This window comes from Bos taurus, chromosome 14, assembly GCF_002263795.3.
Source record: "Bos taurus isolate L1 Dominette 01449 registration number 42190680 breed Hereford chromosome 14, ARS-UCD2.0, whole genome shotgun sequence".
In the NCBI taxonomy this organism is placed as follows: domain Eukaryota; kingdom Metazoa; phylum Chordata; class Mammalia; order Artiodactyla; family Bovidae; genus Bos; species Bos taurus.
Window position 1 is genome coordinate 42473137 of NC_037341.1, and position 144179 is coordinate 42617315.

The 144179-nt window shown below is 39.1% G+C and overlaps 1 non-coding gene across 1 annotated transcript; it reads left to right on the forward strand.

Annotated features, from left to right (window-relative positions):
* Positions 1-46270: 46270 nt before the first annotated feature.
* On the forward strand, positions 46271-46402 carry LOC112449623 (small nucleolar RNA SNORA61). Its single transcript, XR_003038224.1, has one exon. It is a non-coding gene; the product is annotated as a small nucleolar RNA SNORA61 (small nucleolar RNA).
* The last annotated feature ends 97777 nt before the right edge of the window (positions 46403-144179 follow it).

The following is a 144179-nucleotide window of genomic DNA, read 5'->3' on the forward strand; positions in this document are numbered from 1 at the left end:
CAAAAATACAATGAGTACTAGGCAAGTGTGGAACTGTTCAAGGCTGAGAAAACAGCGGCAAATACACAATGTCCCTGTCCTCTTGGAGTTTACATGTTAATGGGAAGATCACACACCACACCCAACCACACACACACATGTATTCTGAGAGAAATAAGGCTTATCAAAAAAACTATAATAAAGCCAATATATTTTTGTTGCAATGAATAGATGTTCTTCCAAACACTTTTCACAAAATTTTCCAAGAAAGAAAATAATGTTAACATGTTTATCACACACCAAGGTAAAGGGAAAGATCAACTTATAGCCACAAGACACTGGCTTGTGACCTCAGGTTACCCTCCCTCAGAATGACTGCCCTGAGGGACAAGGGGATACTAGGATGCTCAGGTTAGAATACGAAAAAACTACCTGAGCTACTGCTGAGACAGACTCCAGACATACAGTCAGTTGGATTGGATTCAAGTAGTGGTCCCTCCAACAGTTGCATTCACGCTTTGTTAAGCTACACATTCAGCCTCCACTTCCAGGTGTTTCTCCAAGAACTTGATCCTGTACCCTCATTTTCGCCTGGGGTACTTATTTAAACAAAGCCAGACACTGCTGCTCAGAGTTTTATTTCTACCCATAGATAAATATTCCATGCAATTTTCTGTCATTCTTGTATTCATCTCAGATTTGCTTTATATTCATTATGCCTCTGAGGATAGTGCAGTTTGGACTCTGGACCAGGCTCAGTACTGGCTTGCTTCTCCCTCATTCAGTCACCTGCCCCTGCTAACTCTCCACTGAAGTCACTGAAAGCTGTGGATGTGACAGTCTGGCATGTGACAAAAGAAAAGAACCAAGGGGGTTTTGCCCATGTGGCAAGCCTACAGTTGCCTGAAGTCTACATGCTGAATCACAGGGTGACATTAGGCTCAAGAGGGAGGGGATATAAATAACTATAGCTGATTCACATTGCTGTATGGCAGAAACCAACACAGCACTGTAAAGCAAGCATCCTCCAATTTTAAAGATTAATTAATTTTTAAAAAAGGACACAGGGCAAGACAACCATTGAGTATATGGGAAACTAGGGAGTAGGCAGGCTCATCAGAGTGACCAAGGACAACTAAGACCAAGAATCAAAGTAAAAGAGCCACCTACTGGGATGAACTGAAGTGAGAGGGTGTGACAAATTACAAAATGGGCACAAATCCTCCTATCCGTAGATGCACACTCATTCACTGTGTTTCTTTGAGGCTCCTTTCCATTCATGTAGACATGAGGCTGATGGTATGATTTCTTTAGTCCGTGGGACAAAGGCACATGTTACAGAAGACAAAATTTGAAATCCTCTTCTGCTTTGGGCTTGCTCTTTCATGCTGCCTTTGAGATTCCAGAAATCACTTTGACTAACCTGCTGAGTGATGACAGACACAGGGTTGCAGCCCTAGTCAATTTCTGGGTAATCAGTTAGACCATTGACCACTGAACACACATACATGAGTGATTCTAGTTGAGACCAGCAAGACAACCACCCATCTGAGCCCAGACTCAATTGCTAACCAATAGAATGATTAGCTAATAAATCATGTTTTTAAGCCACTCCATTTTGAACTAAACTGTTATTTAGCAAAAGGTGATTGATACAGAAACTTTTACCTAAAAATAGAATTCTTATTTACCAAACATATTTTTGGTATCATTATCTTTGGGGCTAAGCTACAGCATATGGGAAAATTATTAATTAGGTCTGGAAATTATTAATTTATTAATAATTAATAATTATCATTAAATTATTAATGAGGTTGAAAAAACTGTTAGAAAATTGTTATAGCATGTTGGGAAATGAGGGCTCACATTAGGTAGTTGTGAAACAATCAGGAAAAATCATTGTCTGTGATAACTTGGAAAATAGAAAATGTACCTAATGAAACTTCGGATGTAGTTAAGGAGAGCCCCAGGGAGAATGAAGAAAGTATCTTTTGGTTAGTCAATAAAGTAGGAGAATATAGAGGTAAGTTAAATAACTGGTAGCTCAAGAAAAGTTGAAAAGAAATACATAGGAGTCATGATTGTTATTGGAAAATAACACTTTCAAAATTTTTTTAATTTTTTGGCCGCACCATGCAGCATGCAGGATCTCAGCTCCCTGGCCAGGATTGAACTCATGCCCCCTAGAGTGGAAGCACAAAATCCTAACAACTTGACCACCAAAGAATTCTAGAAAATAAAGCTTTTTCTCACCTCCAGTCTCCCTAGAATTGTTAGGAGCCAGTAACATCTATGTGCTTCCCATTCCTCCCCTTTTCCAAAGGAAGAGTTTATTTCTGTTATACTGTTTTGTGTCACAGCTGTTTACTGGGTGTGTAAGTGGCAGATAACTAGTCTTTTTACTTCATAGGTTCCTGAATCAATAGAAACCACATCCAAGCTATGTGAAAAATTACAAGATCAAGATTGTGAGTTTTGAGTCTACTACCATAATTGGATAAGCCTTTTAAGAGCCCTAGTTAGAGTTGAGTATGTTTCCCATGTGAAATAATATGAATTTTTATGACCACGATGCAAGCTAGTCTGCTGGAGGGTGAGCAGCCAGGTGGGAGAGAATTCAGTTTTCCATTCAATGGTAAGCCAGCCCTCGGCCATGAAATAGTCACCTGCCAGACATGTGAATGAGGCCAACAACTGCCAGCCACAGGCAGGTACATGTGTGCAGCCATAGGAGACCAGCAGATTACCATTCAGCTGATCCAAGTCCATTTTTCAATCTGCAGAATTGTAAGTTAATAAACAGTTGCTTTAAGCCAATAAGCTCAGGGATGACTTGCTATGTGGCAAAGGCTAACTGGTACAGTAAAAAAGAGAGAACTGGGTGCAACACTGGTGCCAGGTCTTGCCCTTGGATCACACATATTTTTGACAACAAAGAGATTTTGGAACATGGACAAGTGGACTTAATTCTCATGCCTGTATGCAACAGCTTAGAAGTGCTCCATATACTTCTTATCTTAGAAATTACTGCATTGCAAGCAGGATGAAATTTACTAAACTTCTAGATTAGGGAAGCTGGGGAAGGCTGGGACAAAGGAATAAAGTCAATGGATACTGCTCCAGAAATTTAAAGAAGCCAATTTCATCACAGCAAGTGTGAGAATCAGATCAGGAAAGCCTTAATTTTACATTTAGATGTTCACTGTGACTAGAAATCAGTGAGTTAGATAGTAGCACATGGCTTAGGCACTTTTCTTAAATTAAGGATATTGTTATTATTTTAAATGGAGCTTAGATAATGAAATGCTTCTGAGCTTTCTTTCGAATGGTGGTGGACAATGATTTTGAAGTTGGATCCAAGCAGAAGATAATAATAGTGTCTCTCTGGGTTATCTGATGTGACAGTTTAGGGTCATGCTGCTCTTGTCAGTGCCCATTTTGTGACATCTGTCCCTACGTCCTTGTTCAGCTAAACTGTGCACTATTCCTGTTCCCTGAGAGCTTACACTGACTGGACCCCAGGCTCAGAGTCTGAGTGTGTCTGGGCTTGGCTTTCTGGTCAGAAAACCGAGCAAAAAGGAACCACTGTGACAGAACCGTCTGTCACAATGAGAGAAGAGATGCTGGTTAGTTTTGTGTCTTTTATAGTTTTTATTATTACAGATCCTTATGTTTGCAAAATCTAGGGGAAAGAACATAGACCATATGAAAATGAAAGTGTTAGTCGCTCAGTCATGTCCAACTCTTTGTGACCCCATGGACTGTAGCCTGCCAGATTCCTCTGTCCATGGAATTCTCCAGACAGGAATACTGGAGTGGGTTGCCATTATCTTCACCAGGGGATCTTCCTAACCCAGAGATCGAACCCAGGTCTCCCTCACTGCAGGCAGATTCTTTATCATCTGATGGACCCTATGGCCTGGGTTTAAATTCTGAGCCTACCACTCAATACATAACTGGTCTTGAGAAACTCAACAAAACATGCTGAGCTTCTTTTCTCAAGTGGGAAAATAACACTTGCTTTTTCGTACCTGGTGGAACCCTTGTAAAGCTCAAAATATTATCCATACAATACACAAATATATATGTATATATGTATTTATATAAATATATACTAAAACTCTGGCAATCAGGGCTAAGATGGTAGAATACATTACAAATTGTATCTTCTGTGACTTTAGCTATGCATCCTAGTTCTCGGATTTAGAGTGGAATAGATCTGTGCGGGTGAAGCCGATTGGTGTCCTTTCAGAGGGGCTTAAAAGAGCTCCAGTACCATAGTTCTTTATGTCTCATTGCAGAGAAGAATTCAGTGATAGCAAAGTAGTAGATAAAAAGTGTTTTATTAGAATAGGATGCTTGTGAGGCTTACAAGCGGGTGGGCGAGCAATGCTGCGCCCTGAGAACCTTGAGGGCTACAGTTTTATAATCAAAGCAAAAGGGACAGGAGGAAAAGACCTTCTTTGTCTTTTCTGAGTAGACATTATGTTTTTTATCATTAGGTCCTTCTCCAAGTTTAGCAGGGGAGTTCTCTTGTCCCTACATCGTCAAGCTAGATCCACAAATTACTGGTTTTCATGTGTGCAGAGAGCATATCCCAAGGATCAGTAATTTACTGAGCTCACTGGGCAGGATGTGGGTCTCATGCCACCATTGTTTTATTGTTTTTTTGTTTTTTTGTTTTTAATTTTATTTTATTTTTAAACTTTACATAATTGTATTAGTTTTGCCAAATATCAAAATGAATCCGCCACAGGTATACATGTGTTCCCCATCCTGAACCCTCCTCCATCCTCCCTCCCCATACCATCCCTCTGGGTCGTCCCAGTGCACTAGCCCCAAGCATCCAGTATCGTGTATTGAACCTGGACTGGCAACTCGTTTCTTACATGATATTTTACATGTTTCATTGTCATTCTCCCAAATCTTCCCACCCTCTCCCTGTCCCACAGAGTCCATAAGACTGTTCTATACATCAGTGTCTCTTTTGCTGTCTCGTACACAGGGTTATTGTTACCATCTTCCTAAATTCCATATGTATGCGTTAGTATACTGTATTTATGTTTTTCCTTCTGGCTTACTTCACTCTGTATAATAGGCTCCAGTTTCATCCACCTCATCAGAACTGGTTCAAATGTATTCTTTTTAATGGCTGAGTAATACTCCATTGTGTATATGTACCACCACTTTCTTACCCATTCATCTGCTGATGGACATCTAGGTTGCTTCCATGTCCTGGCTATTATAAACAGTGCTGCGATGAACATTGGGGTACACGTGTCTCTTTCCCTTCTGGTTTCCTCAGTGTGTATGCCCAGCAGTGGGATTGCTGGATCATAAGGCAGTTCTATTTCCAGTTTTTTAAGGAATCTCCACACTGTTCTCCATAGTGGCTGTACTAGTTTGCATTCCCACCAACAGTGTAAGAGGGTTCCCTTTTCTCCACATCCTCTCCAGCATTTATTATTTGTAGACTTTTGGATCGCAGCCATTCTGACTGGCGTGAAATGGTACCTCATAGTGGTTTTGATTTGCATTTCTCTGATAATGAGTGATGTTGAGCATCTTTTCATGTGTTTGTTAGCCATCTGTATGTCTTCTTTGGAGAAATGTCTGTTTAGTTCTTTGGCCCATTTTTTGATTGGGTCGTTGTTTTATTGTTTTGAGGCATGCCCCATGCTTCAGCTGCATGGTTTTTTTGCTAAGCAAGCCTGCTTGGTTTTGTGTTTAAGCAAATCTGTTTTTTCAAAGAATCATTAACTCAGAGGGGTCTCCCATGTATTTTTACTTACAATCCCCTAGTGGGATTAATATTTAATCATCTATTTTGTCCTTTCCTTTTGTTCCTATCATGGGGAAAGTGGAGAGAGTCTGAATGAGTATTAACTTTGTTTTGAGCTGATGCAGAGAAAGTTTCAGATATATTCGTAGGTAGAGGTCAGGGTTTTCCAGTGGTCATGTATGGATGTGAGAGTTGGACTGTGAAGAAAGCTGAGCACCAAAGAATTGATGCTTTTGAACTGTGGTGTTGGAGAAGGCTCTTGAGAGTCCCTTGGACTACAAGGAGAACCAACCAGTCCATTCTAAAGGAGATCAGTCCTGGGTGTTCTTTGGAAGGAATGATGCTAAAGCTGAAACTCTAGTATTTTGGCCACCTCATGCAAAGAGTTGACTCACTGGAAAAGACTCTGATGCTTGGAGGGATTGGGGGCAGGAAGAGAAGGGGACGACAGAAGATGAGATGGCTGGATGGCATCACCGACTCAATGGACGTGAGTTTGACACATGAGTTTGGACAGGGAGGCCTGGTGTGCTATGATTCATGGGGTCACAAAGAGTCGGACACAACTGAGAGACTGAACTGAACTGAACTGAGAGGTCAGGGAGGCACATGGTGGTGATTTTACTTTGAAATAGAAGCAGATTCTCTTTTTTTTTAATTGCCTATCTTCTCTGTTTGGATAATTCATTAAGCAACCGGAAGTTCCCAGCTATTCTACAAGAAAAGACTGTCTTTAGGTGTTTACAACAATGGAATTATAATGCAATTATGTAACAGAAAAGAAAAACCTGACTCTCTATTGGATCTATTTCTTTGGCTCTAACCTTTGTTCTCTGTTGCCTGTGCTTAGTCATGCTGGCTCTGCACCTTTGTCTGGTCAGTCAGTAAAAGAATGTTGCCTACAGCCTGGAGTGTACAAAAGAGCCTTTTCTCAAGGCTCTGCCTCCCAGCCCAGATCTTTAAAGGTATAACACTTTTCATTCATTTAGAGACAAAAGTTGTTAGCAGAACTACATGGACAGCTGCAAGAACACACCACTTGTGGGATCTCTCCTGTACCAAGAGATCTATTGCCGCCCCCCTCTCCTTTTAGTATAAAAGAAGCCTGAATGCTAACTTGGGTAAGATGCTTCTTTTTCTAGCTCACTGTCTTGTCAGCCTGCTAGCTTTCCAATTAAAGCTGGTATATTTTGCCCCAATGCATTGTCTTTATATTTACTGGCCTATAGGAGAGTGGTCAGTACAAGCTTGGACTAGGTAGCAATTATACTGCCCAACTGGTATAGTGAGTATCAAAAAGCCAGATTTCATTTTATTGCTACCACTTGATGCCAATGAAGAAAACATCTTTGAGGGCAGACATAATTTCTTTTCATAAGAATAAATGAAAACAGAGATAATTATTTACTTTTTCCTTTTCCAAAATGCCAATGTTTTATTCCTTTTAAGGACCTCTGCCTCTTCAACTTAAATATATTCTGGTAACTTATTCTTTACTTCAATCTGTTTTAAAACATATTTGATCTTTTTTTGAATCACACTCAATTTATTATCTGTTGTATTCATTCATTTCACACATGTTGGATGAGTGATGTGTATCAGGTGTGGGGCGGTGGACCAGGCTTGCAGACCAGGGTGAGTGATACAGCCCCTAACCTCAGGGGCTCCAAGCTTCTACTGCTAGTCAGAGCTTTCCCTGCCCCACTCTCATTTCCCTCACATTCACCATCCCCTTTCCAGGGATTTCCCTTTCCTCTGAGCCTTTCTACAAGTAAAAATAATAAAAAAGCCAGTATATCTCCACAGTGTGTTCACTGTGTTGGCAGAGATTATTAAATTTGTTATGCACATTAATCTTCTCAGCAACTTCACCAACTTCATTCTATAATGATCCCAATTTACAGAGGAAAGCATGGCACTCTAAGTGGTAGAACCAGTATTCAAACTTAGGTTTACTTGGCTCCAGTGTCATTTATGGCATCACCAACTCAATGGACATGAGTTTGAGTAAACTCTAGGAGTTGGTGATGAACAGGGAGGCCTGGCGTGCTGCAGTTCATGGGGTCGCAAAGAGACACAACTGAGCAACTGAACTGAACTGAAGTGTCATTTATATATTAGTTGCTAGGAGACAGGGATCAAGACCATTCCCATAGAAAAGACATACAAAAAAACAAAATGGCTGTCTGGGGAGGCCTTACAAATAGCTGTGAAAAGAAGAGAAGCGAAAAGCAAAGGAGAAAAGGAAAGATATAAACATCTGAATGCAGAGTTCCAAAGAATAGCAAGAAGAGATAAGAAAGCCTTCTTCACCAATCAATGCAAAGAAATAGAGGAAAACAACAGAATGGGAAAGACTAGGGATCTCTTCAAGAAAATCAGAGATACCAAAGGAACATTTCATGCAAAGATGAGCTCGATAAAGGACAGAAATGGTATGGACCTAACAGAAGCAGAAGATATTAAGAAGAGATGACAAGAATACACAGAAGAACTGTACAAAAAAGATCTTCATGACCCAGATAATCATGATGGTGTGATCACTGAACTAGAGCCAGACATCCTGGAATGTGAAGTCAAGTAGGCCTTAGAAAGCATCACTACGAACAGAGCTAGTGGAGGTGATGGAATTCCAGTTGAGCTATTCCAAATCCTGAATGATGATGCTGTGAAAGTGCTGCACTCAATATGCCAGCAAATTTGGAAAACTCAGCAGTGGCCACAGGACTGGAAAACGTCAGTTTTCATTCCAATTGCAAAGAAAGGCAATGCCAAAGAATGCTCAAACTACCGCACAATTGCACTCATCTCACACACTAGTAAAGTAATGCTCAAAATTCTCCAAGCCAGGCTTCAGCAATATGTGAACTGTGAACTTCCTGATGTTCAAGCTCGTTTTAGAAAAAGCAGAGGAACCAGAGATCAAACTGTCAACATCTGCTGGATCATCGAAAAAGCAAGAGAGTTCCAGAAAAACATCTATTTCTGCTTTATTGACTATGCCACAGCCTTTGACTGTGTGGATCACGATAAACTGTGGGAAATTCTTCAAGAGATGGGAATACCAGACCACCTGATCTGCCTCTTGAGAAATGTGTATGCAGGTCAGGAAGCAACAGTTAGAACTGGACATGGAACAGCAGACTGGTTCCAAATAGGAAAAGGAGTTCGTCAAGGCTGTATATTGTCACCCTGCTTATTTAACTTCTATGCAGAGTACATCATGAGAAACACTGGACTGGAAGAAACACAAGCTGGAATCAAGGTTGCCGGGAGAAATATCAATCACCTCAGATATGCAGATGACACCACCCTTATGGCAGAAAGTGAAGAGGAACTAAAAAGCCTCTTGATGAAAGTGAAAGTGGAGAGTGAAAAAGTTGGCTTAAAGCTCAGCATTCAGAAAACGAAGATCATGGTATCCGGTCCCACCACTTCATGGGAAATAGATGGGGAAACAGTGGAAACAGTGTCAGACTTTATTTTTCTGGGCTCCAAAATCACTGCAGATGGTGACTGCAGCCATGAAATTAAAAGACGCTCACTCCTTGGAAGGAAAGTTATGACCAACCTAGATAGCATATTCAAAAGCAGAGACATTACTTTGCCAACAAAGGTTCATCTAGTCAAGGCTATGGTTTTTCCTGTAGTCATGTATGGATGTGAGAGTTGCACTGTGAAGAAGGCTGAGCACCGAAGAATGATGCTTTTGAACTGTGGTATTGGAGAAGACTCTTGAGAGTCCCTTGGACTGCAAGGACATCCAACCAGTCCATTCTAAAGGAGATCAGTCCTGGGTGTTCTTTGGAAGGAATGATGCTAAAGCTGAAACTCCAGTACTTTGGCCACCTCATGCGAAGAGTTGACTCATTGGAAAAGACTCTGATGCTGGGAGGGATTGGGGGCAAGAGGAGAAGTGGATGACAGAGGATGAGATGGCTGGATGGCATCACTGACTCGATGGACGTGAGTCTGAGTGAACTCCGGGAGTTGGTGATGGACAGGGAGGCCTGGCGTGCAGCGATTCATGGGGTCACAAAGAGTCGGACACGACTGAGCGACTGATCTGATCTGACCACCATTAGTCTTTACCATAAATGACCCACTTTCTAAAAATTGATTTTAAGACCTCTGAAGGAAAGTAACATATTTTCATCTGTACTGCTGGACCCACTTTTTTTTACATTACCTCAGTTAATTCTTACAACTCCTTATGAAGCAGACATTTTAATTCCACTATAGGAATGAGGAAACTAAGGATCAACTTAGTTAAAAAACATAGCCATCTAGACCATTTAGCTAATTAATGGTAAGATTAGGATTCAAACCAACGTTTTAAGTCTAAAATCCATGTTCTCACATTTCTTCTTTATGATTTGAAGAATTTAAAACAAAGTTTAGGAATGGATTGTCTCTGAAGATAAACAGCACACTTCTTCAATAACTAGAAATTCAGGATAAGGGCGACATTAAGAGTATCTAAAGTAAACAGGGAAGAAATACAAGTAATTCTAATCCTGTTAGTATTCCATTATCGTAAATGCACATAATTAATTTTCCTTTCCATTTATTTGAAAATGTAAATATAAATTTAAAAAGGCAGAAAAGTAAGGCATATTTTTTGTATAAACATGATTGAGGCAATTGGATTACAGTACAGAGAATAGAATCATCTCACATATTAAGCTTGAAAATTCATGCCAGGTAAACCAGAGCAAAATGTAACATTTTATTTAAATAGCTTACAACACTGAGGGTTTTTTTTTTCCCTCAGTTCTTTTTTTTTTTTTTTCCCCCTGATGGAAGCTGTGGGTCTAATAAACGGTGTCCTGGCCTTGAATTTAGAAGGTCAGAATCCATGCCCTAAATTTAGCACTTTTCACTTCTTCAAAATTCAGTGAATTGATTAAAGTCTTGAAGTTGCTGTCACACTATCCAGATTAGAATAATATAAATCTAAACAGAAAGAAAACAAATAATAAAATGATCACATATATTAATGAAATAGATACTAAATAGAGAGGGTCAGCAAAAACAAACATTTTCTTTGGAAGAAAAAACCTAATAAATACCTGAAAAAGATTGCCAATTGAAAAAAGTCATAAATAATAACAGGAACAGAAAACTAGATGGATCTGCATATACAAATGATATTTTAAAATTTCAAAAATATATGATTATCCTAATAATTTTGAAACCTAGATGAAATGGTCAGTTTTAAGGAAAAATGCATTTTACTGTTGTCAACAAGATGAATGAGATGCCTTAATAAAGCAGTAACTTAATAAATCAAAAATTAAAGAAATGATTATGTCCCTAATATCAAAATTGCAGGATAATACCAAAAAAAAGTAGAAAACAAATCTCATTTATTTATGTATGTACAGTGAATGGAAGATATTTGGGGGATCAGAGAACTTCATGAAGCTACAAAAGAGCTGGTTGAGAGAAAGCAGCTGAAGCTTCAGAAGAGAGAGGTGATAGTTGGTGGAGCATGCACTTAAGGGAAAAAGAATCAAAATTATAGGAGATATAAGGAGTACTGTTTCTCTACAACAAACAAACAAACAAAAAAGATAATCCCTGCAGAGGTATTTAATTTTAGCCTAAATTTTTAGATGAATCTGATGAGCTAAATTGGTCTGGTAAGACCAGGATGTTTGAATACTATATGAAAAGCAATGGGGAGGGCACACATGTGCTGTGCTTGCACACACAGACATCTGCACACACATATACATGACCCATTCTCTGAGCAGAACCACTGCCCGTTGCCAGCCTATGTGATACCTTTGAATGTCCCCTCTGGTGAGACAGAGCTCTCCACCAGAGTGTCCAACTTGGCATTTGAAACTTGGGCTCAGCTTCTTAGACAATAATTTGCAACTGTCTTAAGATTATGTCTGCAAGAAACCAAAGTAACTTACTATATCAGTCAAGGTAATGAACTGCCAATTAACATGCAAATCAGTTAAATAGGTTGCTCAGTACCATGTAGCACAAACAACTTTAGTTGATTGACTAAATTACTAGCTTATTATACCATTTAGTGGAGTAATAGATGTAGCCCCTCCTAAATACATGGCCCGCCCTGAGACTCTTAATGCAGCAAGAGTTTAATGGTGATTATAATGATGATGTTTATGCTACGAATTTCTTCATATTTATGATATTTTTCAGCTTATAAATTGTTCTCACATATATGACCTAATTTAGGCTATCTTTGGTGGCTCAGCGGTAAAGATTTCGCCTACAGGGCAGGATATGTGGGTTTGATCCTTGGGTCAGGTAGATCCCCTAGAGAAGGGAATGGCAACACACTCTGGTATTCTTGTCTGGGAAATCCCATGAACAGAGGAGCCTGGTGGTTTACGGTCCATGGTGTTGCAAGAGTCAGATACAATTTAGGGACTAAAACCACCACCATCACCATATGATCTAATTTAATAGCTTGAAATATCTGACTACTTAACAATATTTGCCTTTATATACACAGACACATACACACAGAGAGTTCTATTATTGAACAGTAAAAAGTAAAACTCACAGCCAAAACCTTTTAAATTTTTAATCATATAAGTTTATGATCTGATTAATCAGTTGAAATCATATAAATTAAGTGGTGCTTATTTACACTTAATTTTCTTGATTAAAAGGATATGTACCTTGGAGTATTTTTATTTTTTACTTGCTTCATTTTTTATTTTTTAATTAGTTTTGGCTGCACTGGGTCTTTGTTGCTGGGTGCAGGCTTTTCATTGCAGTACTCAGGCTTTCTCTAATTGTGGCACATAGAATTATTTGCCTTGCGGCATGTGGGATCTTAGTTCCCCAAACAGGGATCTAACTAACGTCCTCTACATTGGAATGCAGATTTTCAACCACTTAACCACCAGGAAAGTCCCTACCTTAGAGTATTTTAAACAGTAAATATCTCTGTTCCATGAAAGTTTATTTTTGTTTAATAAAATAAAATCTATACATATATTTTGCATAATGAGACTTTCCTGTTTTAGCCACTAGCTGCAGCGAAACTGTCTTAACAAAATTTATTTTCTCATACACAAAGTCTGATGTCAGTCAAATGTCTTTGCAGGGCTGCTTTTGAGTACAATCATTTCAATAAATGGTCTCCATTGGCACTGTCACTGCCATAGGGCAAGAGAGAAAATGGAAGAGGCATTCTTGATCTTAAAGCTTCAGCTGGTAGTAAGATGCATCAATTTCACCTACATCTCACTGGCTAGAACTAGTCACATGGCTCTGTCTAACTGCAAAGACATCTGGGAAGCAAGTTCTTCCTGTGTTGTAAGGAAGGAGAGAGTAATCAGATATGAAACACGTTAGTAAACTTTACTACAGTCCCTTACAAATATTGAGATGACATTTTCTATTTTAAACATTAGTTTTACACCAATTTCCCTGCCTTATAATAATTCAACATTGAAGTGAAGAATTTTCTTACTCTTTCCAATATGAAATAAAAGAATATTTGACAGGCTTCATGCTTTTGCTTTTATCTACAAATTATACGTTTTAAACATAATGGCAATGCTTCAAAACAGTTTGGTACACGTCAGTAATAGCTCTTAATGACTCAGAAAGAATGTAATAATCTACCATGATCAAAACTAATCTGCCATAAAAAGTACAGAAATATCAAATGGCTTATCCTCTGGAAACAAATCCAAATTGATTGCCTCATTTGTTACATCATATGTAATATACACTTTAACATTACTATGACTTTGCATAGACATCTAGCTTCTCAGGGAAATTTAGAAAAACATTATCTAATAAGGCTTCATTGTGAAAAGAATTAACACGCCTAATGATGCACCTCTTAATTTTCTGTGTGTGTCATTAGCAACAATTATTTATTGACTTATGATATCCTGAATATAGGGGCTTCTCAGTTGGCACAGTGATAAAGAATCTGCCTACCAATACTGGGGACACGGGTTCGATCCTGGTCAGGAAGATCACCTGGAGAAGGAAATGACAACCCACTCCAGTATTCTTGCCTAAGAAATCCCATAGACAGAGGAGCCTGGAGGGCTGCAGTCCAAGAGATCACAAAGAGCTGGACGCGACTTAGGAACGGAGCACACACAGCACACGTTTATTTGATAATTTGGTTTGAGTGTAATGCCAAGACTATGGATCTAAAGTATCTTGCTTTCAATATCTGTCTCTCTGTCCCTTTCTTTCTCTCAGTTATTGCATTATAGTCATAATGGAAAAAATATATTCATTTCATACCATGTAGGGTAAGTGGACATTTTGGAAAATATCTAAGAAGTATATTATGTAGTTATAATCCTTTGGTTATTATTTTACTTGTATTGGATTTGCTAACCAGTTTTAAGGAATTTCACTAAAATCTAATTTAAAATACATCTTCTTGGTCTTCCTACTTCACAAAGCAATGTCTAGCCCCCTGTTGGTAAGCGTGGTCTCAATTAAATCATCTAGGAAGCTGGGGGTTTTAAAAGACAGAGAGTAGTTGGTGGGTTTTGCTTTCAAATGCCATCCTTTTAAACATAATAGAAATATTCTCCCTAGAAAAGTGACTGCAAAACACTCAAATAATAGATCTAAGTTATAAATTAAGTTTTTATTTCTAATTTCACTGCAAGTCTAAAGTGGAAAGAACACTAAACTTGGAGTCAGAGACTCAGCATTGCCCCTAACAGCTGTGTAGATTTAACCAAGAACTTAACCTTTCAGAGTCTCAGTTTTCTCATGTAGATGAGGAACATTAAGTTGTCTATTCATTAAATTCTTAATATGTTTACTGTTTTCAGACTGAAGAGGACAGGAGCGGTTTTTGTTACAAAAACAAAAATTGTATTAACAGTATAACTATGAGAATAAAAGAAGATAATAATGCAAGCATTTTTAATACTGTAATGCATTTCAGAAAACTGGAACTTTATTACCCTTGTTAACATGACCAAGTGAAGATTTTTTTTAATGTCAAAGGCAATAATGTTTTACACAATGATATAAATATATCCTCTCAAATTGCTTTTACCCTCAGTTTTTTTTTAAAATTGGTATATAGCTGCTTTACAATACTGTGTAAGTTTCTGCTGTACAGCAAAGTGAATCAGCTATATAAACACATATATCCCCTCTTTCTTGGATCTCCCTCCCACTCCCATTTCTCTAGGTCATCACAGAGCATCTAGCTGAGTTCCCCTTACTCAGGGAGGGAGTTTCCCACTGGGTATCTATTTTACACATGATAGTATATATATGTCAGTCCCAATTTCTCTATTCCATCCTACCCCTCCTCCCCACCTCTATGTCCACATGTACATTCTTCTTGTATGCACCTAAGTTTTTCAATATGCACCAGACTTTCCCATTCATAGGACTCAAATCTTCTTCAGACACCACTCGCTTTCTACCTTCTTATTCATAGCAGGCTTCTTTATTTTATTTTATTTATTTATTTTTGGCTATGCTGGGTCTTAGTTGCCGTACAGTCTTTTCTCTAGTTGCGGCTAGCAGAGGCTACTCTTCAGTTGCGATCCACAGGCTTCTCATTGCAGTGGTTTCTCTTGTTGTGGAGGACGGACTCTAGGGCATGAAGGCTTCAGTAATTGTAGCACGTGGACTCAGTAGTTGCGGCTCTTGGGCTCTAGAACACAGACTCAGTAGTTGTAACACACACAGGCTTAACTGATTCACATCTACGGCATCTGGGATCCTCCCAGACCAGGGACTGAACTCATGTCTCTTGCATTGGCAGGCAGATTCTTTACCACTGAGCCACCAGGGAAGCTCCCAGAGCAAAATTCTGAAAGAGTTGTTCATTTGAGATAAGACAGAGTGGGGCAGAACACAACGACTAAGTAAATGAAGGTCACAGTCTTTAGAATAAGATAAAAGCCAGCTGGAACCAGCTAAAACCAAGATGGCTTCTAGAATACACCAGTCATTGACCTTTAGCTCATTATACCTTCATGGTAATACTAAAAATAACTCCTCCTTATGTCATGACAGGTCAAGATGGACCATAAAAGGCCAAAAAGAATTCCCAATTCTTGGAAATCCCCACCCTTCCCAGAAGTAGCAGGACTATTCCTCCCACTCATCAGTATATGAAATAACTCAGCCGGTAAAAACAAACCACCCCACACCCTGGGGCTGCTCTCACTTTCTGAGATGGTCAGTGTGAGTTCTGTCTGCGGAATGTGTGTCTCTCTAAATAAACTTGCTTTCACTTTACTTTGGCTCACTCTTGCATTCTTTCCTGGGCAAAGCCAAGGACCCTCACTTGAAGATCTGTCCTGGGGACTCACGTGGGTCCCAGGTTGTGATATTTCCTTCTGCAACACATTCCCACTTACTTTGTACATTTTCTCACTAACTTTCTTGCCTAATTTTTCTAATCTGTCTCCCATCCTCATTATGTCCATAAAACTATACTCACTAAGGTCACAAAGAGGCAGTAAATCCAAAGGATAATTTTAATTTTCTTTTTTTGTACTCTAAGTAGCGATCAACAATGTGTAATACATTTTCCTTGTAGCACTCCCTTCACAAGACCCTGTCACATGGCACTCTTTTCAATTCCCTCCTTTCACTCTGATAACTAATTCAAATCTCTTCTGTTGATTTCTCATTTTTTACCCAAATACTAAATTTGGTAGGTCAAGTCATAGGCCTGACCGTCTCTTCTCACCCTGTGCTTTTCCCCTGGATGATCTAATCCATTCCCAGCACCATGTGAAAGTAATTCAAAAAATTACCTCTGTAGTCCCAAACAGTCCTCTGAGTTCTAAGCCTTTATATCCAATCACCTCTCTGGCATATTTTGTCAAATATCTTTAAAGAACTTCAAATCAGAAAGACACCACTGAAAAGTTGACCTTCTCCTTGAAATCAGGTTCTTTTCCATGGTTCTATTGCTGTGAAGGATATTATATAGTCAGATATGGAAGATGGAGACCTAAAAAGCATACTGATCACCTTCTTCACGTCATCTATCAGTTTTCTTTTCTAAATATCCATTCACTTTCCTCCAATTATTAATTCACTTCCCTCCATGCCTACTCCCATCATCTCATTCAAGCTACTGTTATCTCTTGCCTAGTGTATAACAATAATAATAATTGTTAATCATCAGATAATCATCCCTCGGTATCATCTGTGGTCCTTTCTCACCCTGCCTCCTAAGCCTTTCCTGTTGTTCTAATGTTCAGAGTCCTTAACCTGTAAGACCATGTAGACCCTGACCCTGTCTACACTTCCAGCCTCAACTTTGGCCACTCTTCCATTTGTTGAACACTTTCCAGCTTAATTGGCTTATTTCAGATCACTGAAGGATCCATGGCCCACTTTTCCATAGGATTTTTCCACATCCTATTCTCTCTATGGCTTCCCTGGTGGCTCAGACAGTAAAGAGTCTGCCTGCAATGCAGGAGACCTGGGTTTGATCCATGGCTTGGGAAGATCCCCTGGAGAAGGAAATGGCTACCCACTCTAGTATTCTTGCCTAGAGAATTCCATGGACAGAGGAGCCTGGCAGGTTACAGTCCATGGGGTTGCAAAGAGTCAGACATGACTGAGGGACTTTCACTTCACACCTCACTATTCTCTGCTGGGAAGAGTTTTTCTTCCTCTCCTCATTAAATTTGTTTCATCTTGACCTTTAGACTCTCTCCCCAGAAAACCTTTCCCTGAATTTTTGATTTAGTCAAATCCTCTGATTATTCTCACACAGTAACAGGTATCATTCTGACATAATACTTACAATTGTCTTAATTTTCATTCACCTTCCACTTTTTATTTTCTATTTCCTTCACTGAAGTGTAAGTTCCACAAGTTCAGGAAACATGTCGGTGTGTGTTCATATCACATTATAGACACCTAAAAAATGTCTGCCCCGTAAGCTCTCAACATGTATTGGAAATGAAAAAATGAATGTATGAGTTACATAAAATTATTTTTTAAAAGCCTGTGAACTGGATGCTAAACAATAACAACAAATAGCAGTTATAAAATATTTGTAATTTTTAAGAACAATATTCTGAAAACTTTTAATTTCACAAAGGAAAGTTTACTCAATTAACTTGAAATTAATTGAATAAAAGAACAAGACTGATATGATCTGCACCATCTTTACTTGTCTGTATAATAAGTTAAGCTCAGTACAAATACATTTTCATCAACATTAACAAATTGAAATGATCTAAATAAATTTCACCCCAAAAGGATAGTAAAGAACTTTCCATATATCTCACAAAAGAGTCAACAGTCATTGTATTTTTATAAAAAAATAAATGAAATTGTACAGTATGATGAAAAGAGCAACAACCTGTTAGCCAAAGAACCTAGAACTTAATTTCAATTCTATCTTTAATAGCTTGCCACTGAGCAAGTTTCTTCATTTTTATTGTAATTAGTTTATAAAATAAAGTCATAATTTATACATTCTGCCAGCTTCAACATTGTAGGAATAAATATTTTCTTGCTGGTTCCAGGATCTCTATTGAGGGTCCTGACCCTCTGGGGTTCTACCAGATCAGTTACTTAGAAATGGCCTAAACATGCAAATGGCCTATGCTACATTATTGAAAATGAGAGGACATTTCAGAACATGTGCATTTCTTAAATTTTTTATTTCAGTTGTGTTATATATGATGAAATTTCAAGGGTAATGGCCAAACTGCCCAAAATAATACCTTTTTTTCCCCTCCTGATTTAAGTCTGGGAAAGAAATTTAATGCAACTTTAGTCAATATGCAGTCAAAAAGTAAACCCTATCCCTCCACTCCAGATACATAACAATGAGAGATAAAATATCAAAGGAGAAGCTTTAAAAAATATAGCCATGCTCAAGCACAAGATAAAGATGTCTGTTGACTAGAAATAAAACCAAAACAAATTAAGTGGGACTGAAGCCACCAGCATGCTGGACTCCAGTTCTGGAAGCATGTTGAAGCAACCTAGAGAGTTCATTGTTCAGGAAAATGACAAGAGTCAGGAGTCAGAGCTTGCCTAATGTACTGGAAGACTAGATACAGTTTTGGAAAGATGCAGGGTAAAGGAGGTAAAAACTACAGTCTCAAACCAGATAGTGAGTGAGGATATCCTCTGACTTAGTGATGATACCTGCATTATATCTCATGGCACCTTGGTTAAGGGGCCTTAGCTTGCAGTTCAAGACCAAGCAATGTTCTGGGAGCTGTGGGCAACTGAAAACTCTCTAGAAAGACTAGTAACAAAATCAAATTTTAGGGGAGTTATTGATATCAAGTGAAACTTGGAAAGTAATTTGAATATGTTTATGATATTCAAAAAGATAAATCAAGGAACATTATGAAAAAGAGCAAAAAACGTGAAATTAAAATGAGCTTAAGTGAAAAAAGAAGAATAAAAATATAATTTATAGAAATTCTAAATAAGGAGATATTTCACTGAGAAAATCTAAACTGATATTATATCAGTAGGCACAGCAGCATTTTTTGACAGAATTTGAAAGTTGAAAATAAGGCAATGTCTCCCTTAGGCTTGGTGTTAGTTCCTTAAGACCAGAAATTTTTATTCATTTCTACAACAAATATTTATTGAAAACATTTTTTGCTCAGCAACCTTAAAATAAACTTTTTTAAAGCAACTTTTAACTTATTTGTGATCAAAAGTTGAAAGTTAAAGGCATAATTTCCTTCATTAAGTAAGCTTATTAAAAGGTAGATGTCAGAAATATTTTTTACTTTTCTATTATATCAAGTCTATCTTACAACTTCATAATATACAGAATGTGTCTTATTGTCTTGAGAGATATTTTAGTTTCTTGATGCAAAATTCTCTACATTTTAGAAAAGGATGAATTGATTACTCCTAAATGAACCCATTTATTTCCCAGATTATTTTACCTTTCAACTTAATCCAGAGACTGTAAGACTATATGCCTCCACCAAAATGTAAGTTCCTTGAGTGCAAAGTTTTTATAAACTCAGTAAATATATATTGAAGTGTTAAATGTTTTTCTAATAATACCCTGGTTTTAGAATATAGCAAGACTTGAAATTGCTGATGCTTTTATTATAAATCCTACTACATAATTTTAAATGTTTAAAAGCATCATATGTTTCTCTAAGAATTTAAAGCAAATACAAATTTGGATTATTTGGGCAGAAGAAACTGTCTCAAGTGAACTTATACAGGAAAAGGAATTTATTCTAAGAGAACAGAAAAAGTAAAAGTGGCTCAGTCATGTCCGACTCTTTGCGACCCCATGGACTATACAGTCCATAGAATTCTCCAGGTCCGAATACTGAAGTGGGTAGCCTTTCTCTTCTCCAGGGGATCTTTCCAACCCAGAGAGCGAACCCAGGTCTCCCTCATTGCAGGCAGATTCTTTACCAGCTGAGCCACAAACGAAGTCCGAGAGAACAGAAGTGCACATAAAATCCAGAGACTGAGACACAAGAGCACACTGAGACAGTCTCTGGCACTTCTGTGTCTATTCCTTCCCAGCAGTTGCTTCATTTTTCCCCAGCCTGCACTCCAGTTTTCTCAACTCTCCATGTGCCATGGTGAAAAATGAGACTTCACAATTGTTTTATTACATTCAAGTTTCCAGCCACTAAAATTGGAAAAACACAATAAAATATCCAAATTCCTATAGACAGGTTCACTTTGAACCTTGAGTAGATGTTCCTCCTTAAGCCAATCAACTGGGGCCAGACAGACCACGGTTGGGCCCCGAGATTTTATTTTAAAGTTTACTGGGTTTGGTCAGATGTCTTAGTCACAAAGAACCCTTGGGGAAAGTAAAGGCGTTTTGGCAAAGACAAATGAAGCTGATAGACCTTCCAGATATAGGGTCAAAAGTTTTCTAATAAGGAAAGATTAAGGACCTGGCAATGAATTTGCTGTTAATTCAGCCTCATGCAATGGGAACCTACTTAGGCTGACAAGACCTTTCTCATGGAAGGCAGATAACGGGGCTACTGCCAAGGGTATTTCTCAGTACTAATACTTGGTGGCTGTTATCTACAGCTGTGTGTGTGTGTGTGTGTGTGTGTGTGTGTGTGTGTTTAGGGAGGAAAAAGTTTTCTTCTGCCCAAATAATTCAAATAGATTTAAAAATCAAATTCTTAAGAATTTGAGAGATGAATAAAGTTTCCTCTACTTTTCCAAATTCTTCTGGTTGGTCTAAGAATTAAATTGTCATGAGACAGATTAACAAGAAAATATCAAACAAAAGTTTAATAGCATGTATACATGGGACCAACCCAGGGAAACTGAGTAATTCACCAAAATGACTGAAACTGTCACCTTAAACACCATTTCAACTAAAGACCAAGGAGGATCTTGTGGATGATGGTTTGGGACTTTGAAAGAGAAGAAGGCAATTGACAAGAAAACAGAAGAGCAAGTGTTTGGTAACAAATGTTTCCTGGGCCATGAAGAGACCATAGGACACAAAGAAGAATTTTAACAAACAGACTTTGCTAGATTCTTCCTTGTCTATATATGCAGTTCATATTATAGTTATCTATTGATAGCTCATTTCCTGGAAGAGTTTCTCTATCTACATTCTTTAACCAATTAAGGGGAAAGTCAAAGGTTCTTCTGAGTTTTTTGGGCCATGATTTTTTTTTAGCTCAAAATAATCTGCATGACAAAGAGACATACTTTGGGGTGACAAATTTTGCTTTTCTACAGAATATATGTATATATACACTTACATACACACATATATACATATTTATATATATATTTATACATATATATAATATATGTATAATATAATTATATATATTTATTATATATATTTATATAAATATATATACATTATATATAATATTTATATATTTATATAAAATTATAATTTATATATTTATATAAATTATATATATTATATAAATATATATTATTATATATAAAATAATATACATATATAATAAACATATATTATAAATAGGAAAGTATATTATAAATATACAAATAAATCTAAAACAATGATATGATCTAATATAAATATTTTAAACATGAAAAAATTAAATTTTATTTGAATTTAATTAAAAAAGACAGGAAATTACTAGTCTTTTCAGATGAATACAGCTCATTAAAAATACGTGATTTTGTAGCATCCTTCTAAGTTTCAGGAAAAAAGATTATCTGAAATACTGATATTAGAACAATTAGGGCATTTACAAAATACTTCTACAGTTCAGACACCTTTGATTTTCTTTCTCTGGTGAAAGATGAACTGATTAGCATTCTCGTGTTTCTGCCTATCTCATCTTTCCCTCATATTTCAATCTTTGATACTTGTAATTATCTTTACTTTGTCTGGACAAATGAAAAACATTCACATTCTGATCTGCTATCACAATTTCTTTTATTATTTAGTCTTTCATTATTCAGTTTTCATATGTTAGTGGATTAAATATTTACTAAAAAAATTTTAGGCCTTTAAAGCCATTTACCATAGCTCCTCCCTTGTTATATTTCATCTTTAGATACAGTTTATATTATTCTGGATTCAGGTTTGTTTGACTTTCTTTTTTTCCCCTTTTCTCCAGAGGGATTTATAGGTAGCATATGACCTTTCCTCTTTGAAAAACCTCTCTGTGGTATTTATTATCAATCTATGACTTGGATGAATACAATAAACTTGTGTCACACTTTTAACCCTTCAGTAATATGTGGACGTTTCTTCGATGACATTGCTATGGGAAAGAAATGAAGTCACTTGAATATGCTCCCCTTGTGGGTAATGTTATTTTTTGACCGGATGAACCAGAGAATTTTTTAATTTTTGAGGTCAATGACTTACCTGGGATGGGTCTCAGTTCCTATAATTCGGAATCAATTTGTCTTTATATACAAGTATTCCTTTCAATTGATCAATCTAGTCTTTATAGTTCAGACAAAATTTCAATCAACTGGGTCTTTGAAAACCCTTTTTCCTATTTCATTTGCTGAATTCTCTACTTCAAAGACTTGTACTTCTATGCTGGATTGTCCTTGTGTCCATTGGTGGAATATTATAAATTATTTCCTAGAGCTAATTTAATCTTTAACATTTTTTTCTGTATTCAGTGTGATTGATATTGTCCCTTAAACTATTTTAGATATTACCAGATTATACATCAAAAATACTGGAGCAGACTTCCCTCCATTGGCAAGCAGATTCTTAACCATGGGACTACTATGGAAATCTGAGCACCGCAACTAGAGAGTAGCCCCTGCTTGCTGCAGCTAGAGAATGTCCACTCACAGCAGTGAAGAAAGACCCAACACAGCCGTAAATAAATAAGTAAATACAATTTTTAAAAATACTGAGTCTCAGCACTTCCCGCACGTGTCTGAAATGATTTATTTTCTGGAAGGGGCAAGAAAACCCACTTTTAATTAAAAACAAAGAAACAAAAATTTCTCAGGTAGTTTGATTCAGACTGGAAATCACTGGCCTTTAACCACTCTCTTTCTTGTGTCCTCAAAGCCAGGGAATTTCTCAGTTCAGTTCAGTTCAGTCGCTCAGTCATGTCTGATTCTTTGTGACCACGTGGACTGCAGCACGCCAGGCTTCCCTGTCCATCACCAACTCCCAGAGCTTGCTCAAACTCATGTCCATTGAGTTGGTGGATGCCATCCAACCACCTCATCCTCTGTCATCCCCTTCTCCTGCCTTCAATCTTTCCCAGCATTAGGGTCTTTTCCAAGGAGTCAGTTCTTTGTATCAGGTGGCCAAAGTATTGGAGTTTCAGCTTCAACATCAGTCCTTCCAATGAATATGCAGGACTGATTTCCTTTAGGATTGACTGGTTTGATCTCCTCGCAGTCCAAGGGACTCTCAATAGTCTTCTCCAACACCACAGTTTGAAATCATCAATTTTTTGGTGCTCAGTTTTCTTTATAGTCCAACTCTCACATCCATACATGACTACTGGAAAACCATAGCTTTGACTAGACAGACCTTTGTCAGCAAAGTAATGCCTCTGCTTTTTAATATACTGTCTAGGTTGAACATAGCTTTTCTTCTAAGAAGCAAGCGTCTTTTAAATTTCACGGATGCAGTCACCATCTGCAATGATTTTGGAGTCCAAGAAAATAAAGTCTGTCACTGTTTCCATTGTTTCTCCATCCATTTGCCATGAAGCGATGGGACCGGATGCCATGATATTCATTTTTTGAATGTTGAATTTTAAGCCAGCTTTTTCACTCTCCTCTTTCACTTTCATCAAGAGGCTCTTTAGTTCCTCTTCACTTTCTGCCATAAGGGTAGTGTCATCTGTGTATCTGAGATTATTGATATTTCTCCCAGAAATTTTGACTCCAGCTTGTGCTTCATCCATCCTGGCATTTCACATGATGTACTTTACATATAAGTTAAATAAGCAGGGTGACAATATACAGCCTTGACATATTCCTTTCCCAACTTGGAACCAGTCCATTGTTCCATGTTCAGTTATAACCGTTGCCTCTTGAACAGTTACAGTTTACTGGGAACTCCTTGGTGCCTCCTAAGTTAGTTCCTTATCAATATATCAGCACCAGCCATGGTACACTCACCATACGATCAGGTCAGCTAAAAGTCAGACAGTGTCATGGCCAGACAACTCTCATATGTAAATATCTGACAGGAATAATAAGGGACACTCTTAACACATGGAAGTGGTCCAGAATTACACGGCTGAATTTTTCTGAGGCCGTATTTTCTGACCCTTATCATTATTTATTAATACCATGAACTGAAGTCATAGAGATGTCAGGATCATCTTTTCCTCCTTTTTAAAAATATTTCTCTATATATCTATAAATAAAGGAAAAGCCTAGGGTACTCAGTCATACCAGTTTTTGATTCAAAAGTTAAAAGCACTGTAGAGAAAATTTTTTCCAGTGCTCTGAGCTCTTATGTTTATAGATATCACATCTGAAATAGATAAAAGGTCAGGTAGGAAGAACATTGTGGGGACAGCTGCTCTGTTTGGTCAGGATTGCTTATTGCCTGAGGTGACAAAAGGCCTGGGGTCAGGCTCATTTTATACTTTTGCCTGACCCTTCAGGACACTTGTTTTCCTTCTTCTTTGATTGGACGTGCTTAGCTGTATGATTCATGTGATTTAGCTGAGGCTATACACACAGCCTGCTCACATCATTCCCCAACGTGTCATCCTTCGAAGCTACAGAGACACCTCTGCCCTGGGAAATGCATGGCAGTCCTTTGCCTCCACCCTGATAAGAATTACAGGATGACCAGTGCCTGTAATCTCTCACTGAGTCAACATGCTTTTGATTTTCTGAAGTTTAATTTCTCTTCAAAAGAAAGTTTCTGTATCTCACATAACCTAATGTCAACATTGCCCTAGGGACAGTAAATTTAGAGAAAAGAAGTAAAATCAGAATTACAGAAACTCTGATTTTTGCCAGTTACCCAAGAGCACCTTATTCACCTGATAGTTTTCACCATTTTAAGAGTTTGTTTTCACTTAGCCTCTGGATTCTCATTTTGATATCACTGGAACCAGTGCTGTATGCTGAGGGCTACATCAGTCTTTGTTCTTAGTTACTGTTTTCTCCCCACGCAAGAGATGCTGAAGGTCAGAATTGGCACAGAAGCAATAGTTATGAATAGAAGACATAACAGAGAGATCTATAGAAGTAAAAAGCATTTGGACTTGAGACAGCTGATGGGGGAAGAAAGGTCAGATGTGATTTCAGATTAGGTGACAGCATAGATCATATGTCTCTAACTGAAAATAAAAACCTGGAAGAACAGGTATTAAAGGAAGATGGAACTTTAAGTTCAGTCTTGTATGGATTTTAGGTACCTGAGGAACATCCCAGTAGAACTGTTTCCTGGCAATTTTATATGCTGGGGTCTTAAATTCCAATAACCTTAGAATGTGAATGTGTTTGGAAATGACATATTTTCAGAGGTAATTAGTGAAGAGGAGGTCATACTAGAGTAGAGTAGACCTTCAATCCACTATGACTAAAATCATCTTACAAGGGACAGATTTGGACACAGACACACACAAGAGATGAACACCTTGTGAAGATGAAGGTAGAGACTGGGTGATGCTTCCAAATAAAGAATACCAAAGATTTCTAGAAAGCCACTAGAAGTTAACAAAGAAATGTGAAACAGAGTCTCCAGTACAGCTCCCAAAGGAACCAACTTTTCTGATTCTTTGATCTTGGATTTCTAGCTTTCAGAACTGAGAGATGATAAATTTCTATTGTTTATGTTATTCAATTTGTGCTTTGTTACAGTAGGACTTCCCTGGTGGCTCAGATGTTAAAGCGTCTGTCTACAATGCGGGAGACCAGGGTTTGATCCCTGGGTCAGGAAGATCCCCTGGAGAGGGAAATGGCAATCCACTCCAGTACTATTGCCTGAAAAATCCCATGGACAGAGGACCTTGGTAGGCTAAAGTCCATGGGGTCGCAAAGAGTCAGACACGACTGAGCAACTTCACTTTCACTTTCGCTTGTTACAGTAGCCATAGCAAACTAACACACTCTCCACCTCATCCTCATCTCTATTTTGAAATCACTGGTAATAAAACAAGCCAATACCAAACCAGGAAGCTCCATGACATCAAAGGTAAGGTTGCCATTGTTTGCCAAAGTGCCCCTCAGCACCTAGAACCATGCATAATACAGAACAGGTAGTTGATAATTATGTTTTCAGTGATTGGTTAAATTTATTCAACCCATTTGCCAGTGACCATACACATACTATTTTTAAATTCTGCAGCACTTGTGCAAGTTAGACACTGTTAACCTCACTTTGATGACTATAGAAACTATGATTCAAGAAAAATGATGTATGAGACAAAATGATCATAGACTTTAGAGATAAAATGTTCTCAGATTGAGATGTGTCGCTGTCATTCAGTCATGGCATGACTCTAAGCAATTGGTTTCAATGGTGTGATCTGTAAAACAAGATGTTAATACTGCAGCCATAAAATTAAAAGACACTTACTCCTTGGAAGGAAAGTTATGACCAACCTAGATAGTATATTCAAAAGCAGAGACATTAATTTGCCAACAAAGGTCCGTCTAGTCAAGGCTATGGTTTTCCCAGTAGTCATGTACGGATGTGAGAGTTGGACTATAAAGAAAGCTGAGCACCGAAGAATTGATGCTTTGGAACTGTGGTGTTGGAGAAGACTCTTGAGAGTCCCTTGGACTGCAAGGAGATCCAACCAGTCCATACTAAAGGGTATCAGTCCTGCGTGTTCATTGGAAGGACTGATGTTGAAGCTGAAACTCCAATACTTTGGCCACCTGATGTGAAGAGCTGACTCATTTGAAAAGACCCTGATGCTGGGAAAGATTGAGGGCAGGAGAAGGGGATGACAGAGGATGAGATGATTGGATGGCATCACCAACTCAATGGACATGGGTTTGAGTAGATTCCAGGAGTTGGTGATGGACAGGGAGGCCTGGCATGCTGTGGTTCATGGGGTCACGAAGAGTAGGACACGACTGAGTGACTGAACTGAACTGAACTGAATAATACATACTTCAAAGGGTGGTCATGAGGATGAAATGAAATACCATACAAGAAACCACACAGAGCAGATGACACCCAAACTTTCTTTCTTTTTTTTTTTTTTTGCTGGTGTTCTAGGAAGAGCATTTAACAGAAGCACCTCCCTCTTAATTTCTGCAGGGTACCATACAGTATTATAAATAATAGAACAGTATTGTGCAACAGAACTCTAGAACTCTTACATCTTCCTTAACTGAAACTTTATATATCTTAAATAAACAACTTCCCCCTCCTCTCTTTAGCTCCTAGCAACCATCATTCTACTCCCTGCTTCTATGAGTTTGACGACTTTGGAGACTTCATATGAGTGGAATCGTGTAGTATTTGTCCTTCTATGATTGCTTTATTTCAATTAGCATAATGTCTTCCAAGTCTATCCCTGTTGTTGCAAATGGCAGTATTTCTTTCATTTTTAAAGCTGAGTAACATTCTACTGTATGTATAGACCACATTTTCTTTTATTACCCAAAGTCAGACATTTTGATAAACAGTTGAGTCAAAGTTAAAGCTCTGATGTATAGATTCCAAACCTCTATTATTCTCTTTAGAGCAAGCCACAAAGCTGAGTGTATCTTGTCTATTCTTTACCAAATGAACAACCAAATTAAAACTCCATTTGTATTGGTGAGGACTTAAACTTTCCACCTTCTCTCTGAGAGGACTTCACATGACTGAGAGTTCTTTGTTGTTGGAAGCAGAGAGCTTTGGCCGGGGAGGAATACACCACAAAAAACGAAATGAATATCAGCAGCTAGATAGGACCAAGTGACCAACACTCATGTGTTGCAAAGTGTAATGAATGGATCCAGAAGGTCCACAGAGGCCCTTCTCTTTCAAGAGGCAGCTCAGCCAAGAGCACAGAGCCTTCAACTTTCTCCAAGACTTTTGTTCTAGGCCTTACTAAAATGGAAGAATGAAGTTTATTGGCATGTGGCTACTTTCACATCATAAAATCACTATAACATTTTCAATTTTGCCTATTTATTTTTATGCCAAGAAGCACCAGTTGAAATACATTAGTGACCAATCATCACCCAGTGTCCTTCTCCTTTATTGCCAAGAATTTTCTCATTAAAGATGACTAAGACCAATATTGCAGTTCTTGGATGCAAACTGGTACAGAGACTGTCATGAGTCACACTCAAGCTCAGCAGGTCAGAAGAATGCAGTCTGCTTTATTTATTTGTTGAAATCAAGCATAACATTTGAAATCCAAAGCATAAATTAAATTATTTTCTCTTAAACAAATTTGAGCTAATGTGTATTTAAGGGAGTTTCATTTAACAGATGAAGTATTTAATTGTGCCTCTTCCTTTTCTCTTTAACATATGTTTATGCCCAAGGAGGGTAGTATATCAATTCAGTACATGCAATAATCCAGCCAGAAGAAAAGAAAAGATTCCATACTTACATGATGCTTTCTTTGCATACCAAGAAATGAAAGTCTCTTTCCAAACTGCTCTGTTTCATTTGGTGAACAAAATAGAGCTCCCCAAAACAATGGAAAATGAACTCATGTAGAGTGTTGAGAACCTGCTGTTAATCAGTGCTTTCTCCCACAATGTGAAAAATACGCACATCATTCCCTCTTCCTTTCTGCCCTTCACCCTCCTCCCTCTTGCCTTTTAATGAGGTTCACTGTTACTATTTCCATTATCCTGATTTTAGGATTCCACAGGCAGAAGATGAATGGCTGTGCAATCCTGGCCTCCTTGGTTCATGACAGATACTGGATTTTAATAAACTCCGCAAGGAAAATGCTCATTGAATTTTAGCAAATATTTTATGCAAAAATGACTACAACCTTGCTGATGCTGAGAAGAAATAGTATAACAGCACTATAGTTAATGCTCCTTCTGGATCCAGACTCCCAAAATGCAAACATAGATAATTGATAACAAGTTTGGATATAGAAAAAAAAAAAAAAAACTCAGCAGTAAGGGAACATCTGCAGTGTTACATACTAGGGGAGGCTATTAATAGACTCTTACCAGCTTCTGCCTGGGGAATGAAGAAAGAAGTTAAATCTTGTATATCTATAGAGGCTTCCTTTTTAAAATGGCTTTCTCTATCTCTCTGTATGTGTGTGCCTGCATTTGTATAAATTCCAGTATTTTTTCTCATAAATAGCAGGTCAGGCTTTTGAGTGTTATATAAGAGCAGGGACACTGAAGAACAGTGTATTTATTCATTCACTCAACTCTAACTGGTATGTCCCAACCTTCACCAGCTTTGGAGAAGCTGCTTACATTTGGAAATCAGCTTACATTTGATCTCCCAAATGTTGTTTCTGATGCTGCAGATGCTCATGCGAGAAAAATCCAGTCTTTCCACAGATTCTCTTGTTCAAATGTTTCCAAGCTAGCTCACTGAGAATCAGTTCTGGTCAGCCTTTTAGCCCACCAGGGACCACAGGAATTTTCCTTGAAGGCAGTGTTGACACCCACTGGCCACAATGCTAGTCACATAGAAAATGTGTTGCTTCTGTGGTCCCTGGTGAGGAACTCTGTACCTCCAAAATCCATGAAACAGTCAAGGATGGGAAATGGAGTAGAGAGACAGGAGGAGATGGGTCTATGATAAAGTTTCCTCATCTGTAACAGTTTGTGGTAGCAAAGCAGTCCTCAAAGATCCCTAAATCCTAATCCCTGGAACCTATAAATAGGTTACCTTACCAGAGAAAGGGGACTTAGCATATGTGATTAAGGTTAAGGACCTTGAGAGTGGACTATGAGTGGACTATTCTGGAGCTCATCTAATTGTATGAGTCCTTCAGGCACAGAGTCTTTCTCAGCCAAGGTCAGAGTCAACGGGAGATATGACAAAGAAAGATCAAAGGGATATCATGTTGCTGGCTTTGAAGCTAGAAGAAGTCCATGAGCCAAAATGTGCAGGCATCTTCAGAAGCTGGAGGAGGCAAGGAAACGGATTCTCCTCCAGAAGGAAAGGCAACCCTCCCAACATCTTGATTTTTACTCAGTGACACCTGTGTTTAATTTCTGACTTACAAAATTTTAAGTGTTGCTTAAGCTTCTGACTCTATGATATGATAATTTGTTATGGCAGCAATCGAAAACAAATACAGAGTTATCCTGATTTAGCAATCTGGCTTTTTTCTTCTGTAATTATCACAGACTAGTGCCTTCAATCAGGCTACTGCCTCCTGTTGACAATGGGCTCACTCATCAGAGGTCAGACCAAACCCAGATGGAGAGGGACACTGGCTTCCATCAAATAAGCTCAGACACAGGTGGCTATCAGCCAACTTGTGACAGCTTTTTCTAGTCACTCATCCTGTGGCACAAACTCATCAACAAGTTCCTGACTGTCAGAAGTAGAAAATTCTTGATTTCAGAATCAACACTGCTTTTTTACCTTCACCTTTAATCCTGAAATCAATCTTCAAGTCAAATTCTGTATGCTCAGCTCTTCACAGCATCTGTGACCTGAACTTCTGTGACACCTTTACCACTAGAACACTGTGGGGATAATATTGTGCCACTTCTGGCCATAATTCTTTAACTCTCCCTGCTTGTTAATCAGCAACACATAACCAGACTAGAAGCATCTGCCCAAGCACCTCCCTCAGTTACTTCTAATCTAGTGTTTCGAAGTCATGTTAAACATATAGCCACACAATTGTGGGGTTTCTCCAAGAGGAAAGCAGTATGTCCAGGCTTTATCTAGGCAGTGACCCACCAGCAGCTAGGCACCCAGAGTACCCAAACATGCACGGACATTTCTCCCATCCCTGGTTTTTAATCTAAGAGTATTTGAACACTTGCCCTTGAAAGTCTTCTCTCTCTTTCTCTCTGTCTCCTTTCTCTAACACACAACACTCAAGTTAGTGCATCTGTTTCCACTGATCAGGTCCACTGGATGGTTACTGTGCTTTCGCATAACCTTATGTACAGCATTCAGACAAGGCAGTGGCAACCCACTCCAGTACTCTTGCCTGGAGAATCCCCATGGACAAAGAAGCCTGGTGGGCTACTGTCCACAGGGTCACAAAGAGTCGGACACGACTGAGCAACTAAGTACACACACGTGCAATAATACCATAGATCAACTGGTAAAATGTGAGTGGTGAGAAACAATTATAATCAAAAAGTCTTTTCTGAAAAAGAATATGGTAATTGTACCTGTTCCCATCTCTGCCACATCTCCTTACTTTATATATATATTATATATATATATATATAATATATATATATAATTTATTTGTTTATTTCTGTATTTGGTTGTGCCAGGTCTTAGATGTGGCACTCAGGATCTTCGATCTTGGTTACACCGTGCAGAATCTTCTAACTGTGGCATACAGGAGCTTTAGCTGGGGCATGCGAATCCTTAGTTGCGGCATATGGGATCTAGTTCCCTTACTGGAGATCAAATCCAGGTTCCCTGCATTGGGAGAGTGCAGTCTTAACCACTGGACCACCCAGGAGGTCCCCACATCTCCTTACTTTTCATGACAACCATATGAAAGGAGCAATTACAACTATCCATAAATTTTCAGGAAGGAAACTGATATCCACATGTATTAACTCACTGAAAGTCTCATACTAGTAATGTTGAACCAGGTTCTCAACCTTGGTTCTCATCACTCATTTCTATAATTCTTTCTACTCTTTCATTCCTCTTGACCTGGTTCCACCTGATGGTGAGATAGCCATTTATCTAGACAAGCATCTTGCTTAGATTCATGATCCTTTCATTAAAAAAAAAAATCTTAAACCTATATCAAACAAATGAAATTGCTCTTAATCAGGACATAGAATAACAGCATTGCAAATCCTTGCAACGACTACAACCTTGAACTCCTGCAATCCCAGCCTTATCAGCTGCCAACCAAGTAGATATGCTATTCCTGAAATAATTTTTATTTAATGACCTTGCCCATTAGCTACCAGGGACGCTTGACTTTAAGCAGTATTGTTTTTGTTGCTGTTGTTGTCTTAGTTGCTTTAACTCAACATTAAAGGAACATAGAAGAAACAGCTCTGTGAAAGTTTATATTTAACCTCATGTCAGATGCTCTGAAGAACAGAGTCTTCTTTATTAGATCCCAGAAGACAAATTTCAGAATTTGGAAATGCTGTGCTCCTTCTAAATATTACCTAGTTTTTCAACTTTTGGAGACTCTAAATCTCATAAACAACTATGTTTCCCACGCTGTTTTGGCCTTTAAGGAAGTTTTAAATCAAATTTGCAGGCAAGTTTCAGGTTCATAGGGTATGTCTGGCTGTGTCACAATTTTAGTCTTTTATCACAGTAGCTTTTCTTTTATCATCTTCATCTTTTCCCCTTCATCTTGCCTACATCATTTATTTATCTCTGTGTTTTAGTTGTATGCATTTTAATAATCTTAAAACATTTTATGGAACTTGGTGGTTAAAAGAGATAAGATAAACTTCTGGTTTTGTAAAGTCAATTTAATAATCAAATCATGTAGCTTTTTACATTTCTGTCTTAATACTAACATAAAGCTTATATAATCCTAAAATGATATGATTGCTATTTGGGGGGTTATCATTTATGAATGCCCACTGATCCAGCTGAGATTTAAAAGAGGTTTGGCAGGGGGGGCGGGGGAAGAGGTTTAGGGAAAACTCTCCAAGATAAAGATTGCTGGAAAGAATTATGCTATCTCATATTATGTAGGTTGTGCTTCAAGTGGGTAGAATGTTGAAGTTTTATTTTGAACTAGGATTATAGATATACCCTTTGGAATTGATTAATTTGAGCCAAGTCCCAAATTCCTCACCCTTCCCCTGCTTACTGTATGCCTAAGCTGTAATCTACTCTCTGCTTGCATTTCTGAATGTTTTCACTATTAAAGATATTAAGTTGTTTGGATGATTAAATAAGATAATGCATGCAAAGCACTTAGCACAGTGCCTGGCATGGAGTTAGCTGACAAATGGAAGCTATTATTGTTATTATCATTAGTATGGTAGCTATCTCAAAATAATAAATGTTAGTTATTGTTGTTAGTACTATTATTATCTCAGAACATAAGAGTGACCCACATGGACACCTGAAATCAAGGATAGGACTTTACTCAGAGGTAGAATGGATCTACTCTAATGTCACACAATTATGTGATAGAAACTCCAGATTTTTCATGTCGGCAAATTAAAGCAGCAGAACCTTTTGAGGGCAAGACTTATCAAACACCTACCAGAATCATGGTATAACTTTAAATTAGCTTCTATAACATGTATACATTTGAAAGCATCCTTAGATACCTCTCAGCATTGATTAACCTCAAAGTGAACCCCCATACAACTAAGTGGTTTAACTTGTTGGATAGAGTTATTTAGTTTGCTATCTGGTTGCCAAAGCAATTGTGCCAAAAATGATTTTAGCTTTGGCACACATCAAATTTAAAAACCCTTCTTAATTACTATCCATCAATTGAACTGCTTCTGGAGAATATTAGAGGAACATGTGTAAAGAACATTGTATTTCTTTTTCTATTTATCAGTCTATTTATCTAAGTGAAAGTGAAAGTCACTCAGTCATGTCCAACTCTTTGTGACCCCATGGACTATACAGTCCATGGAATTCTCCAGGCCAGAATACTGAAGTGGGTAACCGTTCCCTTCTCCAGGGGATCTTCCCAATCCAAGGATCAAACCCAAGTCTCCCACATTGCAGGCAGATTCTTTACCAACTGGGCCACAAGGGAAGCCCCAAAATCCTGGAGTGGGTAGCCTATCCCTTCTTTAGCAGATCTTCCCGACCCAGGAATCGAACCAAGGTCTCCTGCACTGTAGGCAGATTCTCTACCAACTAAGCTATCAGGGAAGCCCCTATTTAGCTCTTCATTTATTTATAGTTTGTTTTTTGTTTTGTTTTGTTACTTAAATGAAAAAAAAACATGTGAGAAATTATAAGTCAGATTTTCAGTTTAGGAATATATTTTTCCCAGAGAAGTAAGAGTTCCAAAACACTGCAGGTCAATTATGCCATATGTGAAAATATCTTGACACTTTATTCTTCTTAGGGCAAATGTCATTTCCCAAATATTTCTCAGTCCTAAATGTAACCAATGTTTATTAAAATAAATGAATTTCAGCCAATATGACACATGTATTTTCATACATATGATTTTACACTTAACTGATGGTTTCATCCACAGTAGGGACTCTTCCTTCCTGTTTTGTTCACTTCTGAATGGCCAGTGCCTAGAATGGTCTTATACATGGTGGGCAACTATTCACTGAATGAATAAATGAATGAACAGATATATTAGCACTTCAACCTGAGAAAGCAATAAATAATACTTATAATCACAGTTCTAACTAACAATACTTTCAGTAGAATATGATGAGATTCCGTCTGTGGACAGTTAAATAAACAGCAAAATTGGATGGAATGCTGTATGACTCATTTCTATATTTTCCAAAGTGACATTGTCAATGATATTACAGTTTCCAGAATTACAGGTATCATGAACTTGGCATATCTAGAATAAATATTTACTTAACAAATCTAAAATATTCCTTTTTAGACTTTAAAATGATAAATTAAACGATGAAATTATCCTTCTTAGGTTTAATGTCACTGTCAACCAAATATTTATTTTTGAATCCTTGTTTTCTTACCCTTACAATAGTTTACTACATTTCTAGACTTTTTTTTAAAAACCTAGATAGATTTAAGTGATTCTAATGATTTAAATTCGTTTTGCAAATATTCTCCAGCTGTGTGACTTAAAGAACTGTTTAATGTGTCATTTTTAAAGACATGCTATTAACTAAGCTGAAATATTCTCAACACACTTCATTATGTGCAAAAGCTCCAAAACTGTTCTGAATAAAAATGACTTGCTGAGATTTAGTAATACATTATCTTATATTTACATATTTCTTTAATAGATTTACATATAACTATCAAATAATTGTTCTGACTATGCTTAGAATTTAAAATTTTACTTGTCTTTAAGATAATAGAAAATAATTTCTGCAGTAATTCTCTTCATATTTGTCTTATCTGATTATATGCATGCATGGTTGACATTTGAAGAATATTAATCATACTTTTAAAGAGCAAAAAATAGATTCTTTTTCATACTAGATATTACTGATGACTTCTGCATAAGTTTTGAAAAAAGTGATTTTTTCCCTCAAATTTACCGCACAAGATATTCAATGTTTTATTTCCAATCAAAATACTAAGTACAATCCCATCGGCAATGCTAGAAAAGTACCATTGCTTTTACAGATGTTTCATATAAATTTTGCTTTAAAAAATGATGATGGTATACTAATGCATATATATGGAATTTAGAAAGATGGTAACAATAACCCTGTGTACGAGACAGCAAAAGAGACACTGATGTATAGATCAGTTTTATGGACTCTGTGGGAGAGGGAGAGGGTGGGGAGATTTGGGAGAATGGCATTGAAACATGTATAATATCATGTATGAAACGAGTCGCCAGTCCACGTTCGATGCACGATACTGGATGCTTGGGGCTGGTGCACTGGGACGACCCAGAGGGAGGGTATGGGGAGGGAGGAGGGAGGAGGGTTCAGGATGGGGAGCACAGGTATACCTGTGGCGGATTCATTTCAATATTTGGCAAAACTAATACAATATTGTAAAGTTTAAAAATAAAATAAAATTTTTAAAAAAAGTGATGATGGTTGCTGATATTGGTCAAGATCCACCCAACCTGGTTCTTCAACAAGGCAAATGATTCTGACTTTCCAAAATGTTGACAAACACCCACAAAATAAGTGACATTGGAATTCCAGGTATTCCAGGTGGTTACACTGGGAATACATGCCAACATGCAAGTAGAATAGAACCTGCAGAACTCTCTCCATGCTTACATAAGCACCACAAATCACCGCTTAATATGGACCCTGTCTTCCCACAAAGACAAGCGTGAGAAGAGGCATCTGAGTTCCCATGTGTGTCTGGATCTGAGTTTCCAAATTACCAAATGTCATAAGGCAATTTATTTTCTTTATCTCTGCAGACATTTACGATCACCTCTGCCAATGACGATTACGCTACACAGCAGCTTGCAACCTCGTTTTTAAAAACAAAGTATCTGTTTGCACAGAACTAGATTCACTAGCGGGGAAAAAAAAAGAGGCTTTTATTAAAAAAAAAAAAAAACAGTTATGTTACAAAATTTAATTTTCAAAGGTAAATGCATTAAGCTTTTCTGTAAAGCCTCTGAGAAAACAATACTTGTCTCCCCCAATTCAGGTATGTCATAAGAATTCCTGGCACATTGGCTAATAACAGAGTGATTACAGAACTTCTTTCTAAATAGAAAAAAAGCAAATCCCAATAGCTAAAAAAGCTTACATTTTAAAAAATAAATAAAGTTTCTCAATATATCATTAAATATTCAAAATTAATAAATAAATTTTTTTGCTTTAAAATTGATATAGATTTAAGTCCAAGTTTTTCTCAGAGCCTTGCCATTTCATGGTTCTAATAACTTAAGAGGCTTCCCTGGTGGCTCAGACAGTAAAGCGTCTGCCTGCAATGTGGGAGACCTGGATTCAGTCCCTGGGTCTGGAAGATCCCCTAGAGAAGGAAATGGCAACACACTCCAATACTCTTGTCTGGAATATCCCATGGACAGAGGAGCTTGGTAGGCTACAGTCCATGGGGTTTCAAAGTTGGACATGACTGAGCAACTTCACTTCACTGGTACCTCAGTTGGTAAAGAATCTACCTGCAGTGCAGGAGACACCGGTTCCATTCCTGGGTCAGGAAGATCTGCTGGAGGAGGGATAGGCTACCCACTCCAGTATTCCTGGGCTTCCCTGGTGGTTCAGCTGGTAATGAATCTGTCTGCAACGCAGGAAACCTGGGCTCGATCCCTGGATTGGGAAGATCCCCTGGAGAAGGGAACCACTACCCATTTCAGTATTCTGGCCTGGAGAATTCCATGGACTACATAGTCAGTCCATGGGGTCGCAAAGAGTCGGACACTACTGAGTGACTTTCACTTTCAATAACTTCAGACTCACCTGTGTTTCTCCAAAAGTTTTGTTTTGGCCTCATGATATATGGAACATCTCTCTCCCCATCTATTTTCTTTGTTATTTCTGAAATTAAAATTTAGAAACAAGCTTACATAACTCTGTGTCTATTTTTAGGCTATTAATTCAACATTGATATAGAAGAAAAGCTCTGATAAAGAAGAGAAATATTTCTTCTTTAATAGGCACATCCTGCTTTAGTCCCTTCAGCAATAAATCCTTCCTCTGCTCCATGCTTTGATGTTGTCATCTGCTTTGATGGCCTTGTCTTACATGCACACCAAGGCATTTCCTGGTGAAGTGTTCTGAGTCATTAGTGGCATGTGAATTTTCATTGGATTAACAACTCCAATGGAGTCTAATTCTTTTATAAGAAAGTAATGTCCTCCACCCCGAATGTCTCTGCTAATGGCTGCAGTAACTTAATGATCTGCATCATGTTCATTATCACTGCCATAACTGAACACTAGTACTGCACCAGCAGCAAACCCGTGGAAGACTGTAATATGACATCATCATTTCTAGCAAAAATCAATCAGATCACCAGAGGCTGGGAAGGAATGTGAAGAGTATTCTTGGAAGATGTTCAAAAGCCAATCATGATCACTAATGCTCTAACTTGCAGCATCTGCTGTCCGTTTGCTCTCTCATTTAAATAACCCATGCTTCCTTTTCAAAGTCAGTGCTGGAAAGATTTCAAATGCAGACGACATTCAACAGGAAGGAAGACATAAACAAAACACAAATGGGTACTTGACATCCTTAATGCCCAAGCATATGGGTCAGAGTTCCTTAGGGTATTTAATCCAGCCATGCAAATTGGCTTATGCCTAGGGTCTGAAATAGTCTGAGCCTGAAGACACTTGGACCATAGCTCAAAAAAATACCTTGCTTAAATTCTCTGGAATATGAGGGTCAGTTCCAGCTCAAGGACTTTGCACTCACTGTTCTCTTTGCCTAGAAAGATTTTCCCCAGAAATTCTGACTTATAATCTGAGTATCAATCCAAATCTAGCACTTCTCAAGAAATGTTAGCACTGAATTAACTTTCCCATGCATTTGTCTCTTTTATTTTCTCTATAACATTTATTACTAACAGAAATTATTATCAATCTTAATTATTATCAGTCTCCTTCTCCCCACCAAGATGGACATTCTATGAGAACAAGTACATTTATCTACTTTGTTCATCAGTGTTTTCCCCAGGGTTCTGAAGAATGCCTGAGAGAGAGGAGGCACTAAATATAAGTCCATGTAGGAAAAAGCAAATGAAAAGGAATGAGTATCTAAGGATGAAATATTCAAGCTTAGCACATAATTGACAGAGTGAATGAAAAGAAAAGTCATTATCCCTTTAGTTATTATGGGGGAAAATATATTATTTCAAAATGGAATATGATAATTAACAAAGGGAAAAATTCTAGTCAAATTGATAATATGGTAAAGCTTTTGAACTTTTACCAGCCTGGAAGTTATTGTGATCATTGGCAATTCCAGGACTAAATTGAGTTTACTATGGTAACAGGGTCACACAAGGATTGTCAATTTTTCACAGAGGGGTTGCTTTTCTTTTGATGCTTGGGAAGGGACAGTTGCAGCATGGTAGTTAGGTATATGGATACTAGAATAGTGGGCAGGGGCTATTCCTGCTCACTAGAAAAATGAAGTTACTTTACCTTCCCAAATTTCTACTACTTCATCTGTAATCCTATAGTACCTACCTCATGTCTCAGTCTGCTCAGTATGCTATAACAAAATAGAAGAAACATTTCTTTCTCATTGTCTTGAAGGTAGGAAATCCAAGATCAGCGTGTCAGCATGTTCGTATTCAAAGTGAAAGTGAAAAGTGAAAGTCTCTCAGTCATGTCTGACTCTTTGTGACCCCACGGACTATACAGTCCATGGAATTCTCCAGGCCAGAATACTCAAGTGGGTAGCCTTTCCCTTCTCCAGGGGATCTTCCCAACCCAGGGATCGAACCCAGGTCTCCCACATTGCAGGAGTGAGGGCTCTCTTTCTGGCTTATAAACAGTTATCTTCTGTCGATGGCACCCCACTCCAGTACTCTTGCCTGGAAAATCCAATGGATGGAGGAGACCGGTAGGCTGAAGTCCATGGCGTCACTCAGAGTCGGACAGGACTGAGCGACTTCACTTTCACTTTTCACCTTCATGCATTGGAGAAGGAAATGGCAACCCACTCCAGTATTTTTGCCTGGAGAATGCCAGGGACAGGGGAGCCTGGTGGGCTGCTGTCTATGGGGTCACACAGAGTCGGACACGACTGAAGTGACTTAGCAGTAGCAGTAGCAGTTACATTGCAGAGAGAGATTAAAAAATGATTGGAAGCAAACTCTCTGGTATTTTCTTATAAGGCAGTAATCTCTTGCTGAGGGCCACACCCTCAAGATTTCATCTAAACCTAATTACATCCCAGAAGCCTCACCTCTAACACCACTGAATTGGGGGTTAGAGCTTCAACATATGAATTTTGGAGGAACACAAACAGTCTGTAACACTTCAGGAATGTGTTGTTGGCTTATGGGAAATAATAAATTTGAAGTGCTTAGGGCACTTTTGGTGCATTATAAGCACCCAAGTGTGTTGTGTGCTCATTCACTCAGTTGTGTCCTACTCTTTCCAACCCCATGGATTGTAGCCCACCAGCCTACGCTGTCCATGGCATTTTCTAGGCAGGAATACTGGAGCGAGTTTCCATTTTCTACTCCAGGTATCCTCCCCACCCAGGGATGGAGCCTGAGTCTCTCATGTCTCCTGTATTGGCAGGCAGATTCTTTATCAGTGCATCACTTGAGAAGCCTAAGCATGTTAGTATCTGTAATTAAAATACGTAGCTAATATAAATTTCATATATGATTCATAAATACATAATTTCTGAAATATAGTTTGAATAGAGATTTTAGATTTTACATGTGGATTTTATTTCAGTTCAGAAAAAAATACACTTTACTCTTTGTTTAAAATTCAGTTCATTTCACACACTGAAATCCAGTCCTTTGGTTTACATTTCCTAGCCAAGAGTGATCAGAATTCGGTCCATCTCCCACTTTAGGGTTAAAGCTAGGGTTGATAAATGACAAATGATAAACCAGCTTTGGTCTGAGTTTCTGACTACCTGTGAGCTTAATAGGCCGAAAAAAGCTTCTAAAAATAGTTCTTCTGAAACAAATTCACAAGTGTTTCATTAATGATCCCCAGCAGAGATGATGGACAACACAAAGCACTCAGGAACCCCTGGTGATTTTTCAGTGGATGCTCAGGGGTTGGCAGGAGGAAAGCAAAATAGCCAAAATTAAATCCATGTTCTCAATGACAGAATCTAGGACCTGAGGGGGAAAATGCCACACATAAATATATGCCCCAAACTGGCTGATAAAAGTCAGTAAGTATAAGAAGCCATGTATCATATCCTGATTTTAAAACATGACTAGAAGAAAGTCACTGCACCTTCCAAAACCTGGAGTTCCTAGACCCAATTTTATAAATATTCAACACTATATAAAAGATAAAATTTAAATGTGAAAATTCAAAAATGAAAAATAGTAGTGAACCCAATTTTGTTTATATAGTTGACCCTTCTTATCCTCCAGTTTAACTGATAGCAGACCAAAAATATCCAGAAAAAAAAATTCCAGAAAGTTCCAAAAGGCAAAGCCTGAATTTGCTATACCAAAGCAACTACTTTATAGCATTTACATCGAATTAGGTATTATAAGCAATCCGGAAGCTATTTAAAGTATACAGGAGGATACATATACGTTACTTGCAAATACTATGTCATTTTATATAAGCAGCTTGAGTATCTGCAGATTGTGATATTCTCAGGGATCCTGGAACTAATCCCACAGACACTGAGTGACAACTGTATATTTGCTTTTTTTTAAATACAGAAGAATGTTACCAAAGAAGTTCTGGGTATGGTATTATAAGTGAGTTTATCTCCTGGTTTGGTAGGAAGCATATGATTTGTTAGTGAATGTTTATGACTTTTAACAATGAGAAAAATTAAAACATTATAAAATCTTACATCAACCCTGTAAGTGAAGGAAAACAATGCTTATTTGGAGAATTTTTAAACATGGGTATATTGTATCACCAAGCACTGTTTTCTCATCACTGTGGTCTGTGTTGGTCATACCTAGATCACAAAGTTCAAAGGAGTAACAGCAAAAACTAGTTCACCGCAATTTGTCCAAAGTTACTCATTCATTTAACATGTGCTTGTCTTTTTTTTTTTTTTTTTTCCCTTACCTGGAGACTCTTCTGGACTATAAGAATACAAAGAAAAGTTGGAAAGTCCTTGCCCTCAAAGACTCGGTCTGAAAATGGGAAGCGCTGGACAATGAGGTAAACACACAACGGCAAATAGCCAAGTGAGAACAGAGGTACATACCATACAGAGAATTCAAGAGGTCAAAAGAGGAAGGAGAGTCAAGTCAGGGAAGACTTAAAGGAAAACAATGAGTAAAGGAGTTTTGAAGTTTCCTAGAAGTTCTTCCGGAAGATTGAATTAGGAAAGGTCATGGTAGGGAAATAGGAAAACTCTCTTGATCCAAGAGACCGGTGAGTCCTGTTCTAGCTCTGAGTGGGGAAAAAAGATCATGTTTACTGGAAATAGCATTATTATTATTTTATTTCCAGTAAACATGATCCTTTTTTCCCCCCTCTCAGAGCTGCAATAGGAGAATTCAGATAAATGGTTGATATAATAATTAAAGTCAAAAAGTCACATACCAGTTAGTAGGTAACATAAAGAGATTATGGGTAATGAATAACAGCTCATTAATTTAGGAACCTTGGAAATTATATACATATACTATTTATATATTTATATATACTATTTACATATATATGAAAAATCGAATAAGGAATCATAATTAATTATATAATCTCAAACAAATCATCTCAAATCATGGAAATAATAGATGCAAGCAATAGAAGAGAAAGGGTCAAGCTGATCTACAGATGTCATCTAAAAAATAAAATGGAAAGAGAAAGATAGAAAGCAAAGAAAAACATGATGATCCAGAGGGCAACTAAAATGAGGTAAAGATTAACCTTGGCAGGAGCAGTCAAAACACAAAGAAAGTACTAAAAAATAACAAATAAATGCACATTCATGAAAAGAATAACTTTTTTTTAAAGGAAGATTAGATATGTATTAATGCAAGTGACACAAAATGAAAGAGGTGCAAGAGGCGGGGAGCTCAGGATACAATCGCATTCAGGAGTAAAGGTGTGACTCCAACAGATTGGAAACTTAACCCCTCAAGTACCCTGGCACCTGACACATGGAAACTGCAGAATTATGATCGTGGACATGGGAACATAAAAATGGCTGTTAGGTTTTTTTTCAGGGTGTCCAGTGCGGTAGCCACGAACTGAATTTTCCAAAGAAAAAACAAAACAAGTTACACTTTCAATATGACTCAGGTTGCTATAGCACTTAAGCACAAAGATACAGATTTCAGATCCTGGCTCTTCACTTCCCAGCTGTGTGACATTTTCCAAGTTTTATAACCTCTCTGTTTCCAGTTTTCCCTGTTTAAAATGGCAATAATAATACTATATACTTCAAAGAGCTCTGTCAAATGACAATAATAAAATAGTGTACTTCACTGGTTGTCAGTACAGTAAAGGACTTAGAACTGTGGACTAACACATAGTGAGAACTGTTTAAGAGTTAGATATCCATGATGCCAGTGGGGATCATGATGATGGTGACTGCCTAGGGGTTAACTCCACGGTCCCCAGTGTTAGACAAACCCCTGCTCTTTTGCATTACCTTTGTGATCTTCAACAAATGTAATCATTCTAAACTCTAGTGCCTTCTACTGTCACTCTTCTAAAAGGGAGTGACAGTACCCACTTGGCAGCTTTTGAGAGTTAAGTGTAAGGGCGCATGAGTGGTGTGATGAATGTGAGTCTGCCAAGACCCTTTAATCTGGAGCAAAAATATGTCATCAAAATTGATTCCATGCCTACAAGACCTCATGCTTACCCAGTCTTGTATCGCTTGTGTTACAAGCTGCTATTAGGGTTAGTATGATTATGGTGGGATCTATTATTTTAAAAAGCTTCCCTGGCGGCACAGTAGTAAAGAATCTGCCTATCAATGCAGGAGACGAGAGTTAAATCCCTGGGTAGGGAAATCCCCTGGAGGAGGAAGTGGCAACCCACTCCAGTATTCTTGCCTGGGAAATCCCATGGACAGAGGAGACTGGTGGGCTACAATCTATGGGGTTGCAAAAGAATCTGATGCAAATTAGTGACTAAGCAACAACAACAAATTATTCTAAGAGAAACAAAGATAAAGACACACTGATAGAAGCTTCTTTTGCTACATACAAATGTAGACAATTATTTGTGAGGAAGAGATGGCTGGATGGCATTACCAATGCAATGGACATGAACTTGGGCAAACCTCAGGAGATGGTGATGGACAGAGAGGCCTGGTGTGCCACAGTCCATGGGGTTGCAAAGTGTCAGACACGAGTGAGTGACTGAAGAACAGCAACAATGATACTGCATTGGTGAATTAACTGACATCGTAGAAATATGGTGAGGAAACTAGCCATGGCTAATCTAAGGGAAACTCCAGTGAGAAATGTGAACTAAAACTGAACCCCCAGAACTTCCAGAGAGCCCGTTGCACTGTTCAAAGCTTGTCACGATCAAGCAGAGGAGGCCCTCTTGAGGTGTCCCTCGAAAGTCACCTCTTAAGTTTATGCAATAGTGAAATGGATAAAGAGGATAAATCTCTTCCTGTGGAGAGGAATGGGGCTTCCCAAAGGAGCAGGAAGGGATTTTGAGAGAGCGATGTATGTTGGGAAAGGTGGAACATAGAAAAAGAAGACAGTGAGGATAAAGGAGCAGACGTATAAGACTTCCCTTCTGGAATGGTATGTTGGTTGTGACTAAGGCAGTACCTACCCAAGAGGTGTGTACTCTTCAACACAATAATCATGTTGATGAACATATTATGGACATATATCCACACTTAGAAGCATCTGTGAGGGTTTCCCCTGCCACTGCCTTGCTCTAATAGTGAAACAAAGAAATGATTTACACTTCTATTAAGAAGAAAATGGTTAGGTAAGCTAATATTGACGCAATGAAAGAATTTTAGAAATATATTCACATGAAAAAATAACACATATACAACAGCAAAAAATGCAACCATTAGAGTCATGTTTGTGAAGAATGATGAATGATAGAATGAATGTGTGTAGCTAGATCTGCTGCTGCTGCTGCTGCTGCTAAGTCGCTTCAGTCGTGTCCGACTCTGTGTGACCCCATAGACGGCAGCCCACCAGGCTCCCCCGTCCCTGGGATTCTTCAGGCAAGAACACTGGAGTGGATTGCCATTTCCTTCTCCAATGCATGCATGCACGCTAAGTCGCTTCAGTCATGTCCAACTCTGTGCAACCCTAGGGACAGCAGCCCACCAGGCTCCTCTGTCCACGGGATTCTCTAGGCAAGAACACTGGAGTGGGTTATATTTCCTTCTCTATGTGCACATATATGCAGAAGGACAAAAAAGCAAAATGACATGATATAGTATAATCTCAGATACATGGTTTTTTTCTTTTTCTTTTTAATGCACAGGAAAAGAAAGCAAAATACAAAAAAAATAACAATGCTGCTCATGTTGCCTCTGAGTGAGGAGATGCTGATTTTTCTGCTCCTGGTGAAGCCCTCCCTGTTCTGAAAGACTCAGACCTCATAGATGATGATAAGGGCAGAGATACAGACTTTGTGGAGAGTTGTCAATGCTGCTCAGCACCCAGCTCAACTATATAAAGATACCAGGAGAGGGAACATCTGCAGTTTTCCCATTCATGGTGCTGCTGTATAATTATGCTGAAGCCAAGACAACCCTTGATTCTAGAGGCAAGAGGAGAAACATTATGCTGGCAGTGTCTAGAAGCTCCTTGCTGCTGCTGCTGCTGCTGCTGCTGCTAAGTCGCTCCAGTCGTGTCCGACTCTGTGCGACCCCATAGACGGCAGCCCACCAGGCTCCCCCGTCCCTGGGATTCTCCAGGCAAGAACACTGGAGTGGGTTGCCATTTCCTTCTCCAATGCATGAAAGTGAAAAGTGAAAGTGAAGTCACTCAGTCGTGTCCGACTCTCAGTGATCCCATGGACTGCAGCCTACCAGGCTCCTCCACCCATGGAATTTTCCAGGCAAGAGTACTGGAGTGGGGTGCCATTGCCTTAGCAGCTTTTAAAATAACCCTTGTGATACCTAATGCTGATTCATGCTGATGTATGGCAAAAACCATCACAATATTGTAAAGTAATTGCCCTCTAATTAAAAAAAAAATATATATATATATATATATTAAAAAATAACTCTGTGAGCTAGCTCTTGGTTTACATCACAATGTCTTCCCAAATTCCTTCCCAAACCATCCCTTCATGGTGGAGCTACTTATACTATTGTGGCTCCAGCTCTAATTACTGGATGCATTTTGTGAAAATTAATTGATATGTCAAGTGCAGGAGAGAAATTCCTGGCTAGGGAAACTGAATCGGACATGCACAATTCAGCCACAGACGGAAACTGTTTGGAGGGCCAAAATGCCATTGAGTTGATCCGTCTTTTCTCTTCGTTTTGTCCCTCTATAAAGTCTAGAATCCCTTGGAATTTCTCCTAAATGTTGCAATGTGATACTTTTTATTTATATTCCTTAATTTTTATGCCTTTTCTATCTCTAATAATTATTTTGATTAAATGTCCCCGACCCCCTTTACCCTCACTCAAAAGTCTTGGATCTGCCCAGGGTGAGGAGTAGAACATGAAGTCAGTGCACACATGACTACACTTTTGCATTTTATACTAAGAGCATGCTTTACTTTAATAATCAAGAAAACAAGTAATATGTTATCAAGAAAATCATCATAAGGTAAAAATTTAAAAATAAATTAAACCCTCCAGTGCCCTTTCCCATTGAATCGGAATTCCGGTCTCAGTGGTCATATTAATAAAAGGAGGAATAGTAGTACTGAAGCTGTGCTCATAGTATCTGCTATATAGCATGTGGGCTAATTTCAAACAAGGTAAAAATAATATACTTAAATTTTAAAAAAATAAGTAAATATTAAGATGGCTGGCATTTTCCTCAGAATTAGAAATAAATATAATTTTATATACATATGATACAATGAAAGTCTTTTATACACAGATATGTGAATGTAGACTATGCCTAAATAATCAAATAAAAATTAAAGAAAGCTTTTCTTAAGTTTATATGTCTACAGAAAGTATTTTGAAGTAATCTTTTATTGATGACTTTCTACATAACTCCCAAGACTATTACTTATGGAAAAACAGATATTCCCTTTTCTTTTCAAATGCTATCTATCTTTTAAGAATATTTACCTGGTGTCAAAAAGAGAGTCCAGAGATTTATAGTAATTATTAATCTCTTTGAAATAATCATGAAATATTTTCCCGGAATCCAATAAAATATTGATACTTAGTGATAGAACTGGAATGCAGTTGTTTTATTTCTGTACTCAATTGAGAAAGCAGGGGAATTTGGGAGGGATTCTATTGTTATCATTATTATTATTTTCGTAGTATTTCAGAAAACAACCTTAGTTTTTGATTTCCCCCATGCTCTGTGATCTTTCCTGCTACCAAAACATGCTACGGAAAGCTTTCTTAGCATCTCTTATCTCATAATGCAACCTTCAAGAGGAGAAAGAATTTTCTTTAACAATTTCAGAAACATTCTTATCATTTCTGGATAGAATTTTAGAGCTATGAAAATTTGTCTAACTGAATTTCAGCTAGTCAGCTTAACCTCCAGTCATGTTGGCCAAAACCTACTTAAGTGTTTGTTATTTTATGTCTAAAACTATGCATCAGTTCAGTTCAGTCACTAAATTGTGACTGACTCTTTGAGATCCCATGGACTGCAGCACACCAGGCTTCCCTGTCCTTCACCAACTCCCAGAGCTTACTCAAACTCGTGTCCATTGAGTCGGCGATGCCATCCAACCATCTTATCCTCTGTCGACCCCTTCTCCTCCCACCTTCAATCTTTCCCAGCGTCAGGGTTTTTCCAGTGAGTCAGTTCTTCACATCAGGTGGCCAAAGTATTGGAGCTTCAGCTTCAGCATCAGTCCTTCCAAAGAATATTCAGGACTGATTTCCTTTGGGATGGACTGGTTGGATCTCCTTGCAGTCCAAGGGACTCTCAAGAGTCTACACCAACACCACAGTTCAAAAGCATCAATTCTCTGATGCTCAGTTTTCTTTATGGTCCAACTCTCACATCCATACATGACTACTGGAAAACCATAGCTTTGATAGATGGACCTTTGTAGACAAAGTAATGTCTCTGCTTTTAAATATGCTGTCTAGGTTGATCATAGCCTTTCTTCCAAGGACCAAGGATCTTTTACTTTCATGGCTGCAGTCATCATCTAAAGTGATTGTGGAGCCCAAGAAAATAAAGTCTCTCACTGTTTGCATTGCTTCCCCATCTATTTGCCATGTAGTGATGGGACTGGATGCCATGATCTTTGTTTTCTGACTGTTGAGCTTTAAGCCAACTTTTTCACTCTCCACTTTCACTTTCATCAAGAGGCTTTTGAGTTCCTCTTCACTTTCTGCCATAAGGATGGTGTCATCTGCATATCTGAGGTTATTGATATTTCTCCCAGCAATCTTGATTCCACCTTGTGCTTCACCCAGCCCATACATATATATTCTCTGGTTTTGGTGCTTTATATTGTATCTTCAAATTAAACAATTTTTAAATGAATTTTCCAGGTAATGGCAACTTTCAATTTCCTTTCAATTTCCTAAATGTCTGCATCCTGTAGTCCCTATAGCAGATTTTGCATTAATATCACTACACTAAGTTGTTCTCAAACTTTTATATAGATCACCTGTCTGTTGGGGGATAAATTCACTTCACTGAAGCTAATACCAGATCACATTTTCTATTTAGCATTGTAAAAATGCTTAGGGACATGTTAAATGAAGTTCCATAAAGCCGCAATTGCATATTGCCTATCAGGGTAAGAGTTTAAAAGCTAATTACATATTCATCGATGCTTAGTTGCTGAACCATAGAAACACCTAAATAAGCAATTTGTAGTTATCCAATGTGAAATAGTCATCCTATTAACACGTAATTCAAAGCATAGAAAAAGTGTCTTTCCTAAAACCAAAGATAAAATAGAAACAAACGTTTTCTATAACAGCTAATGGACCCCAGTGCAGTTAAACTAACGAAGGGAGTGTGTTTTCTACTAACTGTTCTGTTTTCCTATTCACCAGAAAATTATACATAAAATTACAGAGATTCTTGTTAGGAATTTACAAACCACCTGTTTTTATTTCCATTCACATTTTTTCTTAAACCTCTTTTCATTTCTTCAATCTTTATATTAAAGCAGAAATACCTTTATCTTTCAGAAACTTGAAAATAATCTACTTAAGAATCTTATTTTTCCACCTCTAATTCTTTCTGATGGGTGTTATCTGAATTCAAAATATTCCTAATACAACATTGTCACTTATAAAGCAAGGACCCTGGGAGTTTTATTTGGCTGTCTTCATTTGAAGAATTTGTGTTTTGTGTATCCTGGTCTCAATGCGAAGTTAATTCCCCAATCATCACTTCTGTGTAAGCTCAGAATAGACAGAACTGTACCATGTAAATTAGTGGTTGCACAGTACCCAGTGCAAGGCCTTGACTTCAAGTGCTTAACTGATACCCCTCAAAAATGTATCTTTTTCCCCAAAGATTGGAAGAGATATCCATATTCAAATTGAATAACTCTGAATACAAAGAAAAGGAAAAATGAAACCACAGTGAGAACAGAAGCAGATTATATCAATTCATGTCCCAATTCTACCTTGTACCAGCCATCAACAATGCTCTGTGATCTGGCAAGAAGTTGAGATTCTCTGAACCTAAGTGATTTGTTTTTATTGTATTTTATAAAAGCACTATACCTACTAATGGGGGCTTCCCACGTGGCAAGGTGGTAAAGAATCTGCCTCTAATGCAGGAGACGCAAAAGACACATGTTTGATACCTGGGTCGGGAAGATCCCTGGAAAAGGGAATGGCAACTCATTCACAAGGTCGCAGAAAGTCAGACACAACTGAGCACATATACACACATATCTATCAATATAACAAATTTGAAATTTTAAAAGCTGGCGGCAGGTTACCATTTGAGAAACAAAGTTGCCTACTTTATTAAGTCTCTATGAACAACTTAGTCATCTTCAGCCTACCCAGTAACCTACAGGGCTGAAAAAACAGTGTCACAATTATGTTAAACTTCAGAAAAAGATTTCTGCAGAGACCCGCAGTCCCTATTAACTGCAGGCTAGCCATAGATTTTCAGTTCTCTCCAGAATTGAAGAGTATGAGTCAATGGGAAAAGTCATTGAGAGAACAGGATGCATCTGTTCAAATCTTCTTCCTATTAGTTACTAGTATCTGCTTCTTAATCCATCTTATCCTGTATATCAGTCATAATATCAGTCATAATATCATCAGACTGCACAAGCGTCAGTAAAATTCAGCAGAAAAGCAAATACACTCCCACTCTCACATAGATGTACAAAAAATGCACACTCTATTTTTTTTAGAATGCCTTTGGCTCTAGTGGTAAAAAAACCAGTCTGCCAATGTAGAGGATAGAAGAGAGGGAGATTTCATCCCTGGGTTGAGAAGATCTACTGGAGAAAGGACTGGTTACCCACTCCAATATTCTTTCCTGGAGAATCCCATAGACAGAGGAGCCTGGCAGGCTACAGTCCATGGGGTCGCAAAGAGTCAGACACAACTAAAGTGACTTAGCATGTACACATGCATATCTTTCTCAAAAACCCTCAAAACCTCTATAATAGAGAAGGAAGACCACGTTTAATCTGTCTAATCTCTAAATACTAGCCTGATGCAATAATTTAAATAGTGTTCTTACGCAAAATATGCAACCACCCATATTTCACATTTCCTTCTCTCCTGGCACAGGTTTGTGGCTCACACGACCTCACAGAGAAAAAGGAAAGGAAATCTTGCATCCTTGGGCTGTCCTCTGATTCCTTTGGTTTCCATGGTGATGTTTTGTTCCACTGGTTGCTGTTCATCCTGCTGGGAAAAAGCTAGCAGCCTGTATAAACTCCTGATCCACATTTTCTTGTCTTGGTGAGGACTTGAAAGCTTGGCCCACCTGCATTCCAGGCCTCAGCTTTATTTTAACCCCATGCAGTCTTATCCCCAACAGTCTGAGTAAATCAATATTTCTGATGCCTGTAACTCATTTTTGACACACCAGTGTGCTGAGGTACACAGCTCTGTATTAATAGAATACAGAAGATCTTCATATTTGAGAAGAAAATGGCAACCTATTCCAGTATTCTTGCCTGGGAAATCCCACTGACAGAGGAGTCTGGTAGTCTGCAATCCATGGGGTTGCAAAGAGTCAGGCATGACTGAGAACACACACACAGATCTTCACATATGAAAAGGCTTTCAAGTCTATTGTCAAATATTGAATTTTTTGCTGTTTTGAATGTTTTTCAACCTCATTGTAGCAATTTATTCTCACTCTCATGCCTACCTCATCCCTCCTCCAGAGGGATACTATAAACTTGCTAAGGTGTGTGTGTTCAGTCGCTTCAGTCATTTCCAACTCGTTGTGACTCCCTAGACTATAGCCTATCAAGCTCTTTTGTCCTTGAGATTTTCCTAGCAAGAAAACTGGTGTGGGTTGCCATGCCTTCCTCCAGGGGATCTTCCCAATTCAGGGCTCAAACCCGTGTCTCCTGCATCTGCTGCACTGCAGGCATTTTCTTTACCCACTGAGCTACCAGGGAAACCCAGACTTGCTAAGGAAAACATCAAATAGTGGAAGGCAAAAGGGAAAAGCATACACATATTTTAGTTAAAAATATAAAAATAATAGAAGGACCTATAAGTAAATTCAATATGTTTCACCTCTCTTTTCCAGTTCATTCACTAGTTCACAGAAGAAAGTGCAGAGAGGAGGAGAAGGGATGAACAGTCCCCATATGCTAAATCAAGAGAGAACACCAACAATGGCCTGAGCTGGCAAGTGACTGAATCAGCCTGGCTAGGAGAGCAAGTTTTTCGGAGTTCCCCAATACTGGATAGCAAAATCCATGCAAACATCCCTGCATTTCTAAAATTGTTTTTTCAAATTATTTGCAAAGATCACTGATCTGAAAAGTGTGTGTGTGTGCGCACGCACACGTGTACATGTGAGTGCATGCTAAGTAGCTTCAGTTGTGTCCAACTCTTTGCAACCCCATGGTCTGGAGCCTGCCAGGCCCCTCTGTCCACCAGATTCTTCAGGCAAGAATACTGGAGTGGGTTGCCATGCCCAGTTCCAGGGGGACCTTCCCAAACCAGGGATCAAACCCACATCTCTTAAGTCTCCTGCACTGGCAGGCAGGTTCTTTACCATTAGCATCACCTGGGAAGCCGCCAAATTATCTTAATTGGTCTCATAGGTATTTTTTTATTGCTCTTTGTCCCTTTCTTGCTGACCCTGGAATTCCTTCACATGCTGTTCCATTGTTGGTTGTAGAGCTCAGAACATGAAAAAAATGATAAATACCATTCTCTGTATCTACCATACATCGTGTGCAGCTATACTTCCCATGAATGAATTGTGAGTGTGGCATTTTAGAGCACTGCTGAATTTTTCTTTGTTGTCTTCTATTTTCTTTATATTTTTTGTGTCTATTGCTTTCAGAAAGTCATATGAACATCTTTTTCAATATTTTTTATTAATAAAGCTATTGTCAACATATATTTTAAGGACAAAAACTGTGTTGATATTGTTTTATTTTCTAAATGTACATTTAGTCTGATTTTGATGGGTTATTTACCTTATACTGAGCTTTGACCTCTGGGAGTAAGGTAATAAATATTCAAATTGTGTTCAAACTGTCTTAAGCCCCTTGCACATAACTATTCTTGTAGAAACATCAGTGAAACATTTTCAGCCCCATGGCTATTACAATAAAGCATGAATCAACGAGTACAAAGCTTTCTCCTTTGGGTGTATTAGTTTTCGAGGACTATAATAGCAAAGCACTGTAGGCTTGGTGGCTTAAACAAGAGAAATTTACTGTCTCACAGTTTTGGAGGCTATAAGTTCAAGATCAAGTTGTTGCCAGAGTTCGTTCCTTCTGGAAACTGTGAGGGGGAATCTGTCCCCTTGCCTTTCTCTTAGCTTCTGATGATTGGCTGGCAATCTTTGTTGGCTTTTATATCTCTGCCTTCATCTTCATGTGGTGTTCTCTCTGTGTCCATTTCTCTTTGGCTAAATGTCCCCCTCATAATGAGGATACCAATCATATTGGATTAAGGCTCACCCTAATGACATGATCTTAACAGGTTACTTTGGCAACAACTCTATTTCCAAATAAAGTCCCATTGTGAGGTTCAGGGACTGGGACTTCAATGTGTGAATTTGGGTGAACATGATGGTGGCCCAGATGGGAAAAACTTTGGCTGCAATGCAAGAAACCTGAGTTTGATCCCTGGGTCAGGAAGATCCCCTGGAGAAGGGAATGGCTACCCACTCCAGTATTCTTGTCTGAAGAATCCCATGGACAGAAGAGCCTGATGGGCTAGAGTTCATGGGGTCTCAAAGACTAAGAATGTTTCAAGGAGGCAAAAACTGCAAAACATATACAAAGCTTGTTATTAGAGACACAGCACAATGCATGGGAAAGCACGCAGAGAAACAGTTTATTCTGTCAGAGGCAAGACAGAGCTACGCATCCGGAGAGGAGTGCAGGCGTTCTGAGTGAAGAGTGCTGTAAAGAGGCGATTTACATCACTTTTAAGGACAGCCCTTCAGGGTCTTTGTTTGCATTTGGCCAATTAACTTGTTTCTATCTCCACACCCGACTGGTCCTGGGAGCCTCCCCAAGATGTATGTACAACTTTTTTCTAAGATAGATCTCACCCACTGCAGAGGCCTACGGGTACATGTCCACACTTATTATGGGATGATGCCCCCTCCCTCCTTGACACCCAAGTAGCCTGCCCATGCATGTGCAGACAGGGAAGTCTTCCTTGATCTCAGGAGTGAGCACCTTATTTCTGCTTTAGCAGAGCTCAACTTTTACCACTAGCCTTGTCCTTGGAGTGTCTGGGTGAGAACAAAGCTTAAATTTTACTCACTTGATAAACACCAGGTGTCCATCCCAGGGTCTCATCTATCTCCTACCTTGCTTCCTCAAAGGTCTTCTTGTGACCAGAGAGACCTGTTACCCCGGCCAGAGGGAAGGTGATTCTCAGGAAATTGAGCTTGTCAGGTAATATGCAACCTAGGAGAGAAGTTCCCAGAACAAGCTCTGGGACAGAGTAGGTATTCAGTGCTTACTGGATGATCAAGTTGATTGATGGAGTGTGAAGGCCAAGCAAACACAAAATGCAGTCCCATGAAGGAGAAATGACAGAGGTTGTTTCACCAAGACTAGAAGATATTTTCTGTTGTTCAGTCACTTGGTCATGTCTAACTCTTTGTGACCCTGTGGACTGCAGCACACCAGGCTTCCCTGTCCTTTACCATCTCCCAGAGCTTGCTCAAATTCGTGTCCATTGAGTCGGTGATGCCATCCAACCATCTCGTCCTCTGTCATCCCCTTCTCCTCCTGCCCTCAGTCTTTCCCAGAATAGAATATATACATAGAGTGAAATCTACTATAGTCTTTTGATTTCACCCTACCAAGATGAACTGCTTGGGAGCTATGCTATTGTCATCTATTTAGATACTATCTTTGCATTTTATAAATAAAGAAGCAAAGAGCCAGAGAGGTTTAAACAGATTGATTTCCTTACTATCAGCATTAAGGTTAGTACTAATAATGAACCTTCCCAAAATTCAGTCAGTTGCTTCATACCAGCAAGTGTCCTGAATTTTTCCTCACTCTTTCAACCAGGTAGTTTCAACCAGGCACCATTATGGGTACCATTGAGGGCTGGGTCATAAAGACTCCCCTTGATCAAATTTAAAATTCTGAGCCAAGTTTTATATCCAGACTTTGGGCTTCCCCATTCATCTTTGCATCGCCCATTCTTAGCTTGGATTTTGTTAAGTCATTTAACCACACTTCCCCACACTCACTATCTGATCACCCTTGATAGTTGATCAAGTTCTTCATCCTCTATCATTCTCCAGATGACATCTAATCAACTTGCTCAGCCTTCAGCACATCTTATCAAGTCATTTAGCCAGAATACTCCCTTACCTCTGAAGTCTCTTCTTAGTAATGTTCCATTCACCCTACCCCTTTGCTATAAATCTCCATTTGTATTTGGAATTTAATCCAGTTTTATTCAGCACGGTTATATATATTTATGTGTATATACACTCATATACTGTTTTGTTTTTTTTTTTCCCTTAGAAACCCAATACCACTTAAAATAAGCTTAATTATAAAGCACCTAACTGCTCAAGTCCATACTAGCCACATACAAAATGCCATAACCTCTACCTTATAATGCAGTGAGGGCCTTTACTCATTGGTAAATTAGATTTTAGAATATTTTAGGGGTAGGGCCTACATATTACTTATCATTGTTACTAATATCAAAGTCTGACACTTAATCGTAAATGAAAATTAGTGGAGACATTAATTCACAAAGGATGAATAACTGAATTAATTCTCTGTTCTTGATTTCAGTACCAACACACTCACTGAACTATATTTATTGTAACTTTATATTCTATACTCAAATTACTTCAGGGGAAAGATATGTCACCATGTCTAGTCAAAGAATGCGAATTTTAGAGGAAGATTAATACACACACATCAGGTGAACCCCAGTCACGTGTCTTGAGAAGTCACTTCCTAGACTAGCTCTGCCTTCACGTTTCACTGCGTTGAAGTGGACTTGGTGCTGACGGTGTGAATAGGGTTTAACATTCTCACTTATTGCTGTGGCAGCTGAAGTGTTCAAGGATAGTGAGACGGTGTCCTTTTACTGTTGTCTCCATGGTGACAGGAACTCTGCATCTTGTGCTTGCTTGAGATGTGTTAGTGCCTGGATCTTACATCCAAGGTTTTCTCTGGTGAGTGATGCTTTAGACAATTAGCATGAATTCAGAGCAGCATATTTTGTTTAGCAGATTTCAGCAAGTATTTTATTTGGTTCCTTGATTTCTGGGCTCTGTCAATACTCCTGTAATTGTGAGGTCTGAGGGCTTTGGCTTTACTCTCTATAAAAAGGGAAAATCTGATATAAAGACTATAATAAATTATTATAGACATAGTAAGTAATTGCCTGCATATTCTAATTTAAAGGTTATTGTCCCATTTCTCCAACATGACGTTTGCTGGAAAATCCCTTCATGTGAATTTAAATATTCCAGCTAAAAGAGCTCTGGGAAAAATGTAAGTGCACAATCAGAAAGTGGGACGTTGTGTAGGAAAGATTCTGATTAGATGGAGAGGAGGACACAACTGTCTTGGGAAGCCTTGGCTGGGTCATCGCATCAGCAACAGTAATCCAAGTGTTAGTCACACAGTTGTGTCTGACTCTCTGCGACCCCATGGACTATAGCCCACCAAGCTCCTCTGTACATAGAATACTCCAGGCAAGAAAACTGGAGTGGGGAGTCATTCCCTTCTCCAGGAGATCTTCCCGACCCAAAGATCAAACCAGGGTCTTCTGCATTGCAGGCGAATTCTTTACCATGAGTCACCAGGGAAGCCCCATAAAATATGGACCACGTTTTGTCAGAACTCTCCACTATGACCTGTCCATATTAGATGGCCTTGAACAGCATGGCTTATAGCTTCATTGAGCAGCAAAGGCAGTAGCCTCCAAAGACAGGAATAGTGTAAAAAGAAGACTGTTCAGGGGAAAAGGTCTATTTTATACTTTTTCTCAAACTTAGCCTGAAAACTGTCATAGTTTTCTACGTATTGGGTTGGCCAAAAACTTCATTTGTGTTTTTTTGGTAAGATTTTATGGAAAAACTGGGATCCCCTGCTGGCTTAGATAATAAAGTATCTGCCTACCATGCAGGAGATGCAGGAGACTCGAGTTCAGTCCCTGGGTCAGGAAGATATACTGGAGGAGGAAATTACAACTTACTCCAGTATTCTAATCTGGAGAATTCCACAGACAGAGCAGCCTGGCCAGTTACAGTCCATGGGGTTGCTAAGATTTGGACACAAAAATGGCAACCCACTCTTGCCTGGAGAATCCCATGGATGGAGGAGCCTGGCGGGCTACAGTCCATGGGGTCGCAAAGAGTTGGACACGACTGAGCGACTTCACTTAAGCAACTAACACGTATGGAAAAACTGGAACGAACATTTTAGCCAACCAATACTAGTGAATGACAGAAGGAACACTCATTTTAACTTCCAAAACAACTTTGCAAAGCGGTTTTAAATCCCCTTGCATGATCAGTGAGGAGAACAATTGTTTCACAGAACAGGATAATCCTAACTATCTTTGTGTAAGTTTCATATTCTTCTCTCGAAACAAAACACAGGTATTCATCTGAGACCCATAAAGCCATAAGAGAAAGAAATGAGTTTATTTTTGTTCCTATTAGGGCTGCTGTCCTATTTCTATTTGACCTACCCTGGGTTTTTGCCCCAGTGTCCACAGATGAGGAGGAAGGCAAAATGAGTTCTGCACTTGGATGTAACTGCAGCCGCCATCTATAATGGATCCTGACCATTTTCAAATGTCAGGCTTCAACGAGGGCTGGAGGAAATATGGCCTGTGCACAAGAACAAGACTAAATTAGAATTACACTTATCCCCTATTTTCATTGACTAACTCTCTTTGGGACTCCAACTGACCACAGAGGGGGGCTATCTCATGTACACCGTCTCCTAGTCTTACTATGACACCTGGTGCTTCCTTCCAGTCCTCTCACATGCCAGCTGCTCACTCTTAATCCTCAGGGTTAGGAGGTGTGATCAAGGTCCTCCTGAGTCTTGATCATAGTCATTACTCCATGATTCTCTGAAGCAGTCATCCCCAACATTCTTGGGACTAGGGACCAGTTTCCTGGAAGACAACTTTTCCATGAATAGGGCAGGGGCTGATTTCCAGATTATTCAAGTGCATTACATTTATTTTGAACTGTATTTCTATTGTTAGTACATCAATTCCACCTTAGATCATTAGGCATTAGAACCCATAGGTTCTGGACCCCTGTTCTAAAGCGATAATCTTGAAAGACATACCATCTGGAAACACCATCCTTTTCCATCCTTGTTGCTCTCATATACAGACCTCTCACTGAACACTCCTCATTCACAGCAGGCTCCCACATCTAAGAGAGATTTCACTCACTCCACATGAATCTGACCTTACTTTTACTCCAAGTCCTTCCATAATGCTTCAAGAATTCAGTACTCAGGTGGCAACCCTCCGGCTCCCTGGCCTCTCAATTTTTCAGTGGCCTCATATACTCCCTGATGTATCACTCTCTTCTACTATAGCTACTCACCCCCATGGCCTCACCCTGGTCATCTTTCTGACTTGTAACCACTCTAATTCCAAAGTATCTTACTATGTGCTCATAAAAATTTTAACACCAGCTTAAAAAAAAAATCATTATTCCTTTTATGATCCTCCAGCCTTCTATAATGGTTTCTCCCAATCCAGGAATCATATAATGACTATTGCTTGAGCTAACGAATGAGTGAACAAACTCATGAAGAGGAAAATGCCAATAACCCAGTTACAATAACATTTCTTCTTCTGCTGAACAGCAAATCCTGTGTTGAGCCTGGTTCTGAGTTGCTGGGCTACACTGCTCAATCCATATATAAGCTAGGCTTCCTACTTCCCAAGGGAAATTACTAAATACCTGGACATCACAGATGGATGGGGGATGGGAACAGAAAGCACAAAAAGGACCAGGAAGTGGTCCCTTTCCACATTAACACTGAAATAGACTTTTTATTTGAAATATGAAATACTCCTTCAAATGTGTCCTTTTATATCTGAAGAGACAGAATATATATGTGTGTATGTATATACGTGGGCTTCCCTGATAGCTCAGTTGGTAAAGAGTCCACCTGGAATGCAGGAAACCCCAATTCAATTCCTGGGTTGAAAAGATCCCCTGGAGAGGGGATAGGCTATCCACTCCAGTATTCTTGGGCTTCACTTGTGGCTCAGCTGGTAAAGAATCTACCTACAATACATGAGACCTGGGTTCCACCCCTGGGTTGTGAAGATCCCCTGGAGAAGGGAAAGGCTACCCACTTCAGTATTCTGGCCAGGAGAATTCAATGGACTGTAGAGTCCATGAGGTTGCAAAGAGCCGGACACAACTAAGCGACTTTCACTAGAGACTAGCAACTGTGCGTGCTAAGTCTCTTCAGTCATGTCCAACTCTGTGCAACCCCCATGGACTGGAGCTCACCAGGCTCCTCTGTCCATGGGATTCTTCAGGCAGAAATACTGGAGTAGGTCTCCATGCCCTTTTCCAGGGGATCTGTCCAACCCAGGGATGGAACCCACGTCTCGTGTCTTCCATATTGGCAGGCAAGTGCTTCACCACTAGCACCGCCTGGGAAGCCCCACGTGTATATGTACAACCACACAAAACTTCTTTTCTTCCATTTTTCTTTATTTTTTCTCCCCATAATTAAAATATATATATAAATCCTGTCCTTTGACCAGCTGATTAAAAGGGAACTCCACGCTAGAAATGCTTTGCTTGTTTTTCTTCCTTCTGACTATGTGCTTTGCTTGTTTTTCTTCCTTCTTTGTCTTTCTGTTTATGTTTTTACATTTTAAGCATAAAACATCTTGACATTTGCCTTCACAGAACCAGATAAAGAGAATGTTGGTTCTCTTATTTTCTGCAGTCATAATAAAGTAATATTTAGGAATGAAAATAAGAAAAGCAATATACTTAACCCAGGGTCTTTATGAATGCATGTAATAGGATTTTATTTGGTAAATATCTGTTCGTTTCCTTGGATGAACAGAAGGACTCTTTATTTATTTTCCAGTGATACTAAGAAAATAGAAATAATATTGAGAACACATTTTCCACATGTTTCTGGTAAAGCCTGATATTTTCTAGCATGCTAATTCAGAAGAATCCAAATAAAACATCAAAAAGAGGGAGAGCTAATTTGTGCTCCACACCCACTGCAGACTTCATCAGTTGTCACTGCCTTCTTTCCCACTGAGCACGTAAGAGGTTTATAATGCTTTTCAAGACCGAAATTTGCCATGAGAATAAAATATCTTTTTACAAAGGTCCTTATTATTTTAATATGCTTTATAATACTTCTTTAATATTCTTACATGCTTGAAGTTATTCTTGAATTAAATGATATACTAGGGATTGAAATGTTTTTCAATTTCTCCAACTTCCTAGATAACTTACATTTTCCTGTATTTTAAGGATGTCACATCACTCTCCCTTCTTTGCTAGCTTTCTTCTTGTTTATTTCTAATATTAAAATATATACACAAATGTTAATCAAAACAGATTTGAAATTTAAGTCAGAGCTGTTTATGTACACCAACTGTTTATAAGCACTTTAATAAATATACCTGAAATAGGAATATCAAGAGAAAAAAAGGAAGTTGCTCAATTATCTAATAGCCTCAAGTGCCCTAAAAACATCTGGTTAATAAGAAATTTTGACAAATGATAGTTCTGGCTTCATGTGTGAGGAAAAGCTTTCTGTTACTCAGTTCTGAAGTTTCCAGTCCCAAAAGAATAAGCTCAGAAATGAATTTCACCAAAAGTTAATATTCTGACATATCTTTTACAGTACATCCAATAATCATAGTATCTAATCAAATTCTTTCTGTCCATCTAATGGCCAATTTCATATCATAAGAAGATATAAATTGCAAATATATGCTTCTATTCTGCTGGAATAGGACCGCTAATGGTGCCCATCTATGGGCTTCCCGGGTGACTCAGTGGTAAAGAATCCGCCTGACGAGTAGGAGATGTAGGTTTAATCCCTGTGTTGGGACAATCCCCTGGAGAAGGAAATGGCTACCCACTCCAGTATTCACGACTGGGAAATCCCATAGACAGAGGGGCCTGGTGGGCTACAGTCCATGGGATTGGAAAGAGTCAGATATGACTTATCGACTAAACAACAATGATGGCCATGCCCAAAACCCCAGAATCTGTGACTATGTTGCCTTACATGGCAAAAGGACTCTGCAGAAGTGCTCAAGGATCTTGAAAAGGGGAGATTTTCCTGAGTGTCTGGGTGGGTCCACTGTAATCAGTGTAATTATAAGCAAAGATTTTTATAAAGTAAAAAAGAGAAGTGGTAGAGTCAGAGATTTGAAGATGCTATGTTTCTGTTTTTGAAAGTGGATGAAGGAGCACCAGATAAGAAATACAAGTGACCTCTAGAAGCTGGAGCAGGCAAAGGAATGGATTCTGCCCAAGAAGCTCCAGAAGGAACACAGCCCTGCCAACAACTTGTTAGCCCATCTCAGACTTGAACTGAAGCCCATTTCAAACTCTACATCCAGGTCTGTGAGATAATAAATTGGCATTGTTTTAAGCTGTTTCCTGAAAGCATAACAAGAATATTTTGGATTCAAAGCAACACAATATAAATAAATACCTACTGTCTGAATACGTAGCAAATCATCAGATCAGGGCAATGGGAGCAAAGTTTGTTTGTGAATGAACAGCTTGTTCAGGTTTAGTAAATAAAACTGGAGATACATTTCTGGATCACAGACAAGAGTATAAAGAGAGAAAAATGATGAGGATAAATATGAGAAAATGAAGCAAAGGCAATATCTCTCTTTTAAGGAAATAATAGAACTCATGAATAGAATCCTGAGCAAAAAAAAAAAAAAAAATAGTAGAAATGGTTTCTGAACTGAAAATGGCATGGTTCAAGAAATTTATGAAAAGCTTGATTATCTACCCATATTCAGGGCATTAAAATTACCTTATACATTTAGGAGTAAATTAAAAATGAGTACAACTTACATTGACTTTAGATTTCTTTGCACAGTCTGAGCTTCTGGAAAACAGTAAAATAAAATTTACTACTCATGATATCTTTGTGTAGCCAAATTGATTTTCATGGGTGAAATGTATAGCAAGGTGGTTTAAATGTTTGTGGAAATAAAAGAAGATTTTCTACCAAGCCATCCTTCCTAGATAGATGTCCTTCAATTATTGAATCAAAATTTAGAATCTAACGATGGTGAGTTGTAGATAAAAGAGACTGATGATAAATATTTAAGCCAAAAAAAAAAAAAAAGCCAATGAAATAACTTAAATATCTATGGAATTTGGATCCAAAATTAAATGCATAACAATTATGTGGGAAAAAAAAAACTTGCTGTTGAAAAGAGTCTTTAAAAATAAAGATTTATATCCCTTGCATTATATTACAGAAAACTAGGGAGACTGCTGAGGCATGAGATATAATGGATAGATGGATATAAAGAGAAAACAGATTCTCCTTGAATAATGATAAACTTTAAAAATCTCCTTATTATTTAAAAAATTAGATAATTTTAAGAATTTTAAGTAAATATAATTTAAAAGTGCTTAAAAACACAAGATAATCCTTAATGCAATTAAAAATTGAATACGTGCCATTTAAATTATTGCAGAAATTATGGACAAAATATATTTAGTTTGTATAGTTCCTCCAAAAAACAGAATGGAAGATGAAAACAAAAAGTTCTTTAAACAAGAAGTATACCACATAAAGATAATAGAATCCAAGCTAAAATAACCTGTTAAACCTTATTGTTTTCCAAATTATGTACAATGAAAAGTATAAAGGGGGAATTCTAATAATTACGTATTTTCAGACTCATTCTCAAAATAAAATGTAAACCTTCTCTCCATACATATCCTCTGTCCTGTTTTTCATTTTCTCTGTCCATCTCTACTTGATGTGCTTCTTTTCTGCTTCATTTAGCTGTCTTTCAGGCATAAGTCTCCGATCTTGGAAAGGTCAATTACAATAAGAGAAACATTGTCTCAATAACGTGGCCTGACTCTTAGAGACCTCTAACCCATGTGCTGTTCCCAAAAACAGTGTTCTTACTTCTGGGAAGTAAATAAAAATATTTGGGAGAATTTGTTAAACTGAATATTAAAAAAGAAAAAACTCATTAGAAAATAATTCTCAAATGAATTAAAGAACAAAACTTGGCTATATGCTACAAAAATTAAGATGCTTGGTACAATATCATTGCAAAGAAAGGGCTGGGCAAAGATAATATTAGGCAAATATAAACAGTGTCCCAAATATATTTCCAACATCCAAACATTAAATAGGATATTCACTGGAATAATAATCCATTTTGAAGTTTTGACAAAAATTAACTTAAAAGTATCAAGCAACATATTAAATATTATATTAATGTATTAAAATATATAAAGCAACAATAGATAGAAATATAAGGGGACATTAACATTTCAGCTAACAAAAAAATAAAATTAATAAAAATGGTTCTAAGGAATAGCTGATATGCATGATCAATTATTAAACTATCCTTCAGTGATGCTGATTATATGGCATCTGTCCTAGGTCTTTAGCACAATAAAGATGATAATAGCAATAGATGAAATAATTTAATCACAGTAATAAACATAAAGCCTTTTCCTGGATATTCTGAAAATATTTTCTTAATTAACTATTACAACAGCCTGACCAGGTAGATATAACATCCATTTGAAGTGTGAGAGATCTAAGTTGGGAAAGTCTAAAATAATATATCTTAAGTCACATACTCTTTCAAATAAGTGGATGAAATTTGAAATTGCATTTGTCTGATTCCTGAGCATCATACATTTTCTGCCATGCCATGATGTATTTCATACTCAAAGACATTCGTCACCACAGTAGATTCTATTTCACAGTAGAGTGGAATAGAAACGTCTAAGTCATGATTCTCCACTGAAATATTATATGACAATAAATGGTGTTTATGAATTCTTTACATCAATATTTTTATTTTTTCTACAAAAGTATAAAATTGATATATGATTTAGTCCTAACTGTGCAAACAAAAATCTTATAGGATGAATAATGGAGAAGGAAATGGCAAGCCACTCCAGTACTCTTGGCTGGAAAATTCCATGGATAGAGGAGGCTGGTAGGCTACAGTCCATGGGGTTGCAAAGAGTCAGACACAACTGAGCAACTTCACTTTCTTTCTATAGATCCTTTTGGAGAAGGAAATGGCAACCCACTCATGTGATCTTGCCTGGAGAATCCCATGGACAGAGGGGCCTGGTGAGCTATAGTCAATGGGGTTGCAAAGAGTTGGACACAACTAAGCAACTAACACATACATACATAGGATGAATAGGTCATATCTGTAAAAATTGCCTCTCAGAATCCACTCCACCCGGTGTTTGGTAGCATTCTGGTGGGTCTCAGGGTGGAAAGTGAAAGTGAAGTCTCTCAGTCATGTCCAACTCTGCAACCCCATGGACTGTAGCCTACCAGGCTCCTCTGCCCATGGGATTTTCCAGGCAAGAGTACTGAAGTGGGCTGCCATTTCCTTCTCCAGGGAACCTTCCCAACCCTGGGATCGAACCCAGGTCTCTTGCATTGCAGACAGACGCTTTATCATCTGAGCCACCAGGGGTCTTAGGGTACTTGAGATAAGAAGATTTTTGGCAGACAGAGGCAGATAGAATAGTTGAGCAATGCCTAAACTGATGAACACTATCAAAAAGATTTTTTGAGGATACCTTAGTAAGGAGGATCAGTTCAGTTCAGTAGCTCAGTCGTTTCTGACTCTTTGCAACCCCATGAATTGCAGCACCCCAGGCCTCCCTGTCCATCACCAACTCAAACTCAGCCATGAAATTAAAAGATGCTTGCTCCTTAAAAGAAAAGTTATGACCAACCTAGACAGCATATTGAAAAGCAGAGACATTACTTTGGCGACAAAGGTCCATCTAGTCAAAGCTATGGTTTTTCAAGTAGTCATGTATGAATGTGAAAGTTGGACCACAAAAAAAACTGAGTGCCAAAGAGTTGATGTTTTTGAACTGTGGTGATGGAGAGGAGTCCCTTGGACAGCAAGGAGATCCAACCAGTCCATCCTAAAGGAAATCAGTCCTGACTACTCATTGGAGGAACTGTTGCTAAAGCTAATGCTCCAATACTTGAGAGTCCCTTGGACAGCAAAAGATCAAACCAGTCAATTCTAAAGGAAATCAGTCCTAAATATTCATTGGAGGGACTGGTGCTAAAGCTCCAATACTTTGGCCACCTGATGCAAAGAACTGACTCATTGGAAAAGACCCTGACCATGACTAGCTAGTGATGCACAAAAATAATGTACCACCCTGTTTATGAAAGATTCAAGGCAGGAGGAGAAGGGGACAACAGAGGATGAGATGGCTGGATGGCATCACCGACTCGATGGACATGAGTTTGAGTAAACTCCAGGAGTTGGTGATGGACAGGAAAGCCTGGCGTGCTGCAGTCCATGGGGTCGCAAAGTATCAGACATGACTGAGTGACTGAATTGAACTGAACTGGGTTTTATAGAACAATTTCCATTTATTATGGAGGAGGTATTGTGGTTCTGAAGGTGATACTTAAGTTCTAGATACTCAAATTCAAGTCAACTGATCTAATTGCAAGAGAAAATATAGGCCAATATAGGCTTTTATTTCTTTTTCCAATAAAGATTGTATTCCTTTTCTACCTAATTAGATGAGTCATTCTGATTTGTTATTCTGACTACAGTTTGCAGTCTTCTCTTTATAGAGAGTGGAACTTGAAGCATCCCAACAGTCTCATCAGCAGTTTTTGTTTCAAGCCTGGAATTTTAATTTGTTGAAAGATGAGCCAAGGTGAAGAATCCTGCGTCAAGTTTTATACAGCAGAGCGTCTCTTTTTTTAAAAAAACTAGAACCTTCATGGCTTGCTTTTCACTGTGTATGGAAGTAAATACATCAGAGCTTGCTAAGCTATCCATCCAAGGTTAAGCAAAATTTCTCTAACGTGCAGGAAAGCCTGTTTTTCCTCTTGACGCTGATGTAGTACAATTGGTGTTCACAGCTGCTACATAAATTGTTTGCAAAATCAATGAAAGCATTCCAGGGCCAGAGTTAGCATGCACTTCTCCTGGTGACTCTGGAAGCATGTTACTTTCCAAATAAAGTCATATTCCCAACATATGCACTGCCACTCTGGTTCCTGACCTCCCAGAGGACAATGACCATGACTAGCTAGTGACACACAAAAATAATGTACCACCCTGGTTATGAAAGCTACCAACCTGTAGCCTTGAATAAGAGCTCCTATTAGTTAAGCAATCAGGGGTTGCATTTCTGCTCAGCAAGTACCAAATATTTAAAGTAACATCCTTGACTTTTAATAATAGAAGATTGATTATAGACCTAGTTTCAATTTTGAAAAATACTCAAGATTGACTAAAGAAAAGAATGGAGATAATATAACTAATAGGCTAACCATCCACAGTGAATTTATGAGGTAGATAGTGTGATAAACCTGGATAGTAGAGTTTCTATGAACATACTGATCACAAGTTGAAGAAAACATATAAGAAATGGCTCTTTCTAATTCAATTTTTATTTACGTCTTTTCATATCTTCTAGAGCTGTGGGCCAATACCTGGAATAAACAGTGAGACTGTACAGTGCATCAAAGTGACCTAAACCATGACCATCCAGCTTTATTTTAGTTAGAGGTAGAGATCATGGTTGGACATGACAACTAGCAGAGAGGCAAAGCCTGACACAGCAAGGAGAGGAAAAAGATAAGCTCTTTCAGGACTTTTTGGGCTGAAAAATAAAATATTTTGTAGGTCTTTCTCTGAATCTGATATTAAAAAGTTCATCTCTAACCAGTCTTTGCCTATTTTATATATGAAAATGGCCTAGAAACACAATAAAAGAAGTACTGTTAAGGCCTGGGTCAGAGTTTGATATTCACATCAGCTGGATGTTTTGTTTTCTGTGGTTTTCAGAACTGTTGCTAGAGCACTGGAGCACTTTCTCAACTACCATGTCAGAAAGGCCAGGAGTTTTAGAAACATTCTGACCCAAACTAAAAAGTCATGATATATCGAGTGTTATGGGTCTCTCCAGATAGGCATTGGATGAGTACACAACATAAGCCTTGCAGGATAGGGATACCCAGCTGCTCTGAGCATTTTGACTAAGCTCGATCTGTAATACAGAATCAATTGTGGATGCAATAACTGCAATGAATGAGAAAAAGTACTATTACAAAATTATTTTCTGCTGCAGCATACATGCATGCACATGGATTCATATGCACATATGCACACACATTCAAAAACAGGGTCTATATATCTTATGAATTCAGTTCCTTCCTAAGGATTCCTGAAGATGCTGATCTCATTAATTTTCATCTAGAGTTTTGAAATAGCCTTTAAATTTTTTCCCATTCTATGTTCACCTTCCACAATATACAAAAGTTATTGTCATTAGAAATAGATTCAATCATGTCACTTAATTCTTCAAAACACATCTACATTCATATCTATGGTATATTTAAACCAGATTAAGACATTTTGCTCCCTCTAGTAGATTATTAATTTATCATTCCTTCAAACCAATAGCCCTTCAATATTTGTCCATTTATTATTTATGGATGAGGCTGAGCATCCATGTGATAGGGGCAGAAGAAAGTACCCATCCTCCCTTCAACTTTTCTATATAATTCAGCTCTGGTCCCAAACTTGCTTAACTTATTCTGCCAAATAAAGTTCTATTAACATCCAGACTGATCTTTCAGGGGAGGGAATTAAGTTACTCACATCATATGATGTAGAATTCTATTCCTACATGTTTGCCAAAAAAAATAAAAACACATGTACACAAAAATAATTCAAAAGAAAATGTATAATTTCCTCAAGCTTGAAAAGAAAGCACTAATGACTTTCAGTAGGAAAATAAGTAAACAAATTGTTTTACATTCACACAATGAAATACTACTCAGTAATAAAAAAAGAACAAATAACTGTTCCATGCAGCAACATGAATGAACTTCAAAAACAGTATGCTAAGTGAAAGAAACTAGAAAAAAAATTCTGTACTTTATACTTCTTTTATATGAAATCCAAATATAAGCGGAGCCAATCTATGGTGAGAGAACAGATAGTGTGTGGGAGAGAGAACTAACTATAAGGTTATATGAAACTATTGGAAGATGAAGATAGTCTATATCTTATTTTGTTGTGGGAGATGATTTCAAAGGCATATACAGTTGTCAAGATCTATCCAACTGAATGCATGAGATGCTTGCTCTTTATTTTATACTAATTTTATTGTAGTACCTAAAGCAGTTATGAGCTGTCTCATCTGTTGTTGCTTGAAGGTATTCCTCTGGGGTATCATCCTTTGTCCCAAGGAGCCAATCAGTTTTCTTTGACAATGCATTCAGAGTTTTTTTCTGAGAGGAATCCCAGTAAATATAGTTTCCTCTATGTTATTAACTTTCTCATAATTTGCTGGCACTCAGTGATGTTTTGCAGTTCTGTATAAAAAAATGCTTGGAACAGCTACTCAGCTGGTATGGTACTAATTTGGGCTCCGTATCTGAGGATAATAACAAACATCCCAGCATACCATTCTAGCTTCCTCTTATGACACTGCTCACTAGAAAGCCTATATTCATTTCAGACACAAAGGATAGTTTATACTTTCTGGACGTTTCTTACAGTGTATCTGGTGTTGCAAGGTGGTTGTGGCACATGGCTGCCTGAGAGTGAACCTTTCCTTTCATACCTACCACTTATGTGAATTTTTCTAAACTACCTAACTGCTCTATACCTCATCTTTATTTAAATTGTGAGTATATATCTAACAGATAGGATTTTATAAGTATTAAATAAGTGTGTGTGTTGCTTAAAACAGAGCCTGACATATAATGCAATATGTGTGTTATTAATATCTTAATATTTTTATTTGTGCATCCATATATTTGCACTTATTTTTTATAGCTATTGTTTTCCTTCTCATTTACTTTATTGTAAAGAATTATCTTCTTAGCTTGGACTTCCTTTAAAAAAACGAATTTACTGTTTTTTTTTTTGGCAAAAGTTAAGTTTACATGGAACCATACAAATGGATGGAGGAGCCTGGTAGGCTGCAGTCCATGGGGCCACTAAGAGTCGGACACGACTGAGCGACTTCACTTTCACTTTTCATTTTCATGCATTGGAGAAGGAAATGGCAACCCACTCTAGTGTTCTTGCCTGGAGAGTCCCAGGGACAGGGGAGCCTGGTGGGTTGCCATCTATGGGGTCGCACAGAGTCAGACACGACTGAAGCGACTTAGCAGCAGCAGCATACAAATGGAATCATATTCAAGAAAAATGTCTTGAGTTGTTCATAATTTTTTTCCATTGAGATTGTCATGAAAACTGATATTCTATTTCCTGGAATTTTATTCATATTAAGCCTCATGCTAAGATTGTCCACTTATTTAATGTATTTCATTTTAGCAGCACTATTATGGCACCGTGGGTGAATAAAAGGCTGGGTGAGTATTTGCTTTGTCAGTCTGGCAGCTGTCTCTGCTGCTCAATCTATCAACCCTCCTCTTTCTTTCAACACTCAGAAAGAAGATGCTATGCTTGCAGAGTCAATAGAGCCCACGTGGTAGAAACACTCAACTCTTCCTAACTCTGCCTATTAGTATACCTGCTTTCCTACCCATCTTTACCTACATCCTTCCCCCTCCTGGTGGAAGAGGTAATCCTTCCATGTTCCAGATGCCATCTGCTCACAAGTTTTTCAAGGACCTCAGTCTATAGATTTTTGTCCTCCATCTGCTTTCTCCCCTGCATCTCTCTCATGTATTGTCAATTTCTTCCTCTCTACAGATTGTTATTTTAAGAATATTTGATATGCAGTATAACAACTTAACATCTTGGTTGTAACAATTCCACATGAAAATTTATAGCAAATTTTTGGATTGCCTGTTCCTTTTGTTTCTTTATTTGTAAAATTATTTTATTGTGATATTAATATAATTCACTCACTAGCTGTTTGAAGTACACATTTGTGTATTTTAGTATATTCACAGAGCTGTGAAATAATCTCTACAATCAATTTTAGAGAATTCCAGTCACACCCAAAAGAAAGCCTGTTTCATTAAAAATCATTCTCTGTATTTCCCTAATGGTTCCCTGACTCTAAGCAACCATTAAGATTTCAGTCCCTACAGTTTTGCCTGTTTTTAATATTTTATATAGTAAAGAGCATTATAAAAGTTCTTTAAACAATTCTAACACAGTTTGTTTCATTTAACATAGTATTGCCTAGGTTCATCCACATTGTAGCACATATCACTACTTTTTACTACTGAATATTCCATTGCATGCAGTTTCCACATTTTATTTATTTCATTCAGTTCAGTTTTATTTAGTTCAGTTCAGTTCAGTTCAGTCGCTCAGTCATGTCCGACTCTGCGACCCCATGAATCACAGCACGCCAGGCCTCCCTGTCCATCACCAACTCCCGGAGTTTACTGAAATTCATGTACATCAAGTCAGTGATGCCATCCAGCCATCTCATCCTCTGTCATCCCCTTCTCCTCCTGCCCCCAATCCCTCCCAGCATCAGAGTCTTTTCCAATGAGTCAACTCTTCGCATCAGGTGGCCAAAGTACTGGAGTTTCAGCTTTAGCATCACTCCTTCCAAAGAACACCCAAGGCTGATCTCCTTCAGAATGGACTGGTTGGATCTCCTTGCAATCCAAGGGACTCTCAAGAGTCTTCTCCAACACCACATTTCAAAAGCATCAATTCTTCAGTGCTAAGCTTTCTTCACAGTCCAACTCTCACATCCATACATGACCACAGGAAAAACCATAGCCTTGACTAGACGGACCTTTGTTGGCAAAGTAATATCTCTGCTTTTGAATATGCTATCTAGGTTGGTCATAACTTTCCTTCCAAGGAGCAAGCGTCTTTCAATTTCATGGCTGCAATCAGCATCTGCAGTGATTTTGGAGCCCCCCCAAAAATAAAATCTGACACTGTTTCCACTCTTTCCCCATCTGAATGTTGAGCTTTAAGCCAACTTTCTCACTTTCCTCTTTCATGTTTATCAATAGGCTTTTTAGTTCCTCTTCACTTTCTGCCATCAGAGTGGTGTCATCTGCATATCTGAGTTTATTGATATTTCTCCCGGCAATCTTGATTCCAGCTTGTGATTCTTCCAGCCCAGCATTTCTCATGATGTACTCTGCATAGAAGTTAAATAAGCAAGGTGACAATATACAGCCTTGACGTACTCCTTTTATTTGGAACCAGTCTGTTGTTCCATGTCCAGTTCTAACTGTTGCTTCCTGACCTGCATACAGGTTTCTCAAGAAGCAGGTCAGGTGGTCTGGTATTCCCATCTCTTGAAGGGTTTTCCACAGTTTATTGTGATCCACACAGTCAAAGTCCTTGGCGTAGTCAATAAAGCAGAAACAGATGTTTTTCTGGAACTCTATTGCTTTTTCCATGGATCCAGTGGATGTTGGCAATTTGATCTCTGGTTCCTCTGCCTTTTCTAAGACCAGCTTGAACATCTGGAAGTTCACAGTTCACGTATTCCTGAAGCCTGGCTTGGAGAATTTTGAGCATTACTTTACTAGCGTGTGAGGTGAGTGCAATTGTGTGATAGTTTGAGCATTCTTTGGCATTGCCTTTCTTTGGGATTGGAATGAAAACTGACCTTTTCCAGTCTTGTGGCCACTGCTGAGTTTTCCAAATTTGTTGGCATATTGAGTGCAGCACTTTCACAGCATCATCTTTTAGGATTTGAAATAGCTCAACTGGAATTCCATCACCTCCACTAGCTTTGTTCGTAGTGATGTTTTCTAAGGCCCACTTGACTTCACATTCCAGGATGTCTGGCTCTAGGTCAGTGATCACACCATCATGATTATCTGGGTTGTGAAGCTCTTTTTTGTACAGTTCTTCTGTGTATTCTTGCCGCCTCTTCTTAATATCTTCTGCTTCTGTTAGGTCCATACCATTTCTGTCCTTTATCGAGCCCATCTTTGCATGAAACGTTCCCTTGGTATCTTTAATTTTCTTGAAGAGATCTCTAGTCTTTCCCATTCTGTTGTTTTCCTCTATTTCTTTGCATTGATCGCTGAGGAAGGCTTTCTTATCTCTCCTTGCTATTCTTTGGAACTCTGCATTCAGATGCTTACATCTTTCCTTTTCTCCTTTGCTTTTCACTTCTCTTCTTTTCACACCTATTCGTAAGGCCTCTCCAGACAGCTGTTAATGGACATTTGAGTTGTTTCTACTGTTTGGCTATAATGACTAATGCCACTATGACATTTGATTACATAAATATTAGTGTGGACATTTGTTTTCATTTCATTTGGGTGTGCTGTGCTGTGCTGTGCTGTGCTTGCTTGGTTAGTCATGCCTGACTCTGTAGCCCACCAGGCTACTCTGTCTGTGAAATTTTTCAGGCAAGAATACTGGAGTGGGTTGCCATTTCCTCCCCCATGGGATCTTCCTGACCTAGGGCCTGAACCTGTGTCTACTGTGTCTCCTGTGTCTCCTGAATTGCAAGTGGATTCTTTACCCACTGAGCCATCAAGGGTAACCCTCTCTTGGATGAACAGTAGGATGTCCAGTAGGAGCTGGATCATACTGCAATTTCCTTGGCTCAAATTTTGTGCTTCTTAAATGGTCATTCTTCAAAATTCAATTGCATTTTTACTTTTCCAGTCTCCTAAGACCAGTGTGTAAATCTTTCTATCTTATCTGCTTTTATAACATTTCCTACATAAATATGTTGAGTGTTTTATTATTGGTGTTAAAAGTTTATAAATCTGTCTCCCCACTCATTGTGAGACTTTCTGTGGAAGGAAAGAAATTTTGTTCATCTTTTTTTCCTTCCAGCTAATTAGCTCATAGTTCTCAATAGATGGTCAACTAATAAATCAAGCATAAATGAATTATCTGTGACTTATTCCAGTTTAATAATTCAAAAGCATTACATACTGTGGGTCAGGCATTGTACTGTGCCTTGAAAGTATACAAATGAGTAAAAAGTGGCTCTTGGTCATGAGGGCAAAACTAGAGAAACATACACAGAAAGGTTCCCTGCAGACCCCCGCCCACATTGACTCACAAGCCCTTTCTCTGTACTGCGCAGCCTCCCAGCAGCTGTGCTCTGCTGGAAAGGAGGAGGAGGGGTTAGGGAAGGAGGTGGAGAGAAAGAAGGGGAACCAGATAGGAATGTTGGAGGAGGATCTTGCTGCTGAGTGGAAACTCAAAGGTGATTACTGTTGGAGGACCAAGGTAGACAGACAATCAGGAATACAGATTTTGGAATAGACATGATTTCTAATGTGATGAGATTTGTATTTATTGCAAAGGCAAAGGCAGCCCCACGTTATATCTAAAAGCAATTGACTAACCAAAAGTATTTTTAGCTAGACTGAAATATAGGGGAGATGGCATGGGAAAAGTGGAAAGTAAAAGTGAAGTCGTTCAGTCGTGTCTGACTCTTTGAGACCCCATGGACACCAGGCTGCTTCGCCCATGGGATTTTCTAGGCAAGAGTACTGGAGTGGGTTGCCTTTTCCTTCTCCAGGGAACTTCCCAACCCAGAGATCAAACCCAGGTCTCCTGCATTGTAGACAGGCGCTTTACCGTCTGAGCCACCAAGGAAGTCTAAGGAAAAGTGGAGGTTGGATTAAATCCAGAGATGTGGATAAGTTATTTATCTATAGTGCAACTCACATTTCTTGAGCAAATATGAGGGCCCTTGGGGAAAAGAGTTGAATAAAGAAATTTCTTGACCAATATATGCATACATAAGTATGATATACACATGTGAATTATTTCCTCATTTGTAAGACACCATCACAAATTTAATATTAACTTTGGGGGGAGAAAAGCACTATGCTAAATGTAAAAGTCAATTGTAAGATACATTCCCCTATTTGAAATATAATAATATGAAAAAAAATTGTGCTCTAAGGTTGAGGAGAGGTTTCGGCAGTGGCTCAGTGGTAAAGAATCCACCTGCAATTCAGGAGACGCGGGTTCCATCTCTGGGTCAGAAAGATCCCCTGGAGGAGGAAAGAGCAACCCACTCCAGTATTTTTTCTAGAGAATCCCATGAACAGAGAAGTCTGGTGGGCTACAGTCCACGGAGTCTCAAAGAGTAAGACACAACTGAAGCAACTTAGCATGCTAGGTTAAGGAAATGTTACACAATATACTAAATATGTTGTATCTATCTATAACATATTTATGCTATATAATATTCAGTAAATGAAACTGGATGACACTGAGTGCTAAATGCTCTTCAGATGTGACCTCATCCATTCCTCACCACAACTAAATTTCAGTAGGGAACACAGACTGAGCACAAACAACAAGCTCTTATACTTAATCTTACCATGACTCTACCAAGTAGGAAGTATATTACAGATGAGAAAACAGAGACAAAGTTATTCCTCAAGGTCATGGGATAACTGGCCCATAGTCATAGAGTGAGTGGGTGAGCCAAGATTTCAACCCACATGGAATCTGCGCTATAATCTCTAGACAATACCACTTCTTATATGAAGGTACATTTTACCTTATTTTATAAATGAATAAACTGGAGGCCAGAGAGAGTGATACGATATTTATAATTAGTTCATAAAAATTTTATGAGAAATTAAACTTGATTTTTTAATGTTTTTGAGATATTAATATATAACTTAGAATATAAGTATAAGATGTACAGCATAATGGTTTGACTATCATGAAATAATTGCCCTAATAAGTTTGGTGAACATTATCCATCATATCACATAGATATGACATTAAAGGAATTTTTTAAAAGTTTTTTCCTTTTGATGAGAACTCAGGAATAACTCTCTTAACACATTTCATGTATAACATAACAAGTGTTCATTATATTTCTCATGTTGTACTTTACATCTCTGGTATCTATGTATCACTGGAAGTTTGTACCCTTTGGCTACCTTCACCCAATTCCACCTCCTCCTATCTACTCCTGCCTCTGGTAGCCACTAATCTGATCTCTTTTTCTAGGAGTTTGCTTGTTTGCCTGGTTTGAAGGATACGTGACCTACAACACTATGTTAGTTCCGGTACCCAGCACAGTGATTCAATATTGCTACACATTTCAAAATGATAACCATGAGTAATCTGGTTGCCAAAAACTTGTAGGTTATAATATCTGTGCATTTTGTACTATATTTTTGCTACACAACCAAGCTTTTGTGAATGAGCAGATAAGTAAATGTGCTTATATAAAAATCATTTTTGTTTTAAATAGGTCTCTTGGAAACATACATTTTAAGTAAATACCTATTGCACATCTTCAAGGTTAGGCTCTGTTGGTCTGGAGATATATTTAGGAATGAGAATTTTGCATGACACCCCTCAAATCACATCTGAAGAAATTGGGCAACGATATGTATCCTGAAACACACTGCCCTTTAATGTTAAACTACATGTCATTAGTACAGACTAGCATGTTAGGGTTATATAAATGAATCTATAATATTTTAGCACTCCCAAGCTATAAAATTTAAATCAGAGAAAATGCTGTTTTTAAAAGACGTGAAAACATTGTTTAGAATATTTTCTGACTTTGCAAATGTAAACTCTTTGCTCTCTTTGTTCTCTTACGCTCACTACTGACTGGAATAACCTGCTTTGTCTTGAGAGTGTTAGTTTCCAGCTTTCACAGAAAGTTTTGCTTGAAGTCATAAAGAAAAATATGCGTTTTGCAAACAATCAATAAAGGGCACACGTCCCAGTACCATAACAGCCTATCAAAGGGAAATGGAAAAAAAAAATCCAGGATATTCTTAAGAGGTTCATTCTTTGGCCCAGGTAAAGGATTACACTGAGTTAGTGCCTTCTATTTTTCTTTTTTCAGGAATGTATACAAAGATGTATTAGTTTCCGATTGTTGCTATAACTACATCTCACAGTTCTTTCCCTTCCATTTCCTTCTGAAACCTTCTGCTATGTTTAAAACCATCCACTTCTGACTTTAATCTATGGTCCATCTACTAAAAAATAAAAATACATATATATATTTATTAAATGTCTTTTTTTTCAAATCTGAGAAGCTTTCTTCATATCAAAAGACATGGGGAAAGAGGGGAAAAAATTGCCATCCCTTTGGTACATTAGTTATCTGTTGCTGAGAAATATACTACCATAAACTTGCATCTAACACACATTTAAGAATCTCACACTTTTCATGGAGAGTCTGGACACAGTTTTCTGCTTCAGGGTCTCACAGTTACTCTCAAGGTGTCAAGTGGGCTAGAATCTCATCTGAATCTCAGGGTTCTCTTCCAAGCTCTTATGGTTGTGGCTATTGGCAGAATTCACTCATTTGAGCTAAAGACCTGAAACCCCTGGCTCCTAGTGGTTGCCCAAAGTCCCCTGCCATGTGGTCCTCTCCATCTGAGGTTCACAGCATAGCAGTATGCTTCCTCAAGGCCAGCAGGAGAGGAGACTGAGTAGGCTTAGAATCATATTGTACACAGATAATGTGCTATAATCGTGGGAATATTGTCCTTACCTTTACTGTATAATAGAACATAATCACAAAAGTGACAGCTCATCCCAGTTTCTATACTTGATTTGTTCAAAACAAGTCACATGTCCCATGCACACCCGAGGGGAAATGGATTATACACACACACACACACAAAAATGCTAATAAATAGCCTGACTCCATTTTGGGTGTTTTCTGGGTCTTCCTTGCTGTGTTGGTGGCAAGCAGGGCCTACTTTCTAGTTGCAGTGCAAGGCTTCTCATTGCGGTGGCTTCTCTTGCAGCAGAGCACAGGCTTTAGGACTCAGGGCTTCAGTAGTTGTGGCACATAGGTTCAATAGTTGGGGCTTCCAGGCTCAAGAGCACAGGCTCAGTAGTTGTGGCACATGGGCTTAGTTTCTCTGCAACATGTGGGAACTTCCTGGATCAGGGATCGAACCTGTGTCTCCTGCATTGGCAGGCAGATTCTTTACCACTGAGCCATCAGGGAAGCCCTTTAGTGTAGTTTTGATCAACTTAAAATTTGTTTATACTGCAGTAGTAAGTTCTATAACATAAAAAGGTATATTCACACATAACCATGTACATCTAGAGAGCAACATAGAAGAGCCTGCTACTGCTGCTACTAAGTCACTTCAGTCGTGTCCAACTCTGTGCGATCCCATAGACGGCAGCCCACCAGGCTCCCCCGTCCCTGGGATTTTCCAGGCAAGAACACTGGAGTGGGTTGCCATTTCCTTCTCCAATGCATGAAAGTGAAAAGTGAAAGTGAAGTCGCTCAGTCGTGTCTGACTCTTAGTGACCCCATGGACTGCAGCCTACGAGGCTTCTCCATCCATGGGATTTTCCAGGCAAGAGTACTGGAGTGGGGTGCCATTTCCTTCTCCTAGAAGAGCCTACTTGATATTAAAATAATACAAATGAAATATGAATGTTCTATGAATCGGGGTTGTATGCATGTGTGGTATACAGTAAATAACACAACTTATTCTCTAATTGTTTTCAACTTATGAAAAAAAAAAAAAAACATGTTGTAAGAAAGAAAGAAAGTGAAGTTGCTCAGTTGTGTCCAACTCTTTGTGACACCATGGACTGTAGCCAACCAGGCTCCTCCATCCACGGGATTCTCCAGCAAGAATACATTGTGGGCATTGGTAAATACATTTTTTATTCTAAGAAAAACAGCTAGGATTTAGGGGGAAAGAGGATGTTGAAAATAATTCTTTTACATTTAAATAACCTTGAGCAAAGTCACTCAATCTGTCTGAAATTCAGTTTATTCAGCCAACAAGTATATTAGACTGGATCATATGAAATTGCTAATACTAAGTTGATTTTTTTAACCTTTAAACACAGCAATTTTATGTAATTCAATACAATAGATAATAATATCAGTCCCACAATGGTTTTGGAGTGTTAAGAGTAGATATTAGTTGGTTTTGAATCAAACCAAGACATACAATGGTAAATGATCAGAGAAATACAGAAATTCATGATATTAAAACAGAACAATCTCTGAAGCAAAGGTGCAACCGCACTTTTCAGGAAGCATCTGCTCCTTTTTAATAGCTTTGATCAAATTTTTAAAAACAAGATCACATAAAAATTAAAGTTACTAAAATGGTTGGAGGTGGTGAGAAGAGGGAAAGAAAATAAAAGAAAAGAAATTCTTCAGAAATAGAACAAAGAATAGCACAAAGGGATTAAAAATGAATTCACCAGCTGTTATTCTGAAATATTTCTATGGGGGAAAAATGAACCTATTGTTGTTGCTGTTTTTAATTCTCTAAAGCAATCAATCTTACCCTGGAAATTAAACACAAAGACTTAAATGTTTCCTTTTGAAGCTGGATAAAAAGTGAGTCATCCTTCAAGGCAAGTTTCCTAAAAAGAGAATTTAATAAAAATGAAGTGATAAAAATACAGAATGACTACAAGTTTGATTAAATTCTTTGTTAATTATAAAAGAGGACGATTAGCAGTAAGTCAGTTGCTCACTGTGTGTTATTATACTCATTTTGTGATGAGTATAAAGCAAATAGTATCTTTCTTTAAAAAGCAGTAAAAAGTAAACAGTGTAATATTTAGATTAGAGGTTCCAAAACCAAATTAATCATCAGACTTATTTGAGATACTTCTTAAAATAAAACATAAAACACAGAGACCCCACCCAACTGACAAAATGAAAATCTGGGCTTGAGGTTCAAGAATTCTGTTGTTTAAGAAGCTTCACAATTCGTTTTTATCACTTACATTTAAAAATACTCAGTTAAGACTATTGTTCTTTTTTATTTATTTAAGTTGATTGCATTTTCACACAGGAGACGCTCTTTTTGTTTTTTGTTTTTTGTTTCCAAATTCTTACCCCTAGTCGCCTTTTAGTGTTCAACAAGTGACCCTTTATGTCTTCTCTACGCTCCCAGGTTCTGTTTGACATTAGACTAGTGACTATTCATCTTCTACACTGCGTAACATAGTACAACAGAGAAAGTGGCTTAAATAGAAATTTATTTTCCCACAGCTCTTGAGACAGGATATCAGATCAGAGTGGCAGCATGGTTGGTTTCTGGGGAGCGATCTCGTCCTGTCTTGTAGACAACCAGTTCTCACTATGTTCTCACATGGCCTTTTCTTTACACCAGTGGGGAATGAGAGAGAGAGCCTATGTTCTGTGGGATCTCTTTTCCTCTAAAAACACTAATTCTATGGGATCCTATTTTCATTCTTCTGATCTCATAAAGGCTTAATTACTTCCCTAGGGACCCTATCTCCTACTACAATCACATGGGGAGTTAATACTTCAATATATGAACTTATTGCTGTTGTTTAGTTCCTTCAGATCAGATCAGATCAGTCAGATCAGTCGCTCAGTCATGTCCGACTCTTTGCGACCCCATGAATCGCAGCACGCCAGGCCTCCCTGTCCATCACCAACTCCCGGAGTTCACTCAGACTCACATCCATCAAGTCAGTGATGCCATCCAGCCATCTCATCCTCTGTCGTCCCCTTCTCCTCCTGCCCCCAATCCTTCCCAGCATCAGAGTCTTTTCCAATGAGTCAACTCTTCGCATGAGGTGGCCAAAGTACTGGAGTTTCAGCTTTAGCATCATTCCTTCCAAAGAAATCCCAGGGCTGATCTCTTTCGGAATGGACTGGTTGGATCTCCTTGCAATCCAAGGGACTCTCAAGAGTCTTCTCCAACACCACAGTTCAGAAGAATCAATTCTTCGGCTCTCAGCCTTCTTCACAGTTCAACTCTCACATCCATACATGACCACTGGAAAAACCATAGCCTTGACTAGACAAACCTTTGTTGGCAAAGCAATATCTCTGCTTTTGAATATGCTATCTAGGTTGGTCATAACTTTCCTTCCAAGGAGTAAGCGTCTTTTAATTTCATGGCTGCAGTCACCATCTGTAGTGATTTTGGAGCCCAGAAAAATAAAGTCTGACACTATTTCCACTGTTTCCCCATCTATTTCCCATGAAGTGGTGGGACTGGATGCCATGATCTTCGTTTTCTGAATATTGAGCTTTAAGCCCACTTTTTCACTCTCCACTTTCACTTTCATCAAGAGGCTTTTGAGTTCCTCTCACTTTCTGCCATAAGCGTGGTGTCATCTGCATATCTGAGGTTATTGATATTTCTCCCGGCAATCTTGATTCCAGCTTGTGTTTCTTCCAGTCCAGCATTTCTCACGATGTACTCTGCATAGAAGTTAAATAAACAGGGTGACAATATACAGCCTTGACATACTCCTTTTCCTATTTGGAACCAGTCTGTTGTTCCATGTCCAGTTCTAACTGTTGCTTCCTGACCTGCATACAAATTTCTCAAGAGGAAGGTCAGGTGATCTGGTATTCTCATCTCTTGAAGAATTTTCCACAGTTTATTGTGATCCACACAGTCAAAGGCCTTGGCATAGTCAGTAAAGCAGAAATAGATGTTTCTCTGGAACTCTCTTGGTTTTTCCATGATCCAGCGGATGTTGGCAATTTGATCTCTGGTTCCTCTGCCTTTTCTAAGACCAGCTTGAACATCAGGAATTTCACAGTTCACATATTCCTGAAGCCTGGCTTGGAGAATTTTGAGCATTACTTTACTAGCGTGTGAGATGAGTGCAATTGTGTGGTAGTTTGAACATTCTTTGGCATTGCCTTTCTTTGGGATTGGGATGAAAACTGACCTTTTCCAGTTCTGTGGCCACTGCTGAGTTTTCCAAATTTGCTGGCATATTGAGTGCAGCAGCACAGCATCATCTTTCAGGATTTGGAATAGCTCAACTGGAATTCCATCACCTCCACTAGCTTTGTTTGTAGTGATGCTTTCTAAGGCCCACTTGACTTCACATTCCAGGATGTCTGGCTCTAGGTCAGTGATCACACCATCGTGATTATCTGGGTCATGAAGATCTTTTTTGTATGGTTCTTCTGTGTATTCTTGACATCTCTTCTTAATATCTTCTGCTTCTGTTAGGTCCATACCATTTCTGTCCTTTATTGAGCTCATCTTTGCATGAAATGTTCCTTTGGTATCTCTGATTTTCTTGAAGAGATCCCTAGTCTTTCCCAGCCATATCCAATTCTTTGCAATCCCACGGACTGCAGCACGCCAGACTTCCCTGTCCTTCACTATCTCCCGGAGTTTGCTCGAACTCATGTTCTTTGAGTCGATGATGCCATCCAACCATCTCAACCTCTGTCATCCCCCTTCTCTTCCTGCCCTCAATCTTTCCCAGCATCAGGGTCTTTTCCAATATGTCAGCTCTTCACATCAGGTGACCAAAGTATATGAACTTGTGGCCACAAATATTGAGGCCATAACAATAACCAATTACTTCACTCAGAAGAATCAAACGTGGTTTCAAGATGTGTTGAAGAATATCACTTATGATGGAGGAAAAAAAAAACAACCTTAAACAAAAGGAACTGTGTTTACATCTTTTGTCTAAAATGCACAGGTAATCCAGAACATTGTATAATGCTTAAAACAGTCAATAAGTGGTTGTGTCTTTTAAAATGTTATAAATAAAAAATGTTATTCTTTTTAAAGGATCAAAGAAAATACTTATGATGTTCCTTCCTTAAATATTGGCTATGTTCTCTGGCCTCATCTGCTTCAGAACCCTATTCCTCAAACACGTGAGGTTGGAGGAGTTACTGTGCTTCTGCTGGAAGAATCTGAAGAAAGGGCATGTGGAGCTATACATGCTTTTGGAGCAATCATCAGTTTACAAAGGAAAGTTTTTTACAGGTAGTTTGAAAGGCAAGTTATTGATTTTTTTTTTCTTTTGGAGAAAGAAAAGCTATAGTTAAAAAAAGAAAACAATCAGGAACATTCACCCTATGCTTCTGATGAATTCGAGATCAGATTGAATAAGAAAGATTGGACCTTGGTCAGTTAAGGCAAAGAAAAAAATTCCCAACTTTAGTCCTGGTAATTTCTAGGACTTAATTTGAAGGAAATAATCAGACATGAGATCAAAGGTAAAGAATAGATAAAGGGATGTTCACCAACAAGCAATCTCCTCCATTATATTTTCCTGTCTTTCAGCTTCATTCTGAGTTTTGTCAGTTCTCAGAGTTGGGTTTTTCCTTCTGCTTTTCATTCATACCCTTTAAAAACAGAAAAATAAAAATTGAAATATCTAAAGTATCAATAAAAGGAGAATAATGAAATAAGTTATAGTATAATATTCAGACAATAGGATATACTTACTACAATCACTAAAAGTGGTAATTACAAGAAATTATAAAAATATTCCCTATATAATATTAGTGAAAATTGCAAACACAGAACAGGAGTTAGTATTATGGTGAAAGTGTGAAAGTGTTTAATCACTTTGTCATGTCTGATTCTTTGAGATCCCAGAAACTGTAGCCTGCCAGGGACCTCTGTCCATGGAATTCTCCAGGCAAGAGTACTACAGTGGGTTGCCATTCTCTTCTCCAGGAGATCTTCCCAATCCAGGGATCAAACCCAGGTATCCCACATTGCAGGCAGATTCTTTACCATCTAAGCCACCAAATTGTACCTAAATGTAAATGGATAAACAAACAGTATTCAATTCAGTATATTAACTATGCATAGAAAAAAAGTTCAGAATGAAGTATAATTTTAAATTTTATTTGTTTTAATTTCTGAATGGTGACCTAAGAGCCATTTTTATTTTTATCCTTATATATTTTTTAACATTCCAATTATTTGTTAATAAGCTTTTATTACATTTATGTACTAAGTCACTTACGTAGTGTCTGATTCTTTGTGACCCTATGGACTCCAGGCTCCTGTCCATGGGGATTCTCCAGGCAAGAATACTGGAGTGAGTTGCCACACCCTCCTCCAGGGGATCTTCTCTACCCAGATATCAAAACTGCATCTTTTAAGTCTCCTGCATTGGCAGGCGGGTTCTTTACCACTAGTGCCACTTGGGAAGCCCATTATATTTATAATCAGGACAAAATGTTTTTAAGGAATAAACATGAAACAGAACATAAGTGAGAGAGTCATAGTATTATCCCTTCCAAAACTTGGGCAGATGGTATGAATTTTATACCTACATGCATCTATTGACTTTTCCCTATGGTAAATTAACATTTAATACTCATAAAACTGAATTTCCTACATTCTAAATTCTCCATCATTTTTGAAGCTTTCTTCATCTTGAGACAACAGATTTGGCTTAAATTGTTGAGAATATAAGAACTACAGCTCTCTGTCCCCTATTTTTTTATACTCAGCTTTGAATGCATACAGTCTGCAGAGCCTGCAGGAGAGATAAATGGCTCCAGTAAAGAAACGACCTGCTCCAAGAGAAATGCTGTGGGAGCCATCAACTAGAGGCAGTAGGTAAGAACTAGGGGCAGGTACAATTGGGCAAAAAAAAAAAAGAAGAAGCCCACAAAACAAGAGCAGGCAAAGAACAAAACCCTGAGAATTGCCAAAACTCAGAGGTGGGACTGAGAATAAAAATAAAATGATGGAAGAGATTGTGCAATTGATCAAGTAGGAGGCAAAACAGGGGAGAAAGGTGAAGAAATGGGTATTTCAGTTTGGGTAAGTGGTCTAAACAGGAATAAAGATATGAATCATTTTGGAGATAGAGACTTTGAAAACAGAAAGATAGGTCAACAATCAAATTGTGAAAGATGTTAAATTCTAGGTTAGAAAGATGAGACTTCCTTCTCCAGGCTGTAAGAGCTGGAATGTTTAGTTTTAGTGAGTCTTAATAGCCTGGATTTGATGAGAGAACAAAGTTTCCTAAATCCCACAACCCCCTTGTATGTATTAAGAATAAAGTTTAGATGGAACTTTCCTGGTGATTCAGTGGTTAAGAATCTGCCTGCCAATGCAGGGGACAGGGGTTCAATTCCTGCTCCAGGAAGATCCTACCTGTCATGGGATGACGAAGCCTATGTACCACAACTACTGAAACCCACATATCCTAGAGCCTGGGTTGCAAAACCAGAGAAACCAGCACAATAAGGAGCCTGCCCACGGCACCTAGAGAAAGCCCATGCACAGCAACAAAGACCCAGTGCAGTCATAAATCAATAAAAAATTTTTTTAAAAAAAGAATAATGTTGAGAAATGCCCTTCTACTTTTGATGTCGAATCCAACCTCTGTACAATATGACCCAGACTTGCCTGTAAGTGTCCCAGAGTCTCTGGTGGAAGCATGGGTTGACAGTGGCCTGCTGTGGGGTCAGAGGCACTGACTACAACAGTCCAGGGAGCCACAGCATGCTGGCATAAGTCCTTTTAAAGGAGGACATAACCCTACCATTCCAGTCCCCTGTAATGAAAAGGACATCTTTTTTGGGTGTTAGTTCTAAAAGGTATTGTAGGTCTTCATAGAACCGTTCAACTTCAGCTTCTTCAGTGTTACTGCTTGGGGCATAGGCTTGGATTATGATGATATTGAATGGTTTGCCTTGGAAATGAACAGAGATCATTCTGTCATTTTTGAAATTGTACCCAAGTACTGCATTTTGGACTCTTTTGTTGACCATGGTGGCTACTCCATTTCTTCTAAGGGATTCCTGCCCACAGTAGTAGATACAATGGTCATCTGAGTTAAATTCACCCATTCCAGTCCATTTTAGTTGGCTGATTCCTAGAATGTTGACATTCACTCTTGCCATCTCTTGTTTGACTACTTCCAATTTGCCTTGATTCATGGACCTGACATTCCAGGTTCCTATGCAATATTGCTCTTTACAGCATCGGACCTTGCTTCTATCACCAGTCACATCCACAGCTGGGTATTCTTTTTGCTTTGGCCCCATCTCTTCATTTTTTCTGGAGTTATTTCTCCACTGATCTCCAGTAGAATATTGGGCACCTACTGACCCGGGGAGTTCCCCTTTGAGTATCTTATCATTTTGCCTTTTCATACTATTCATGGGGTTCTCAAGACAAGAATACTAAAGTGGTTTGCCATTCCCTTCTCCAGTGGACCACATTGTACAGACCTCTCCACCATGACCCTCCCGTCTTGGATGGCCCCACACGGCATGGCTTAGTTTCACTGAGTTAGACAAGGCTGTGGTCTGTGTGATCAGATTGGCTAGTTTTCTGTGATTATGGTTTCAGTCTGCCTGCCCTCTGATGCCCTCTCGCAACACCTACCATCTTACTTGGGTTTCTCTTACCTTGGACGTGGGGTATCACTTCACGGCTGCTCCTGCAAAGCGCAGCCGCTGCTTCTTACCTTGGACGAGGGGTATCTCCTCATGGCCACCCTCCTGACCTTGGACGTGGGATTGCTCCTTTCAGCCGCCACCCTGACCTCGGGCACGGGGTAGCTTCTTTCGGCTGCCGCCCCTGACCTCCTGCATGCAGTAGCTCGTTCTGGAGTAACAGGCAAATTTGGCCTTGAAGTACGGAATAAAGCAAGGCAAAGGCTAATAGAGTTTTGCCAAGAGAACGCAATGGTCATAACAAATGCTATCTTCCAACAACACAAAAGAAGACTCTACACATGGACATCACCAAGTGGTCAACACCGAAATCAGATTGATTATATTCTTTGCAGCCAAAGATGGAGAAGCTCTATACAGTCAGCAAAAAAAGACCAGGAGCTGACTGTGGCTCAGATCATGAACTCCTTATTGCCAAATTCAGACTTAAATTGAAGAAAGTAGGGAAAACCACTAGACCATTTAGGTATGACCTAAATCAAATCCCTTACGATTATACAGTGGAAGTGAGAAATAGATTTAAGGGACTAGATCTGATAGATAGAGTGCCTGATGAACTATGCGCAGAGGTTCATGACATTGTACAGGAGACAGGGATCAGGACCATCCCCATGGAAAAGAAATGTAATAAAGCAAAATGGCTGTCTGGGGAGGCCTTACAAATAGCTGTGAAAAGAAGAGAAGTGAAAAGCAAAGGAGAAAAGGAAAGATATAAACATCTGAATGCAGAGTTCCAAAGAATAGCAAGGAGAGATAAGAAAGTCTTCCTCAGTGATCAATGCAAAGAAATAGAGAAAAACAACAAAATGGGAAAGACTAGAGATCTCTTCAAGAAAATTAGAGATACCAAGGAAACGTTTCATGCAAAGATGGGCTCGATAAAGGACAGAAATGGTATGGACCTAACAAAAGCAGAAGATATTATGAAGAGGTGGCAAGAATACACAGAAGAACTGTACAAAAAAGAGCTTCACGACCCAGGTAATCACAATGGTGTCATCACTGACCTAGAGCCAGACATCCTGGCTCCTAAGTCAAGTGGGCCTTAGAAAGCATCACTACAAACAAAGCTAGTGGAGGTGATGGAATTCCAGTTGAGCTATTCCAAATCCTGAAAGATGATGCTGTGAAAGTGCTGCACTCAATATGCCAGCAAATTTGGAAAACTCAGCAGTGGCCACAAGACTGGAAAAGGTCAGTGTGCATCCCAATCCCAAAGAAAGGCAATGCCAAAGAATGTTCAAACTACCACACAATTGCACTCATCTCACACGCTAGTAAAGTAATGCTCAAAATTCTCCAAGCCAGGCTTCAAAAGTACATGAACCGTGAACTTCCAGATGTTCAAGCTGGTTTTAGAAAAGGCAGAAGAATCAGAGATCAAATTGCCAACATCCACTGGATCCATGGAAAAACCAAGAGAGTTCCAGAGAAACATCTATTTCTGCTTTATTGACTATGCCAAGGCCTTTGACTGTGTGGACCACAATAAACTGTGGAAAATTCTTCAAGAGATGAGAATACCAGACCACCTGACCTGCCTCTTGAGAAACCTATATGCAGGTCAGGAAGCAACAGTTAGAACTGGACATGGAACAACAAACTGGTTCCAAATAGGAAAAGGAGTACGTCAAGGCTGTATATTGTCACCCTGTTTATTTAACTTCTATGCAGAGTACATCATGAGAAATGCTGGGCTGGAAGAAGCGCAAGCTGATATCAAGATTGCCGGGAGAAATATCAATAACCTCAGATATGCAAATGACACCACCCTTATGGCAGAAAGTGAAGAGGAACTAAAAATCCTCCTGATGAAAGTGAAAGAGGAGAGTGAAAAAGTTGGCTTAAAGCTCAACATTCAGAAAACGAAGATCATGGCATCTGGTCCCATCACTTCATGGGAAATAGATGGGGAAACAGTGGAAATAGTGTCAGACTTTATTTCTGGGGGCTCCAAAATCACTGAAGATGGTGGTTGCAGCCATAAAATTAAAAGATGCTTACTCCTTGGAAGGAAAGTTATGACCAACCTAGATAGTATATTGAAAAGCAGAGACATTACTTTGCCAACAAAGGTTTGTCTAGTCAAGGCTATGGTTTTTCCAGTGGTCATGTATGGATGTGAGAGTTGGACTGTGAACAAAGCTGAGTGCCAAAGAATTCATGCTTTTGAACTGTGGTGTTGGAAAAGACTCTTGAGAGTCCCATGGACTGCAAGAAGATCCAACCAGTCCATCCTAAAGGAGATCAGTCCTGGGTGTTCATTGGAAAGACTGATGCTGAAGCTGAAACTCCAATACTTTGGCCACCTCATGCGAAGAGCTGACTCATTGGAAAAGATTCTGATGCTAGGAGGGATTGGGGGCAGGAGGAGAAGGAGATGACAGAGGATGAATGGCTGGATGGCGTCACCAACTCGATGTACATGAGTTTGAGTGAACTCCGGGAGCTGGTGATGGACAGGGAGGCCTGGCGTGCTGTGATTCATGGGGTCGCAAAGAGTCAGACATGACTAAGCAACTGACCTGAAATGAACCCCTACCATGTTTGGCCTCAGGCCAAACTACAGGGCAGGAACACAGCCCCACAGCATCATCAGAAAATTAGATTTAATTCTTAGTAAGCAAGGCCTCACCCACTAGAGCAAGTCTCAGTTTTCCCTTTTCAGCCAGTCCCTCCCATCTGGAAGCTTCCACAAGCCTCTTATATTTATCCATCAGAGGGCAGACAGAATGAAAACCACAATCACAGAAAACTAACCAAACTGATCACATGGATCACAGCCTTGTCTAACTCAATGAAACTCTGAGCCATGCTGTGTAGGGCCACCCAAGACAGACAGATTATGATGGAGATTTCTGACAAAACGTGGTCCACTGTAGAAGTTAATGGCAAACCACTTCAGTATTCTTGCCTTGAGAACCCCATGAACAGTATGAAAAGGTCCCTATATGCCAACACCATATTAAATCTTGGATACAGAGTTTTGCATGAAGTAGAAAAAATACCTTTATTGCTCTACAGGCAAAGGGGGCCACAGTGGGCTAATGCCCTCAAAACTGTGTGTCCTAACATCCAGTCAGTGGTGAGGAGCTTTATAGTAATAGTTCAAAGAGGGTGTGATCAGCTCATGAACATTCTTCTGATTGGTTGGTGGTAAGGTAAATGGGAGTCAGCATCAACAACTTTCTGGTTCCAACTGGTGTGGGCTCTACCTGCTAGTGGGTAGCACAGGGCTAAGTTCTCTCACCTGGTAGGGGGTTTCAGTGTCTGCAAAGCAGCTCACAGATATTGTTATGTATATCCCTTGAGTAGACAGACCTTTGTTGGCAAAGTAATGTCTCTGCTTTTTAATATGCTGTCTAGGTTGGTCATAACTTTTCTTCCAAGGAGCAAGCATCTTTTAATTTCATGGCTGCAGTCACCATCTGCAGTGATTTTGGAGCCCCCCAAAATAAAACTGTCACTGTTTCCACTGTTTCCTCATCTATTTGCCATGAAGTGATGGGACCAGATGCCATGATCTTAGTTTTCCAAACGTTGAGTTTTAAGCCAACTTTTTCACTCTCGTCTTTCACTTTCACTTTCCTCTTTCACTTTTGTCCGTCTAGTCAAAGCTATGGTTTTTCCAGTAGTCATGTATAGATGTGAGAGTTGGACTATAAAGAAAGCTGAGCCCCAAAGAACTGATGCTTTTGAACTGTGGTGTTGGAGAAGACTCTTGAGAGTCCCTTGGACTGCAAGGAGATCCAACCAGTCCATCCTAAAAGAGATCAGTTCTGAGTATTCATTGGAAGGACTGATGCTGAAGCTGAAACTCCAATACTTTGGCCACCTGATGCGAAGAATTGACTCACTGGAAAAGACCCTGATGCTGGGAAAGATTGAAGGTGAAAGGAGAAGGGGACGACAGAGGATGAGATGGTTGGATGGCATCACTGACTCAACAGACATGAGTCCATTCTGAGTAAACTCCGGGAGTTGGTGATGGACAGGGAGTTCTGGCGTGCTGCAGTCCATGGGGTTGCAAAGCGTTGCACAAAACTGAGTGACTGCACTGACCTGAACTGAACTGATGATGTCCCTTGAGGAGAAACCAGGACATTGCCCCAAGGCTGCACTATTGTTACTTGACTGCTCCTCCTTTGTCTCCTCATCTTCTCCCTTCCTTGATTAGCAACTGTTTGAACATGCCCTTTGGAACTCAGGGAAAGTTAGGGAGGCTGAATGAAGCCTATTTCCTGTCATCAAGAAAGGGAGGAGAGCAGAGGGAGGCAGACACAGAAAGACTTTTGTGCCCAGGAGCCCCACTGGGTCCTGCTTGGTTCCAGTGTGGCAGGAGCTTGAGAGAGACTTTGAAGGGAATGGCCACCCACTCCAGTATTCTTGCCTGGAAAATCTCATGGACAGAGGAGTCTGGCAGGCTACAGTCCACGGGGTCCCAAAGAGTTGGACAGAACTGAGCAACTTCACTTTCACATTCACTTTCTTTATACCTCTAAAGATGTTGCTTGAATCTCTGCAAAAGGGAGGAAGAAGCATAATAGAAACTCTGACAGAGGCTCCAATAAAGCTTAGAAAGAACCCAAGAACATTCTGGCAGACTCTTTGCTTCCCCGCCTCTTCTAATATGGCACAAGAAGATGGTCTCCTGGGGAATCTGCCTGCATCAGTGCATCCTGGCGCATTGCTTGTGTGCAGGTGTCAGACTGAAGCCCCAGTAACACCAAGTAGAGTGCAGGGGTGTGAGGCATATAAAAAGCAGGAGGCCAGGGAGTTGCTGAGATTGTTGTGGAAGGGGGATCCTTTACAGGGCCCAAATGGGGTTCTTGTCTAACACTCAGAAATGAATTGTCTGAGGATACACACATGCTGACAAAGCAAGAGATTTTATTGGGAAAGAGCACCCGGGCAGAGAGCAGTAGGGTAAGGGAACCCAGGAGAACTTCTCTGCAACATGGCTCACAGTCTCAGGTTTTATGGTAATGGGAGAAGTTTCTGGGTTGTGTGTGGCCAATAATTCTAACTCAGAGTCCTTCCTGATGGTGCAGGCATTGCTTATCCAAGATGCATGTCAGTGAGGATTCTGGGAGGTGGTCGGACACATGGTGTCACCTTTTGACCTTTCCTGAACTCTTCTGGTTGATGGTGGTTTATCAGTTCCATGTTCCTTACCAGGACCTCCTATCATAAAACAACTCATGCAAATTCTTACTGTGGTGCCTGGCCAGGGTGGGCAGTTTCAGTCAGTGTGCTTTCCCTAACAGGAAAAGTTTCAGCAATGGATGTCAGCATACTGTCTGGAAAGAAAGATGATGGGACCACATCTCAGCAGAGACTACAGCAGAAGATGCCTGGGAATAGGAGATATGGAGATATTCTGTTCCCCTGAGGTTAATGCAGACCCAAAGAAAAGCAAGAGGGCAAGAGGCTCCTTCTCCACCACTGTAAGGATAGCTGAGCTTTCATTCAAGCCTGGTTGCAATCGTGGGAAAAGGGAGCAAAGAAATCCTGGAAGAAAAAAAGGGTCTTGAAAGGGAGTTTAAATTGACTAAATACTTATCATAAAAAGAAACTTTTAAATGAGACATTTCTTTTTAAATGGCAAGGTCGAAATCTTCCTGCTTTGGGAAGCAAAGAAGCCTGAAGAATCAGATGAGATCGGTTATAGAAAATACAGAAAGTGGCCATTTCAATAGCCCTGATGTGAAATTATCATGACATGGACCAGACAAGGGTCAAAGGGAAGTATATTTGGGGGGGAAAAAAGAGAGAGAGAGAAATGGTTTTGAAAACCAAGGAAATGACACTTGGAATTAGGGAGTCTAATACCAAGGATAATATTTTCTGCTAAATATTAGGCATAGTCTCAAATAGCTCAGTCCCTTTTAGCCATGTGACCTCTTGAAAGTTCATTGTAGATTTCTTGGAAGGATGAAATTATGTTTTGTAAAGCATTTGGAATAATATAGTAGACATTCAATAAAAATAGACTTCCATTAATATTACAGTTATCTCTCAATCACCTATTGATGAGAATACAATTTAGTCAAAACGTTGGACCTGGAGGAAGGAAAACTGAACTTATCTACTCAAGTGTGTAGCCTGCTACCAGGCATTTAATTTCTCTGTTCCTCAGTTTCTTAGTTAGTAAAGAGTTCAGGAAAATTCCATCACCAAGAAGCTAAAATATCCAAAAGTATCCCTAGGGTGGTAGCCTGAGTGATGAGGCCATTAAATAAAACCAGACAATCTTCATATTTAAACATCATGCATAAGTAACATTCTAACTGCATGTAACTGGAAAAAATTATAAAGTGTTTGAGGATCTTACTTTGCAAACAAAATCCCAGGCCTGTCTGCAACAGCTTGCGACCTTTGAACCCCTAAATCCATCTCTAGGTCCCCAAAATTATACCCATGGGAGAGGGCTTAGAAAGCTGACTAATCAAGACATCCTCCTTACCTTAAGCCCACCTCAGAAGAATCAATGGAAAAAGGGAGCAAACAGAAATCCTCTCCTCCAACTTTCTCCCAATATGCATTGGGTAGAAGAAGCCAAAGAAAACAAAATGCAGAAATTCCCTAGATACAAAGGAGTTGCCAGATCAGCTCTCTGATGCTGTTTGGTACCTGCCCAGATCTCCAGGCCCAGCTGCTGTGCTGTTGGCTGCTAATGGCTGATAGCTGTATCTTCCTTCAGATACACGCTCTCCAACAATCAGAGCCCCCTGACTCAGGGATGTCTAGGTGGCTACCCAAAATCCTGCAGCTGAGTGGCACCCAGCAGCTAAGGACTCACTGATACAAATGTAAAAGCCCAAAACCATTGCTTCAGAAAGGGACAACTCTGTGATGCCATGCCTACTCCCAAACTCCCCAAGGATGAACTTGAGATTTGAGTTAAACTTGCCCCTGGCTTCTTCCCCTTCCTCTTGTGCTATCCTCATTCCCTCATAAGAGTCTCTTGAGGATACTCTATCAATAAATGACTTGTATAAGAATCAACATCTCAGGTTCTGTTTCTAATGAAACATACCTGATGCATTGCCAAGGAACTTACATCATGGCTGTAGCCAGGGAGACCTTACTATGGCTGCCCTGGAGGGTTTGGTATTTGCAGAGAAAAGTAGCCACTGTGTAGTTCCCACTGGCCCCTTTCTGCTTTGGAATTTTAATTGTAGCTATTAAAGAAACATAAAATTCTTACTCTATGGTGTATATAGACTATATCAGAGACAGGTGACTAGTCTTTTAGTTCATAAGTCACCAGACTATGAGGAGCCTTTCAGGGAATACTTCTTGAGATGATGGTAAAAAGATCTTATGTATGAGAAGTTGTGTATTGGTGTTGGGGAGCTAGACTGACAAAGAGGGAAAAATTTTGCTATTGCCTATTCAATCTACTCTTTCATATTTTCTTACAAACAGACCTTGATTTTGTTTGAAATGGTGATTCCTCTGTCTATACTTGGCTACTTTTCCTGCTCCAGAGTAGCTAGTGGTCACTACATGACTTAATTCTGGATAATAAGATAGAGGGATCCCCTGGTGGCCTAGCAGTAAAGAATCTTCATGCAATGCAGGTGTCCCAGAGAAGTGGGTTGGGAAAGATCCCCTGAAGGAGGGCATGGTAACCCACTTCAGTATCCTTGCCTGGAGAATCCCATGGGCAAAAAAGCCTGGTGGCTACAGTTCACAGGGTCAGTCAGACACGACTCAAGCGACTGGGCACACACACGCACACAATAAGATAGAAGCAAAAATTACAGGACAAAGCTTCTGGGAAAACGTTTAAAGTTGGAGAAATGTAAATGGTATAAATCTTTACCCTCATCTCCTTCTTGCTGCTGGAGAAACAAAGAGAATATCCATCTTATACTAAAAGATGACAATTATGAAAGCAAAGAGATGAAAGCCACTTGTTAAGAGTGTGAAGGAAAAAATGTGGAGTCTGTGATATCCATCCCTATCTATTTAAGTCCCTCTTTGGCAGATTTCTCATATGTCAAATGCTATCTTAATTCACAAGGCATATCGAAAGAAAAATGATCAAAAGATATAATAAGGCAATTTACAAAATAATTTCAATGCAAATTTCCAGTAATCATTGCAATTTTAAAGTCTTCTTTTTTGGATAAAAGATTGGCAAGAGTTAATACCAAAATGTACACAGTATCAGAAAATTTATGAAAAAACAGCTATTCATATACCCAGGAAGACACACCAATTCAACATTTATGAAAGAAGGTTTAGTAAATCGTCTATACATAAAATGTGCTCACCAGGCTTCTGGTCAAGAAGTCAGTCTAAGTAAGTGCATCTTTCTTTTCTCCCACCCAACAGCTTTATCAAGGCATTGTAAAGTCACTATTCACAAATGAATTGTGTAGGGAGAAAATTCAAAAGAATGTGCAAATAAGTTACTAGAATTACTAAATTATAGGGTCACTATTCATAAAAACCAAAACTGAAAAAAAGTACATTAATAATAAAATGTAGCCAAACTGTGAACTTTCATACAATATAATAACAGGGTGAATAAATCAGTATATGTTACAGTGTGATTTCCTCCCACAAACATAACATCAAGTAAAAAGAATCACATTCAGAGTTCGTGGGTTCCTTTGTAGCTCAGATGGTAAAGAATCTGCCTGCAGTGCAGGAGACCCAAGTTTGATCCCTGGGTCAGGAAGACCCCATGGAGAAGGGAATTGCTACCCACTCCAGTATTCTTGCCTGGAGAATTTCATGGGCAGAGGAGCCTATCCGGCTACAGTCTATGAGGTCACAAAGAGTTGGACACAACTGAGCAACTAACCCAAACTAATAGTGTTACTCCATGACTTCCTTAAAATTAACCCCAAGGCAAAACCAATCAATGGTGTTAGAAGTTAGGACAGAGGAGAAAGGCTCAGGAGGAGATACTGGAATTGGAGACTTTAGTCATGCTGGTAATGTTTTACATATTGATCTTGTACCAATTCTATGGATGTGTTCACTTAATGAAAACTGATTGAATTAAAAAAAAAAATTCTATGCACACTTTTTAACTATGTCATGTTTCACTAAAATAGTTTAAAAAACATAATAGCAAAAGGATATCCAAAAAGCATAATACAAAACCACCACATGATGAAGTGAGTCATCAGAAGCTTGGAGAATTCAACAAATTTCTGCAGAAAGAAATCAAGCTGGGGTCCAAGTCGCCTGAAGAAGCTACTCTAACTGACAGCTCTCCCTAAGCTCCCAGTTAACAATCAGCATCAATTACACATTATGAATGAGTTATTTTGAATGTCCAGCCCAGCAGAGTCTTCAGATGACTACAATCCTAGCTGAAGTCTGCTGCAACTCCATTAGAATCCCCAAGTGAGACCCGCCTAACCAAAAATGTTTCCAAAAGTCCCAACTTACAAAATCATAAGCAATATTAAAAGGTTGTTTTGAAGAAATAAGTTCTGGAGTAATTTGTTACATAATTACAGCAACTTAAAAAGAGAGTATCCTTGGACCTAGTAATAGGAATTTCATAGAGAGATAAGAGATAACTGGAAATGTAATTATTTTTAAAATAAAGACATTAATACAATAGAATTCCCCCAGTTTTCAAAGAAAACAATAATTGTTAAATTGAAAGAGTTCGGTAATTGCCAAGCAAGTTAACTGAAAGCAGATCTTAAATTTATATATCTGTGAAATATCAGGACATCAATATTTCCACCCTTGGAGCAATCAACTAAGCCAGAGGCCAGAGGGCAGAGCAAAGTCAGGCAATTATCTTCATTCCACTCTACTGAAAAGTATCTGCTTGATTTTTTAAAATACTTTATGGTAAAGACATATATATCAAATTGATATATATTATCTAAAAATTGTGATTTAGCCCTATATTTATTGATGGAGAAAATGATCAAAAATTTCATTGAGAAAAAAAGATTTCAGAAAAGCCTATGAAAAAATTGTTGGAGAGTTTGCAAAAGAAAAATCAACACTTGCTAGATAAGGTGATAAATCAAGGAGCACATAGGTTTAGTGGTAAAAGAAAACAGTAGTGGTTAAGTATTGAGGCATGGGTCCGCGATGGCCAACTTCAGGTTGGGGGCAATAAGTGTAGCAGTACATGCATTGGACCATTTGAAGAAGGTTGCCATTATCTTCATTACCTCCACCATAGTTTGAAGTGAAAGTGAAGTCGCTCAGTCGTGTCCAACTCTTTGCGACCCCATGGACTATAGCCTACCAGGTTCCTCCATCCATGGGATTTTCCAGGCAAGAATACTGAAGTGGATTGCCATTTCCTTCTCCAGGAGGTCTTCCTGACCCAGGGATTGAAACCAGGTCTCCCATTTTGTAGGCAGACATTTTACCATCTGAGCCACCAGGGAAGCATACTTCAGTTCAGTTCAGTTAAGTTCAGTCACTCAGTCGTGTCCGACTCTTTGCAACTCCATGAATTGCATCACGCCAGGCCTCCCTGTCCATCACCAACTCCTGGAGTTCACTTAAACTCACATCCATCGAGTCGGTGATGCCATCCAGCCATTTCATCCTCTGTCATCCCAATATCCTCCTGCCCCCAATCCCTCCCAGCATCAAAGTCTTTTCCAATGAGTCAACTCTTCTCATGAGGTGGCCAAAGTATTGGAGTTTCAGCTTTAGCATCATTCCTTCCAAAGAACACCCAGGACTGATCTCCTTTAGAATGGACTGGTTGGATCTCCTTGCAGTCCATGGGACTCTCAAGAGTCTTCTCCAACATCACAGTTCAAAAGCATCAATTCTTCAGCGCTCAGCTTTCTTCACAGTCCAACTCTCACATCCATATATGACTACTGGAAAAACCATAACCTTGACTAGATGGACCTTTGTTGGCAAAGTAATGTCTTTGCTTTTGAATATGCTATCTAGGCTGATCATAACTTTCCTTCCAAGGAGTAAGCGTCTTTTAATTTCATGGCTGCAATCACCATCTGCAGTGATTTGGGAGCCCAAAAAAACAAAGTCTGACACTGTTTCCACTGTTTCCCCATATATTTCCCATGAAGTGATGGGACCAGATGCCATGATCTTCATTTTCTGAATGCAGAACTTTAAGCCAACTTTTTCACTCTCCTCTTTCACTTTGGTCAAGAGGATTTTGAGTTCCTCTTCACTTTCTGCCATAAGGGTGGTATCATCTGCATATCTGAGGTTATTGATATTTCTCCCGGCAATCTTGATTCCAGCTTGTGATTCAGCCCAGCCTTTCTCATGATGTACTCTGCATATAAGTTAAATAAGCAGGGTGACAATATACAGCCTTGACGTACTCCTTTCCCTATTTGGAACCAGTCTGTTGTTCCATGTCCAGTTCTAACTGTTGCTTCCTGACCTGCATACAGATTTCTCAAGAGGCAGGTCAGGTGGTCTGGGATTCCCATCTCTTGAAGAATTTTCCACAGTTTATTGTGATCCACACAGTCAAAGGCTTTGGCATAGTCAATAAAGCAGAAATAGCAGGTTTTCTGGAACTCTCTTGCTTTTTTGATGATCCAGCGGATGTTGGCAATTTGGTCTCTGGTTCCTCTGCCTTTTCTAAAACCATCTTGAACATCAGGAAGTTCATGGTTCACGTAGTGCTGAAGCCTGGCTTGGAGAATTTTGAACATTACTTTACTAGAGTGTGAGATGAGTGCAATTGTGCAGTAGTTTGAGCATTCTTTGGCATTGCCTTTCTTTGGGATTGGAATGAAAGCATAGTTTGGCCCCAGGTAAATAACAGGGAGGGAATACAGCTCCATCCATCAACAGAAAATTGGATTAAAGATTTACTGAGCATGGTCTTGCCCACCAGAACAAGACTCAGTTTCTGCCTCAGTCAGTCTTTCCCAACAGGAAGCTTCCATAAGCCTCTTATCCTTCTCCATCAGGGGGCAGACAGACTGAAAATCACAATCACAGAAAACTAACCAATCTGATCACATGGACCACAGCCTTGTCTAACTCAATGAAACTATGAGCCATGCCCTGTAGGACCACCCAAGACAGATAGGTCATGTTGGAGAGTTCTGACAAAATGTGGTCCACTGTAGAAGGGAATGGCAAACTACTTCAGTATTCTTGCCTTGAGAACTCCATGAACAGTATGAAAAGGCAAAAAGATAGGACACTGAAAGATGAATTCCCCACATCAATAGGTACCCAATATGCTACTAGAGGTGAGTGGAGAAATAACTCCAGAGATATTGAAGAGATGGAGCCAAAGCAAAAACAACACCCAGTTGTGGATGTGACTGGTGATAGAAGCAAAGCCTGATGCTGCAAAGAGCAATATTGCTTAGGAACCTGGAATGTTATGTCCATGAATCAAGGCAAATTGGAAGTGGTCAAACAGGAGATGGCAAGAGTGAACATCAACATTCTAGGAATCAGTGAACTAAAATGGACTGGAATGGGTGAATTTAACTCAGATGACTATTATATCTACTAACATGGGCAAGAATCCCTTAGAAGAAATGGAGTAGCCATCATAGTCAACCATAGAGTTGGAAATGCATTACTTGGATGCAATCTCAAAAACTGAGAAAATGAGTCGCCAGTCCAGGTTCAATGCATGATACTGGATGCTTGGGGCTGGTGCACTGGGACGACCCAGAGGGATAGTACGGGGAGGGAGGAGGGAGGAGGGTTCAGGATGGGGAACATGTGTATACCTGTGGCGGATTCATTTTGATATATGGCAAAACCAATACAATATTGTAAAGTTAAAAAATAAAATAAAATGTTAAGTAGAAAACACTACAAAAAAAAAAAATTGAGACAGAATGATCTCTGTTCATTTCCAAGGCAAACCATTCAATATCACAGTAATCCAAGTCCATGCCCCAACCAATAATGATGAAGAAGCTAAAGTTGAACGGTTCTATGAAGACCTACAAGAACTTTTAGAACTAACACCCAAAAAAGATGTCCTCTTAATTATAGAGGACTAGAATGCAAAAGTAGGAAGTCAAGAGATAACTGGAGTAACAGGCAACTTTGGCCTTGGAGTACAGAATAAAGCAGGGCAAAGGCTAAAAGAGTTTTGCCAAGAGAACGCACTGGTCATAGCAAACACCCACTTCCAACAATACAAGAGAAGACTCTACACATGCATATCACCAGATGGTCAACACCGAAATCAGATTGATTATATTCTTTGCAGCCGAAGATGGAGAAGCTCTATATAGTCAGCAAAAACAAGACCGGGAGCTGACTGTGGCTCAGATCATGAACTCCTTACTGCCAAATTCAGACTTAAATTGAAGAAAGTAGGGAAAACCACTAGACCATTCAGATATGACCTAAATCAAATCCCATACGATTATACAGTGGAAGTGAAAAATAGATTAAAGGGATTAATTCTGAAAGACAGAGTGCCTGAAGAACTGTGGATGGAGGTTCATGACAATGTATAGGAGACAGGGATCAAGACCATCCCCAAGAAAAAGAAATGCAAAAAAGCAAAATGGCTATCTGAGGAGGACTTACAAATATCTCTGAAAAGAAGAGAGGCAAAAAGCAAAGGAGAAAAGGAAAGATGTACCCATCTGAATGCAGAGTTCCAAAGAAAGCAAGGAGAGATAAGAAAGCCTTCCTCAGTGACCAATGCAAAAAAATAGAGGAAAACAATAGAATGGGAAAGACTAGAGATCTCTTCAAGAAAATTAGAGATACCAATGGAATATTTCATGCACAATAAAGGACAAAAATAGTATGGACCTAACAGAAGCAGAATATATTAAGAAAAAGTGACAAGAATACACAGAAAAACTATACAGAAAAGACCTTCATGACCCAGATAATCACGATGGTATGATTACTCACCTAGAACCAGACATCCTGGAATGAGAAGTCAAGGGGGCCTCAGGAAGCATCACTACAAACAAAGCTAGTGAAGGTGATGGAATTCCAGTTGACCTACTTCAAATCCTAAAAGATGATGCTGTGAAAGTGTTGCACTCAATATGCCAGCAAATTTGGAAAATTCAGCAGTGGCCACAGGACTGGAAAAAGTCAGTTTTCATTCCAATCCCAAAGAAAGGCAATGCCAAAGAATGCTCAAACTACTGCACAATTGCACTCATCTCACACACTAGCAAAGTAATGTTCAAAATTCTCCAAGCCAGGCTTCAACAGTACATCAACCATGAAACTTCAGATATTCCAGCTGGATTTAGTAAAGGCAGAAGAACCAGAGATCAAATTGCCAATATCTGTTGGATCATCGAAAAAGCAAGAGGGTTCCAGAAAAACATCTACTTCTGTTTTATTGACTATGCCACACCTTTTGACTGTGTGGATCACAACAAACTGTGGAAAATTCTTCAAGAGATGGGAATACCAGATCACCTGACCTGCCTCTTGAGAAATCTGTATGTAGATCAGGAAGCAACAATTAGAACTGAACTTGGAAAAACAGACTGGTTCCAAATAGGAAAAGGAGTACGTCAAGGCTGTATGTTGTCACCCTGCATATTTAACTTATACAGAGTACACCATGAGAAATGCTGGACTGGATGAAGCACAAGCTGGAATTAAAATTGCTGGGAGAAATATCAGTAACCTCAGATATGCAGATGACATCACCCTTATGGCAGAAAGTGAAGAAGAACTAAAGAGCCTCTTGATGAAAGTGAAAGAGGAGAGTGAAAAATTGGCTTAAAACTGAACATTTAGAAAACTAAGATCATGGCATCTGGTCCCATCACTTCATGGCAAATAGGTGGGGAACAGTGGAAACAGTAAGAGACTGTATTTTGGGGCTCCAAAATCACTGCAGATGATAATGATTGCAGCCATGAAATTAAAAGACACTTGTTCCTTGGAAGAAAAGTTATAACCAACCTAGACAGCATATTAAAAAGCAGAGACATTACTTTACCAACACTAGTCAAAGCTATGGTTTTCCCAGTAGTCATGTATGGATGTGAGAGTTGGACTATAAAGAAAGCTGAGCTCCAAAGAATTGATGCTTCTAAAATCTGGTGTTGGAAAAGACTCTTGAGAGTCCCTTGGACTGCAAGGAGATTCAAACAGTCCATCCTAAAGGAAATCAGTCCTGAATATTCATTAGAAGGACCAATGCTGAAGCTGAAACTCCAGTACTTTGGCCACTTGATGCGAAGAGCTGACTCATTGGAAAAGACCCTGATGCTGGGAAAGATTGAAGGTGGGAGGAGAAGGGGATGACAGAGGATGAGATAATTGGATAGCATCACCAACTCAATGGACATGAGTTTAAGTAAACTCCGGGAGTTGGTGATGGACAGGGAGTTCTGGTTTGCTGCAGTCCACAGGGTTGCAAAGAGTCGGACATGGCTGAGCGACTGAACTTAACTGCACTGAATTGATTTCAGAGGAAAGGACAGTGATGAGAGAACTGGACCAGATAAGTAAATCAAGTCACTTCCCAAACCACTTGTTAGACACAAACATTAACTGGCTTAATTCTTCACTCTATTCAAGTATACACTAAGAATTCTATATTTACTTATACTATATGCAAATCCTTTTATAACCATATACTGCCTTTATTCAGAGTTTATACTGTTAATAATGTAGAAGCTTTTCTATTCTCTCATTATGCTGCTGAGTCTTCCTCTTAATAAGTTTCTAAGACAAACCATTATTTAAGTGAAACAAAGGAAAATAGAACAGAAATTAAAGGTTAAAAAAGCAATTACAGATCAGGTGTTGTATTTTAAAATGCTGCTTGATGTTTAAAATTTGTGAAATATATCAAGGTGTGAGTATTGACCTTATCTTTTTAATTAATTATAGCAGAAGCTCTCTGACCGATCATTTGTCTTATCAACTAACACTTTGTTTCTTCTGTTAAGCCTATACACAGATATTCACAACACACAAAAAACTCTTCAACACTAAATTGTCCTTTTGTATGCTTGAATACTTCTTCTTACAGTTAAATTGTATGCATATTAAGAGTTTATGCAATCCCAAACCATTTTGTCTGTTGTACTAGTATTATGATTATATTACTCAAGGAATTATTGCACATACACATGAAATATGAGTTCAAAAATCAGGGAAGAAATCTAGGAGGATCCTGCTCTGAGTCCATACTCACAGAAAATGCCTTTCAAAACACAGTCAAACAAATTTACACTTCTATGCTGTAAGTCAAAGCTTTTATTTGTGTATTCCTCAACTAGATGTCTAGGTTACACTGGAGTTGCAATCTACAAATTTCAGTTATTTTAAACAACAGTTCTTCACACACTCTATATATACAATATGCCTAGAAGAAGTAGACTCTAAATATTTATGGATATCTCTGATGAACATCTGTGTTGAGTTTATCCAACTGCAAATTTACAGCACATTACAAGATTACACTCACTTCTAAAAATAATTGAAATTCAGTAGGAAAGAGAGTCCCCAACCACTTTCTGGTTAAATAACTTACTAGAAGGACTCAAGTAACTTATTAAATGCTGTTATAATCACGGTTATGGTTTATATCAGGGAAAGGGTACAAATTAAAATGAGCCAAGGATGCAGCATAGGAAAGAGTCCAAGAAAGGTAGCAAGTGTGGAGTTTTTCTGTCCTCTCCCCAAGGAATCAAGAATGTGGTATATTTACGTATATCACCATGTATGTGCTCAGTCACTTAAATCGTGTCCAACTCTTTGCTATCCTATGGACTGTAGCCCGCCAGGTTCCTCTGTCCATGGGATTCTCCAGGCAAGAATACTGGAGTAGGTTGCCACGCCTTTCTCCAGGGGATCTTCCCGGCCCGGGGATTGAACTCACATCTGCTGCATTATAGGTACAGAGTATTGCCAATCAGGAAAGCTCATCCAAGCCTTTAGTGTCCAGAGCTTTTATTGGGACTCTATTACATACTACCCAGGTAGCTGTCCTTTAGTCTCCAATCCCTCCTAGAGGCTCAAACTAATACCTTTAGTCTTCATTCCCTTTCCCCAGACAGACTCTTTTATTAGGCAGAACATCCCAGGATACTAAAGATCACCTCCCAGTAGCCAAAGGCAAAGGCCTGACCTGTCTTTGAGTTAACTTAATTCTTCACTGCACAAAATTGTGTTGTAATTTCACATTTGACTGTGTTAATTGGCCAAATATATGATCTAATTTCTTTGAATAAGAGGACTTTTGCTAAAATTAATCCATTCTAATTGACCTTTTAATATCAGTTGCTTACTAATTATCTCAACCATTTATGATCCACACAAAGTACATACAAAACATATTTCTCTACCCCAGATGGGGTGGATTGTTTGATAAAGGTAACTTCTACACAGAAAGGAACACTGTTCCAGGTAACACACAATCCGGTAGCTGTCTCTAACTCTAAAAGCTGTGATTATTTTTGTTACAATTTGTACTTCTTGACTTCAATTCAGGGAGCACATTGCAGGGAAAGTAAAGTGATTTCTGAGTAGAAGTTATCTTAAAGATAATGCATTGAAACAGAAGGAACCTTTTAAATTGAGTATTGCATGAATCTGGGAAGAAGTAAATTAGGGGGCATGAAGAATTATGGTGGATAAAAGCTCAGCATTCAAAATATGAGCATTTACAGAAACAAAAACTGAGACCATTTTGTAATTTGAAGAAAAGTCTTGATAAAAGCATAGCCAAATTGTCCACATGCCAATGAAGATATATCTGTCATTTCTGTAGCAGTTCATGTGAGTCAGGATTGGGGCATTTGGAGAAAGCTTCATAAATCATGTGTGACATGAGTATAGATTTTGAAAGAAATTTATAATTAGACATACAGAAAGGAGAGGAAAAGACAACCCAAGACAAAGAGGTTAGTCCTGTCCAGTGAAAGTGAAAGTGTCCGACTCTTTGCGACCCCATGGACTGTAGCCCACAGGCTCCCCTGTCCATGGGATTCTCCAGGCAAGAATACTGGAATGGGTTGCCATTTTCTTCTCCAAGGGATCTTCCCAACCCAGGGACTGAAACCCAGTCTCCTGCATTGCAGGCAGACTCTTACTGTTTGAGCCACCAGGGAAGCCTGGTATCTATAAGACATCTAATAAATCTATTTGAGTAAAAGGGAGAATCCTGCTTGGGGAGGAACAGCAGTTAGGGTTAAAAACAGTTTTACACAGGAACCCATATATTGAAGATTAAGTTAGCATAAAGTCTAGATTTTTATATATAAAATAAAGAAAACACTGAAATTTGGGGAAATTAGGTAATGTGTGCAAAGAAGTATTTTAAAAATCTTTTTCAACCATTGGTATAAATGATAGATTGAAGTAGAGAAAGACTGCAAGCCAGGAGATCACATGCTTTTCTCTTGAAAATGTTATTGGCTTCCATTCCTTATTTCTGTCTTTCATGCACACATGTAGAAAAATTAAATTTCAAAGACATGAAATCTGGAATTCAAAACTAAGTTTATTTTTTCTTTGCAAACTATTTTTAATCATGTCTCTATCCCATTGTTGGAAGCATATTTAATCCCGATTAGTGTTTATCCAGTTGGTGTTTAAAAAATTAAATTAAATTTAAGAAAGCCCCCCGAAACTCAAAATTAGAATGCTTGGGCTCCTTTCATCCAAGCAAAGCTAAATTCATATTCCACAGCAGCCTAATATGATAGCCTAACATGGTTTATATGTGTCATACTTAACCAAGGTCAGTTTTGATTCTTATAAAATGTAATGTTTGCTCACTGGCGTCTATCTTTACTGCAGTCTATGGCTGAGTACCAACTTCTTTATGCAGTCTGGCTCACAGGGTACATAGGCCACATTTATGTGCTGTGCTGTGCTTAGAAGCTCAGTTGTGTCCAGCGCTTTGTGACCCCATGGACTGTAGCCAGCCAGGCTCCTCTGTCCTTGGGATTTCACAGGCAAGAGTACTGGGATGGTTTGCGATTTCCTTCTCCAGGGGATCTCCCTGACCCAGAGATCAAATCTACTTCTCCTGCATTAGCAGGCAACTTCTTTACCACTAAGCCACCAGGGATGCCCTCTGAGTAGACAAATGCAAAATAATAGCTGGAGATTTTAACATTTTTTTCTTAATAACTGATACAAGTGGACAGAATATCAATATATAGAAGACTTGACCAACTTTATCCTATATAACATTTGCAGAATATTCACTCAACAACAGATTACCTATTCAAGTGCACACAGAACATCCACTAGATAGATCATATACTGTGACACAAACATGTTTGAATATACTTAAAAGGAATCAAATCATACCAAGCATGTATCTAACCACAGTAGCATTTAACTTTAAATCAGTAACAGTAACATACCTGGAAAAGTCCCAAATATTTGAAACAAAATTGCACATTTCCAAACCTACACTTAGAAAGCATTTTGAATTGAATAGGAATAAAATCATAGCCTATCAAAATGTGTGGGATGCAACTAAAGCAGTACTTGAAATAAGTACTGCAAGGAGATCAAACCAGTCAATCCTAAAGGAAATAAACCCTGAATATTCACTGGAAGAACTAATGCCGAAGCTCCGATACTCTGGCCACCTGATAGAAAGAGCCGAATCATTGGAAAAGACAATGATGCTGAGAAAGACTGAAGGCAGGAGAAGAAGGGGATGACAGAGGATGCCACGGTTAGATAGCATCACCCACTTAACAGACATGAATTTGAGCAAACTCTGGGAGATAGTAGAAGACAGAGGAGCCTCGTGTGCTGCAGTCCATGTGGTCACAGAGTAGGACATGACTTAGCAACTGAACAACAACAACAAAGAGAAATGAACTAAAATACCTACATTAGAAAAGAAAGGTCTCAAACCAATCATTTTAGCTTTCATCGTAACAATCAAGGGGACAATAGGGACAATGAAAACCAAAGTAAGCAGAAGGAAGGAAATAATAAAGGATGTAGCAGAAATATATAAAGTAGAGAACAGGAAAATGATACAATGATTTTTTTTCCCAAAAGACTGAAGAGATAATAGATACCAACTCAGTTTATAGTAACATTACTTTTATGCCAAAACCAGATAAATGCCTTACAACAAAACAAAACTATAGACACCAATCCCTCATGGGCTTAGACGGTAACTCCTTAATAAAATGTCAACAAATTAAATCTATCATTATATAAAAAGAAAAAGCTACCACAAACAAACTAGGTTTACTTTAGAAATGCAGAGTTTCTTAAAAACTCAAAAATCAAACAATATACTGTGTCAACAGACTAAAAAAAATTTTGTTGATAAATCTAACATCAGTTCAGGTCAGTTCAGTCACTCAGTCGTGTCCGACTCTTTGCAACCCCATGAACTGCAGCACACCAGGCCTCCCTGTCCATCACCAATTCCCATAGTTCACCCAAACTCATGTCCATCAAGTTGGTGATGCCATCCAGCCATATCATCCTCTGTCATCCCCTTCTCCTCCCACCTCCAATCCCTCCCAGCATCAGAGTCTTTTCTAACAAGTCAAGTGTTCGCATGAGGTGGCCAAAATATTGGAGTTTCAGCTTTAGCATCAGTCCTTCCAAAGAACACCCAAGACTGATCTTTAGAATGGACTGGTTGGATCTCCTTGCAGTCCAAGGGGCTCTCAAGAGTCTTCTCCAACACCACAGTTCAAAAGCATCACTTCTTCCCTGATTTGGAACCAATCTGTTGTTCTATGTCCAGTTTTAACTGCTACTTCTTGACCTGCATACAGATTTCACAGGAGGCAGGCCAGGTGATCTGGTATTCCCATCTCTTTAAGAATGTTCACAGTTTGTTGTGATCCACACAGTCAAGGGCTGTGGAATAGTCAATAAAGCAGAAGTAGATGTTCTTCTGGAACTTTCTTGCTTTTTCGATGATTCAATGGATGTGGGCAATTTAATCTCTGGTTCCTCTGCCTTTGCTAAATCCAGCTTGAACACCTGGAAGTTCATGGTTTATGTACCACTGAAGCCTGGTTTGGAGAATTTTGAGCATTACTTTGCTAGTGTGTGAGATGAGAGCAAAAAGAGATAAGAAAGCCTTCCTCAGCGATCAATGCAAAGAAATAGAGGAAAACAAGAGAATGGGAAAGACTAGAGATCTCTTCAAGAAAACTAGAGATACCAAGGGAACATTTCATGCAAAGATGGGCTCAATAAAGGATAGAAATGGTATGGACCTAACAGGAGCAGAAGATATTAAGAAGAGGTGGCAAGAATACACAGAATCACTGTACAAAAAAGATCTTCACAATCCAGATAGTCACGATGGTGTGATCACTGACCTAGAGCCAGACAACCTGGAATGTGAAGTCAAGTGGGCCTTAGAAAGCATCACTACGAACAAAGCTAGTGGAGGTGATGGAATTCCAGTTGAGCTATTTCAAATCCTGAAAGAAGATGCTGTGAAAGTGCTGTACTCAATTTGCCAGCAAATTTGGAAAACTCAGCAGTGGCCACAGGACTGGAAAAGGTCCGTTTTCATTCCAATTCCAAAGAAAGGCAATGCCAAAGAATGCTCAAACTACCGCACAATTGCACTCATCTCACATGCTAGTAAAGTAATACTCAAAATTCTCCAAGCCAGGCTTCAGCACTACGTGAACCGTGAACTTCCAAATGTTCAAGCTGGTTTTAGAAAAGGCAGAGGAACCAGAGATCAAATTGCCAACATCCGTTGGATCATCGAAAAATCAAGAGAGCTCCAGAAAAACATCTATTTCTGCTTTATTGATTGTGCCAAAGCCTTTGATTGTGTGGATCACAATAAAGTGTGGGAAATTCTGAAAGAGATGGGAATACCAGACCACCTGACCTGCCTCTTGAGAAACCTATATACAGGTCAGGAAGCAACAGTTAGAACTGGACATGGAACAACAGACTGGTTCCAAATAGGAAAAGGAGTACATCAAGGCTGTATATTGTCACCCTGTTTATTTAAATTATATGCAGAGTACATCATGAGAAACTCTGGACTGGAGGAAACACAAGCTGGAATCAAGATTGCTGGGAGAAATATCAGTAACCTCAGATATGCAGATGACACCATCCTTATGGCAGAAAGTGAAGAGGAACTAAAAAACCTCTTGATGAAAGTGAAAGTGGAGAGTGAAAAAGTTGGCTTAAAGCTCAACATTCAGAAAACGAAGATCATGGCATCTGGTCCCATTGCTTCATGGGAAATAGATGGGGAGACAGTGGAAACAGTGTCAGACTTTATTTTTTGGGGCTCCAAAATCACTGCAGATGGTGACCTCAGCCATGAAATTAAAAGACGCTTACTCCTTGGAAGGAAAATTATGACCAACCTAGATAGCCTATTCAAAAGCAGAGACATTACTTTGCCAACAAAGGTCCATCTAGTCAAGGCTATGGTTTTTCCAGTAGTCATGTATGGATGTGAGAGTTGGACTGTGAAGAAGGCTAAGCGTCCAAGAATTGATGCTTTTGAACTGTGGTGTTGGAGAAGACTCTTGAGTCCCTTGGACTGCAAAGAGATCCAACCCGTCCATTCTGAAGGAGATCAGCCCTGGGATTTCTTTGGAAGGAATGATGCTGAAGCTGAAACTCCAGTACTTTGGCCACCTCATGCGAAGAGTTGACTCATTGGAAAAGACTCATGCTGGGAGGAATTGGGGGCAGGAGGAGAAGGGGACGACAGAGGATGAGATGGCTGGATGGCATCACTGACTCAATGGACGTGAGTCTGAGTGAACTCTGGGAGTTGGTGATGGACAGGGAGGCCTGGCGTGCTGAGATTAATAGGTTCTCAAAGAGTCAGACACAACTGAGCGACTGAACTGAACTGAACTGAACTGAGATGAGTGCAATTGTGTGCAATTTGAGCATTTTCTGGCATTGCCTTTCTTTGGGATTGGAATGAAAACTGACCTTTTCCAGTCCTATGGCCACTGCTGAATTTTCCAAATTTGCTGGCATATTTAGTGTAGCACTTTCACAGCATCATCTTTTAGGATTTGAAAAAGCTCAACTGGAATTCCATCACTTGCACTAGCTTTGTTCATAGTGATGCTTCCTGAAGCCCACTTGAATTCACATTCTAGGATGTCTGGTTCTAAGTGAGTGATCACACCATTGTAGTTATCTGTGTCATGAAGATCTTTTTTATACAGTTCTTCATTCTTGCCACCTCTTCTTAATATCTTCTGCTTCTGTTAGGTCCATAGTATTTTTGTCCTTTATTGTGCTCATCTTTTCATGAAATACTCCCTTGGTATCTCTAATTTTCTTGAAGAGATCTCTGGTCTTTCCCATTCTATTTTTTTCCTCTATTTTTTTGCATTGATCACTCAGGAAGGTTTTCTTATCTCTCCTTGCTATTGTTTGGAACTCTGCGCTCAAATATGTATATCTTTCCTTTTCTCCTTTACTATTCGCTTCTCTTCTTTTCACAGCTATTTGTAAGGTTTCCCTTGTGGCTCAGCTGGTAAAGAATCAGCTCCTTGTTGGGGCTAAAAGAATTCCTTATTGCTAATGAAAAATATATTTATTTTGAAACTCTGGGGGGAACTCTTGGGGTGGAACAGCCTTTGAAAATACTTAATTTATTCCAAATTATTTTTAGTGGGATATAATGAATTTTAAGTAGCTTTTTTCACACATCAAAGATGAGTCAGTGCTTATACTACTTGCACGTCTCCTGATGTCTAATATTAATTGGAATTGTGTGATGTTTTAAAAAATAAACAGGCATTAACCTGCGGTAAGTGAAAAATAAGCCAATGAAAATTCACTTTTGGAATATTATTTTGTGTGTCGACTGCATCTATCAGGCCAAAGATCACAGTCAGGGCAAACAGAAAGAGGGTTAAGAGAAACTGGTAAGTATATTTTGAAAGGTATACATAAAAGTACAAAAATTTCCCATTGAGAAAACTTGAAGAAAAAAAAGTTGTCACACAAATTTTTAGAAAGCAAATAAATTCCAAAAGTGAAAGGTCTGAGAAATACCAACACTGATGGATATACTGTTAAACCTGGGACATTTCCCAGTTTCAGCACAAATCCTAAATTAGAAGTTAAGGAAATCTTTAATCCAGCTTGAATCTCTGACATGAACAGAGCAGAAGAAGAAGACTACAAAGTCTCTGTGCTAAATAGTGGGCAGAGCCAGACATTGGTATTTCACCAACTTCTGGAGACTAGGGTCACACCCATCACATCTCTTTCATTTTCTGAGGCAAATTTAACTTATATGCAGAGTATATCATGAGAAATGCTGGACTGGATAAAGCACAAGCTGGAATCAAGATTGCCGGGAGAAATATAAAAAACCTCAGATATGCAGATGACACCACCCTTAAGGCAGAAAGTGAAGAACTAAAGAGCCTCTTGATGAAAGTGAAAGAGGAGAATGAAAAACTAGCTTAAAACTCACCATTCAAAAAATGAAGATCATGGCATGCGGTCCCATCACTTCATGGCAAATAGATAGGGAAACAGTGGAAACAGTGACAGACTTTATTTTGGGGGCTCCAAAATCACTGCAGTTGGTGACTGCAGCCATGAAATTAAAAGACGCTTCCTCCTTGGAAGAAAAGTTATGACCAACCTAGACAGCATATTAAAAAGCAAAAGCATTACTTTGCCAACAAAGGTCCTTCTAGTTAAAGCTATGGTTTTTCCAGTAGTCATGTATGCATGTGAGAGTTAAGCTATAAAGAAAGCTGAGTGCCAAAGAATTGATGCTTTTGAACTGTGGTGTTGGAGAAGACTCTTGAGAGTCCCTTGGATGGCAAAGACATCCAACCAGCCCATCCTAAAGGAAGTCAGTCCTGAATATTCATTGAAAGGACTGATGCTGAAGCTGAAACTCCAATATTTTGTTCACCTGATGTGAAGAGCTAACTCATTGGAAAAGACCCTGATGCTGTGAAAGATTCAGGGCAGGAGGAGAAGGGGACAACAGAGGATGAGACGGCCAGATGGCATCATTGACTCAATGGACATGAGCTTGAGTAGGCTCCAGGAGTTGGTGAAGGACAGGGAAGTCTGGTGTGCTGCACTCCATGGGGTCACAAAGAGTCGGGCATGACTGAGCGACTGAACTGATGAGGCAAATCATTTGGAAGATCCAGAAACCATCAGGTGACAAGAGGATGTAAGAAAAGCTGTACAAACTTCCAGGTATAAAAAAGGTCACCGGGATGAAGTGTACAGCATAGAGAATATAGTTGACAATTTTGCAATAACTTTGTATGGTGACAGTTGGTAATTACACTTATCATAGTGATCATGTCATATTGTATATGAATATCAAATTGGGCTTCCCAGGTGGTTCAGTGGGTAAAGAATCCATGTCCAATGCAGGAGACCTGGGTTCAATCCCGGGGTTGGGAAGATCCCCTGGAGAAGGGCATGGCAACCCATACTAGTATTCTTGCCTGGAGAATCCCATGGGCAGAGGAACCTGGTGGGTTGTAGTCCATAGGGTCACAAAAGAGTCAGACACAACTGAAGTGACTGAGTGCACTTGCACTCAAGAATATCAAATCACTGTGTTGTATGCCAGAAACTAATTTTTATTGCAAATCAATTAATGTCAATAAAAAAGTAGGCTGTCTAAAATTTAAAAATAAATAAAATTTTAAAGTAAAATAAAGAGACTAATGTCAGCACCACTTCTTAGGTTAACAGATATGAAAATTTTGACCAGGTCCCCCCTGACTCTCTCTACCCAAAATAATAAATGCTGAGGCATGGAGCTGGAGAGGGGGATGATATACAACATGTCTTGCTTGACCACAGTAACCCAAACAAATGGATTTCCCTTCTTTCATATTCTTGTACTTTATAAAATATAAGCTTCTCTTTTAATTCCCAAAGCAGAGCTGTTGATTTAGGATGCACGTCTGGATAACTGCTCTGATGTGGCATCTCTTTTTGCACTGTATTGTTCTTCACGTTATGTGACTGACTGCCTGTCTTTGCAGAGCACCATGATTGGTCTGACAGATGAGGCAGCAGGTGGAGGTAGGTGGGGAGTACACGGTGTCTACCTTCAAGTAGCTTTAAATAATGAAAAACAATGTCTTAAGTTCCGGCTGTCCAAAAGCTTTCCACAGAGGGGACAACACCTGAGTATCTCCAGGTGAACTTCAGATCAACCTTGAATGTAAATTTGATGAGGTGGTCTACATCTGCTGCTGCTGCTGCTAAGTCACTTAGTCATGTCCAACTCTTTGCAACCCTATGGACCATAGCCCACCAGGCTCCTCTGTCCATGGGATTCTCCAGGCAAGAATACTGGAGAAGGTAGCCATTCCCTTCTCCAGGGGATCTTCCCAACCCAGGGATTGAACCTGTGTCTCTTATGTCTCTTGCATTGGCAGGCAGGTTCTTTACCACTAGCGCCACCTGGGAAGCCCGATCCACATCTGCTACTGCTTCTAAGTTGCTTCAGTCATATCCGACTCTGTGTGACCCCATAGACGGCAGCCCACCAGGCTCCCCCGTCCCTGGGATTCTCCAGGCAAGAACACCGAAGTGGGATGCCATTTCCTTCTCTAATGCATGAAAGTGAAAAGTGAAAGTGAAGTCGCTCAGTCGTGTCCGACTCTTAGCGACCCCATGGACTGTAGTCCACCAGGCTCCTCCGTCCATGAGATTTTCCAGGCAAAGAGTACTGGAGTGGGGTGCCATTACCTTCAGATTTCCTTTTCTGATTTATTGCTACTTTATCTCCTCTTTTGAAAATAAACTTAAAAAGAACCAAAGTATTTCTGAATTTTAAGAGATCTGGACCCAGATCCATTGAATTAATGTGCCCTTCAAGGTATAAGTACTTTAATTTGCTTATTAATCACTATGCAGCACTCTGAAATCACTGAGAAGACAGAAATCAGCAACTCTTGGCTGATTAGAGATTGAAACCATCTGTTTCCCTGGATTCCCCATGTTGCTATCCTCCAGACACTTTCTAGTTTCCTGGTCAGAGGGCACAAATTCTTCTTTATATTGCAATATTCCTCCCACACAGTTCACATGTCTTCAAAGTGCCTTCTGTCAAATGCAGACATTACTGAAATGATTTGTCAAGTCGGGCAGGAAGGGGAGCGAACACCTCAACTTTCGTGCCTGGTTAACAAAAGTGTGCACGTCAATTCCACCCACTGCTATAATAATAGACTTCACAATGTCCTCTCTCCTCATGCTTTACCCTACGCTCTCCATCTTGAGTTCATTGCTTCAGAAGAGAAGTCTATATATCTCTCACCCATTCATCTTCATCCTCTTCAATGTCTTCTCTCCCTTACATATGTTTGTGACAATATGCCTTCAAATCATTCCTTGACTCTCATTCCTTTTTCAAGGACATGCCATATAGTATAATGCAAGGATATTTATCATTAAACGATAAACCTGAGAAATTCTAAGAATTCTGCAAGACTAGATGTAACCATGTGTAATAAAAATTTAACTTGTAACTTGTTTGGGAATCCACTGTTGAATTGGCCAGGACTGACATTCATTCTCCAGAGGTCATTTTGTCTGATTATAAATAATTATCAGTAGAACTTTCAGTGGAATATTCATCAAGCCAGCTCTCTCCAGTTGTTTAAAAACTTTAAACATAAATGAAAAATAAACAAAAGGTAAAAAAAACTGAAATGTTTTGGTCACATACACATTCAGCATTAAGAAATACATATTCATCCAAAAGAAAAGTGTGATGCTATAAATCAATCCACAGTGATAATCAAACTCTAAATACTCATGGAAACTACAACATCACAATTGTTTTACATTTATTTTATAAAGAGAGCAGGAGTAGGTAAGAACTCCCTGTTCACTTGTGCATGAGACAGTTTCTATAAAGTTATGCAAGATATTTATTGCTACTGTTCTTATGAAAGCATAGGAAAATGATAAAGAAGAACCTTTACCTGAAGACAATATATATTTGAGTGCCTTCTATGTATCATGAAAAATGTTTTATATGTATTTTATATATGTTTGCAGGTAGCATTAGTGGCAAAGAACTTGCCTGCCCATGTAGGAGACATAAGAAACACAGGTTTGAACCCTGGGTTGGGAGGCCCTGAAGAAGGAAATGACAACCCACTCCAGTATTCTTGCCTGGAAAATCCCATGTACAGAGAAGCCTGGCAGGCTATATAGACCATGGAGTTGCAAGGAGTTGGACGTGAATGAGCACCCATGCAAGCATGCAATCTTCTCTAATCTTTCTAAGAAGCCTGAAATGTAGGTAATATGCACATTTTACCACTAGGAAGCTCAGGCTCAACAAGCTTAAGAAATCTACTCGGGTCACATAAGGTACAGTGAAGCATGCTTTCAGATTCTATCTCTTTCAAAGCCCACAGGCTTTATATTACATCATGGAAGAAGATATGATCCCTGGTGAAATTTATCTAGTGAAGATTATTTAAACATCTGCCCTACCAAAGACATTTCAGGAAAACCTGAGGTGATTCAGATCCAGGAGATATTCAAAAGACTAGCTTTCTGTCAAATGCATTTGGGTTAGAAACAACAAGAATGAAAGAAAAAAACACCCTCAAGTATAGGCACTGAAATAACATATAACAGCTCTAAGAATGGGTTAACCTAACTACACATCAGGCTATATGATACAAGATATTTACAAAAAGAATCAGCCTAAACTCCAACATTGCCATTATTAGACGCATATAGGTGCGATCCAAAATGATGCTTTTCCTTGCAAAAGAGAAGCTTAGCAACCTCTGCAGTCTCCTGGGTGTTTACTCTCAATATGTTGGTGGAAGTAGGAGTTTGCTTGCACACAAGCTAAATCGTTTCAGTCATGTGCAACTGTTTGTGACTCTATGGACTATACCTTATCAGGCTCCTCTGTCCATGAGAGGAAGAATACTGGAGTGGGTTGCCATGCCCTTCTCCAGGGGATCTTCCCAACCCAGGGATCAAATCCAGGTCTCCTGCACTGCAGGCAGATTCTTAACCAGTTGAGCTACAGGGAAGCCCAGGAGTTTAAACATAAAACTCTTTAAGTCATCTTTCCCCAAATGGCAAGTGGGAAGGTTAATTTACTCTATTTTTCTGCCAGCATAGATGGCCATCAACAACAAAATGTCAAGTAGTACAAAAATAAATATATGAATAAACCTCCAAAAGAAAGATATCATACAACATAGTTACTGCTAAAACCATAAGAAAAGCAACCACGATCAATGCAAAGAAGTAATTAAAGCATTCTTTCAAATCAGCATTAGTGACAGCAGACACAGCCTAGCCTCATTAGTAAACCGTGCGGACTGAGTCCAACTAATGGATGACCCTGGCAGCCTCAATAAATACTCCATTTCTGAGAGCTTTTGGAGTGAAATCAGCTTAAGGGTACAGGGGGAAGAGAAATGCTTAATCAATTTTATTTAAAGACCCTTGCTGCTTATAAAATCATAAATCAGTCTTTTGTGTGTTGCTGAGGAGTCTAAGACAATGGAAGTAAATGGGAGAAAACATTCTTTCAAAGACACTGCTATTGTTAACTTAAAACAACAGCTTGTAAAAGCAATCTGAATCACTGCATTTTTTCCCAAATGCATAAAAACATCAGCGCTAATCAACAATCATATTGTCAAGCTCAATCATACACAATCTTGTCTTCACTACTTAAGCACTTTTCTTCTTCTCTTTTTATTTCAACCATTTATTTTGAAGTTTAAAAAAAAGGGATAATATCATTTTGAAGGGTGCTGAATGTATGGGTCTTTGAACTAGAAGGATATTTGCAAAAGAAGAAAAAAGCTTGTGGCATGAAGGTGAAATAACTGACTCACAATCTCTTACCAAGTTAGAGTTTTTAGAAGAAAAGTTTCAAAGTTATAGTGATGTTGTTCAAATTACATTACATTCAAGTTCACTCCTCTTCTGAATCATTCAAAAAGATTTAAATCTGGTATCTATTCATCTTATGCTATGGTCTTCTGGAAAAGACAAAAATAAAGCATTGCAATTAGTTTGAAAAATATGACTATCTCAGTACCATGAAATATAAATGAGAATGAAAACCAGGAAGGATATGGCAAAACAAAAAGCTTTAAAGTCAAAAAGTCAACAGAAGGGTAAGAATTCATCTTGTCACATTGTCAGACATTAATTCGTTTTTCTATTTTCCATGCCACTCTGAAAATACCCATTGTCTAGGCTGAAGTAGATCTGTGCTATTCTCCAATCAAGAAAAGACGTACATCTTATTCTTTTTAGGTTTCCAATGATTCTGATTTGGGGGCCTCCCTGGTAACTCAGCTGGTAAAGAATACACCTGCAATGCAAGAGACCCCGGTTCAATTCCTGGGTCAGGAAGATTCTCTGGAGAAGAGATGGGCTACCCACTCCAATATTCTTGGGCTTTCCTGGTGGCTCAGATGGTAAAAAATCTGCCTGCATTGTGGGAGACCTGGGTTCGATCCCTGGTTTGGGAAGATTTCCTGAAAAAGGGAACAGCTACCCACTCCAGTGTTCTGGCCTGGAAAATGAATAAAAGGTGTTGCAAAGGACTTTTTTTCTTATACATAAAACGTTCTGAAATCACCGACACCTAGCAAGCTAGAAGGCTCAGAAATCTGCTCCTGTATTTAGCAAACATAAACCATATGGTCTGTGAAGTTTCTTCTACATATTTTGGAACAAAAGCTTTTAAAGAAAGTGGCTTAAATACATTTTCTAAAATCACATTTTAAGTGATTCAGAAATCTGGGAAAAATAATCCAATTCTAGCTGGTGTCAGATTAATTTTAAATTAAGGAGTTTCATCAGACATGGAATAATCTGTCATTAAACTTTTCAATTCTGATTAAAGTTGGCCAAACCTACTAAAACTTAAAACCAAGAATTTACATTCGGTTTTAGTTGGCTTCCAATACTGTTAGATTTAAAATTCATAGTAATGTTTGTGTAGTAGATGTATTGGTTTTCTCTTGCTGTGTGACAAATTACCACAAATTCAGTATCTTATAATAATCTGCTTATTAACTCATAGCTTGAGAAGACTGGGAATGGTTATTATTAGATGCTCTGCTCAGAGTCTTGCCAGACTGAAGCCAGGTCGTGAGTGGAGCTGTGGGCTTATCTAGAGCTCAGGGTCCTCTTGAAAACTTATTGAAGTTCTGGCCAGCATTCGGTTTGGTGTAGTTGTAGGACCAAGGTTCCTGCTGCCTTGCTGGCTGTCAGCTTGGGACTGCTCTCAGCCCCTGAAGGCTACCCACTATTCCCTACCACCTGGCCTTCTCTATAACATGGCAGTTTGCTCCATCAAGACCAGGGCTCTGGCTCACTTTGAATTCAAAGTGAGTCTCCCTCACTTTGAATCTCTTTACTTATTTTAAACATTCACCTGGTTAGCTCAGGTCCATCCCAATAATAATCCTTTTGGTCAACTCAAAGTCAACTGGTTAAAGACCTTAATTATATCAGTAAAACTCTTTCTGCCTTATAATCATGCGGATGATATGCCGTCATATCCAAAACTCCTATTCAGAGCAAGGAGAAAAATTTTACAGAACACGTACACAGGGGTGGGAACACTAGAATTCTGTTTCCCTATAGTGGCGGCAGTTCAGTTGCTAAGTCGTGTCAGACTCTTGCAACCCCATGGCCACCAGGCTGCTCTGTCCATGGGATTTCCAGGCAAGAATACTGGAGTGAGTTGCCATTTCCTTCTCCAGGGGATCTTCCTGACTCAGAGATCAAGCCTGTATCTCTTACATCGCAAGTGGATTCTTTACTGTTGAGCCACCAATGAATGTTGTTACCACAGATGCTTATAAGAACAGCACTACCAGAAAATGCTACTATATATTTTGAAAAGTTAGATGTGTTGCTTTTTGAAATAATTTGGTGTTTTCAGTAGAATTTATTTACATATACAAGCAATATAAAATATTATAATTCATTACCATAAGTCTTTGGATATCAGATAGTTTGGTGAAGCTCTGATGGAGTCTTGCTATGAAAATATGTTTGTTCTTTCTCAAATGTAAGGCAAATTACTCAATCAAGACAAAAGAAATCAATTTTGGTCAGGTTAGCCTCTGTCTCCACAGTATAGCTCAACTACAGCTTCTAAAGCTATATACTCAAAATATCTCAATCCTGTGTTAGTCTGGAAGCAATTATGGAAACCATTAACAGGCTTAATCTATTATGAAATGGACACTGGAATTCATAATGCTGCTATAGATGTGGTATCTGATACATCAGTCATTGCATCCTGAGCACTGCAGTGGCTACTCATTTCCACAACTCCTTTATACTTGCCTGGTCCATGTAACTGGATTTCTAACACATTTCTTCAGTAGGATCTATGCCCTGCCTTTGAACAAGCTCATTGCTATGAATCTCTCACCACCTGTCTCAGACTCTGGCAGGCCCTCTCAAGGAGAACTGGGTATTCTCCTCCATGTCCTTGGCGCCTGGCCACAGATGCTCCCTAGAGGTAGAATAAGTGGAATCTAACTTCAAGTATCACCTCTTTTCTGGATTTCTGTTAACTTGTTCTCTTGGAATTGAACCTTCTTAGATAACAAAAGTAGCTGTGACTAATTGTCTACCCTATGTCAGGTACTCAGTTGGATATTTTACACTTACATGAGCCTTTCAACAACTCTTGACAGAATTGTTATCTCTATTTTACTTATAAAAAAGACTGCAGCTAGAATAGATTTTGTAACTTGCACTACCCACTTGGTTGACATAAAAGTTGACATTAAAACCAAGGTCTAGCTAGCTCCAAACCCCATGTTTTTTCTTCTTTGATTAGAGGAAATATTTGTGGCCTCAGCTAAGTCATTTGTGAGATTAAAAGAAAGTCTTATTAATAATTATAATTAGCAAAATTATTTCACTTAATAATTATTATTATAAAAATCAATTCATAGACATAAGACAGGCCTGTGCCAGGCCCATAAAAAGTATAATTTATTTAATTTTAGCTATAATACTAGGCACTCTGGACCCTGATTCTACAGTTAGTTGCCCCTTAGTAGCCAATCTAACAATTGGGGTGACTCCCGCAAGTGGGTTTCAACTTTCTCTCTTTCTCCATTGATCAGTGATATGTGGGTCAGAGCATATCTCAAGGATATGCTTCTTATGCTGTTTCCTGTGAGTCCAGAAAAAAGACACAAATTTGAACTTCTGGTTGTAAAGTCTGACAAATGAGTTTCACATTTGTCAATTTGTTTACATGTAGATCCCCTTCTCCAATCATTAACAAGATTTCTCAATTGCATCTTAGAGACCAAGGAGGCTTCAGAGTAACTAAGATTTTTTTCAATGAAATCTATATGACTTATTTTTAGCACAGTGATAAACACAAAAAGAGATTTTCAAAATGTTTTTGAATGACAAACATGGACATATACACAAATATACCATTTGCAAATATGCAGATGAAGGGACACACATGTAGATTTTTTCTGACAACTTTTTAAAATAATTTTTACTTTTACTGAAGTATAGTTAATTTACAATGCTGTGTTAGTTTCTGATATACAGCAAAGTGATTCAGTTTTATATATATATATGTGTGTGTGCTTTGTCTATTTTTCCATTATAGTGTACTACAAGATATTGAATATAGCTCCCTGTTGCTGTACAGCATCACCTTGTTTTTTACCTATTTTATATAAAATATTTTGCATTTGTTAATCTCAAACTCCTAATTTATCCCTCCCTCTACCCTGTCTCCTGTGGTAACCATAAGCTTGTTTTGTCTTTGAGTCTGTTTCTGTTTTGCAAATAGGTTCATTTATATCATTTGTCTTACATGTCACATGTAAGTGATATTATATGACATTTGTCTTTGTCTGACTTACTTCACTTAGTAATGATAATCTCTAGGTCTAAGTTGCTGAAAAGAACATTATTTCATTTTTTATGGCTAAGTAATATTCCATTGTATATAAATGCCACATTTTCTTTTTATTTATTTATTTATTTTTTACTTTACAATATTGTATTGGTATGGAAAAATGCCACATTTTCTTTATCCACTCATCTGTCAATGAACATTTAGCTTGCCTCTTTGTCCTGGCTATTGTGAATAATGCTGTCCCGTATGGCTCAATGGTAAAAGAATCCACCTGCCAAGGCAGGAGTTGCAGGAGACCCTTGTTTGATCCCTGGATCCAGAAGAGTCCCTGGAGAAGGATATGACAACCCACTTCAGTATTCTTGCCTGGAGAATCCCATGGACAGAGGAGCCTGGCGGGCTATAGTCCACAGGGTTGCAGAGTCAGATGTGACTGAGCATGCACACACATGAACACTGGAGTGCATTTATCTATTTAAATTAGTTTTCTCCAGATATATGCCCAGGAGTGAGAATTGTTGGATCATATGGTAACTCTAATTTGAAGAACTTCCATGCTTTTATGCATAAATAACTATTGGAAAAACCATAGCTCTTTTGTCAATGGACCTTGGTCAACAAAGTGACCTGCATGGACCATCATAGTTCTCTAAAAAGGATAGCAGGAACAACCCAGAAGAGTGGCCAGGGTAAGATTAACAGTCAACATCAGAGCTGGGACAATGTAGAGATGTTAGTTTTTTAGCATAATGCTGAACAAGAAATTTGTGTCAACCAGCAGTGACAGTGATAAAGTAAATAGACATTGATGAAAGTTAATTGCAGCACTCTTTACAATACCTAGGATATGGAAGCAACCTAGATGTCCATTAGCAGACGAATGAATAAGGAAGCTGTGGTACATATACACAATGGAATATTACTCAGCTATAAAAAAAAGGAGCACATTTGAGTCAGTTCCAATGAGGTGCATGAAACTGGAGCCTATTATACAGAGTGAAGCAAGTCAGAAAGAGAAACACCAATACTGCATATTAATGTATATATATGGAATTTAGAAAGATGGTAAAGGTGATCCTCTGTGCAAGGCAACAAAAGAGACACAGATGTAAAGAACAGACTTTTGTATTCCATGGGAGAAGGCATGGGTGGGATGAATTGAGAGAATAACATTGAAACATGTATATTACCATATGTAAAATAAATGACCAGTGCAAGTTTGATGCATGAAGCAGGGCACACAAAGCTGGTGCTCTGGGACAACCCAGAGGGATGGAGTGGGGAGGGAGGAGGGTGGGGGGTTCAGGATGGGGGAATACATGTGCACCCATAACTGATTCATGTCAATGTATGACAAAAACCATCACAATATTGTAACGTAATCACCCTCCAATTAAAAATAAATTAATTAATTTAAAAAATAGACCTTAGACATTGGTGAAGGACAAACTGACTGGGCCAGACCTCCTAGGTGTACATTGACGTCCACCTTGCAAAAGATCAAGAAGAACTTCAGCTGGCATACTCAGCAGCCAAGAGGTAAGAGTCCCCAAGGCAAAGTGGTAATAAGAAGTCATCAGAAAGATAAATAAGAAGCTCACACTGGAAACTTTGGGGCTTAACCACAATTTGTCATTTGGATGTCCATGGTACTGAGACTATTTAGAACAGAAAGAAATCAATATTTTTCTCTCTGCTTTTCCCAGCACTCCCCTAGAGGAAGGACCTATTAAAAATATAAACTATAAAATATGTTTTCCATGCCTGACACTGGGGCGCACATGCCTAAGACATAAATTGGCTTTCCAAAAGTGAAACTACTTGTCATTTAAAATAGAAAGGTCCAGAGGAGGATTTCTGATCTTTAGCACATTTATCATCTGGGGCCAGATAGTTCTTTGCTTTAGATATTCTGTATATCACAGGATGTTTAGCAATGTCCCTAATTCCACCAACTAGACACGAATAGCACCTCCTAATGAAAAAATAAAAGAACAAAATACATATATTATATATATGGAAATTACATTTCCAGACATTGCAAGGGGCTTCCCTGGTGCCTCAGATGGTAAAGAATCTGCCTGCAATGTGGGAGACCTGGGTTCAATCCCTGGGTCAGGAATATCCCCTAGAGAAGGGAATGGCTACCCATTCCAGTATTCTTGGGGCTTCCCTATTGCAAATATCCCTACGGAGTTCTGGTCACCAATTCCAATGCATGTGGGAAGGGGAGCGGCAAGTTTCTCACTTCGACAAGCAATTTTCGAACACCAGTTCGGTTCAGTTCAGTTGCTTGGTCATGTCCGACTCTCTGTGACCCCATGAATGGCAGCACGCCAGGCCCCCCTGTCCATCACCAACCCCCAGAGTTTATTCAAACTTATCTGCATTAAGTCGGTGATGCCATCCAACCATCTCATCCTCTGATGTCCCATTCTCCTCTCACCTTCAATCTTTCACAACATCAGGGTCTTTTCCAATGAGTCAGTTCTTTGCATCAGGTGGCCAAAGTATTGGAGTTTCAGCTTCAACATCAGTCCTTCCAATGAATATTCAGGACCGATTTCCTTTAGGATGGACTGTTTGGATCTCCTTGCAGTCCAAGGGACTCTCAAGAGTCTTCTCCAGCACCACAGTTCAAAAACATCAATTCTTCAGCGCTCAGCTTTCTTTGTAGTCCAACTCTCATATCCATACATGACTACTGGAAAAATCATAGCCTTGACTAGACGGATCTTTTTTTGCAAAGTAATGTCTCAGCTTTTGAATATGTTGTCTATATTGGTCATAACTTTTTTTCCAAGGAGCAAGCATCTTTTAATTTCATGGCTGCATTCACCATCTGCAGTGATTTTGGAGCCCAAAAAAATAGAGTCTGCCACTGTTTCCACTGTTTCCCCATCTATTTGCCATGAACTGATGGGACCAGATGCCATGATCTTAGTTTTCTGAATGTTGAGCTTTAAGCCAACTTTTTCACCAGTAGAAGGTCTGAAAATTCAACTCAATTCTGACACCATCTACCTGGGAAAAGCACAAAATTCCCACAAGACTGCCCCCTTACCCTACTTTAGACAGCAGTCACAAGCCTAGGTCATTAACTGTACTTGGTCCACTGGCTATAAAGTGAAAGATTCCAGTGATACCCTCTGTGGGATCAACTAATTTGCTAGCATGGCTCAAAACTCATAGAAACATTTTATTTACTAGATCACCAGTTTATTATAAAAGAATGAAACTCAAGAACAGCCGGATGGAAAAGATGCATGGGGCAAGACATGGGGAAAGGGCAGGAAGCTTTCATTCCCTCTCCAGGAAAGATACTCTTTCAGCACCTTCAGGAGATCATCAACTGATAAATGTTCTTCAATTCAGTCCTTTTGAGTTTTAAAGGAGGCCTCCTTACACAATCTTGATTAAATCATTGGCAATGGACAATTGATTCAACTTTCCCCCCACCTCTGTAGATGAGGGAGGTGGGGCTGAAAATTCCAATTCTTAACGCATGGTATGTTCCACTGACAACCAGTCCCCAGCCTTAGATGCTCCCCAAAAGTCACCTCATTAACACAAAAAAAATACACCTTTCTCAGGCTTCTCTATTGGTCCAGGGGTCAAGAATCCACCTGCTAATGCAGGGTATGGGGGTTCCATCCTTGGTTCAGGAAGATTCCACATGCCACAGGGCAGCTAAGCCCACATGTCACAACCATTGAAGCCCATGCACTTTGGTGCTCATGCTCCCCAGGAAGAGATGACACTGCAATGAGAAGCTCACACACTATGACTAGAGAGTAGGTCTCACTTGCCACAAATAAAGAAAGCCAACATGCGGCAAAATGACCAGAACAACCAAAATTAAAAGTAAATAAAATTGTTTTAAAAAGATACCTTTCTCAATCTCAATTCCAAGGGGTTTGAAAGCTGTGAGCCAAGAACCTTAGAACTGTGAATGACCAAAAACATATTTTTCTCATACATCCCATCACAGTCCCCTTGGGTGCAAATTTGCCCCTGGTTGAAACTAAAGAAAGGAGCTGAAACAAAACTCAGTTACTACATAGAAGTAAAAAATTGGATGTATTCATAGCAGTAAGCATTAGCAAGAGACAAGAGGTTGAGGTGAATAGAGTAGGAGTGGTATTTTGAAATACTCTTCCATATTCACCCGTTGTATCCCAAAAGTTGGCTACACCCGGGGAAGTTCAGCCAAATGCTTATTATAATTGGTATCAGTCACTGTGTGTTCCTTTCCACATCACATTCATCTATTGGCTTAGGTCTTGTTTTGTTGTCCCTGCTGAATTTGCCAAATTCTGTGTGAATGGTGCTAGGTACGTAAATTGGCCTGTTACAGACTGGGCTAGTATAAATCATTTCAATTCAATGGGAAACAGTATTTTTTTTTCCTAATATGCTGCTACTGCTACTGCTAAGTCGCTTCAGTCGTGTCCGACTCTGTGCAACCTATAGATGGCAGCACAACAGGCTCCGCTGTCCCTGGGATTCTCCAAGCAAGAACATTGGCCCATTAATGCTTACAGTTGAGGTAAGAATGGGGAGACACATATTAATACATAGTTCATGGTCATCTTTCTGGAAAATAAATCTGTGGTGATAAGTGTGAACTAACCATATTGTAGAGTGTGATAAGCTTTTTTTTTTTTTTTTTAGTAAATTTATAGGGAGGGAGAATTCTGAGGTTATTTTTTCAGATAGACTCAACAGACTTAAATTTGTTGAAGTTGGAGGGAAGGTTTTATATCTGCCACTACAGAGAACACAGATAGAGGGCAGGATCAAAAGAGGCAAAAATGACAAATTTGTGACAGGAATTCAAGGAGGACTGATGGCTATCCCAAAAACCTAAGCTGCATATATAATAACCAGGCTTTAATTCTGAAGGGGATCAGCCCTGGGTGTTCTTTGGAGGGAATGATGCTAAAGCTGAAGCTCCAGTACTTTGGCCACCTCATGCAAAGAGTTGACTCATTGAAAAAGACTCTGATGCTGGGAGGGATTGGGGGCAGGAGGAAAAGGGGACAACAGAGGATGAGATGGCTGGATGGCATCACCAACACGATGGACGTGAGTCTGAGTGAACTCCGGAAGTTGGTGGTGGACAGCGAGGCCTGGCGTGCTGCGATTCATGGGGTCACAAAGAGTCGGATACGACAGAGCAACTGAACTGAACTGAACTGAACTCCTTGGAAGAAAAGTTATGATCAACCTAGATAGCATATTGAAAAGCAGAGACATTACTTTGCCAACAAAAGTCCGTCTAGTCAAGGCTATGATTTTTCCAGTGGTCATGTATGGATGTGAGGGTTGGACTGTGAAGAAAGCTGAGCGCCAAATAATTGATGCTTTTGAACTGTGGTGTTGGAGAAGACTCTTGAGAGTCCCTTGTACTGCAAGGAGATCCAACCAGTCCATTCTGAAGGAGATCAGCCCCGGGATTTCTTTGGAAGGAATGATGCTAAAGCTGAAACTCCAGTACTTTGGCCACTTCATGCGAAGAGTTGACTCATTGGAAAAGACTCTGATGCTGGGAGGGATTGGGGGCAGGAGGAGAAGGGGACAACAGAGGATGAGATGGCTGGATGGCATCACTGACTCGATGGACGTGAGTTTGAGTGAACTCCGGGATATGATGATGGACAGGGAGGCCTGGCGTGCTGCGATTCATGGGGTTGCCAAGAGTCGGACACAACTGAGCGACTGAACTGAACTGAATGTCATCTTTGCTGGCTGTTAAGGCTTCCCACCTCTTCTTAATATCTTCTGCTTCTGTTAGGTCCATACCATTTCTGTCCTTTATTGAGCCAATCTTTGCGTGAAATGTTCCCTTGGTATCTCTAATTTTCTTGAAGATATCTCTAGTCGTTCCCATTCTGTTGTTTTCCTCTATTTCTTTGCATTGATCGCTGAAGAAGGCTTTCTTACCTCTTCTTGCTGTTCTTTGGAACTCTGCATTCAGATGCTATATCTTTCCTTTTCTCCTTTGCTTTTTGCTTCTCTTCTTTTCACAGCTATTTGTAAGCCTTCCCCAGACAGCCATTTTTCTTTTTCACGTTTCTTTTCTGTGGGGATGGTCTTGATCCCTGTCTCCTGTACAATGTCACGAGCCTCAGTCCATACTTCATTAGGCACTCTATCTATCAGATATAGTCCCTTAAATCTATTTCTCACTTCCACTGTATAATCATAAGGGATTTCATGTAGGTCATACCTGAATGGTCTAGTGGTTTTCCCTACCTGCTTCAATTTAACTCTGAATTTGGCAATAAGGAGTTCATGATCTGAGCCAACTCCCGGAGTTCACTCAAACATGTCCATCGAGTCGGTGATGCCATCCATCCATCTCATCCTCTGTCGTCCCCTTCTCCTCCTGCCCCCAATCCCTCCCAAAATCAGAGTCTTTTCCAATGAGTCAACTCTTTGCATGAAGTGGCCAAAGTACTGGAGTTTCAGCTTTAGCATCATTCCTTCCAATGAACACCCAGGGCTGATCTCCTTTAGAATGGACTGGTTGGATCTCCTTGCAGTCCAAGGGACTCTCAAGAGTCTTCTCCAACACCACAGTTCAAAAGCATCAATTATTTGGCGCTCAGCTTTCTTCACAGTCCAACTCTCACATCCATACATGACCACTGGAAAAAACAGCCTTGACTAGATGGACCTTTGTTGGCAAAGTAATGTCTCTGCTTTTGAATATGCTATCTAGGTTGATCATAACTTTCCTTCCAAGGATTAAGTGTCTTTTAATTTCATGGCTGCAATCACCATCTGCAGTGACTTTGGAGCCCAAAAAACTAAAGTCTGACACTGTTTCCACTGTTTCCCCATCTATTTCCCATGAAGTGATGGGACCAGATGCCATGATCTTCATTTTCTGAAGGCAGAACTTTAAGCCAACTTTTTCACTCTCCTCTTTCACTTTCATCAAGAGGCTCTTTTTAGTTCCTCTTCACTTTCTGCCACAAGGGTGGTGTCATCTGCATATCTGAGGTTATTGATATTTCTCCTGGCAATCTTGATTCCAGCTTGTGCTTCTTCCAGCTCAGTGTTTCTCATGATGTACTCTGCAAAGAAGTTAAATTAGCATTGTGACAATATACAGCCTTGATGTACTCCTTTTCCTATTTGGAACCAGTCTGTTGTTCCATGTCCAGTTCTAACTGTTTCTTCCTGACCTGCATACAGGTTTCTCAAGAGGCAGGTCAGGTGGTCTGGTATTCCCATCTCTCTCAAAATTTTCCACAGTTTATTGTGATCCACACAGTCAAAGGCTTTGACCTAGTCAATAAAGCAGAAATAGATGTTTTTCTGGAACTCTTTTGCTTTTTTCATGATCCAGTGGATGTTGGCAATTTGGTGGACAGGGAGACCTGGTGTGCTGCAATTCATGGGGTTGCAAAGAGTTGGACACAACTGAGCGACTGATCTGAACTGAACTGAACTGAAGGCTTCTCAGGTGGTGCTAGTGATAAAGAATCTGCCTGCCAGGCAGGAGATGTAAGAGACACGGGTTTGATCCCTGGGTCAGGAAGATCCCCTGGAGGAGGAAATGGCAACCCACTCCAGTATTCTAGCCTGGGAAATCCCATGGACAGATCCATAGGGTCACAAAGAGTTGAACACAACTAAGCTTGCAGACTAAGCTTGCATGCAGCTGTTTTTGTTACATATGTATAATATGTATTCTGCAACTATACATGACTCACAGCAATAAAATAATTATCTGAGATTTTATAGTGTTTTACTCCTGAAATTCTGACCTGAATGTCAAGAATCATTGTAACTTGATGATTATATATATATGAGAGCTTCTATAAACTTTTTCTATTACCTTGAAATTTTCCATAATAACAAAATATTTTCAAAGAAAATTGATTAATACTTTTCTACAAAACTAGGGATTTTATTTTGGTAACATCTAGTATTTATACTGTTTAAGTAGAAAAAGAATGTACCATTTGTAAAGTCACATTCCTAGTTGGATCTTTTAAAAGGAATAAGTTTCAATAATGTTTTAACTATCTAGTTATTCAAATTATATTTTTATCATGGTTATAAACTTTCTGAAGAAATTTTATTTCTCTTGAAGGCAATGTATTAAAGATTTGAAGCCTTCATTCTCTTAAAATGCAAAGCAACTAAGCCATCTTTTTCTTTTGTAAAATTCACTTACAATGAAAATCACCTAGAGAGTATTGTCCCTGAGTTGAGGTGTTTCAGTGAGCTATAAATGTAGGCAGATTATCACAGGAAAAAAAATCGACAAAATAATAATGGCAGCTGCAATTTGTTCATTACTTAGAATTTACAAATCACTTTCATGAACAAAATGTTCTTTTTTTCTATCCATTGTTCTATAACCACCCTCACTCCTGACCTCCCAATCTTTCAAATAAGAGAAATTCACCAGTCTGTTATCAGAATCAGGAACAAAAAAAAAAAAAACCTATTTAAAAGTTGCTCATTGGTAAAGTATTTTTACCAGTTTATACATTTTTGTCCCTATACTACATGATTTATGTGAAGAATGTGTGTGTCTTAGATTTCCTGTCCCAGGAACACTCCTATCCCACCATTCAAATAATTAAGTCAAAGTTTAACAGTTTAAAAGACTGGTGTTTGATTCCATTGAATACCAGAGGCAGTGCTGTCTTAACTTCTCTCACATGGGACTCTTGCATGACTTCACTAACTGGCACAGTTAGACCACAGAAGCTGAATTTGGAGGCTCCTGTCTCACTTCTCACTTTGAAAGTCATTTGGAGGAGCTACAGAAAGCCAAACGATAGTGAGCAAACATGTGTCTGCAAGATGCAAATTCCACGATCACACTCTTTCCTCACATTCATAAGAAGACCCTTCAAGTTCCTGAATACTCCTTCTTGGCCTGTGAGTTGTAGTCAATTATCAGGCATTTTACATTGAAAAAAAAAATTCATGCAAATGAAAAACATCATATATTTCACTGATTAAATAACTAAGTCTGCTAAATGACATTTTATCAGATTTAATTTGTTTTTATTGAGGTAACATTGGCTTTTAACATTTTATAAATTTCATGTGTAGCACATTATACTTCAGTTTTGTATACACTCCAGCATGCTCATCACCAAAAGTGTAGCTTTAATCCATCACCATCTGATGACACCTTTTACACACTTCACCCTCCCTCCACCCCACTTTCCCTCTGATAAACACTACTCTGTTCTCCATATTGATTGATGTCTTTGCCTTTATTTGATTAGATTTGTTCATTTACTTTGTTTTATATACTACATGAAGGTGAAATCATATTGCATTTGTCTTTCTCCATCTGGTTTATTTCACTTAGTATAATGCCCTCAAGGTCCAAGGTCCATCCAAGTTATCACAAAAGGAAAGATTTCATGTTCTTTTTATTGACTAAGCAGGATTCTATTGTCTATAGATATATATTATTAAGTATATAAATATATATATTTAAAGTAAAAAAGGTATTAAGAAGCAGAGATACCACTTTGTCAACAAAGGTCCATATAGTCAAAGCTATTGCTTTTCCCAGTAGTCATGTATAGATGTGAGAGCTAGACCATAAAGAAAGCTGAATGCTGAAGAATTGACACTTTCAAATTATGGTGCTGGAGAAGACTCTTAGTTCCTTGAACTGAAGGGAGAACAAAACAGTCAATCCTGAGGGAAATCAACTTTGAATATTCATTGGAAGGACTGATGCTGAAGCTGAAACTCCAATACTTTGCCCACCTGATACAAAGAGTCAACTCATTGGAAAAGACCCTGACGTTGGCAAAGATTGAGGGCAGGAGAAGAAGGGGGTGACAAAAGATGAGATATATGGATGGCATCACCAACTCAATGGACATGAGTTTGAGCAAACTCCAGGAGATAGTGAAGGACAGGGAAGTCTGGCGTGCTGCAGTTCACGGGGTCGCAGAGTCAAACATGACTTAGTGATTGAACAACATAAAATATCTTCTTTATTCATCAATGGGCACTTTATTCATTCATCAATAGGCACTTAGGCTTTTCATGTCTTGGCTATTGTAAATAATGCTGCAGTGAACATAGGGATTTACATACCTTTTTGAGTTAGTGTTTTTGTTTTATTTGGATAAGTATCCAGAAGTGGAATAGTTGGATTACATGGTACTTCTATTCTTAATTTTTTTATGAATCTCTATATTGTTTTCCATAGTGGCTGTACCAATTTACATTCACACCAAGAATGTAGAAGGATTTTCTTTTCTCCACATCTTCTTCAACACTTGTTATTTCTTGGCCCATTGATAATAGCCATTCTAACAGGTATGAAGTGATGCTTCATTATGTTCTTTGGAAAAGAAGGTCATCTGCCCATTTTTAATTTGAGTTATTAGTTTTTTGTTGTTGTATGAGTTCTGTGTTTATTTTGGATATTAATTCCTTACAGGATAAATATTTTTCAAATGTCTTCTCTCACTCAGTAGATTGTCTTTTCATTTTGTTGATGGCTTTGGTTTTCTTTCTTTTTTTTTTGCTGTGCAGATGCATTTAAAGTTTGATATAGTCCCATTTGTTTATTGTTACTTTGTTTCCCTTGTTGAGAAAACATATACAGAAAGATATTGCTAAGTCTGATTCAAAGTGCATACTGCCTATGTTTTCTTCTAGGAGTTTTATGGTTTCATATATGGTTTCAGGTCTTATGTTTAAGTCTTTAATTCATAATGAGTTTATTTTTGTGTATAGTATAAGATAGTGGTCTAGATTCATTCTCTTGCATATAGCTGTCCAGTTTTCCAAAAACATTTGTTGAAAAGATCATCTTTTCTCTAACCAGATTAATTTTAAGAAACAACCCATTTACACAAAAAAATAATTGTCCCCAGTATTCTGCTTACTTATTGACTAAGCTAACTTTAAGATGATTGGGTTTAAGAATTATATTTGCAAATATTGGATTCTTTTTCATAAAATTAAAAAGCATACTTAAGGTACCATGAAGAGTCCCTTCCATGAGCCAAGTGACCATATGACATGCATTAGATGAAATTCTAGAGGTTTAAAAATTGATTTCCCTGCAAACTGCGAATGTGAGTGCAACACTAAAAACAACCAGTACTTTAAGGTAAGGACCGTAATTAACCAAGCAAACTTATGGAAAAAATTTTTTAGAAGATGAAAATGAATACAGTCCTTGAAGAAAGCCCTTGAGTAACTATTTAACAATATTGTTGCTAAGGAAACATCAATTGCTTACAGAAGACGATAAATGGTAAGAAGGAATTAGATTCAAATAACAGACTGATCTCATGTTTTCACTGTACAGTCAGGATAACAAGTTGATGAGGGCCTGTCAACCATATTTGTAATAGCCAAGCAGTGTCACATGTAATTATATAATGTATATAATAGTTGTGGCTTCCCACTAAAGAAAAAAAAAATAGGCACTGAATACATGCAAAGAAAAATACTGGCTTAAAGGTACACAAAATGCTTGCTAAAACAATCTGGAAAATAAGGCCACATACCCAATATATACGAAATGAAAAATAAGTCTAAAGTAAACAGAAGTTTGCCTAATGAAATTCTAACAGCTTGCACAAAATAGAATTTTTTTTAATTTTTCTAATTTTATCTTCTTATATTTTAGGATATTTGAAATTCTCATTTAGGAATGTCATTTAAGGGTATAATTTAGACAGAATCCCAGGGACGGGGGAGCCTGGTGGGCTGCTATCTATGGGGTCGCACAGAGTCAGACACGACTGAAGCGACTTAGTAGTAGTAGTAGTTAGACGGAAAAAGAAAGGCTAATGCTCTCTTTAAGTTTCAGTTTCCTTGAAACTACAAGCAATAAAAATTCTGATGTGTGAATCCCTTGGACCCATAAAATATCGTAGTCTTCAGCAAAGAAAGTGGAAGACGGATTTCTAGGTACTAGAAGATGCAGAGAACCCTGGTTTTATCTTGAAAGATGGATTAATGCACATCAACTGCCTGTCTTGGGAGGGGAAGCTTATAGAATGGGCTTTAAGAGCTCTCTGGGGTTATTTGCCCATCAGTATCTTATGTCTGGTAACCTATGAGGTGAGATGGTTAAGGGAAGATCCTCTGCCCTTGAGATCCAGCAGAGGTCTGAATAATCTTTTACAGAAGTATCAAGTAAGCATCAAAAAGGAGAACAACACAGGACCAGGAGTCATAACCTAATTTAACTCATTTCCTTGAAAATACAGCTTCTCCATCCGAGCCCTCAGAGAAACTGCCCCTCACGGGAATACCCCTGTGCCCTAACCTCCTCTCCCTAGCAGTCCCTTCTCCTCGCACAGGGACTCTTTCATCCCCTCTCCCCTCGGAAAGCTCCCCATCCCCAGAAGCCCCTCCACTTCCGGAAAAATGCTGCCTCTCAGACGGAACAAGTCTGTTGATGTATTTACCTCATCTTGCGTCTTGCAGACTCTGCCAGCTCAGAACTTAGCCAAATGTTAATGGAAGTTTTCTCTTGCCCAGGCTTCTGCTGATACTGAGGAAAAGCATGAGCTCTGCACCCATGAGTAGAAGCCAGTAGAAGCTCTTTCCCAGTAATGGCAGCAGTCCAGCTCCTCTACAAGCACATGAGAAAAGAGAATCCAATCTCCTAAGAGAAGAGAACGTTCTTTCCTTTCACAGGGTTTTCTTTCTGCTCTTTGAGAATCAGACCTTGGCGTTATTGTGTCCAAGGACTGCTGCTTGCCCTGTATTCGCTGCAAAGCCCTCTCCTCTCACCTAAAGGAATAACGGCTGCATCTGTACCATCAAATCACAGAGGCTGAGGTCACTGAATGAAACCTCTCGAACTCCAAACGCTTCCCTGTGGAGGAGAGGAAATGGGGATTATCTTGCCATGTATGCAGATTTCCTTTTCTGGGGCCTAAGAACATGCTCTCAGAAATACAAAAACATTCACAGAGTAGCACTGACATACATACACTACCATGTGTTAAATGGGAAATTGCTGTATAGCACAGGGAGCTCAGCTCAGCGCTCTATGATGACCTAGAAGGGGTGGGATGAGATGAAGGTGGGTCACGGAGGTTCAGGAGGGAGGGGTATATGTATTCATATGGCTGATTCACTTTTTTGTACAACAGAAACTAACACAGCATTGTAAAGCAATTATACTACAGTAATTAAAAAAAAAAAGTTCACAGAGTTATTGGACCCATAGTTATTTTTATCAACCAGATTTCTGTCTGACCATCATGGCTGAGTTATCAGTAAAATTATTAGACAATTTGGTCATTAAAAAAATAAAATAATTGCAGATGAAAAAAATAGACTGAATGTTTATAGACCTATTATGAACAATTATTTAATTATGAAAGTAAATATAGTGTATTCAGTTGGTCAGTCGGATCTTTGCGACCCCCATGTACTGCAGTCCACCAGGCTTCTCTGTCCATGGAATTTTCCAGGCAAGAATACTGGAGTGGTTTGCTACTTCCTACTCCAACTATAGTATAATTAACTATGTCACCCCAAACTATTTATTCATTCAACAAATGTGTAACGGATACTACATGTTCAGGCTGTCATGACGGAAATTCAGCAAATAAATAAGGGCAGCATCTCCCAGGTTAACGGAGCCTCTCCTCTTCCCTCCCACCTCCACCCAAGCTCTCGGCTCAGCTGTATTGTTTCATTGCTCCCTAAAGTGAGAAACTCAATACCAGAGCTTGAGTCAGTGCCACCCTGCAGACAGTGCTGAGCTGGCTTCTCCACACAGGTTAAAGCTGCAGCCAGAGATCCCTCGAACACTTCTTCTCCTTCCTCACCATCTCCTCAGGGTTTGCCATTGACCGCTCTAAATTGTTCTAAGTGGTGCTGTGGTTTTGGTTTCTAGACAAGCATCGACCTTAGACACCAACAAACCAAGGGTGATTCCCCCGCTAAATGTGAGTGCCATGGAAGGTTGTCCACAGGTCTTCTCCATGACATGTGGCCCCACCTTACCAAGCACCCTATTAAATTCAGTGGGGAAGTGGCAGCAGTCTCCATGGTGAACACACATGGCAAACTTCACAGGAAGAGAAACACGGGGGTTCCCACCGTCGTTACAATAACAGCTTCTGCTGTTCTAGGTACAGAAATGGTGCTCGTGTGCTGCTGTCTGGCTGTCGTTTAGTCACTGAGTTATGTCCGACACCGTTGGGACCCATGCACGGTAGGCCGCCAGGATCCTCTGTTCATGAAATTTTCCAGGCAAGAATATTGAAGTGGGTTGCCATTTCCTCCTCCAGGGGATCTTCCCCACCCAGGGATCAAACCTGCATCTGCTGCATTGCAGAGAGATTCTTTACCACTGAGCCACTAGGGAGGCCCACTCTATGATTTCCATCTGACAAAGAGTAGCCAAGCAGCCAGAGATGCAAGAGCAGAGCAGCATAATAAGGATCCCATGCAACAATATCCACCTCAACAAAGGACAAAGGCTCTAAAAAGGGAAATACAGGGACTTCCCTGGCAGTCCAGTGGTTTAAGACTTTGCCTTCCAATGCAGGAGGTGCAGGTTCAATTCCTGTTCGGGGAGCTAAGAACCCATATGCCTTGTGGCCAAGAAACCAAAACATAAAACAGAAGCAATATTGTAACAAATTCAATAAAGACTTTAAAAAATGGTCCACAACAATAAATAAATAAATAAATATACTTTAAATAAAAAAATAAAAAGGCAAAGAGTGCCCCATCTCCCCAGAAAATTAAACACTGATCCTAAATGCTCCCATGTTCACACCAAAGCCTCTGCATATGGCATATACTTGACAGCACAATCACACCAAAAATATATTCCTTCTGGCAGGAAAAACGACTGGTGAACAAACTGGTGTACATCCTCAACAAGAAAACCCGTGCTCATGTTTCTGCTTTCTTCCTTCTCTCCAGCTCAGTTCTCCCATCTTTTTTCATGTTTGCCTATATTTTCTCCATCTGTTTCCTCTCTATACATGTTTGGTATTCATTCCCTAAGCTAAAAAAGTTTCTGTATCCTTGCCTCCAGAATAACTTGGACCTCAGAAAGGAAGGTAATTGGGTTTGGGAACTGATAGAACCATTTATACTGGCAGAATTCTGTGAGAAACGGTATTATCTGAGATTGAAGGTGTCCTTGGACATTATTTCTAAGCAGTGGTCAGCAGTGAAGAAAGGAGAGATTGATGGACAAATTTGGAAAAGACTCAGCGTACTGCAGGAACAGAAATGCTTCCACCATAGATAACACGATACCCTAAGTTAAAAAGGCAAGAGAAAAAAGACGACTCCTTTCTCCTCTAAATATACATCATCCCAAACTCAATCCCACACAAATGTTGAGAAAGCTACTGTGAAAAGCACAAACTTTAGATGTAATTTTGATCATGAAGAAATGTAACTATTTTTTAGTTACTGAATTATATACTTTGTAACTGCTGCATATACTGAATTTATACTTTAGTCCTCATTCTACTGAGTGAAGAAAACTAAATTTTAAGCAATTTAGTACCCTCCCTATTTTGAGATTACACACAAATTCCAGAGGGTCTACAGAGTACTAAGCGTGAAATATGACCTGTGAGTACATGCATCAGGCATCAGATGATGAGTCTGTTCCCATCGGATCACAGGCCATCAGTCCACCAGGTGGGTCAATGTCGTCCATGCTTCCTGCCTGCAGCTGCCATTAGGTCCAGCTCATCCTCAGCTGTCTAGGAGTTCCTGTGGTTTCCATACACTCATCCTAGAGCTTCCATACCAGTTCCCGCCATGAAAATTAAAATACCTACAGCACCGTCTAACTTCTGCACCACTTTGGACAATCAGAATTATTCATTTGTACTCTATTACACAGGGGAAGTACAAGTCCCCTGGGCTGACTAAGTACAAGGCCCCCTGCCTAGACCCATTGCGAAGGCATTCCCTCTCTGAGGTTCTGCCACCTCCCCAACTCTGCCTGGGAATCAAGATCCAGAATGTTTTTGCTCTTGGCCCCCCAAACATATCTGGGATTTTTATTATCTTCCCAAGGGGAGGCCTTGTAGAAAGCACAGGAAATAGCCACTCACCCTCCACCTTGTTCAGGACCAGGGCACTTCTCACTTCTCTTCTGACTCTCTGTCTCACACGCAAAGGACTTTCATCTAATTCAATCATCAGGGAAGACTGATGTGTTTTTTCTTCTTTTTTTTTTTTAATGAGGGCCTCTTAAATGTAATGTTCATGGCTTTTTCTTCTGAAAGTGGGGCTAGACTTTTGAAATTCAAAACCCAGAGGAAAACCCAGAGTTTTTTTCTCTCTGCTGTCTACTCTTTCTCCAAGGAAGTGATAAAACTGGAATAACAGAAGGACCACTGAGTAAAAGAAAATATCAGGAGAACACACACACATTATACATGTATGTATTATATATACATTATAATATATACATTATATAACATATATATAGCAACATATTATATAATAGATTGTATATAGTAATATATACTATATTATATACTGTATATAGTATTATATACTAGTATTTTCCTGACACCATTACATTGTTAATCCCTAATACCAGGCAGGGCAGTCTGAGTGCTTCCCTCCTCTCTTCTCGCCTCTCTGCCACAGTGATAATCTGGGAAAATAGCAGTAGTAGATAGAAGAGAATACATTTTTTTAAAATTAGCTTTGTTGTCATCATTTTTTCAAATAAAAGAAATTTGGGACTCCCCTGTGAGACCCTCGAGAAAGAGACAGAGAGTGGGAGCTTCTAGCTTTATGCACCAGGGAAGAAGTCTAGGGTTCAATTTATAATTAAACTAAAAGTGCTTTGTTCATTTCACATACTAGCAAGGTTATTCTCAAAATCCTTCAGGCTAGTCTTCAGCAGGACGTGAACTGAGAACTTCCAGGTATACAAGCTGGCTTTTAAAGAGACAGGGGAACCAGAGATCAGATTGCCAACATTCATTGTATCATAGAAAAAGCAAAGGAGTTCCAGAAAAATATGTACTTCTGCTTCATTGACTACACTAAAGCTTTGACTGCGTGGATGATGACAAACTATGGAAAATTCTTAAAGAGATGGGAGTACCAGACCGTTTTACCCATTTCCTGAGAAACCTGAATGCAGGTCAAGAAACAACAGTTAGAACAAGACATGAAACAATGGACTGGTTCAAAATTGGGAAAGAAGTATATCGAGGCTGTTTATGGTCACCCTGCTTATTTAACTTCCATGAAAAATACATCACGTGAAATGTAAGGCTGCATGAATCACATGTTGGAATCAAGACTGCCAGGAGGAATATCAATAACCTCAGATATGCAGATGACACCACCCTAATGGCAGAAAGTGAAAAGGAACTAAAGAGCCTCTTGATGAAGGTGAAAGAGGAGAGTGAAAAAGCTCGCCTGAAATTCATCACTAAAAAAACTAAGATCTTGGCAATGATCCCATTACTTCATGGCAAATAGATGGGGAAAAAGTGAAAGCAGTGACAGATTTTATTTTCTTGGGGTCCAAAATCACTGTAGACAGTGACTGAGGCCATGAAATTAAAAGGCACTTGTCCCTTGGAAGGAAAACTATGACAAACCTAGATGGCTATTAAAAAGCAGAGATATCACTTTGCTGAGAAAGGTTCATATAGTAGAACCTATGGTTTTTCCAGTAGTCATATACAGATGTGAGAGTTGAACCATAAAGAAGGCTGAGCCCTGAAGAATTAATGCCTTCAAACTGTGGTGCTGAAGAAGACTCTTGAGAGTCTCTTGGCTAGCAAGACCAAACCAGTCAATCCTAAAGGAAATCAACCCTTAATATTTACTGGAAGGACTGATGCTGAAGCTTAAGCTCCAATAGTTTGGCCACCTGATGCAAAGAGTTGACCCATTGGAAAAGATCCTGATGCTGGAAAAGACTTAAGGCAAAAGAGAAGGGGATGACAGAGGATGAGATGGTTAGATAGCATCACTGACTCAATGGACATGATTTTGAGCAAATTCTGGGAGACAGTGAAGGACAGAGGAGCCTGGAATTCTGCAGTCCAGGGGGTCAAAAAGAGTTAGAAATGACTTAGCGGCTGAACAACTGCATAACTGCTTCTGAAAGACTCAGAAACTATGTCTTAAGAAATCTGAATAACGTAGTTTCCAAGAGCCAGTTCACAAATAACATACTGCTCTACTGAACTGTTATGTCTAATCATAATAAATACATAGTTTTTTAAAAACCTGATATGTCTGGTGATCTTATTAAAGCCAATTCCCGCAAAGTTCTGCAGTCTGGTTTCTCTTTGTATCTGCATGTTCTAAGAATTGCACTTATTCTGTTAAAATCAGAAATTTCTCTTCTAACTTTTCAAATGCTTCTAATCTCTGGATCCAGCACACAGACTCCAGCAAGCACCCCTGCTGTATTTTCTCATTCTCTCTGTCTCTGTGTAGCTTCTGTTTATCAATCTACTATATATTATCTATCAGTCAATCATCTATCTATCTGTTTTCTATCTATTTATTGATCTATCTATCTTCCTAGCTAGCTTGCTTCATAAGACTCATGCCTTTCTTCCCCTGAGATTCACTGACCAATCTCTTCTTAAATATCTACTTCCCTTGAGAAACTGTAAGGCAGGCATTGTGTCTGTGGTGTTCCCCACTGTTCTCTGGGGTTTAGTAGAGGAAGTGGCTTGTGTAAGGGAGGAACAAATATTCGTTCAATGAGAGAATGTTTCTGAGAGCAGTTAGTCACTGGATTATTCATTCCATGCGATAACTCTACTACAGTCACCAACTTACTCTCCAATAGCCACAGAGCACATGATTATCCCCATGGCATTCCAAAACAATTACTGACATAACACGGTGATGCACACATCTCTATCTCTAGGGATCCATCTCAATTCTTAGCCTCCCACTCAGGAAATGCACATCAGTTTGCGTGATGGTACTGTGTGAAGTACTTCAAATTTGCTCTATTTTAAAATCTTTCCAAAAGTTGTGTCTTTATTTATTCTTAGTAACAGTGTATTTGTATTCACCTCACAGCTCATCATGATCCATCAGCCTGCTGAGACACAGAAATTCAGCGTAGCTGCTCTAGACTTGTGTTTTTCAAACTTTAATACACATATAAATCTTCTAGTATTATCATTAAAATGCAGATTCTAATCCAGTCAACCTGGAGTGGAACCTGAGATTCAGCATTTCTAATACACATTGTCCCAGGAGATTCCTTTGCTCTGGTCCATGGATCACAGTTTGAGTGGGAAGAGTGTGACTACGGCTCATTAAATCAATGGGAATAAAAGCTTCAAAAAATGTATAGCCTAACAAAATGTTTGTAGTTGTTGTTCAGTTGGCCAGTCATGTCTGACTCTTTGCAACCCCATGGACTGCAGCATGACAGGCCTCCCTGTCCCTCACCATCTCCCAGAGTTTGCCCAATTTCATGTTCATTGCATCAGATGACTAAAATACTGAAGCTTCAGCATCAGTCCTTCCAGTAAATATTCAGGGTAGATTTCCCTTAAGATTGACTGGTTTAATCTCCTTGCTGTCCAAGGTGGACTCTCAAGAGTCTTCTCCAGCACCACAGTTCAAAGGCATCAATTCTTTGGCATTCTGCCTTCTTTACAGTCGGGCTCTCACAACCGTACATGACCACTAGGAAGACCGTCAGCAGAGTAATTTCTCTGCTTCTCAACATACTGTCTAGTTTCGTCATCAGTTTCTTGCCAAGAAGCAATCATCTTCTGATTTCATGGCTGCAGTCATCATCCCCACTGATTTTAGAGCCCAAGAAGAGGAAATCTGTCACTACTTCCTCCTTTTCCCCTTCCATTTGCCATGAAGTAATGAGACCAGATGCCATGATCTTAGTTTTCTTTTATATTTAATCTTCAGCCAGCTCTTTCACTCTCCTCCTTCACCCTCATCCAGAGGTTTTTTAGTTTCTCTTCGCTTTCTGCCAGTAAAGTTGTATCATCCACATATCTGAGGTTGTTGATGTTTCTCCCACCTATCTTGATTCCAGCTTGTAACTCCTCTAGCCCAGCGTTTCTCATGACGTGCTCAGTATATAGTTTAGACAAGCAGGGTGATAGCAGACCGCACTGTCATACTCCTTTCTCAATCTTGAACCAATCAGTTGTTCCATACAGGCTTCTAACTGTTGCTTCTTGACCTGTATAGAGGTTTCTCAGAAGACAGGTAAGATGGTCTGGTGTTCCCATCTCTCTAAGAGCTTTCCACAGTTTTTCATGATCCACACTATCAAAGGCTTTAGTCCATGAAACAGAGATAGATGTTTTTCTTAAATTCCCTTGCTTTCTCTATAATCCAGCAAATGTTGGCAATTTGATCTCTAGTTCCTCTTCCTTTTCTAAACTCTGCTTGGACAGTTGGAAGTTCTTGGTTCACATAATGCTAAAGCCCAGCATGCAAGATTTTAAGCATGACCTTACTAGCATGGGAGATGAGTACGATTGTCTGATAGTTAGCACATTATTTAGTACTATCCTTCTTGGGAACTGGGATGAGGATTGACCTTTTCCAATCCTGTGGCCACTGCTGGGTCTTCCAGATTTGCTGACATAATGAATGCAAAACCTTGCTGACAAAACCTATTCATCCTTTAGGGATTTGAATAGCTCTGCTGGAACTGTTTTGGAAACAAAATGTTTATATCTATCTTAAAGGTATTATTTTTCTTTTATTGTCCTAGTTAGTGGTTTACCTATTTATAAAACTGATGACAGTATGAGTGAGATTCTCTTTGCTCATAAAGTTCCTGCATGGAAACCTTAAACCTCATATTCAGGAGATTTGGCTTTATCCCTGTGGAGAGAGGAGGTGGAATTGCAGGAAGGTAGCAAGGAGTCTTAAACTTCTCTGAAATATGTTATTTCATTCAAAGGAAAGGGAATATATGACAAAATGTTAATATTTAAAAATACTAGGTAGTAGTTAAATGTGAGTTGGTAATAACACTACTCTCTGTACTTTTCTGTAAGTTTCAAACATTTCATAATTTTAACAGCTTCATTGAAATATTCAAATACCAAAATTGCACATATGTAATGTGTACAATTGATGGCATTTGGGCATATGCAAACATCCATGACACCATCATCACCATCAAGGTAACAGACATATCCACTACCTCCTCAAGTTACCTGTATCCCTTTGTTTTTGTGGGGTTTATTTGTTTCTCTTTTTGTTTTAAGAGCATTTACCATGAGATTTATCTATTCAACAAAGTTGGAACTGTGCAAACACCACACTGTTACCTTAGACACTATGTCGTAAACCAGATCTCTAGAGTTTACTCATTTGGCATACCTGAAACTTTATAACCATCGAACAATTCTGTTTCTCCTGCCCTCTAGACTCTGTCAACCACTTTTGTGCTTGCTGCTTCTATGATTTTGACTATTTTAAATATTTTATATAAGAAGAATCATGTATTTGACCTCCTATAACTGGCTTATTTTACTTATCATAATGTCTCTAAGTTCAGCTATGTGGTCACAAATAACAAGATGTCCTATTTTAAGGCTGAATAATATTCCACTGTGCCCATTTACCACATGTTTTTTATCCATTCATCTGTCAGTGGACTCTTAGGTTGTTTGCATGTCTTGTCTGTTGTGAATAATGCTGCAATGAACATGGGAATGCAGATATTTCCCTAAGATCCACATTTCATTTATTTGGATATATCCTCAGAATTGAGATTGCTGGATCATATGGTAGGTCTAGTTTTAATTTTTCAAGAAAATTCCTTTGTTTTCCAAAGTTGTTGCACCATTTTTATTGGATATGATTCCAAAAGCACAGGCAACAAAAGCAAAACTAGGTAAGTGAGACTACATCATACTAAAAAGTTTCTGCACAAAAAAGAGTCAACAGAATGAAAGGCTATCTACAGAATGGAAACAAAATTTTAAAAATAATATATGTAATAAGTGATTAATTTCCAAAATACATAAGGGAATCTGACAACTCAATAGTAAAATAAGTAAATAACCCAATTAAATATTCCATACAAATTTTAAAAGACTAAGACCACTCAGCTCAGTTCAGTTCAGTTCAGTTCAGTCACTCAGTTGTGTCCGACTCTTTGTGACCCCATGAATCACAGCACGCCAGGCCTCCCTGTCCATCACCATATCCCAGAATTCACTCAAACTCACGTCCATCAAGTTGGTGATTCCATCCTGCCATCTCATCCTCTGTCGTCCCCTTCTCCTCCTGCCCCCAATCCCTCCCAAAATCAGAGTCTTTTCCAATGAGTCAACTCTTCGCATGAGGCGGCCAAAGTACTGGAGTTTCAGCTTCAGCATCCGTCCTTCCAAAGAACACTCAGGACTGATCTCCTTTAGACTGGACTGGTTGGATCTCCTTGCAGTCCAAGGGACTCTAAGAGTCTTCTCCAACACCACAGTTCAAAAGTGCTATTCAGTTCAGTTCAGTTCAATCGCTCAATCATGTCTGACTCTTTGTGACCCCATGAATCGCAGCATGCCAGGCCTCTCTGCCCATCACCAACTCCCAGAGTTCACTCAGACTCACGTCCATCGAGTTGGTGATGCCATCCAGCCATCTCATCCTCTGTCGTCCCCTTCTCCTCCTGCCCCCAATCCCTCCCAGCATCAGAGTCTTTTCCAATGAGTCAACCCTCCACATGAGGAGGCCAAAGTACTGGAGTTTCAGCTTTAGCATCATTCCTTCCAAAGGAATCCCAGGGCTGATCTCTTTCAGAATGGACTGGTTGGATCTCCTTGCAGTCCAAGGGACTCTCAAGAGTCTTCTCCAACACCACAGTTCAAAAGCATCAATTCTTCGGCGCTCAGCCTTCTTCACAGTCCAACTCTCACATCCATACATGACCACAGGAAAAACCATAGCCTTGACTAGATGGACCTTTGTTGGCAAAGCAATGTCTCTGCTTTTTAATATGCTATCTAGGTTGGACATAACTTTCCTTCCAAAGAGTAAGCGTCTTTTAATTTCATGGCTGCAGTCACCATCTGCAGTGATTTTGGAGCCCAGAAAAATAAAGTCTGACACTGTTTCCACTGTTTCCCCATCTATTTCCCATGAAGTCATGGGACCAGATGCCATGATCTTCGTTTTCTGAATGTTGAGCTTTAAGCCAAGTTTTTCACTCTCCTCTTTCACTTTCATCAAGAGGCTCTTTTTAGTTCCTCTTCACTTTCTGCCATAAGGGTGGTGTCATCTGCATATCTGAGGTTATTGATATTTCTCCCGGCAATCTTGATTCCAGCTTGTGTTTCTTCCAGTCCAGCGTTTCTCATGATGTACTCTGCATAGAAGTTAAATAAGCAGGGTGACAACATACAGCCTTGACGTACTCCTTTTCCTATTTGGGACCAGTCTGTTGTTCCATGTCCAGTTCTAACTGTTGCTTCCTGACCTGCATACAGATTTCTCAAGAGGTAGGTCAGGTGGTCTGATACTCCCATCTCTTTCAGAATTTTCCACAGTTTATTGTGATTCACACAGTCAAAGGCTTTGACATAGTCAATAAAGCAGAAATAGATGTTTTTCTGGAACTCTCTTGCTTTTTCGATGATCCAGCGGATGTTGGCAATTTTATCTCTGGTTCCTCTGCCTTTTCTAAAACCAGCTTGAACGTCAGGAAGTTTACTACTATACTGTAAATGAAGACTTTGTATTCTTTCATTTTTTATTTCTGTTGTTGAATGCTCTCATTGAGGTAAGAAACACGGAAAGGAATAAATCAGAGAAAAACCAGAAATTGGTAAGTGAAAGAAAACCTATTATCTTTCATATTTGTGCATGTGTAATCAGCATTGGGGGAGGGGGGGTGGTAATTACCTCACATAGTTTAGATTTAATTTTCCCCAAGAATCTAGAAGTCTTCTACTCTAGAATGAAAAAAAAAAAAATTGAGAGGGTGTATCTTTTTCACAAAATGCCTTAATATGGATATTATTCCAGGAGGAAATTAGATTGAAGCCAAGGGAGCAAGGTGTCTTCTGGCAAACACCAAATTTAGAGCCCATTCTTATTACTAAACTCTAATTATGTTTTCAATGTCTTGCTTTTGGTATTGTGGGAAGAACTGATTTAATTTTAAGAGACTCCCTGAAGCTCACTACCAACTGACTCATCCTTCTTAATTCCACCTGCGTGTTTCTCTCTTTTTACTTCCCATCCCTATATTTAGAAAACTCTGGTTATTTTTCCTATTTTCAAGATACTAGAAGACAAAATCTGCTCTAGCATAAGTTGAGCATCTAGAAGTCATATTATATTTTCTTGCACTGAACTAAAATACATATAAATAAAAGGGAACTGAAATAGCTCTTATTTAAAGGCTATGAGTCACTTTTCCAGTTTTCACTACTTCATCCAGTATAGGAATACCCTTTCTTCTAGTTATTTGCCATTTTCCAATAATCTCAAGCAGAGTTTATTTAGCAGGGGAACACATGGGGAATCTTTCTGCTAAATCCACCTTACATCGCTTCCTCTTTTTCACATTTCTATTTAATTTAAAATTTTAAATCCAAGTAGTAAGAATCCAATATATAAAACTGATTCATATATATATATATATATATATAGAGAGAGAGAGAGAGAGAGAGATAGTGAAGGACAGAGAAGCCTGGCATACTGCAGTCCATGAGGTTGCAGAGTTAGACATGACTTAGCAATTCAACAACAACAACAATTGAGGAGGGTAGGGAAAGCAGCTGCACCCTACTGTCCCATCAGTCTTCTCCCAACACCAGGCAGCCCAGAGAAACTCCTGCTGTGGAGGTAAGGAAAGTGAAGGGGGCACCAACCTTCATCAGGGACCCAGCACCAGATTCACTCCAGCTCTGACTGGCTCCCCCAGGGAACCATTACTCTGGCCCCAAGCTCTGGGCAGCTCCCACAAATTCAAGTTCCCAGCCCACCCCAGTACCACCAGGCTCCAGGCAGGTGCCCCCAGAACCCAGCTCCAAGCCCACCTTGGTGCCAGGTGGTCCCTGAAGCCCCAGCCTCCAGGCCTATCTCAGTGGTCCCTCTGACCTTGCCAACTCCTGCCAGCCCAGGTCCAGGCTTGCCGTGCAGACCATTTGGACTTCAGATAAATGTTCCACCTAATAATGTAGTGTTATGCAGACCTTCTTTGCCAAATATTTCTCTCAGAGACCTTGTGGGGAGCCATCGCTATGTGCTGGGGAGAATTTTCATATTTTGGCTTCCCTGGTCATAACACCACCATAATAGCATTGTTTGTTCCTGTTTATTCACTGAGTCTCTTTGAGACCCCATGGATTTTAACCCATAGGCTCCTCCATCCATGAGATTTAGCAGACAAGAATATTGGAGTAGGTAGACATTTCTTTCCCCAGAGGATCTTCCTGAGCTGGGGATTGAACTTGCATCTCCTGCATTGGCAGGCAGATTCTTTACCACTGACCCTCCTGGGAAGCAATAGCACTGTTATCTCAATGCTAACACAACCACATGTCTTTCACATACATGGTTTAATGTGTCATTAAACCAACTTATACTGAATTGTTCAAAACAGAAATTTGAGGATGGAAGTTTCCTCTGAAATCTAAGAGAAGGGAACTCTGGCAAATGGGATTGGGTACAGGAAGCAGCTAGTTTTCCTAAGTCATCTGATTCCTACTTCAGAGATTTTATCTCCTAAGCATAATTCAAACAATGTCCTGGAATATGACTCCCAAATCAGTATTTCTCCTCCTTGAAAAGAAACAATGAAAATAACAACATGGGGAGTTTGATAATTT